This window comes from Pelodiscus sinensis, chromosome 1 (genome assembly GCF_052426305.1).
Source record: "Pelodiscus sinensis isolate ZL-2025 chromosome 1, ASM5242630v1, whole genome shotgun sequence".
NCBI classification, from domain to species: Eukaryota; Metazoa; Chordata; order Testudines; family Trionychidae; genus Pelodiscus; species Pelodiscus sinensis.
In genome coordinates, this window is record NC_143052.1 from 28,129,244 (window position 1) to 28,244,991 (window position 115,748).

A 115,748-nucleotide genomic window follows, 5' to 3' on the forward strand; every position below is an offset into this window, starting at 1 on the left:
GGATTTAAAAATGGCGCCCGCCTGGGAACATGCAAATGAAGCCCAGGATATTTAAATCCCAGGCTTCATTTGCAAGTCCAAATGCCTACATTAGCCATCCTAGTTCAAACGAGGGGGCTAGTGTAGACATACCCTGATTGTCTCTAAATCAAAGACCCCATTGAAGACAGACATTTACATCTTCAAAATAAGTTCAGCATAGTTTCTTGCACCATTTCCAACAACTTCTGCTCTTTAGAAATGGTAGTTCTCACAGAAAATGAGATACATGAAGAATTTTGACTAAATCTGCTGGGATTTCCTTCCTAAATCTTCAGCTTTTTTCTGTGTATAGAGTTCAGGGTCATAATTAATAGTCCATCTGGCCCTATTCTTATATTTTAGTAAATTTATTATAGTTACTATTGTATCACAACCTAATTTGGGAGAAGGGCTTCAGGGCAGTGGGTTGGGGTGTGTATCAGTATGGGGAAAACTTAGGGCAGAGGATTGGAGGGTATGCTGGGAGTGCGCTAGTCAGGACAGGGAGCTGAGGTGTGGGGGGCTCAGAGCAGGCACTTGGAATGTGGGAGGTTGCAAGGAGTCTGTTCAGAAACTTTGTTTTGCCTAGCACTAACTCTTGGCAGTCTAGGTAAATTGTGTGTACGTGTTTGGAAAGGAACTTGTGTTCCTTGCTTTACTGTCATGTGATTCCCAAAAAGTACAACTGAAATCTAGTGAGCCAGCTGGGATAGACTGTGAGAGAGTGCATGAGCTACTAAGTTTGCTTGGGAGGTTCAGAATGGGTCTCAGGGTTGAGGAAAGTTGGGATTTTACAGACTTCATGTCAAAGATGTGTATGTGATAGGTTTAATCACAGAGATTCCCTTGTGACTGTCATTTGAGCTGAGATACCACTTAGCCAATCTTCCTGCCATCGTAGGCACCCTGCCTGCTGAATCAGGCCCTCCAGCCCCCTCACGCATTTGCACAGAGATGGGGTCACAGCCCTCTGCAGTATAATACAGATGCTAAGATCAGCTCAGTTCTGGGAAGGCTTAGTTAAAGGGACTTGCATCAGCACCCAGGTGCACTTCCCCAATGGGACCTGAACTCCAAATCTATATAATGCTGTATAAAATTTTATACAGGGTAAGCTCATGTTGTTCACCCCCTTTCATAAGTGAAGAGAGAGATGCACAACTGTTTCCTCCCTCCACGGGTACACTGGGCTTATTAATAAACAACAGTGATTGTATTAAGTACAAAAAAGTAGAATTTAAGTAGCTATAATAGCACACAAAACAAAGTAAGTTATTAAGCAAAATAAACAAAATACACTCGCTAAGCCTAATACATAAAAAATTTATTACATGGAATATCCCACCCTCAGTTATTCTGATAAGCTTCTGTCACAAACTGGACAGCCTCCCAGCCTAGGTTTGATCCTTCCCCCTATTTAGTCTCAGATGTTTCAAGCAGTCATCTTGGGTGACAAGCAGGAGTGTCCCAAAGTCTGGCAGTGACCCCCCTTTTTTTGGTGGAGACTTCTCACTTTTTTTTTTTATAGATTTTACCAAAGGTGGGAATCTTTTATGTTCAGTTTAAACCTTTTCTTACTTTCAGTGGAAAAGCACAGCATCCAAGATGGCTCCCAGCATCGGCTGACATGACTATATGGTTGGTCCTATCACAACATAGCTTCTTTCTTCTAGGCTCACAGGAAAAATAAGTTAATTTACAGATCATTGTCCATATCAATAAGCCATCAAGCTTCTGAAATAGCTTTAATGGCCCTCACTTAGCATATCTACATCAGTAACACAGGTTAATACTTCATCTTTCTAACTTCAAAATATAGGAATGATACATGCACACAAATAGAATATACACATTCAGCAGATTATAACCACATATTATACTCTATTTTGCATAACATATATTCCAGTTATATATATTCATAAGAATATGTTCTCAAAGAATATGAAATGCACTGTCACAGGGTGCCAGACACTGACTCTGCTTAGCTGTCCACCCAGCTACCTCCCAGCCCTAGACACCTGCAAACAGCCAAGAATCTGGCTGTGTCCCTACTAGTACCAGCCTGTTCCCTGTGCCCTGGAAAAAGGTTCACCTGCCTGCAGTCACAGCCAGGCTGGGAACTGCTGCTATCACATGCTAAAAACAGCTGAAATAGCTTCCAGCCAAACTGATGATACAGGACTTCATACCAAAGAGCTGATTAATTAGATGAGGAAAGCTGATTGGCTTCAGGCCCTGGAAACAACCGATGAGGCTGTCCATGAAGAACCTGATTGGCTGCCACCAGCTGGGTTAGCCAAAAAGAGAGAGTTGATTGGCTGCAGCACTTGGAAACAGCTGATGAGGCTGCCCATGCAGTAGCTTTCTGAGTTTAGTCTCATTTGCCATTGTAGACTATTGCCATTCAAATGAGAGCACAGAAAACCCATAAAAGCTGCACCACATGAACCCAATCCTTTTTAATTTAGCAAGGCTTTTAACCCCAATTATCTGAATAACTGAAGGAATAACTTGTAGCTGCGTTCTTACAGAATGTACTGTCAAGTTGTGTATTCTGCAGCAATGGAGATCAAGAACAATAATATAATTGACCAAGATGATAGTGAGTGAGAGTTGGGTTCTGAAAGTAAAACAAAAAGCAAATAGTTCATCTAATGCTATAATTAGATTTACATTTTGCATAATCTACACTAGGTAATGCATTCTTATCTTAAGTCACAGAAAGGAGAGAAAGAGTTTACATGTCCCAAAATACAAAACTTGGTTCTGACCCTTTTGTCAGACTTCCAGCATATATTCTATTATAAAAAGCAAGGGCTCTCAACATTTGTTATAGGTCCCTCTTTGGAAAATATTTCAGGCTGTCACACACACAGCCCCTTCTCTTGCTACCAAACAGCTGTCATGGCATCCGTACAGAGCTCTCCAGAACTAAGTAACCATCCCATGCCACCCTAACTTCTGGGCTGCTGGTGATAAAGGTGCTGTCCTCAGAGCTGGGTGCCAAGCTAGCAGCTGCTGCTCTCCAGTCACCCAGCTCTGAAGGCAAGGAAAAAAGGATGAGTGGGGGGAAGTGGAAATCACATTTGTTTGTATTTCAAAAATTTTCCCAGAGATTGGAAGACCAAGAAAAGAGGACAGATCCAGGAAACCTATTTTTTATCTTGTGAGCCCCCTAGAATATTCTTACAGCCCCCTTTTAGGCAGTACCCCCAGTTTGAGAAACCCTGCTAGATTGGTTCATATACCGTGCTCATCACTAGTGGTGCTGGAACAATTTTTATAGTGTTTTTCTGCTGAAGGCAGAAACCATGTATTTGGGTTGCTATTACTACTTCAAGCAACAAGCTATGGCAGCAGCCCCAGCACCTCTAACTGCAGCACCTATGCTCATAACTGTAGCATTTGAGTGCCTCCCAGCAGTGCATGAAGCAACTAAACTACACATCCCTCCCTGTCCTCAGAGGGAGAAGGGTTAATGGTGGAGTGTTTTGTTTTGGAATTTACTTTATAATATACAAACACGTGGTGTTTTATGCTTATGATAGAGAAGGTTAGGTCAAAGAAATGCACCTTGACCTGGGACCAGATGGTGGAGAGGGCTGTGATAGTCCTTAGTTCCTGGAGGAGTTCACTGAGCCATTCCCTGACAAAGCTCTGTCTCCTGCACAGAAAACCTGTGTCCTTATTGTAGATAGCTCTTTTGTGCTAGAAGTGCAAAGTGTTTCACCACAATCTTCAGTGGGTGGTTTAGGGGAGACTTTTTTGGGAGGAGGTTGTGATGGTTTTTTACATATCCTATGTGACAGATTCAGGCCCCTATGAAAGAATTTCCGGGGGGATGCGGGTGCTTTTTTGTAAATGTGGACCGCAAGGATATGAATGCACTGCCATGGTCCCCCAAGTAAGTGGGGAAATCATGTCCCAGCCTTCCCCAACTGGCCAGAGAATGGAGGAGGGAGGCTTGGGCAGCGCGCCACTCCTGCCTTCCCCTGGTCGGCCAGAGTATACTTACTTGGGGGACCATAGGCGGGTGCTTTCACATGCTCTGCACCCCCCTGCATACAGGCCTGAGATTAGTACAGACAGACATCTGTATATGTCTGAATCAAATTGCGAAAAGCATTAAATGAAACTGTAACCTTTTTGAAGAACTTGACCTATATGTTGTGCATGTAGCAGTAACATCTTAAGACATGTCAAGGACAGATAAAGAGCAGCAAGCCTGATTGTAATGCCTGAAACTCCCTGAGGGACTAATATAAGTTATCAAATTCAACTGTGATTTTTTTCTAGTCACAAGGGGGTCCACCTCCAGTATAATGATTTTCCTCTAGGGAGAAGCCCAGCTGGCTTTCCCAGTGGTGGGACTCCACCTCATCATCCAGCAAAATGACACCAGTTCTAAATTGCAATTCCTGATGGCACACTAATAAAGCAGAAACAAGAGATTCTGATACATCTTTGCTTGAGTATATCCCCAGAGGAACACATGAGAACGGGATAACTGGTCCCAGGGGATTCTATCACCAGGTTCACATACCTCTAGGTAAATACCCCTAAGTATTTTATTGAGTGCTCATTTAAATCCAAGATTTAAAATCAGATCTTATACATTTGTTTTAGAGAAATACTTACTCCTAACATTTCTGATTTACGGTAATTCACTTTAAAGCTAGAGACTCTCAGCCCTGGTCTACACTAGGGAGTTATTTGGAAATAATTCCCTTTGACAGGGTGTACCAGCCTCGCACTGGGTAAGCAAGGCCTAACCAGGCCCACCTGGTTGAGGAAGTCTCACCCCCACAGATCTGCTGGGCAGCCTCAGACTGCAGCTCAGGTATAAAGACCTGGAGAAAGGCTCAGTTGGTGTTGGCTGTTGAGGAGGAAGGAGGCACTGCCAGAGCTCCTGGAGGTGAACTGCAAGAGGGACCCCCCAGAGCTACTTCAGAGGATCTGGAGAAAGGAGATACTGACACAGCTTCTGCAGGAGAACTGTCAGAGGGGCTGGACCTGGTGACCAGCCAGCAAGACACTGGTGCCACTGTAGAAGAGCTGGAGGAAGGACCCTGGAAGGAGTCCAGTGGGGACTGAAAGGAAGTAGCCAAGAGCAGGATATTGTATCCTGAGGAGCTCAGTGTGTTGCAGTAGGAGTCACTGCTAAGCTAGCAGTGGACCACACCACTGCTAACAGGACCCTGGGCTGGGACCCAGTGGAGTAGGAAGGGCCCAGTTCTCCCTTTCTATCCCCAACCCATGGGGATGGCACCTGCTGCTATTGACTCCAACTATTAGGCAAAACTGCCCCAATATAGATCCTGTAGGTGTTTGTCTCTATCTGTGGGATTGGATCTTAGTTGTATCTTAGGGCTTGGCTGTAAACAATAGATTGAGAAATGTGTCTTGGGTAGAAGCTAGAGGTAAGTGTAGCAGTCGGTAGGTTTCTGGTATAAGGTGGTGGAAATGTGTCCATCATGTAATTGTACTGTAGTGTCAAGGAAGTGGCTCTCTCGTGTGGACTGATCCAGGCTGAGGTTGATGGTGGAGTGAATGTTGTTGAAATCCCTGTAAAATTCTTCAAGAGTCTCTTTCCTGTGCATCCATATGATGATGTCACCAATGTAGTGTAAGCAGAGTAAAGGTGCTAGAGGGTGAGAGCTGAGAAATGTTGTTCAAGGTCAGCCATAAAGACCTTGGTATATAAACGTTCAGTTGCATTCACTTTTTTGTATGCTCCCTCAGTACAAAAATGCACAGGTAGCTAGCATAATAGACTTCACAAGAGCCCCCACAGACTCAGAAGATACAATGGCACCCGAGTCAGATTTATTGTCGAATGAAGTACATTAATAACTGTCGGTAGCCAGATGGCCTCCAAGTCCCTACATCAGGGATGGCCAACCTGTGGCTCCAGAGCCATATGCGGCTCTTCAGAAGTTGATATGTGTCTCCTTACATAGGTACCAAATCCAGGGCTGGAGCTACAGGTGCCAACTTTCCACTGGGCCAGAGGGTGCTCACTGTTCAGCCCGCAGCTCTAGTCTAGGCACTGTCCCCTCCATCCTTTCCCCCTAGGATCCTGCCACTTCCTACCCCCTCCATTGAGCCTGTCACACCCATGCTTCCCCCCTCCAGTGTCTCCCACAGAGAGCTGATCCCAGTGGGCAGGAGAAGGAGGCACTGACCGGTAGGGCTGCCAGTGGGTGGGATGTGCTGAAAGTGGTGGTGGGGAGATAAGGGCTGGTGACATTTATCTGTTGCTCTTTGGCAATGTACATTGGTAAACTCTGGCTCCTTCTCAGGTTTAAGTTGGCCACCCCTGCTCTACATATTTGTACCGAGGACAATGACTCAGTTGATAGTATGGATTTTACTGTTGCCCCTAGGCCAGCCAAAGAAGTAAGTCAAGGTACCCCAATATTTATAGACAGAAATGAACAATCTGATACACACTGTACATATCATTTTACACATTAATGACACACTTGGTACCTCCCCTGGTACTTTCTTCCAAAGCTTTCACTACCCATTGTTCTGCTTACACTTTTGTTGTTTCATACTATTTTATCTTGTACTTAACTGAGTGTCCCTGTACTGTGCTGATAGAATGTATTTACATACTTCATGTGCTTTTATCAGTGCTAGCAGTTCTAGTGCCAAGACATTGACTTGTAGGCAAACATTTGCTTTTGACACAGCCTGTCTATTAATCATAACTCTGCTTAAATCAAAGTAAGCAACTAGACCCATGCTTCAGGCTCTTTCTTTCTCCTACACCATTATTCGACCAACCATAAAATGTTTCATAATATTCTACTGGCAATAAAATATGGGTCTAGAACTCTTCTATTTTGCATATCACATATTGCTATTAAGACTTCCTCCTGTGTGGAAAATGTTCATACCTGTCTAACATTAAAGCCTGGGTTGGTTATTTTATTTATATGGGCCAGAGTCTTTCAAAAGCTTGTGCAAAAAAAGTTGGCAATATGGAGAGTGGTTAAAAGAGGAGTTTTAGCTCGTCTGGCTACTCCTAGCATTTTCAAAAGGGGTACATGTATGCAGCACAGTTACTTTGGAATAATGTTCATTATTCTGAAATAACACCATGCAATGTCTACACAAGAAGTCCATTATTTCAAACTAAATTTGAAATAACAGGCTTCTTACACTCACTTCCTGAAAACCTCATTGTACAAAGATTAAGGAAATCAGCGGAATAGCAATGTATTTCAAAATAAGTGCTGTGTAGACAGTATCACGTTTCTAAATAGTCTATTTTGAAATAAACTACATAATTTGTGTATCTCAAATTGCATAGCTTATTTTAAGGTACATGCTACTGTGTAGATGTACCCAAGGGTCTTTTAGTAAGAAACATAGAAAGGCGGGGATATCCTTAGGAGTTATGGGGCTCTAAGCAGTACCATTAATCTGGGCCCTTACGCACAATAGCAGCCCAGGGCGAGGGGATGATGACTTTTTTTAGAGATGTGATTTTATAATCTTCAGCAACAGACTAATGACATATTGTAAAGCAAATTTTAACTAAGGTTCTTGTTAGAGAAAAGAAACTGCTCCCCCAGTAAAAAAGTTTGGCCAGGCCGCTCTTGCTATAGTGGGCTTGAAAGAAAGTACTCCTTGAAAGAAACTGGCCGCACCCTTCCTGCATACCATTGCTTTTAGAAAAAGGGAAGGTGTGAAAAGGGGCAAATAGCCTCAGACTCTCCCACCCATCACCTTGGCGTGAGAACTGCAGGGCTTACCTGGTCGCATGAAACCTGCACAGTTTCAGCCCTACCCCTGGGACACAGACCCCCCCCACTTGGTGACCATTGGGCCATATATGGTAATATGCAAGCACAGGAAAGCGATGTGCAGATTTGGGGATAAATACCCATCGCACAGTTCGCTCTAGGAGGTCTTCAACACATTTACCATCGTGCGTGTGCCTTCTCGTATACTTCAAAGTGCTGCCAGCCTGATCAACCCACCTCCCCCAACTCTCGGGTGTAACCAAGGCCTTCGCAACCAAACCGATATCTGTGAAATGTTCCGTGTGCTGTGTAAGTTGGTATGTATGATTTGATTTTTTTTTTTCTTGTTGTATAAGCTTAGTGTTGTAGTTGTTTTGGGTAGTACATAGAGTTTGTAGTTATCACTGTTATTTAATTAGGGTAGCTGGATATTTTAAGATTAGAGACTATTCCCCTTGCCGTTCCCATCCTTATATCTCTGACACATTTAACTAGAAATCATAGAATAAATATAATAAATACTGTAAATTCATTATTAACACGGTCTATTAAAAATCTTAGAATAAATACTATAAATTCACCATCGTCATAAATAAATATTTTTTATTTGATAAAACTGTCCACCTGGTTCTGTCCTTCCCTCTTGCGTATTTATCATTGGACCTGTGATTCTCGCAACAGTTCTGTAGACTAACACACTAAATTCAAAACAATGAGCAGCCCCGTGGCACCTTGGACACTAGCAAATATATTATATCCATGAGCTTTTGTGGGTAAAACCCACTTTATCTGTCTTTACCCACAAAAGCTCGTGGATATAATATATTCACAATGATATATTTGTTAGTCTCTCAGCCCTGGTCTACACTAAGGCGTTATTTTGAAATGACTCCCTTATTTTGAAATAATAAGTGGACCGTCCACACTACCAAGCCCATCATTTCAAAATAATGGGCTGGTTATTTCAAAATCTGTACTGCTTTCCTTGGGAAATAACTTCCAACATAACTATTTAGAAATAAGCTTATTTCAAATTTAGTTATTTCAAAATAATTTCCTAGTGTAGACACGCCCAAAGGTGCCTTTGGATTACTCATTGTTTTGTTTTTTTAAAAAAACCAAAGAGTCTATTAGCACCTTAAAGACTAACAACACATAGATGGTATCATGAGCTTTTATGGGCATAACCCACTTCGGTATTATGATATGGAGAATGGAAAGCAACAGGAAGTGCAAGATAATTAACTTCAAGGAGTATAGTGTTCTGGAATTACAGGACACCGGAGCTCGAGCAAATTCAGCATTAGGCATGATCTTTAGTACTAACATGCTCTTCCAGGTTGTCCTTAGACCTGCCTAACAGGAAGCCTATTGATCTTCATGCTATCAGATCCCCCTACACTATTGGCCTCGTTAAGGATGTGTCAGCAAGTTAGTCATTGACTGATCCAACAAACATTCTGAGTATATTAGTATCACACTCAGTATGGTTGCCCTTTACTTCTGCCCTTCCCTTCATTTTCAGTGCATGTTCTAAACCGCCCTCACTTCTTATGTATCAAGAACAAAATATGCAATGGTTTGATGTGATAGTAGAGCTCCTGTTTGGGATGACAAAGAGGAGTGACTATCCTAAATTCCTGGTGATAAAGCCTTTTGCTACATCACACTGTACTTTCTTTGTCATTCATCTGTTACACATATGTTGTATTTTTAGATCATCTTCCATCTATAAATCAATGTTTATTACAAGTATTGATGAAACAAACTTGACCCCACTCGCCTGAGGTGATTTCCCCCCCCCCCCTCCCCCCCCCCCCCCCCCCCCCCGAATGGCCCAGGAGCCAACAGCTGCCCCCATTACCAGCGGCTCCACACCATCCTCGGAGAGGCAGCACCCCAGGGACCATTGGTGCCAGTCGACACCAGCAGGCTCCCCCAGTCACCAGGCCCAGGGAGGTGGGGGACGACGCAGAGCTTCCCAGTGAGTCGGAGGACGAGGGGAGCAGTGTCACCCTCCAGCTCGAGGTCCTGTCAGGCAGCCTGGATGTCTCCCGTGCATCATCGGAGGCCGGGGAAGGATCCACTGGTGAATGTTGCACTTTGCACTCACAAGGGCGGGGGGTAGCCAGGCACCTGGGGGGGAAACGGAGGGAGCGTCACTCAGGCAGCGTGAGCTGCACGCTGTGTAGCATTACCAGTATGCACCATGTGCAGCCTGGTGACCAAGTGGCATGTGGCTGTGGCAGACAGCTCCAGGGCACGCCTGGGACCGTGCTGCTCACACACATCTGGACCAGCAGGGAAGGATGGATGCCGGCTATAACCAGCCAGGGCCCCAGGGGCTCAGGCCAGAACCCACACCTCCTGAAGGGTGCAGCACACAGAACGGCACACTGTTCCATGCCTGGCTGTGAGGCACAGCCAGCTGCTCCTGGGAAAACCGCAGCGACACAGCCCTGCTCCCGGTGCCTTGGCTGGCCCCCCGAGGGAAGTCCCCACTGCGGCCACACATGTTCCTGGGCTATGTATGTGAGGGCTAGAGGAGATGGAGGGGGGAAGCACTCGGGCCAGCTCTTGGGCCACCTGAGTTTTGCTGCAAAGATGGTACACTCCCCAGTCACCCCTGGTTCCATCCAGGAGACATCCACGTGATGGGGATCTGAGAGCCCAGACCACGTCTGCCATATGTGCTCCCAGACACTATGTGGGGATTCATCTTGCTCCCTGTCAAACACTATTGATTAGCCCAAAGCCTTACAGCCTCCCCTGGCAGGGAGTTCCACAGGTTAACACAACACACATGCCTCTTCCCCCCCCCCCCCCAGGGGCCAGGACACAGACCGGTGGTTACAATACATGAAGGAGAACCCTACTCCGGGGGTGGTCCTGTATGCAAACATACAACACGGGGGGGGGGGGGAATGAGTGGGCCAAAGCCACACTACTGTGGTGTCACCTGGGCTCAGGGGCGGAGGGCATGGGGTGTGGGGATGGTGGCCAGGCTGCCAGACTGACCCATCCTTTCTTCTGTTCCCTGCAGTGGGACCAAGCAGGAGCGGGGGACCCTCCAGCCCTGCGGCAGTGGCAGCACCCCCAATCGCCCAGGCACCAAGCTGGTGTGTCCGGCAGAGGGACCAACTCCTCCGGCGGCATGTCTGGGCCATCAAAAGGATTGAGGTAGCCATCACACACTGGGTGGATGCAGCCCTTAGAGAGGAGTCAGCAGGCCTGGAGCCACTTCCAGGCTCAGTGCAAGAGGATCGTCGATGCCATCACCGCCCTCACTGCACACATTGGGCACACTGTGCATTATGGCATGGCATTGCCCATGCACCCGCCATCACTCCCATGCCAATGCCCGTGCCCCCTCCTCCTGCTGCCCCTCCTGCTCCCGTGATACCCCCTCCTGATACACTCCATCCTGCCCACCTCTCCATGCTGCCTGCCCCGATGTGGCCTAAACCGCATGTAGTGGTCTGCCCCCGCAGAGGCGCTCACAGGGGCCACCCCTCCTAGCAGTAGCTCCCTCCTCCCACTCCCAGTTCAGAGCCTCCTTCCTCCTCCCACCCTATGTCCCCATTGTAAATAAAAAGTTAAAGACGTTGTTTTAAAAAAAAACCTGTGTGGTTTATTGGGAGGTAAGGGGACGGGAGGAGGGGAGGGGATGGGAGGGAGATGTCAAGGGAGACCGAGGCGACCCTACTGTGGGGCCTGGGAGAACATCTCCGTCAGGGCCTCCCAGATGCACACCCCATCATGGCAGCTGTGTGGGGCTGTTCGAAGGCCTGGCCATTGCCTGCCATCCATGCCGGGAGGAAGGCCTCCCCCTTTTGCTCCACGATGTTGTGGAGCACACAGCATGCAGCCACTACCTCGGGGACATTCCACTCACCCATCTCCAGACGGGTGAGCAAACAATGGAACCGGGCTTTCAGATGGCCGAAGGCACACTCCACCTGCCCAGTTGAACCATGCCCAGTTGTGGTCTGTCTGCCCCGTGTAGGGCTGCATTAACCAGGGCAGCAGGGGGTAGGCTGCGCCCCCCCACAATACATGTGGGCATGGGCACGTCCCCAACAGTAAATTCCTGCTGGGGGAAGAAAGTGCTTGCCTCCGGCCTGCCAAACAGGCTGGAGTTTCGGAGAATGTGGGAGTCGTGTGCCCTGCCAGACCAGACCACATAAATGTCCATGAAGCATCCACGGTGGTCCATGAGGGCCTGAAGTATGATGGAGAAGTACCCCTTGTGGGTTATGAAATGGGCTGCTCGATGCTCCAGGGTACAGACTGGGATGTGGGTTGCATCCAGGGCTCCCCTGCAGTTGGGGAACCCCAGGGCAGCGAAGCCAGCCACCATAGCCTCTACGTCCCGTAGGCGGATGACTCGCTGGAGCAGGACGTCCTTGATGGCATGGACGACCTGCAGAAGGGTGCAGAGAAACACAGGGGAACGCATCACATAAGGCAGGGTGAGTATGTGCTCCCTTGGGGGGTTCCCATCCCCCCCCCCCCGTGATGCCCTCTGTCCTGACACACAGCAGGCCCATCCTCTCCCCCACCAGCAGGCCTGTGCAAGGGAGGGATGGCCCAAACCCCTGGATGATGGAGAATTCCTCATCGCCCCAGCCTGGAGTCTTGCCTGCCCCTGGGCATGGAGTGCAGCACCCTTCCCCCCCATTACTTACCTGCATGACAACGGCACCGACAGTGGACCTGGCCACCCCGAACTGGTGTGCCACCGATGTGCTTAAACTGTGCTTAAACTGCAGCAAGGGAGGTTTAGGTTGGACATTAGGAAAAAGCTCCTAACTGTCAGGGTAGTCAAACACTGGAATAAATTGCCCAGGGAGGTTGTGGAATCTCCATCTCTGGAGATATTTAAGAGTAGGTTAGAGAAATGTCTAACAGGGATGGTCTAGACAGTATTTGGTTCTGCCATGGGGGCAGGGGACTGGACTCGATGACCACTCGAGGTCCCTTCCAGTCCTAATATTCTATGATTCTATGATTAACCCTTATTTATCACACTACACTACTGCTAAAGCCAACTGTGACAGGGCGCCTGCCCTGCACTGGCCCTTTAAGACCAGGACTCAGGCCCTGAGCCAGGGCGTGAATAGAGGGACCAGCTGAAGCTGTTGGGCTAATGAGAGCCCAGCCGCCAGCTACACAGAAAAGCCCGGTTGGCGTGGAAAAGCCCAGCTGAAGCCATTAGGGTGAGTGAGAGCCCAGCTGCCAGCTATAAATAGGGAAGCACAGTTTGCTTAGGGGGATGAGTGGAGAGCTGACTCCAGAGGAAGCAGGAGCTCCTTGGAGGGGGACAAGCTGGGGATAGTCAGCCAAGACTCCTGGTTGGGGCTGGAGACAAAGCCCTGGTTTGTGGGTGGCTCATGAGGCTGAGTAAGTAAGCAGAGCAGTTGAGACAAGATGCAGATGATGAGCAACCCATACAGACTGTAACTTGCCCTGAGAGGGGCTAGATGAGGATAGTCAGGGGGCACTGAGGCATGGTAGGGGGCTTGCACCCTGACACCAACTCATACAGGATAAGTCCTGTAGGCCTTGCATTACTGGCATTATTAAAATATAGTAAGAGGGATAAGACAGGAAAGTATATAGATTTGCAGGCTACACATTGCAAAGATGACTGGCTACAAGTTAGGATGCCAATATAAAGCAACAGTAGATGAACTGAAGAAATAAATGCTTTAGCTTTCCATCATTGACAATTTATTTTGAAACAGCTGTATAAAGGCAATTTCAATGCAACTGAGCCTTGTCCTTGTATTAATATTATTCTAGTTGAAATTATACTTAAGTGGAAAGAGTAAAGTGAAGCAGTGACACCAATCTAAGGGTATGTCTACACTACCCCGCTAGTTCGAACTAGGAGGGTAATGTATGCATACCGCACTTGCTAATGAAGCCCGGGATTTGAATTTCCCAGGCTTCATTAGCATAAGCGGGGAGCCGCCATTTTTAAATCCCCGCTGCTTCGAACCCCGTGCAGCGCGGCTACACGGGGCTCGAACTAGGTAGTTCGGACTAGGGTGCCTATTCCGAACTACCGGTACACCTCGTTTCATGAGGAGTAACGGTAGTTCGGAGTAGGAACCTAGTCCGAACTACCTAGTTCGAGCCCCGTGTAGCCGCGCTGCACGGGGTTCGAAGCAGCGGGGATTTAAAAATGGCGGCTCCCCGCTTATGCTAATGAAGCCCGGGAAATTCAAATCCCGGGCTTCATTAGCAAGTGCAGTATGCATACATTACCCCGCTAGTTCGAACTAGCGGGGTAGTGTAGACATACCCTAAGGTACTTATATGGATCCCCCCAGTGTTTGAGTACTTCAGTCTTTAAAAGCATTTATCCTCATGACACTTCTATGAAGTAGGAAAGAGAAAGGTAGTTTATTTCCCCTTACATTGAAAAATGCTACTACTGGAAGAAGCAGCCATTATTATTTTTCTACCATACCAGCAGGTGTCACTATAAGACAATGGTCTCAGATACATATTAAACATAATACAGGACTATGTAGCACTTTAAAGACTAACAAGATGGTTTATTAGATGATGAGCTTTCGTGGGCCAGACCCACTTCCTGGCCCACGAAAGCTCATCATCTAATAAACCATCTTGTTAGTCTTTAAAGTGCTACATAGTCCTGTATTTTGTTTCAGCTACACCAGACTAACACGGCTACATTTCTATCACTATATTAAACATTGGGGCTACGTCTACACTGGCCCCTTTTCCGGAAGGGGCATGTAAATTTCACTAGTCGTCGTAGGGAAATCCGCGGGGGATTTAAATATCCCCCGCGGCATTTAAATAAAAATGTCCGCCGCTTTTTTCCAGCTTTTAAAAAAGCCGGAAAAGAGCGTCTAGATTGGCCCCGATCCTCCGGAAAAAGTGCCCTTTTCCGGAGGCTCTTATTTGAAGTAGGAATAAGAGCCTCCGGAAAAGGGCACTTTTTCCGGAGGATCGGGGCCAGTCTAGACGCTCTTTTCCGGCTTTTTTAAAAGCCGGAAAAAAGCGGCGGACATTTTTATTTAAATGCCGCGGGGGATATTTAAATCCCCCGCGGATTTCCCTACGACGACTAGTGAAATTTACATGCCCCTTCCGGAAAAGGGGCCAGTGTAGACGTAGCCAGTGAGTGATGTATCATTATAGAGTAACATAAATGTACATGCGACGAGGAGTCCTGTGGCACCTTATAGACTAACTGAAGTGTAGGAGCATAAGCTTTCGTGGGCAAAGACCCACTTCGTCAGATGCATGTAGTGGAAATTTCCAGAGGCAGGAATAAATATGCAGGCCAGGATCAGGCTGGAGATGACCAGGTGGATCCAATCAAGGAGGATGAGGCCCACTTCTAGCAGCTGATCTGGAGGTGTGAATTCCAAGGGAACAGAAGCTGCTTTTGTAGTTAGCAAGCCATTCACAGTCTTTGTTTAATCCAGAGTTGATTGTGTCAAACTTAAAGATGAACTGTAGCTCAGCAGTTTCTCTTTGAAGTCTGGTCCTGAAGTTTTTTTGCTGCAGGATGGCTACTTTTAGATCTGCAATTGTGTGTCCAGGAAGATTGAAGTGTTCCCCTACAGGTTTTTGTATGTTGCCATTCCTAATATCAGATTTGTGTCCATTGATTCTTTTACGTAGGGACTGTCCTGTTTGGCCGATGTATATAGCAGTGGGGCATTGTTGGCACATGATGGCATATATTACGTTGGTGGATGTGCAGGAGAATGTACCAGTGACAGTATGGCTGATCTGGTTAGGTCCTGTGATGGTGTTGCTGGTGTAAATATGTGGGCAGAGTTGGCACCGAGGTTTGTTGCAAGGATTGGTTCCTGAGTTCGAGTTATTATGGTGCGGTGTGTAGTTGCTGGTGAGAATATGCTTTAGGTTGGCGGGTTGTCTGTGGGCAAGGACCGGCCTACCTCCCAAGGCCTGTGAAAGCGAGGGATCATTGTCCAGGATGGGTTGAAGATCACTAATGATGCGTTGGAGAGGTTTTAGCTGGGGACTTCAGTTAGTCTATAAGGTGCCACAGGACTCCTCGTCGCTTTTGCAGATTCAGACTAACACGGCTACCCCTCTGATAAATGTACATGCTTCCTGGCAGTAGGTAAAATGTATTAACAACAAACAAATCATTACATTCCTATTCCACAGACTTTACACAGAGTAAAGTCCTATAAAAGCAAAGTGAATAATAAAAGGGTGTTCACAGAATACAAAATGATACACCATCCACTCACATTATGAATTGAGCCATTGTCATTTATTATGTACATTACAGTAATGCTTGGAAACCCCCACTGAGATCAAGGGCCCATTGTGCTGAGCAAATACTAAAGAACGTAGAGCTTATATTACCAAGAGAGACAAAGGGTGGGAGAAATGTACAAGGTAACACTCCCTTTTATGAAACTGTAGCACAGAGAGACTAAGAACACAACCCCAAAGCTCAATGAAGTCAATGTGAGCCCCATCACCTCATTGCCTCAGTGAACATTGGGGATAGGCTCTAAGCATCCTAAGGTCACCAAGGAAGGATATTTGCTGCAGAGCCAAAAATCATCCCTCTCTCTCTCAAGTCCCATTCAAGCACTTTAACCAGGGACAACACGTGGGGCACATGCCCCAAACACCATGGGTGGGAGGGGCAATGGGCCAGCCGGCAAGGTCCGAGTCTCTGGGCATCCAAGAGTACTAGCATGGGGACCTAGTGTCTACAGCAGGGTTCTGGCCTCCTACATTCAGCAGCAGCAGCAGGGAAAGCAGAGCCAAGCAGCCCCAGCTCACTCTGCTCTCCCCTCTGCATTGCTTAGGGGAGGTGGGACCACCCCCACACTCACCGGTGGGAAGCGGAGTGATGTGGCTGAGGAGCAGAGCCAGCTGGGGCCGCGTTACTCTGCTTCCTCCCTGCTGCTAGTGAGTGCGGGTGTTGGATCCCTGGTACTGGTGAATGTTGGGGGCTGAATCCCTGGTCCTGCTAGTCCCCTGGTCCCATCGTTCAGAAGAGGTAGGGGGGACAGTGGCTGTTGTTTCTGCCTGAGACCTCTCTGGGCCCTGACCAGGCGTGTCCAGGTCAAACTTCAGTAAGAGGTGCCATGGCCTGGTGCCATTGCAGCACCTCTCAGGTCTGGAGCCCAAGGGACAAGCACAGGCAGGTTAGGTTCCCAAGGCAGCTGGGCCTCTTCTTGGCACTCTGCCAGGTGGCCATGCTGATTGGAGCCACATAAGAGGAGGGGATTAACTGGGAGGAAACTGGTGTTCTGGGACCCTTTTCAGGATTCAGCTCAAGTTTGACTCATGCTGCCTCCTGCTCGTGGGGCTTAGGCTAAGGGCTGTTTGTGTTGTTGTTTGGGCTCAAGCTGCGGGCAGCCTGGGCTTTAGGACGCTGCAAGGTGGGAGGGCTCCAAAGGTTTGGCTGCAGCCTGAGCTGGAGCAACACTGCATTTAAACAGCTGATTAGCCCAAATGCTGTGAATCAAATCAGTTGCCAAGGGCCAGTTGTGGGTGTCTAGCATGGTGTCAGGAACCATGGTATTGTCTTCAGGGACCTGGTAGCTGGCTACCATGAGTTCACCCTTCTTCCTAGGGAAACAGCCGAGATTTTCTACTCACTCAGCTGCTGAAGTCTTATCCCACAATGAGTGTCTTTGTACTGACAGGACCTTCTCTGTATTGACTCAGCTCCAATGAATGTTCAGAGCTAGCTGAGACTCAGGGCATGTCTACACTGGGAAATTATTTCTAAATAACTTATTTTGAAATAATAACTCCCAAAATAACTATTTCAAAATAGCATGTCTGCACTACAGGGAAGCCTCGAAATTAGTCCGAGGCAGGTTCCCTTAATGTGGACATGCTACCTCAACTTAGAGCCCTAAGGAACACAGGGGAGTAATTACTTTGAATGACTCTGGGGAGTCATTATTTCGAAATAGCTGCAGTAGAGCATCCATATTACTGCTATTTCAAAATAACTATTTAGAAATAAGCATTATTCCTTGTGAAAAGCAGGAGTTACTATTTCAAAATAACCAGCCCATTATTTCAAAATAACTTTCTGCTGTCGACCAGGATTTACCCTTTCCTGTAGGAGCTGATAAAGTTCCTCTTAGCCCTGCCTGCTTTTCCAAAGGTAGTAAAGCGTCTCTGTCTCGGGAGGCTTAGAGATCCATTATGTGAATGTACTTGCTCTCTTCTTGTCTCCATCAAGCTATGCTTTAATCCATAGGATCCTTTCCCCTCAGCAAGTTCCTTTATAAGTTGCATTTAAGAAATATGCCCAAGTGACTAATCTCATTAGAAAACATTTCTCAGAGCAAAATGAAAGAGGGTACTAGATTTAAAAAAATTAAATTAAATTGCCATGTATATCTAAATTTAACCAACTATGTATTTTAGAGAGTTTGTGCATCTGTGTGCCTGCCCATTTGTGAGTCCATTTGTTCAAGAACTGCTCCTGAACAATAAGAGTGAGGAGCACCAAATTCGGTATGCAGCTTCCTTTTATCATAACTTAAAGCAAGGTCAGTGTTTAGTTGTGCCAGGACAATGGGATGTGCATGGAATGTGATTGTTTCACATCAAACAGAAAGGAAGGGGTGTGAAAGCAGGGGCAGTTATACTGCAGAATGACCACAGAGGGGCAGTCACTGGCTGGTAGCATGGCCTTGCTACTCTGGGATGCCCCCAGGCCATCACGGCATATGGTCCTCCCCACCACCACCTTGAGTCTGCTCCAGGGAAAAGCCAGCAGGCAGCCTGCATGGTGCCCCCTACCTCAGGCTGGCCCTAGACCTGGGCAATGCTGAGTAAGTCTTCTAGTATATTTCATATTTTAAAAATCTTCTCTGATTTAATATGAAGGTATTGTCATTTTTAGACTGTGTCACTAACTGTGCCAAGTTTGAGGAAGGTTGGAAAGGAGCCCCAAAATTCTTTAATCTGGCTCTGTCCATATGAATTCCACACTTGATTCACACATATCCCATGTGTGCAAGATTGTATCCTTCTGGAAAGCAATGTCTACTAGGATTGCACCTATGCTCTACATGTCCTTTTTGTAGTTCTGTACCCATTTCTTTTCATCCCACACTTGCACGACAATATGTTTCCACCAATCAGTGCTGGTTTCCCTAGTCCAAAAGCAGCACTCTATCCTGTACAGGTACTCTGTGACTGCCAAATACAATGTCAGGTTGCCACTGTCCATATCATGCACAGTGTCAGGCTCCTGAGTCTTCTTCCTCTGTCAGTAACTTCAAAATTATCTCCATTGCCATGCATGAGGTCCTCACAACAGTTAACAGAGCATGAGAGAGAAGTGCTGGATCCATTCTTTCTCACTGCAGATGCCAGAGTACACAGCAGAGAATGGCTGCCAGAAAAAAGGCCTGAAATAAAGCCCCTGAATAAAACAGTGCCTGACGGGGCATTTTGCATGGTCCCAAGATGCCTTGCGCTACATTCTGCAGTCCCACAACATCTAGCAACAGATGGTGTCGCCAGGCACCATGAGATACATACCCACAGGAGCAGTCCTCCTACTGTTGATGGGGGAGCTCCCGTTGTGAAGATGAGTTGTCAACAGAAATGGCAAATTTGAACACACATTGGCAACTTTGCTGTTGTCAGTTTCTACATGTCGACATTAGTTTCCTTGACAAAAGTTGATAGTGTAGACATGCCCTGAACCTTACACCTGAGTGTTTCTGTTATCTATCTTGTAGGTATCTGCATTAAAGAAAAACGTTTCATTTCTATTAAAAGAACATGGGCGGCAGCAAGCAGAGTCCTGTTAGTGGAAGCCAGCCCCTGGTTCTGCCCCTACTGCGCACACTTCCCCCACCCGAGCCCCAATTCCCCCCACCCCACAAGCCTCAAGAACCTCCCCACTATCCCAGAAGAGACCGAGGCCAGCTGCAGCCATAGCTCCTCCTCACTGCCCAGACCCCAAGCCACCACAGCATGACAGAATTGCTTTCTGCAGACCCTAAGCTTTAGCCATGCAAGTTCCGGGTGGCTGAGGAGGTGGTATCTGCTGCTGAGCTTCCTGGGTTTATCAGTAATCTCCCTGGAGTCCAGGAAGATGACCGAGTATAGCACACACTGCCTCCTTGGCCACCAAGGATCCTGCATGGGGCATAATAAAGCAAAAACTTCCCCTGCCAAACCCAGTCAGCTGCCTGGCAGCAGTGATAGAGCCTCCCCTAGCCTATTATACCTGCTGCCCATGAAGAAGGAGCATTTGCCAGCAGGGTGAATTCTGATCTGTACTATGTGCTTCCAGTGGAAGTGCTGGCTGTGGGGAGAATTGGTCCAGAAAAGAGAGAAGCCCTATTTCTTTTAGTGTAAATATAGGCATTTCTCTGCCAAAGCTATTTGTGTCCATGAAGCTCTGACTCTATCCCTGCCACACACTGCCACAGTTGCAGTCAGAGGCCCTTAAGCTGGATCCCCTTCATTATGAAAGAATGCTCTGCTGGCAGCTCCCAGCAGCCTCGGAACTCTGGAACTTGCTCCTGCTCTCAGTTCAGAATAGCCCAAGTTGATTAGGTTTCGCCTGGGTGTTTGAAGAAGATTGAAGCCATGTTTCCAGAGATGCTGGGAGGTGGGAAAGAGGTTTGTCTGGATGTTCTTGCAGTCTGAATTGAGTTGTGATGATTTGTTCCTTTTTTACTAGCATTAATAAGCAACCAAGCAATATGTTGCAAGATTAGTTAGCTATGAGGATGCCTAGAACTCTTGTATAAGATTTGTTTTAGAGGGCTGATTTATACTACCTAACGCTAAAGAAATAAACACTGGTTTAAAATAGCAGCATTTAACATTACCAGCATAAAAATGCCTCACAAATCTCTTAGTAAAATTCTTACTCAAGGTCAGCCATGTCTTCCACATTATACACATGTATTCATACAGATACAGATACATACCAACATCCCACAAACTTCCACACACAGAACAGTTCCGTTTACAAGGTCTAAGAAGAAGAAAAAATCTAAGTAGTGGTCTAAAAGCAAGGGGCTTGAGTCTTCACTGAATAAGGAGTCTTCACTGTGTTCTGCATGTAATTAGTTTAGACTTAGATTCATTTTTGGTGAGAACATTTCAGAGGCTAGTGAGACTTCTAACTTAGATTAAAAATGTTATTAAATGCTTTTTATGTGACTGAAGATCTGCTTGGGAATATGAACACATTCTATGTATTTCTCATTTTTGTCCCCATTCATTTCCTCTTTCAGGGTCCCAGCACCACAAGATGATGCAATATTGCATCACTACATAATGGTAAGACCTTTCGTGATAACCACAAAAACTAGTAAGTTCCTCTCTTCATTTACTGCCTAAAAGACCTATTTACTATACTGGGCAAAAACACCTCTGTGCTTTTCTTAATGCAATACAATTAATTCAGTTTCACACAAGTTTGCCCACTGATTATATTTCAATTGTGCATGTAAAATGCAGAGCTGAGTAGGGGTATGTCGCTTGTACTCCCCACCTCTTTATTTGTAAATGTCATCTTTTAGATTCCAATATGGGGTTTCGGTTTAAAGCCATTTTAAATCAACTGAAAACAGGAGAGATGGCTGCACAAATGTCATCAGCAGAACTTTCAGAACTTCCTCGGGTAGCTTCCCATCATGTATATAGTAGCCCAGTCTGAGAGTCTGTAACGCCGAAATACTGGCTGTTCCCTCTGGGCGGCGCTGTTGCTGAAATGCTGGCTGTTCCCTCTGGGTGGCCCATGCTGCATGGGGAGTGCGGGGCCCAAACGGCCTTTTCCGCCACTTGCTCCCCCGCGGCGGCCCGGCTGAGCGGCACAGAAGTCAGCCGAGTGCCACGGTGGGAGGTGAAGAGGGCGGGGCAGTGATGTGCGGCGTGACAGCGGCTTCAGGCCCTGCCCCCTAGCCATGAATGTCACCGCCCCGCCCCCCTTCGCCTCCCACTGTGGAGCTCAGCTGACTTCTGCGCCACTCAGCCAGGCCGCCGCGGGGAAGCAAGCGGTGCAAGGGACTGTTTGGGCTCCATGCTCCTCATGCAGCACGGGCTGTTTGGGCTCCACGGTCCCCCGAGTGAGAGGCAGGAGGGGGAAGAGGGAAGGCAGGGATGGCAATGTGGAAAAGGGAGAAACACATCTTCCTTTGAAGACAAAGAAGTGGACATGGGTAACACCACTTCTGAATCCATCAGGAGTTCCTGCCTCAGATTGCTATCTTATTTCAACAGCTTTGAATCAGGGTCCTCACAAGCATAGGCAACTCTTGGAGAGAGGCTGTTCTCAGTAGTGACAGATGGCAGAACAAGAAGCAATGGCCTCAAGTTACAGTGGGGAAGGTCTAGGTTGGACATTAGGAAAAACTATTTCACTAGGAGGGCGGTGAAGCACTGGAATGGGTTACCTAGGGAGGTGGTGGAATCTCCATCCCTAGAGCTGTTTAAGTCTCAGCTTGACAAAGCCCTGGCTGGGATGATTTAGTTGGGGTTGGCCCTGCTTTGGGCAGGGGGCTGGACTTGATAACCTCCTGAGGTCTCTTCTAGTCCTAGGATTCTAACACTTGGGAGATGCACCACCCTCCTGTGCCCCCATCAAAATCTTAATTGCTAAATAGGGTGCTTTCTCTTCCCAGTTCCTCGAGGTGGCCCTCCCTGCACTCTTCTCCCACAGACACCAATTGCCTATGCCAACAACCTAAGAGGAGACCAAGGTCTCTTCACCCCCAAAGACTAAGCGATCCAATCAACTGTTTGTATGCAGTGGCAATTATGGCATTGTGTATAAAATATGTTGGGTGAGATCTTTTAGGAAAGCTTCTGAACTTGATGGTCCTTAGGAGATGTACACAGACTGTGCCTATGCTCATGCTTTGTGCTGCAACTCTCACAGTAGGGCACGTAGGGTAGTGAAGCAGCCAGGCAGAGAGGAGTTGCCTTCCCAACTAGATAAGGTTAGCACCAGGCATTCAGTGTTGCACAACCCGGGAAAAGACAAAAGATGGATCTTTACAGTTAATGGGGAAATGTTAAGACAACTTGGCTAGAATTTGTCCCTCCTCAATGACCATGAGTCACCATGCCAGGAAAAAGAGAGAAAAGGGGGGTGGGGGAAAGCCTTTTTAAAGAGAAGAATTGAAACCAGGGTGGCAGGTGAAGCTCCCTCTTGGAGAGGTTAGACCCTGTCCACATTGCAGTCTCAGTCCACTCTATGGCCCGGTGCATCACCCAAGCCCTGCCTTCTCTGCACTCCACCCCCTACCACTGCTTGCTGTGTCCTTCCTCCTCCTCACCTGCCCACCTTCACACACCCCATCCTGCCACTTACCTCCTTACCCCCTGCATGCCTCATCACTCCCCCCACTCACCTACCTCCTCACACACTACATCCCTGCTCTCCTTCCTCCTCCCATGGAAGGGAGAGTGAGGAGTGACACAGAGAGGCAGGGACCTCTGGGGTAGAGTGAATGAGAGGAAAGACTCAGCAGGCACTACTCAGCAGGTGGTGGGCAGTGTTCCCTGTAAGCGGTACACTTGGGCAGCCATCCAGGAGAGATTTAAAAGCCACCCAGCTGATCAGCAGAGCACTTATAGCCACCCCAGGCTGACAGCATGTGTTTCTACTGATCTGCACATGCCTCGGTGCACATAACAAAATTTATTCTGCACACGGATGGAAAAAATTGAGTGAACATTGGTGATGGGGTTCTCAGGAAAGGGTGGAGCAGGAAGAGGAAGTAGCAGGGCCACAATGCCCCAGGTGTTTGATGGTGGGTCCACAGTGGCTGTGCCAGAGGAGACTCATGAAAGGATCTCTGCAGGATCCTGGAGGGGATGTGCTGTGATGGCTGCCAAGCCATTCTGTAACACTGGAAAACCAGGTGCCTGCTCAAGTCAGAACTCCATGTCAATTCATTTGTGTGTTAGTATATAGATCGCGGCTATTCAACACATGGCTCGCGGGCTGCCTGCAGCCCGTGGCCCATTTGTTTGCAGCTTGTGGTGCTGTTTAGGTTTAGGTGGGGCTCAGTATGTGGCCCACGGGTAGGATCCTTTGAACATGGCCTCCATTGGGAACACGCTCCACTATGGCGAGTCAATATAATGGTCTTCTGTTATGTGTTTTAGTAGTTAAATTCCTGGACTGTCATTGCTCATTAAAAGTGCTCTCATATGGGTGGAAATCGAGTAAATATTGCATTTTGTTAATATCAGCAGAAGTGACTTAAATGGGGCCTGCCTGTTGTGCAGTCTTGCCTTAATCTTTGAATTTCTGCCCGTCAGTGTGAAAGAAGCTATTTGAATATATATTTGCATGTATATGCAACCACACTTAAGTTGCGGCCCTCAGCATGCGCCATGAGTATTATCGTGGCCCCCCGGGCTTCCAAAGTTGAGTAGCACTGATATAGATGAAAGTGTTAAATGTATATGTGTTTAGTCAGATGTTTAAACTTTATGAAAAATTGTGGAATATTACTGGTGTTGTTTTCACTTATCTGTTCCTGTTCTAACATAATGCAAACATTTATGTGGTGTATACTCTGTGACTAAATAATCCATCAAAGAACTCTTGTACTGCTAATAAAGTACTTAAAGACTTTAAAAGAAAAGACTAATTCCAAAAGAAATGGCCATTGTGGTGATGAACTGAGGTCAGAAGCTCAAAGTGGATTCCTCACTCACCATCAAAGGAGAAGCCCACGTGGGTAGAGACACCGTCAGCTTGCTTTCTGTGTGAAGATACTATAAATCTGGATTCAAAGAAAGAGCCTTCATCTCTGAACTATCTGGATTGTAACAGAGCAAAATAACTGAATGAGGAAACAGAGATCCTCAGATTTTTTCTGGGTAGCACTGAGAGACTTTTGGAAAACTGGCTGATTACACCATCTCTGCAACCATTCAGAATTATAGACTGTGACTCACCTGTACATATACTTTACCTGCTTTAACTAGGGTTGCCAGGTGTCTGGTTTTTGACCGGAATGCCTGGTCCAAAAGGAACTCTAGTGGCTTCAGGTAGTGGCCACAAAAAGTCCAGACAGCAGCACAGTAGGGATAAGTCAGGCTCCCTGAACTGTGGCTAATGGGAGTTATGGGGATGGTACCTGCAGCATGTAGAGCCCACTGGCCCCTCCACCCATGAGCAGGACATGCCGGCCACTTCTGGAAACTGCCTAAGTTAAGCGCTGCCTGGATCATGCACACCCCAACTCCCTCCCACATCCCAACCCCCTACCCAATGAAAGAGAGAGGGTGAAGGACAGCAAGCGATGGGGACAATGCAGTGAGCAGGTGGCGGTGCTCCAGAGAAGGGGATGGGCTTTGGGAAAGGATGCAGCAGGGGTGTTGCCCAGATGCTGGATTCCCAGGGCTGGCAGCAGGGACAGGAACCTGAGTTCCTAAGGCAGGGGTGGAGAACCTAAGGCCCTGGGGCTGGATGCAGCCCCCTGGCTTGCCTAGATCCAGCTCCTGAGGCTTGGGTTCCCCCCAGCATTGAGGAGCCTGTGCTGGCACTCCAGTCCCCCCTACCATCTTTCCACGGGGCTGGAGCACACAAAATGTACTTCCTGGGCTCCCCTAGGCTCTGTTGTGTGAGAGGAATGTGGAAATATGGGGAGCTGCTTTCTCATTCGGGGGCCACATCAGTGAGGGGTTTGCTGTTTTCTCATTTTTGTGTGGCTCCCAACTGATTTTTCTGCCCAAAGTGATTAGAATCTAATTGGGAAGTACTGTCTTCTAAATCATTTTTTTCTCTATCTCCCATTCCATAAAGAAACTAGAATCTGTTCCCTACTGGCTCTTATTTTCTTTACTCAGATTAGTAGACCTATTGCTAACCAGGATTACCTCAAAGCAAATCTTTGATTCTATTTTTGAAGGGACCATAAATCTGCATATTTTTTTTTCCTCTACTGTAGAAAGTTAATAAAAACAAAAAAAACCCAAAGACACTAGATACTGTTCCTGAGCTGTAATGAAACCAGTCAGTCAATAATGCTACAAAATACACACGATGATCTGAAATATGCTGATATATAAAGTTAGGTTATTGAATGTTTAATATGGCGGTTAGCTCATTTTCTTTCAAAAGAACAAAACATTGGAGTTGCAAGGATGAGATTTTTAATCAGTGAATACTGATTTTACTGTTCACACAAACCAACAAAAATATTTCCATCAATAATTAAAATTTACAGACAGGCAAAAAAAGAAAAATGCTGCTTTGAGACTCAGGGTTTTTAGTTTGTTTATTTTGACATGTGATATTGACAGTGTGTCTAATAGTTATAAAGCTTTAACTTTTTTGAATTTCAACATCCCATCATTAAATAACTATTGTCTGAGCTGTTACTATAACTTCCCACATCAGTAAAACATTAAATCCATAAAAAGGGAAAAATGCATATACATCTATATTATCCATGAAATTTATAAAAAAAAATAAAATTGAAGTCTGCCAAATTTGCCCAACTATTTTTTTCCTAATGCATAAGGAAGAAAAGATGCAGTATTTTCACAGCTGAAATGTAAAACAAGTAAATGTATTTTGTCTGCATTCCAGATTACATTAGCAAAATGAAGGCTTCTTTGCATAAGAATTTTGATTGAGCTAGCTTCATTTAAATACCAAATTGGGTTCTTCATCTTCCTGCAGTAAGCTATGCTATGGTTGCTTAGGCAGAACTCCTGTGATGAAATGTGGATTTCATTTTAATGTTCAATCCTGACTGCCAAAAGGAATATAGACAGAGAAATTATAAGAAAGAGTTTAAGTAATGTTTTGGAAATCAACTATTACAGTGCTAATTTAAAAATACTTTCCGGAGAGCCCATGAAACCTATAGACAGAGGGATCAACTTACAATAATCTCTTTACAACTACATCTTTCACATGAAGTAGTAAAGAAAGGTATGTTTTATGTGTAGAAGCTGTATAAGGTGAATATTTTTTGTATATTTTTCTTAGACCTATATGTACCCTAAAGCTGCTTCAATTATGGCTTTCAGTGATGCCTTAGGAAAATTATTTTCTCTGCCTTTTCAGCAATTATAATACTTTTTTCGGTGCATTTCACTGCAAATCACATTATGCTGATAGTTACCTATTTTTAAAAGTCTATTCATATGTAATTCTGGCTCAAGTCAGCAAGAAATGTGTGCAATTCATACTGCAAATTATTCCTACTGCCTTTATTGTATTATTTTTGACACATGAAAGTCTTTTAAATCATTATGGGCTAGAAAGATCTTGCATATAGATCTGCCTGCATGTATCCTGCCCCCACATAAAAGTTCTACTGCCTCCATCTGACTCCCTGTGGATGCAGTGATGCTCCTGGAAGGATGCATTTGCACGATCTAACCCTTAAAATATTAAGAACAAAGGTGGTTTAACAGCTATTTTAGCTATTCTTAAATTATTTCATCATGCATGTGTTATGCAAGGTTAGGCTTGTCAGAGCTATTACTAGTGACATCCTTGCAAATTAACTCACATGACAGTTAGCACAAGCTGCGGGTTTTTCACTGTGTTTTCATTTTTTCCACAGAAAAGTCCTTGCTCTACTCCCATTTTTGAAAGAAAGGGAACTTGCTTCTGGGTAGAGTTATGCTTTCACTTGGCTCCTGTGCAGTAAGGGTTTCAGAATTATGATACTTGTTCACCCAGTTTTATAGGTCCTCAGTTACTTTCATGATCTGACCAACATTGCTTCAGACTCATTAAAAATGAATATTTAATGACTTGTAAGATTGTCAGATTTTTTTTAAAAGGTCACATGACTAATTTTACAATTTTATTATAAGCAAAAATAAAATGCTCAATAACAACTGGAATTTTAAAGGAAGACGGATAGCACCTATCACGTGGGTGACAGTTAGTGTAGCTAGCACATATTTTAGTATATATAAAAACAATGAATGAATTATGCCTGTTATTTTGTCCCTAAATGTAAATAAAAATGCATATCTAGAAAGGTCATGATCACTTTGATGTACATTAAGCCCTGGATCCTGAATGCTTTTCCCTACAGATAGACTCTTTCAACCACATACAATTTAACGCAAGATACTGCACTCCAGGGAAGTGGACAGGAACGCTGGGCCCCTGGGCCAGAAGGGACAGGACAGGACAGGGCAGCCAGCCCCCACCACCACCTAGACAGTACCTGGTTGGTGCATTACAAAGCCAATTTCCCCTTCCTATAAATGGAACACATCAAGCCAACTTAATTAGCTTCATTAACACAGGTCCTACAATTGACAGGCACTTGCTTTCATTATATATATATATATATATCTATCTATATATATATATATATATATATAATTCTAATATTTCATTAGATGGAGAAGGCTCTGAGTTACTACAGATAATTCTTTCCCAGGTGTCTTTCCCATATGTCCAGGATCTGATGGCTAGATCTGTGGTTGGGAAGGAATTTTCCCCTAGGCCAGACTGGCAGAGACCCTGAGTGGGACATACGTCCTTGTGACAGGGCGCACGCCCTGCACTGGCCCTTTAAGGGCAAAACCCAGGCCCAGAGCAGGGGGCTGAAAGAAAAGACCCAGCTGAGGCCATTAGGGCTAATGAGGGCCCAGCTGGGGGCTATATAAAGAAGAACAGTGTCCTTTGCTACTGAGGATAGAGAGAGCAGTAGGGAGTTGGTAGCTGAGGAAGTAGGAGGCTCCCAGGAATGAAAACAGGACTGGGGGCAGCAAGGCCCGGGTCTTGGAGGGTGGCAGTGAGGCAGCCCTGGTAAGCGGGGCAGCAAATCTACACCCCGTGCCGGTGATGAGCGGTCCGTACAGACTGCAGCTTGCCCGGAGATGGGCTAGATGAAGACTGGCAGTGGGTCCCTGAGGCATGGTGGGGAGTATGCACCCCTAGAGATGGTGGAGAATGCGGGTACTATAGTTCCCTCCTTCCCCCTCCCCCTGGGAAAAGGGGGCTATTTTGGGTGAATTTTGGCTATTGGGCCACTTAAGGAGAGCTGTGGAACTGGAAAAAAAAATGAATAGGTATTGGAGGGCCCGGGTGGCCCAGTGGGTGGAGCAGCGGAAAGGACTGAGCTTGCCACTACAAGGGTGGGCACCTGGACTCCCTAGTAAACCAGGCACCAAGAGCTGGGAGCTAGGGCCGAGACTTAGAACTTGTTTTGCCTGAGGGCACAGGAGCCACCTGAGAAGGGAGTGCTCCTACTGGGTGGAAGTAGGGAGGCCCTACCCAGCTAAGAGGGACAATGGGAGAGCCTCCCCTGTGAAGGCAACAAGGGAATCCCGAACATGTTGGGCCTGTGCGGAGCCTGGACACCTAAAGAAGGGGTGTGCTAGGAGGACCTGCAGGGCCCCGGCTAGCCCGAAGGGAAGGGCTAAGCTACAAATGGCCTGGAAGAGGGCGCGGAGCCACCGGCCTTCGATGGTAGGGGAAGCCGGAGGGCGAATGGAAGGTGGTTTGGCCGTTGGCGAGATCGATAAGCGAGGGAGCTCGGACTGGAGTCGCTCCAAAGGGTCTTATGAGCAGGGACAAGCAGGACACCGGCAACCAGGGAACCCCAGCATGGACTGTGGATACAGCCAAGTGATGGCTGCTAATATCCGTGCGAGACCCCAGGATCGGACAAAGATTACCCTACAGGTAAGGGTAGAGGGAAAGCCAGTGACTGCCCTGGTGGATTCCGGGTGCAGCCAGACAATGGTCTGAACGCAGCTGGTCCCAGAGTGGGAGGCGGCAGGTGGTACCGTCTCGATGCAATGCATACACGGAGATGTCCAGGCCTATCCCACAGGGTGGGTCCATCTGTCAGATGGGGTAGAGGAGGTGATCTGCAGGGTAGCATTAGCCCCAAAACTTGTATACCCGGTACTCCTAGGGCGGGACTAGCTGGGATTCGGACGCATCCTGCATAACTGGGACGGGCAGGGGCACCCGCCACCAGCAAGGATTCAGGACTCGAGAAGGGGAACATCCCGAGACCAAGGGAAGAATTACGACCCCAAGAAAACCCTCGCTCCGGAGGAAGTACGAGTGGGTGAGGACTTCCAACAAGAACAACGGGAAGATCCTTCCTTGACACATGCCTGGGAGCAAGCCGCAGAAGGGGAGGGGGACCACAACTTGGGAACAGCAACCAGCCTGACCCAGCAATTCGAGGTAAGAGCGGACCGACTTTATCCAATGCGGATGGCCAACGGGCAGACTGAAGTTAGTCAGTTGTTGGTCCCCGAAGGATACCAGAGACAAGTATTAGACCTTGCACATGCTAATCCCTGGGCAGGACATTTGGGTGGGAAAAAACTCTCCAGTGCATATCTCAAAGATTCTTCTGGCCGGGGATTTATAAGGAAGTCAGACTCTTGTGAGTCCTGCCCTGAATGCCAAAGGACAGGTCAGGGGGTGGTGCCAAAAGCCCCCTTAGTTCCTCATCCTGCAGTGGACGTTCCGTTCGACCAGGTGGCTCTAGACTTAGTGGGACCCCTGGAGAGGTCCCGGCGAGGACACCGGTATATTTTGGTTATAATTGACTATGCCACCTGCTATCCCGAAGCTGTCCCCCTGAAAAACACGACGGCACCAACACTGGCAAGCGAGCTAGTGCAAGTATTTTCACTGGTGGGAATCCCAAAGGAGATATTAACCGACCAAAGGACCAACGTGACTTCTAAATTGATGGCAGAACTGTGTCGCTTCTTAAACATTAAGTCTTTGCGTACCTCAGTTTACCATCCGCAAACAGATGGACTTGTTGAACATTTGAATAGGACCTTAAAAGGGATGTTGTGGCCGTTTGTTGAGCTTGATCCTAAGGACTGGAACCTGTTACTACCAGCACTGTTATTCTCAGTGCGAGAGGTACCCCAGGCCTCAACGGGATTTTCCCCGTTTGAGTTACTTTATGGCAGACAACCCCGGGGAATACTGGACTTATTGCGAGAGACATGGGAGGAGCATGATTCGAGAGTGAAGGGTACAGTACCTTATATTTTAGACTTACAACAGACACTACATATAGTAGGGGAGTTGGCTAAGGAGAACCTCCTCCAGGCCCAAAATAAGCAGGCCCAATATTATAATCGAGGGGCCAAACCCAGAACGTTCCAACCAGGTGACAGGGTACTCCTGCTTTTACCAGCACCGGACTTGAAATTATTGGCCAAATAGCAAGGACCCTTCGAGGTCATATGACAGGTAGGACCAGTTGACTATGAAATCAAGTTATCGGGAAAGCGGAAGGACAAGCAGATTTACCATGTCAACTTCCTAAAGAGGTGGAGGGCATGAGAAGGTATGCTTATCACCTTACAGCCACCAGAACTGGAGCTGGGACACTAGGGAGGCAATTTGATGGAAGGAGGAGCAACACGTATCGGGGCAGAGTTGACGGAGGTACAGCAAAGAGAGATGAGCTCCCTCCTACGAGAATTCAAACATGTCCTCACTACACAACTGGGTAAGACCCCTATGATAAGTCACCATATCGCGACGACCCCAGGTAAAAAAGTCCAGGTTCATATACGACCACTCCTGCGCAAAATGTGGGAGCCAGTACGGGAAGAGCTACAACATATGTTGCAAATGGGGGTGATCAGGGAGTCAAGGAGCGAGTGGCGCAGTCCCATTGTTCTGGTGCCTAAACCCGACGGCTCAATACGGTTTTGCATAGACTTCCAGAAAGTAAATGCAATTTCGCGCTTTGACGCGTATCCTATGCGCAGGGTAAATGAACTGCTGGAACAGTTGGGTAAGGCTAACTACATCTACGCTCGACCTCACTAAAGGATACTGGCAGATCCCTCTGACACCAGCCTCCGAGGACAAGACCGCATTCGCCATGTCATTTAACCTGTTCCAGTTCATCACAATGCCTTTTGGATTGAATGAAGCAGCAGCAACATTCCAGAGGCTGATGGACAAGGTATTATATGAACATCGTGCATACGCTGCTGGGTATATCGATGACATTGTCATTTACAGTGAATCATGGCCAGCACACCTGCAGCATCTGAAGGCTGTCCTGGGACCCCTGGCCGACACCAAGCTCACTGCTAACCCAAGTGCCACTTTGGACAGAGGGAAGTGTCCTATTTGGGCTATGTGGTGGGACAGGGAAAGATAAATCCCCAGGTGGACAAGGTAGAGGCCCTGAGAAGTTACCAAGCTCCCACCACAAAAAGGCAAGTCCACCAATTCCTGGGGCTAGCCAGTTACTATCGGTGATTCATACCTGATTTCGCCACTGTTGCTGCACCCTTAACAGACTTAACCCAAAACACATGACCCCAAAGGGTCCAATGCACCGAGGAGTGTGAGAAAGCGTTCCAAGCATTAAAGCAACGATTGAAGCAAGCACCAGTTCTTTACCAGCCAGACTTTACGAAATCATTTATAGTACAGACGGATGCGTCGGACAGAGGGCTAGGAGCCGTGCTCTCGCAGGAGCAGGAAGGGGAGGAACACCCCTGTCTCCAGCAAAGCAGCCCTGGTAAGCGGGGTAGCAAATCTACACACCATGCCGGTGATGAGTGGCCCATACAGACTGCAGCTTGCCCAGAGATGGGCTAGATGAAGACTGGCAGTGGGTCGCTGAGGCATGATGGGGAGTACACACCCCTACAGTACTTCTGTTTTGAACAAAAGTAGAGGTTCTCAAACTGGGTCACAACTCCAAAGCTGGTCATGGCCCCATTTTAATGGGGTTGCCAAGACTGGCATTAGATTCACTGTGGCCTGAGGTTGAAGCTAATGCCGGAGGGCTTCAGTCCAGGACAGAGGAGCTTGTGCTTCAGCTTTCACACACACAGATGCACACATGGTCCAGGGACATGTACTAATTTTTGTTGTCAGAAGGGAGTTGCAGTGCAATGAAGTTTGAGAGTTGCTGCACTAGGGTAAGTGGTAGGTTCTCTGTAATTTGAAGCCTTTACATTAGGGTGGGGAACCTCTTTTGTGTCGTGGCTCACTGATCCTGGCCCCTGACTGAAAAGAAGAAAGACACTCTCCACATTCCTTTTGCGCACTAGAACCGGGGAACCTGAGCTAGTGGATTTTGGAACCCATCAGGCTCTGGAATGGGGCCAACATGAAGGGTTCAGTGTAGGGGAGGGGGCTGCCAGGAAGCAGGCTTGGGGTGTGGGGTCTGGGAGGGAGGATACAGGTATGGTTGGGGAGTCTGGGAGGGTTGTAGGGTGTAGGAGCAGGCTGGATTTGGGAGGGGTAGGCAGGAGGTAGGGAGCAGGAGAGGGGTGGAAGTGAGGGATCTGGGTTGGAAGAATTGCAGGAGTTGGGGTGGGGATGCGGGGTCTGGGCAATGGGGAGAGCGCATATAATTCTGTATCTCCCACTACTCACAGGCACTACCCCCTGCTGCTCCTATTGGCTGCAATTATGGCCAATCAGAGCAGCGGGGGAAAAGTCTCCAGAGTAGACAGTGCTTTGCTGTGCTGCTGTTTCCTCAGCAGGGGGGAGGGGAAGCATGTAGAGCCAGTTCCTCCCCCCACCAGGCTGAGCTGTTGGATCCAGCCCCAGCTTGCCTGACTTCAGCCCATGAGGCTTGTGCCTCTCCCCAATACCCCACAGCGGGGAGCTGGCACTGGCACTCTAGCCCTGCAGGCGAGGGGGGCACAGGACTAGAGTGCCAGCACAGGCCCCCCCAATTCTGGGGGCCCCCCAAGCCTTGGAAGTCAGATCCAGGCAAGGCGGGTCATAGGTTCCCCAACCCTGCTTTACATCAAGCTTAGGACTTCATCAGGTCAGCCGAAGGTTACTGGATTATTACAAGATTAGGTGAGTGAGGGTCAGTGGTCTGCAATATGCAAAGGGTCAGACTAGATGATCATGATGATCCCTTCTGGCCTTCAAGTCGAGGAGTTTTATTAAGAGTGGGAGTTACTCAGTTTACTAGAGAGCATAATGTACAACTCTTTGCGTTGTGTATTTGCACCAAAATGTGCACCTGGGGTGAAATTTATCCCTCTGTGGAAGGCCAGCACTCATGTTCAACATAAGCCCCACTTGGAAGGTAAAGTGGTGTACAGCGCTCATGCTGAAGTCAAGCGAATTTCATAACCAGTTTGTGATTTACACGACCATACAGCCACAACCATACAGCTGATAAACATTAGGAGCAGAGGGAAGTTAAATTTTATACAGACAATACTGTAGAATAGGGATGTTAAATTTAATCAACTAGTCAATGGATTTTTCCATGGACTAGTCGAATAGTGGGGAGCAGCAGCGGGGTTAGCTCCCGGCTCTGTCTTTTAAATGTACTAAGAGCCTGTCAGCTCTGACAGAGGCAGCAAGGGAGAGGGGAGGGACTAGTCGACTGTCCAATAAGCTTTTGTTTACTAGATAGTTGATTAGTCACTTACATTCATACTGTAGAGTGGGTCTGCCTTTCCAAATGGCTGTTCATTCTTCCTGTTGAAGAAACCAGACTCGTGACGGGAGGGAACCAAGCTGGAATGGAATCACAAACTCCCTTATGCAGACTTGCTTTCCAATGCAAAGTATAATTTCTCATGCAGTGAAGGTGTCACTCACCTGGAATGGTGCTGTGGGAAGATGCAGACTGGCAGTGGTGATATTGGATTTGATCATTAAAATATCAAAAACCTGAATATGACTCAGAAAATCTATTCTGTGACCTAGCTGCAAAAGTAGTAGATTTCAGAAAATATCTAGAAAAACTTCTGATGACTGGAGGACTCAGGCCCCGTCTGCCCAAAGTTAATATTAATACACAAACATTTCAATTAGGGCTATGAGATTTATGTAATAATTAGGCCAGTATAAATCTCAAAATAGATTGTTACACTGGTTCAAAGGTGCATTATATCTGGATAACCTATTCCCACAAGGGAAGGAGAATGAGTTCTACTGGCACGTGTGTATACATATAGTGTACAGCTGCACCTGCACAAGGAAGGTTGTATTGCTTTAACTATAGTGGTACAGTTAAAGTTCTACTTTTGTATACAGAAAAGACTAGAAAAGTGTTTCTACTATGTACTGATACCGATGACGTACAGAGGTGCAGGAGTGAGGACCTGGGAGCTAAGTTTAGGTTACTGTGAAAAAGTCTAAAGTCACACGAGCCAAAAACCAGACTTTGCTGGGCTACAAAACAAAAATATCTGTATCCATTAAAGAACATCCAAGAAGGCTAATGGCATATTAGGGTGCATTAGGAGGAGCATTGCCAACAGATTTAGAGAAGTGATTATTTCCCTTTATTTGGCACTGGTGAGGCCACATCTGGAGTATTGCATCCAGTTCTGGGCCCCCAACTACAGAAAGAATGTGGATGTATTAAAGAAGGTCCAACGGAGGGCAATGAAAATTATTAGGGGGCTGGAACACATGACTTATGAAGAAAGGCTGAGGGATTTGGGCTTATTTAGAAGAGGGGAGCGAGGGATTTGAAGAGAAAGGGGGGGGGGATTTGATAGCAGCCTTTAACTACCTGAACGGGGTTCCAAAAAGGATGAACAGAGGCTGTTCTCAGTAGTGACAGAATGAAGAGCAATGATCTCAAATTGCAGTGGAGAGGTCTAGATTGGATATTAGGAAAAACTATTAGGAGGGTGGTGAATTGCTGGAATGGGTTACCCAGGGAGGTGGTGGAATCTCCATCCCTAGAGATTTTTAAGTCCTGGCTTAACAAAGCCCTGGCTGGGATGATTTGGTTGAGGTAGGTCCTACTTTGGATAGGAGGCTAGACTTGACCTCCTAGGGTCTCTTCCAACCCTATGATTCTAACAGGACAGACATTACAGCTGTCCTGGAGGAGGGACAGGTTCAGGCCACAATGATACATTTTAATAAACTATTAAGGTATCAGACAAACTAGAAATAAAAGTGGGCACATGGTCAAAAATAATCACTACACGTGTCTGTATACCAATCATAATACAGCTATATCAATAGTACTATTATATTGGCAGATCAGAAAAAGGCTATTGAATGAATAATGCTGAGAGAGATCAACGAGGCATTGAAGTCTAATAAAATAATTACCCATGTATACTGTAATCTGGTCAAATGTCACAATGAGTGTGGGGAAACAATTTCTCAAAACCTCCATTACACTTTGCAACAGTTAGTTCTAGAAAGGAGTAATTATTTCTCCACTGAGGTCCTGCTTACATAGTCTAGGGAAATTTGCACCCATACTACTATTTCCAACAGTCAATGCACACACAATACCAGACAATCAACAAACCAACCAACCATAGCATGACTAGCGTGACATACCTCAGCAGTCTCAGAGAAGTAGCCATGTTAGTCTGTAACTTTAAAAACAAGTAGTCCTGTGGCACCTAAAAACCTAACAAATATATATAGAATCATGAGCTAATCATGTGGTCTACCCATGAAAACTTATGATTTTATATATTTTTGTTAGCCTCTAAGGCAGTGGTCTCCAACCTTTTTACTCCCAAGATCACTTTTTAATGATAGAACAATCCAAGATCTACCACCCCGCCCCATCTTGAAGCCCCGCCCTCTCTGTTCACATCCTCTCCATCACTTGCTGTCCTCAGCCTTTGCTGCTTCCCCCCCCCCCCCCTCCAATTCTTCTGTAGGAAGAAGTTTTTCCAACATTTGGCCTGTCTAGACTTGACCAAATGTCAGAAAAAACCCTTATTTTGGAAGCCCCCCTATTCCTCGTGGAAAGAGGAATATAGGGGTGACCGAAAGATCAAGTTTGCTCTTCCACTAGAAAGTGGAAGAACAAACCCATCCCTGGATGCAGAAGAGTTTTTCTGGGGTATCTCCGGAATCCTGAAAAACTCTGCAGTCTAGCCATACCCTCGCTGGGTTGAGACAGGTTGTGTAGGCTCCGGGGTGGGAATGAGGGATTTGGGTGCAGGAAGGGGTGAGAGGTGCAAGCTCTGGGAGGAAATCTGGATGCAGGAGGAAGTGGATAAGGGAACGCTGGCTTGGGGAGGGAGTTCCAGGCCAGGCAGTGTTGGGGTCAGATGTAGGGTTAGGGTACCAAGTAAGTCACAGACTTCTGGATATGAGGGTTCAGGAATTTGGGTTGGGGTATGTGAGGGGCTCAGGGAAGGGGGTTCCAGTGTATGATAGGCTGAGCTGTAGGGTCTGGGGGAGAACAGGTTCTCTACCCCTGTTCTAAGGTGCCACAGGACTACTGGTTTTTACCTCAGCAGGTGAACTGGCCCTGGTGCAGGCACCGCCCCCATCTTCCACGGGGGAATTGCACTGGGGTCGGGCACCCTGTGGTGATGAGCCTCACCCCCAAGCCACCCAGAGGATGGCTTTCAGCACGCGAGACCTAGCAGAGCCGCTGCCTTGAGCCCTGCCAGCATACGTGAGAGAGGGGGGATTTACAACGCCCTGGCGCCCCTCTCTCCGTGCGCTGCAGTCCCAGCGGCGCTGCGCCCTTACAGAGAAGCCCAGTGCCCCCCTTCCCCCGCCCAGGCTGCCCGCCCCAGAGCGGGTCACAGGGGGTGCCCGGGGCTTTCCCTGCGCTCTCCTTCCGCCGGGCGTTGCCGCTGCCCCGCAGAGCTGTTCCGCGCCCTGCCCGGCTCCAGGCCCCTGCCAGCGCGGCTCGGGAGCCGGACTTGCAGTAGCCACGCAGCAGCCTAAGCAGGTGCCGAGCCGGGCAGCCCGAGGGCCGCGCCCGCCGCGGCTCTCGGGAGAGATTGTGCAGCCGGGAGCGGGACAAGCGGCGGCCGGAGCTCCAGAGCCAGGCTCGCCTCCGCCCGCGGGTCCTGCCCGCCTCCCTGCTGGGGAGACACCTGCAGGAGCCGCTGCAAGCCGGTGAGTAGCTAGAAGTGGGGTTCGCCCCTGGCTCCAGCGGAACAGGCGAGTTTGCTTCCTCCTCGCCTCTCTGTGCTGCGTGGGGTGCGCAGGGCCCCCTGCGGCCCGGGGCGCTGGGTGTCCAGGCGCGCCGGCTGGCGGTGGGTTGTTCTAAGCTCAGGACCCGGGGTGCAGTAGCGCGTGGAGTGGGGCTGGGGCTGCCGCGCTAGAGCAAGGGGCGACCTTGGTGCGAGTGACACCCCGCGGGCAGGTGTGGGCCTTAGGAAACATGGGTCTTGCAGCTGTGGTGTGGCTGATTCACGCCTCCGGCACAACTTGGCTTAAGAGCTAAGGGCTTGTTTGAGTCTCTTTTGCTTGGATGAAAGCTTTTGCATAGGCCTGATTTTACCTTCTGGGAGTCCCCAGTTCTCAGGCCCCGATTTTGCAATTTGCTCTGTGCAGATAGACCAGTGTTTATCAACCTTTTTTTTTTCATAAAGTATTTTTCATTAAAAATTATAAGTACCCCTTTAAAAAAAAATAAAATTAAGTACTTAAGTTTTCAGACACACAATTTTTTTCTACCATTGCAACACATTTGTTTAAACAACTTAATCATAGCTGGGCAGGCAATTAAATTTTTGGGCATAAAAAGTACAAAAATAATAAAGCACTGTAAAACTTACAACAGAAATTTTTTTTCTCCATATTTCTGTTGTGTTCCTTTCCTTCCCCCCCCCCTCCTCCCCCGACTTCTCTGGAGTACCCCGAAGTGTACTGGTACCACTGGTTGAGAAACACTGAGATAGACTACCTGTCACTGCAGAGCCCCACTGAAAATTAAAGGACAGAGATCAGATCATGTTGAGAAAGTATTTCCTCCTGTCAGAATCAACGGTGAAAAAAAAATCTTAATGTAAACAAAGGCATACAGAAATATAATAATCAGTGGGTACAGCTCCAACAATTGCAACACCAGTGGAAGATGCACATTGGGTGGGGCTGGAGTTTTTTGGCTCTTAATTTTCTAATCCTTGTATAGCTTAAATTTATGATCTTGGTTTATTGTTAATTCACAAGACCTGGAAGCATATCCTGCACACAGGTTGGCCAATCTTACAGTGGGTAGGTACATATACTTTTAAATGCCTTAGTGATTGTTGTAGATTTTAGAATCAAAAGGATTTCTGAGAAATCTGCATATTGGCCATTGTAGAAGTTATGAGTTGTGTTTTGATCACAGTGGAGTTTCTAAATTCTGTCACAATAAATACAGATCTCCTAAGCTTTGGAAGAATTAATATGGGAGCATATGTAAGTGTCTTACTATAATGATAAAATAGGTTAGACTGTTTGAAACCTAAGAAAATTCATAGACTAATATGGTAATTACAATACAGTTAAGGTTAACCATTAATTTAATGTGTCATTATCAGAATCCTAAGTTTAAATTTATTTTAAATTTTCTTGCAGTTATGGATCCTGTAGTAATTTAAATTGTCTCATTACTCTACATTTATTTAAGCTCTGATCCTGGAAATACTTACACATGCCTGTAACTTTATGCAAAGGAACTACTCACATAACTAAGAATTTGCATAGATGGTAGTGTAGATTAAGGAAGTCAGGCTAGCTGATCATACACGTCCCTTCTGGCCTTAAAAATGTATTAGTCTGATCTACTGCAGTATAAATATTAAACTCTAATAAATGAATTTTCTAAACTTACAAATAATGTCCGGTGTGTCCATCTTATACATACAGGCCATAAAATCGTCCAACTATTGTAAACACCCTTGAGATATCCCTCTACCTGGCATAAAAGGAGAGTGTTGGTGCTGACTAAATAACTATGCAACTAAAAACCAGTGTTGTAAATAAAATACACAGTCAGAAGAGGGAAGCAGCAAGCGGAATACTGCAGGGACCTTTGTTGTGAATTTCCTTACTTTAAAACTTTTGTTTGATTTTGTTTAACATGTAATATTATTCTACTGTTGTGAAAAATTTATGTACAATTATTTATAACCTTACTATACTCAAGATCCCTGTTTGAATTTATGGAGGTAACTAAAAATTTTAGATCTCTTCAAAATCTACTACTAAACCTCCCCTTTGACGAGAGACCTAAACAGCTTTACATCTCCAGTGATCACTAATGTGCAGAGGACCTGTGGCAGCTGCTATTAGCATTTCAGTGAATGAGAGTACTCTTAATAGGAAGCATGAATGTATGCATGGCAGTTATCTAGCATACTTTCAGCTGAACCAGGTGAATGCTGGTACCCTAGTCAATAACTAATTTTCTAATGGGTTTGACATAAAGGGTTTGAGTGCATACAGTTGGGTGTTTTATAACATCTTGTTTGCATAGTTCAGCATTAGATCATAACAGATATGAAAAAGTCAATACCCCAAGGGAAGAATTCAGTCCCTTGATACAGGAGGTATTGGATATTACATTTCTGTGTCTACCTGGGAAAGGTTATACTGAAAACAATCTAAGTTGTATATTTAAATCAATGTAGTTGTACCAAAATAACTCTCTGTGTAGACACCTAAGTTCCCCCTAGGATGCCACAGCCATGCAGCTTCCTGTTATGCTCTGCGCCAGGGGCTCAGACTGTAGCAGGAGGAAATTTCTCTTTACAAGCCCTGAAACTGCCAGAGCCAGCAGTGGAGGATGCCCTTCCCTGCCTGCACTAGCACAGAGCTGCCATGGCCAGCAGAGGGGAGCCCCCTTGCCATCCCCAGCAGGGAGCTGCCCAGGTAAGTCTGAGCCCCAATCCCCTGCACACCCTGAGCCCCTCTCCAGTCCTGAGTCCCCTCCTTCACCCCATAGCCTACACTCCCAGCCCAGAGCCCTTCCCAAGCCAGGAGCACCCCTCCCAAATCTGGAGACCCTCTCTGTCCCTCTCCCAACATTTCCACTGCTCCCTCAGCCAGAGTCCTTGCACCCTAACCCTTTGTCCCAGTACTGAGCCCCTCAACACCAGTTACACCCTACAGCCTGCACTCCCAGCTGGAGCTCTTACACTCCTGCACCCCAACCCTATGCCTGATCCCCCTCCCACACTGAGAACTCCTTGGCCTCATTCCCGCTACATGAATTTTGTTATGTGCACCAATATGAAGGTTACGTGTCGCACAGCACCTATGCATTGATACGCATAAGAAAATTCATTCTGCTCAGGGGTGGAAAAAGTTAGAGGGAACACTGGTAGACACTAAGCATGTGAATGGTTAACTGGTGGGGAGCTGCTCCACCTCTGTGGAGGGGCACTCCAGTCAGCCAGGGCAGACCCTGTCTGCAATGAGGGGAGGGGGGCACTCCAGCCCCTGGCTTCCCGCTTTAATCAATTAACCAGTTAAACATCAATTAACCAGTTAACCAATTAAACAGGATTTTATAACCTTAGTAGACACCCATATTCTGCTATAGGTTGCCTTTTTTACAAAAAAAAAAACTAGTTTGTTTGGAAAAATAAACTGGAAAAAGCCATTCTTGTACCAGAATAATAAATTTTCATGCGTTGTATTATACCAGTAAAACTGGTAAAACATTCCCACTTGGACAAGCTTTAGTAGTGCACTTGATCTTATTAAAAACAGCTAAGTTCAATGGATATTATAGTACAAAATTGAAGCCATAATACTACATTGCCCTGAATAAGGATTATATAGAACTTCTCAAAATGCTTTGCAGAGGCTAATTATGAGTTAAACCTCAGAACACCATTAATAACTAGATTAGTAATGTGCCTATATTGGGTAAACTTGGGATCCGGGTTACCTAGTTAAGCATACCATTTAAGCCAGTGGGTCCCAGCTTTTTTTTATACCAGGGACCAGCAAACCCATTCAAAAACTTTTGACGGACCAGTAACATTTTATTTGCATATTTATTATGCAAATAATGGATATGCAAATAAAATGTTACCAGTCTGCCAAAAGCCCCAGCCCCCAGCCCTAGCCCCTAGAGCCTCCTCCACCTCTCCAATACCACCCCCCAGCACTAGCCACTGACCCCAGAGTCCCCTGCATCCTTCCCTCCCCAGTGCCAGCCTCCTGCCTTCAGAACACCTCAGTGCCAGCCCCCCGCCCCTTAAAGCCCATCACCACCACGCTAGCCCCCAGTTCCTAATATTAGCCCCATCCCCAGAGCCAGCCCTGCCCCCAGAGTCCCCCCACTTCTAGCCCTGCCGTCAGAGCTCCCCAGTGTCAGCTTCCCATGCCAGACACCACAGTATCCCCCAATGTCAATCCCTTGCTTTTTAGAGCCTCGCACCACCAGAGTCCCCCAGCACTAGCCCCGCCTTGCACTGCCTCTCAGCCACCAGCTGAGCACTGCTGCCTGGGTTGCAGCTGCTCTCGGGCTGCCATGCTGGGCTCTGTGCGACTTTCCCACCATGCAGTGATGTGCTCTTCCACGTCCGAGAAGAGATCTCACCCCTTCCCGGAAGTGGTTGGCTGAGAGTTGGGGCAGCACACGCCTCTCCCAACAGCCGCGGGAGAGGTATCTCCTACCTCCCCTCCCCCCCCAGAGCCACTGCAGGCTGGCAGCCAGAGGTCCTCAGCCCAGCAGCAGGCTGTGGCCTGGTGGTTGGGAACAGTTGGTTTCTTTTTAAATGGGATAGTACATTCCTACACAGGGGTTGGCTCACTTGGGCTACGTCTACACTGGCCCCTTTTCCGGAAGGGGCATGTTAATTTCACCTATCGTAGTAGGGAAATCTGCGGGGGATTTAAATATCCCCCGCGGCATTTAAATAAAAATGTCCGCCGCTTTTTTCCGGCTTTTAAAAAAGCCGGAAAAGAGCGTCTACACTGGCCCTGATCCTCCGGAAAAAGCGCCCTTTTCCGGAGGCTCTTATTCCTACTTTTTTAAAAGCCGGAAAAAAGCGGCGGACATTTTTATTTAAATGCCGCGGGAGATATTTAAATCCCCCGCAGATTTCCCTACTACGATAGGTGAAATTAACATGCCCCTTCCGGAAAAGGGGCCAGTGTAGACGAGCCCTTGATGTTTACCTGTTCTCTTCACACCCTCCAAAGCACCGGGCATTGACCATTGTCAGAAGACAGGATACTTAGCTAGATGGACCTTTGGTTTGACTCAGTATGGCCATTCTTATATATATATGCCCCCACAACTAAACCAAATTACTATTAAATATTATACTATGGTATCACTGTAAGGTCCCAGTTATGACTGTAACTGGAACTCCATTCAGCTCTTTCCTGTACATAGAAAAGAGATAATCCCCACCCAAATGACCTGAAGATGGGGGTCAGGGCCCAAATGAGACAGGGAAAGAGGTACTGTAAGCTCAGGCAATTAGTACCGATGTCATAATACCATGCTCTATATCTGAATTATTATTGATGGCAGGACCATTTGATTATCACACAGTATCGCCTCTGCTGTCCTTTGCAAATGGATGAGTCCAAACAATATTTTAAATGGCTGGACAGTGCATAGACTTAATAAATATTATGTGAAACAACAACCAGTCTGATCAGCTGGTTGATGTTTATGGGAAGTTGACCTGCAAATGGTGTTTGTTTTGGAGGAATTATTCTTTAAGCAAACATCAACTGTGACAATGTTAGGACCGGTTCTTGCTGGCTTTTGCCAGATCTAAGGAGTTACAAGTTATATTTAATAAGGTCATGGCAATGGGATTTGGTTAGATCCAACAATATTCAGGAAATTATAGGTTTTCAAATGATCCCTCACAGGTCATGATTTGTCCAACATTGATCATAGTCTTATAAAAAGGATGAACATAAAGGTACAAACTTTCACAGTTTCCCCCTCACCCTGTCTATTTCTGTCCCTGTCACTGCCTGCTCATCTTTTCCTTGCATGAGAGTCATTGTGCTTCCCTGCTTTCAGTGCTGGTGCCCAGCACTATCATGGCCCTGCTATCTAGAAGAGCCAATTGTAGGGAAAGTCTTGCTCTTCCCTGGCACAATCTTCAGAGAATGTAACTACCAAACATCAGCAAATTTCATGTACAAATGGCAGTTTTTCAGATTTTTATTATTTGGTTAATTTGAGTGAATTTTAATGGGATTAGAAAAAAAAATACTTCCATCACCCTAGGATTGTTTCTCCCCTCACTTGCCAAATTTCAAACCTTGTTCCAAAGATCTGAGGTGCTGGAGTTTCTCATCCAAAAGGATTATTTATTTTTTTAATATTAGTGTAGGGATCCTTCCAAGACATTTTCTACTGAACGCATTGTCCATTTCTGGGAGAACATCTAGTTCTCAGGGATTCAAAACACTCATTTTGACTCTGGATTTCAACATTCCAGTTCCTTTATATTGAGGATAAAGCAAAGCTTTGCTGAGTTGATCAAACTTATGCGTAGGTGGGAGGTATAGGGCATACCCCACATCCAAAGTTACACAGACAACCTCTTCCTTTTATACGGTACACATTTATACATTGAATTGCATTTGTTACATATTAAATTATAAATTGGCTTTGTTATTTTGCAGGAACCAGTCCTTGTACAACATGTTCTGTCTGTGTGCCCTTCATGTTTTATTAGTCTTTAAGGTGCTGCTAGACTATTCATTGTTTTTTAAGTTTTTTCCGTTACAGACTAACTTGGCTACTGAAGCTTATGTTCCAAGATTATCTTGTCAATAGTCCCTATCATCAAGGTGTTTCTGCTTATTTTAGCTATCACAGACATACTGACTCCAGCATATTGTTTGTCAAGCCCCTGTTAGCAATTTTGCCTACAATTAGCAAAACTGCATAGTTCCCCCAAACTCATTCTCTGAAACAGCTGAACTTAAAAAAAATCAGTCTGAGTTTGACACTCGGCGTGGAAAATTTCAGCCCTAACTTTTAAAGTTTGGCAAAGTTAAATGCAACTGAGAACAGCATCTTATAAAAGAAAGTGTTAGGCCACCTTAACCATTTGCATCCTTGTCTGCTCTGCCTACAAGAGATAAAACAATACAATAGATAAAAATGACTGAAAGCGGTAACTAGCAGGTGATATCTTTTATTCTGATGGTGAAAGAGATAAGCTTTCTTCAGGTCTGGGAATCTTTCTCAAAGTGTCCCCAACTAAATTCAAGATGGACTAGATTGTTTAGCATAAGCAGTTAACATATATGTCAAGGGACCACTCATGATGAACTGGCCTGTTGTATAAAGCTGTGCCATTGTAAGTCTGTGTCTACACTGGAGAGCTTTTCCAGGAAAGCGGATGCATTCTTTTGGCATCCCTGTATTCCTCCTTGTATGAGGAATAAGGGATGTTTTGAAAGAGGAGATTTTTCCGATATTTGGCCCCATGTAGAGGGGCCAAATTTCAGAAAAGCCTCTTCCAAAAAAAAAAAAAAGTAGAAAAAGATACGTAAATTGTGGTTCACAATTATATAACTCCAATATAACTCTGCAGTCTAGACATAGCCTAAGAGTGCTAATGTAGCTGTGTTATACTGACAGGAGAGAGTTGTCCCATCAATATAATAAAATCAGCTCAAAGAAAGGCAGCAACTGTGCTGGCGAGAGTCTCCTGCCAACATAGTGCTGTGCACTTGAGCGCTTATTCTGGGAAAACTTATGTTGCTCAGGGAAAAGGGTGGTGGTGATTTTTTTCACTCCGTCAGGCAACAAAAGTTTCACCAACATAAAGGCAAGTGTAGACGTGGCCTAAGTTTCCCAGGCATAAAAGAAAGAGATCTGTGTAATTTGAAAGCTTGTCTCTCTCACCAACAGAAATTGGTTCAGTAAAAGACATTATCTCACCCACCTTTTCTCTCTAATATCCTGGAACAAACACTGCGGCTGTGTCTACATTGTCAAGATTTTGCGCAAAAGCAAGTGCTTTTGTGCAAAATCTTGCCGCCTGTCTACATTGGCCGCGAGTATTTGCGCAAGAAAACTGACTTTGTAATGTACAACATCAGTGGTTCTTGCGCAAATACTCTGACGCTCTCGCTCAGGGATAAGCCCTCTTGCGCAAGTATTCTTGCGCAAGAGGGCCAGTGTAGACAGCAATGTTAATTTCTTGCGCAAGAAAGCCCGATGGCTGAAGTGGCCATCGGAGCTTTCTTGCACAAGAGAGCGTCTACACTGGCACGGATGCTTTTGCGCAAAAGCAAATCTTTTGTGCAAAGGCACATACCAGTATAGACGCTCTCTTGAGCAAATAATTTTAACGGAAAAACTTTTCCGTTAAAAGTATTTGCGCAAAATCATGCCAGTGTAGACGCAGCCTGCTACAACAACATTGCATGTTACTAGCTGAAAGTTTTTCAGTGGCCTGTTGCAAATGAGTTGACAGCTAAGTTGTGTGTTCCTTACCGGAGTTACTATTTTGGGTCTTAAATCATGATGATAATTCTATGAATAAGGTGAGTAGTTACTGTGAAGATTTTTTTCACTTCCGTGAAGTGTTAATTTCAGATCCTAAGGGTATGTCTGTACTTAAACTGCTACAGCATCACAGCTACAACAATGCAGCTGCATCATTGTAATTCTTCAGCGTAGACTAGGGATGTTAAAATGCATTTAAGTAACTGTGTAACTGCTGAAATAATATATAGAGGCAGCAGCGCAGGGGGGAGGACAGTTGGTTCCCTGTGCCTACCCCACCATGTAAACTTGTAATTGCTGAAAATTTCAGCAGTTACATGTTTATTTTAAAAAACGCATTTTATCATCCCTATACAATTCATTTATATATTAACAATTTATACATATCATATACAATTAAAAGTGTATCTAAGGTTAGGTAGCAAATGGTAAATACATTATGAATTCATGTATTATGAGAAGATTATGTATATTTCCTCTATATTTTAAAATAAAATATATATAATCAATTTATTCCACAAGATCAACTGAACTATGTTTTCAAAGAACAAAACCAACTTATTGAGGACACATCCTGTTTTTTGTTGTTGTTGGTTTTGGTTTTTTTTTTACTGCCATTGCCCATAGAGTGGATGTTCTCAGGGATGTATACATGACTCCATGATCTTTTTCTTGAGAGGTAACAGTTAATTTAGACCCCATCATTTTATATGTATAGTTGGGATTATGTTTTCCAATGTGCCTTACTTTGCATTTTCCAGTATTGAATTTCATCTGCCATTTTGTTGCCTGGATACCAAGTTTTGTGAGATTCTTTTGTAGCTCTTCACAGTCTGCTTGGGACTTAATTATCTTAAGTAGATTTGAATCATCTGCAAATGTTACCACCTCAGTATTTACCCTCTTTTTCAGATCATTATGAAAGAAGTCCCCAATTTACAAACAGATTGTGTTCTGAAAATTTGTAAGTCTGCTGTTTGGACATGAAATGTATTTTCCCACAGAAACAATGGGGAAAATGTAATAATTGCTGGTTAGGTTCCTAGACTAGCCCACAAAAGTCAATTTAATGGATAATGTAGCTGAAATACTGTATATTTGCAATGAAAAATATAAAATACTAGTCATTAAATAAAACAGAAAAACAATAAACTTGACTAAGAAATAGGTGTTTTTATTTATCATTTAATGCTGATGCTTGAAGAAAAACAGGTTTAATTAGAGGAAGATGAGGAGGTAGATTGAGGTTTTGAAGGGGACTTTCAGGCATCCCCGACTGCAGGCCTAAATTAACCTTTTGGGGGCCCTGTAGGCTCTGGGATGAGTTGTGAATGTGTGAGGGATCAGCATGCATGAGAGGTGTGTGGGTTGATGCAGGAGGGCTCTGGGGATAAGTCATTCGGAGTAGAGGAGGGAACTCCAGGCAGGGGCCCAGGGATTTGGAGTGTGGGAGGGGGCTCAGGGAAGGAGGTGGGGATGTCTGGTCAAGGCAGGAATCAGGGTGCGGGATGGGGCTTGGCAGGAAGCTGAGGTGGGGTTGTGGGGTCTTGGTGGGAATTAAAATGTGGAAGGAGATTCAGGGCTGGGCAAAGGTTACGGAGGTGAGACGCTTACCTGGGGCAGCTCCCCTTTGGTGACACAGGCCTGGATGGGAGAGGGTAGGTGGCTCTGTCTGCCAGGGCTGGTCCTAACCAATTGGCGGCCCCAGGCAACCGCCAAGTAAAAGTTGTCAAGCAAAAAGGGCCGAAATGTGGTCGCAGCCCCTTTAATTGCCGCATGTCACGAGCAGGCTTTTGTCGACCTCTGTCGGCAGCCCCTTGAAAATGGTGGCCCCAGTGGTCCACCTGGCTCACCGGCCCCTAAGACCGGCTCTGCTGCCTGCTGCCCTGCTCTCGCCTGCAAGCACCATCCCTACAGCTCCCAATGTTGCTGATTCAGTGAGTGGGAGCTGCAGGGGCTGAGTCTGAAGGTGAGGGAAGCGAGGGAGCTTCCCAGCACTTGCAGATCCAGCCCTGGGGGGAGGGAGACTGGCCTAACATGGAGCCATGTCCCCTCCCCACCAAGTAGGGCCAGAACACAGGGGCATTATTGGCTTTAGCCCAAGTCCTTGAGCTAAGGGGGGACCCCCCCCCAAATCTGCACTTTTGGGGGACCAGTGATCTTTTTGTGGGAGCCTTCCTTAGCCCAGGGTACTGGACTGCTGCCTCCATTTATTCCTACCCTTTGTTTCCAATCTTTTAACAAATTATCAATTCATGAGAGAATTTTCCCTTTAGCTCATGGCAGCTTACTTTGCTTAAGAGCCTTAGGTGACCTTGTCAAAAGCTTTCTGAAAATCTAAGTACACTGTCCACAAGATCCCCCTTGTCCATATGCTTGTTGGGTCCCTCAAACAATTCTAGTAGATTGTAAAGGGAATTCATACCTCACCAAAGACCATGTTGATTCTTCCCCAACAAATTATGTTAATCTATGTGCCTGACAACTTTATTCTTTCATGTAGTTTCAACCAGATGCCTAGTACTGAAGTCAGGTTTACTATCCTGTAATTACTGGGATAACCCCAGAACCCTTTTTTAAAAACTGGCATCACATCCGCTATCCTCCAGTGATCTGGTACAGGAGCTGATTGAAAGGATAGGTTACAAACCACAGTTAGTAGTTCTGCAGTTTCCATTTAAGTTCTTTCAGAACTCTTGGGTGAATACCATCTGGTCCTGGTTACTTATTACTGTTTAGTCTATCATTTTGTTTGAAAATCTTGTCTAATGACACCTCAATCTGGGATAGGTGTCACCTAAAAAAAAATACCTCAGGTTTAGGAATCTCCCTCACGTTCTCAGCTATGAAGACTCATGCAAAAAATTCAGTAAGTTTTTCGGTGAGGGCCTTATCATCTTTTAATGCTCCTGTACCATCTTGATTGGCCAGTTGACTAACTGGTTTTTTATCAATCTTCCTTCTTCTGATGTTTGTATGTATTTATTTATTTTGCTATTACTTTTAAAGTCTTTGACTAGCTGATCTTCAAATTCTTTTTTGGCTTTCCTAATTATGTTTTTACAGTTTATTTGCCAGAGTTTATGTTCCTTTTTGTTTTCCTTACTAGGATTTAACTGTTTGCCTTTTTGCTTTTCTCTGCTTCTTTTACTTTATTGTTTAGCCATGGTGGTACTTTTATTGATTCTCTTGCTGTGTTTTTAAATTTGGGGGTATACATTAAAGCTGAGCCTGTATTATGATGTCTTTAAACATTTTCCAATGCAATTTGCAGGTGTTTCACTTTTGGCAGTATCTCTTTTAATTTCTGTTTAACTAACTTCCTCATTTTTGTGTAATCCCCCTTCTGAAAATTAATACTACAGCTTTGGGTCGCTGTGGTGTTTTTACACCACATGGATGTTAAATGCAATTATATCGTGGTCACTATTATCAAGCAGTCCAGCTATATTCACCTTTTGGTCCAGATTCTGTGCTCCACTAAGAACTAAATCAGAACCTCCTCTTCTCTTGTGGATTCCAGGATTAGCTGCCTAAGAAGCAGTCATTTAAAGTGTCTAGAAACTTTATCTTTGCATCCCATCCTGACATGCAACCAGTCAATGTAGGGATAGTTGAAATCCCCAATTATTGTTGTTGTTTAATTTTTATAGCCTTTCTAATCTCCCTGGGCATTTCACAGTCACGATCACCATTCTGATTGGATGGTGGGTAACATATTCTTATTATTGAAGCATAGAATTACTATCCATAGAGATTCTATGATACAGTTTGGCTCATTTAGGATTTTTCCTCATTTGAATCTATGCTTTTTTTCACAAATAGTCTCACTCCCTTCCAACAGGACCTACTCTGTCCTTCAGATATGTTTTGTACCCTTGTATTATTGTGTCCCGTTGATTATTTTCACTCTACCAAGTTTCTGTGATGCTTATTACATCAACATCCTCATTTAATATGAGGCACACTAATTCATCAGTCTTATTATTTAGACGTCTAGCATTTTTATATAAGCCCTTTAAAAACTTGTCCCTTTTTGCTGTCTGCCATTACCTTATATAATTGAATAAGATTCTCAAATTTCATTTAGCTGTTTTTCATCAGACTCTACCTGTATTTTATCATCTTCCATGCTCTCCTCCTTAATATATAGAATCTCTCTTAACAGATCCTCCCCTAAGGATGATTATTTAATTTGTTCTTTTTTTCTAACTCAACCTCTATAATTTGCCTCTTTTAAATGTAGTTCATCTTTATACAGAGCATTTCTTCTGATCAACTAGCTTTATGCATATGTCATTGTTTTAACTGTTTTATTTATATTTATTTTATTATATTTTTGTCTAACTAGGTAATTCTTAGTACGTCCCTTCCACCTATGAGTTTCAAAATTAAGTTCAAGTTTTTGTGGTCGCCAGTACTGTAAATATATTTGTTCTGCTCAAACAGGAAAAGCATTCTGACTTTTTAAAAATGAGCAATCATATGTATAATCAACTTGGTTAAAACTTCCTTCCTGGTAAGTGCAGCACTTCCTTTGCATCTGGATATGAAGGCGAACACAAAAAGCAGAACAGCGTATTAAACAGCTTTCTTGTGAATGATCCTCATTTTTAAAAAATACTTTAAAATTAAACAAATGAGTCTTATTCAGCGACTCATCCTGGGCTTTGTAATCAGGTAATGTTTCATTTTGTTTCAGTAATTATAAACATAATGCCCATAGTTACTTGCTTTCCAAAATGTTAAAAACAACTTAGAGTCACCTTGTGTTCTGTTGTTTCAGTTTAGTTTTGTATTTGCTTACCTTTTTTCTAATATTTTCAAGGTAACCATCAAGTTACAGGGATTTTGGGTAAGCAAACAGAGGGAGGCTTTATGTGTATTAGATTATTTTTCTGAAAAAAAAAGTTAAAATTAAGCAATTTAACAATTTATGAAAGAGAGATTGAAGGGAAACAAATTTAAGTACATCCAGTCAACTTTGCTTTTCTCAGCTGAATACTTTGTAAATAAGTTCCATTTTGATATGGTAGAACAAAGACTAATTGAGAGCAATAATCTTTTTGCTTTCTTAAAATCAGTAAGATTGGCTTAAAATTTCTTCCAAATTTCATATCAGTTTTGATTGGTTTAGATATTTTCACCTGCTATACAGTATACTATAGCGTCAATGGCTTGTGAGCATTTTATTTTGTAACCAACTGTAAGATATTGATATAGATATAGACATGCTCATTTTAAAATCAGTGATGTTACCAGTTTTGCGATGCTTGGGATTAAAGGAACATTTTCAAAGTTATTGGGCTAAAATTTCTATGTACTTTATATATGGGATTTTTAAAATAAAAATATACTAATACTTCATCTCACGGGGGGGGGAATAATAAACAGTTTCACTTTCTGTGTGGTTCACAGAGAAACAATATGTGTTTTCTCTGCTAAAATTAACATTTTTTCTCTGGATCTTATTGTGACATCATTCTATGATACTGGCTCATCAACAGCAAATGTCTTTTAAATGTTAAAATCCATTTGAGTTAACTACAGTATCATCCAAAATACAGGAGGGGGAAAAGTTCAATGTTTGCCAAATTCAAAAGAGAAAATCAGTTTCAGCAAAAAACGTGACACTTCTAGCATTCAGTTTCTACTAAAATCTGGGAGTTTAGGCCCCTAAGGCCCTTGCAAGATCAGGTTCATAATTCATAAAGTGTGTTTGGGTGGATAGTATTCAATAAATGCATAATTTGAATTAGTTATTGCTGTACCTAGAGTTTGGTTTAAAAACGAATACATTGATTCAAATAAGATAATTTTATAACTTTATATTTAGAAACTTTGGGAATATCTATAGAATGTTTGAGAGTCTGTCTGTCTGTTCAACCCTCTCCCCCCACCACCACCACCAAATTCAGTATACAGCTTCCTTTTATCATAACTTAAAGCAAACTAAGGGTTCGGTTGTGCCAGGAAAATGGGATATGCCTGGAATGTCCTTGCTTCTTCAGGAAACCACAAAGAAAAGAGACAGACTCACCAGGCAGATGAAAGGGGCTGGCTGGGGTCGGACCCCTCCCCATCCGGGACTTCCCAGCCCTGAGCCTCCCACCCCTAGGTGCCCTTACATCCTCTTGTCTCCCCTATCCTGATTTATATGGGAGCATTGCTGGCTATTCCCTTTCATCAAGGATTGAGGGGAAAGTGCACCGTTTGCTACATTATTCATTCTGGCTGGGTAGCACAGGGGGCAGAAAAACCTGGATGTGCCCCAGCCTGGGGACATGCACCCCTCCTTCAACTGGGTCCGTTGGAGCTGTGGTGGCCATGAAGAGGCTCTTCTCATTTAGCTCCATGCTGCTGTGGTGAGACAGGTCTGAGGTAGTCCTCCCTCCCTGGGGCAGACTGCATACTGAACCCCACATCACCAACCCCACCACAGAGCAATGATTTAAATGGAGCATGTACATTTTCATTTTATTTTCCAAAAAACAAAAATTAATTGTGTTAAGGCCCATCTATACAGCAGGTTTAAAGCCAAAATAAGCTACGCAACTTGAGCTCTGACAATTGCATAACTTAAGTCGAAATAGCTTAATTTGGCTTTTGGTGCTGAGTACACAACAGGAAGTCCAGGAAAGCGCACTCTTCCTCTGACTTCCCTTACTCCTTGTAAAATGAGAGTTACAGGAGACAGAGTAAGAAGGCCTCCAGCTCAACATTATTTCAACATTATGTTGAAATAACTGCTTGCAGTGTAGACGCGGACTATGTTGTTTTGGAGTAACAGCAGTGATTCTGAAATAACGCTGCTGTGTAGACATAACCTTAAGGACTAGAGCAATGCTGGGTCGAATTCAAGTATATTATATATGTAAGTTTTATTATTAAAACCTGTCATTAAACTTGGCAAAAGAGCTAATGAATCTTTAGAAGTACACTCACAAAAATTAAATGAGAAAGTGATCAAACATTTGTATGTTTTACTAGATCTCTTCTGGTATGGAGTTGGGGAATTATGAACAGCGGGTTGTAATGAGAGAGGAAAACAAACGAAGGAGAAGAAGAATGAAGCCTTTCAGTGCAGCAAGTAATTTGTCTTCAATGGAGCTGATAGCCATTGAATTCATTCTGCCTACAAGCAATAAACATACTAAAGTGCCGGAAACAATGATACTCGAAATAGCTGGCAACTGTACTGTTGAGCAAATGAAAGCACAGATTTGGATGCGTGCAATAGAGACAAGCCAAACCACAGATTTTTACCATAAATTCACTCCAGATCAATGTATTCTTCAATATCAAAAGAAAGGACAGTGGTATGAAATTTATGACAAACATCAGGTAATACAGACTTTGGACTGCATACTGTACTGGAAAGTGTTACAGAAAAAAGTAGGCAAAATCTATGTTATCCAGAAGCAAAACCCAACAGAGGTAGTTCAGGAATTTCAGTCACAGCTTAATGATTTAATTGGCTATGATGTCACTGATGTTAGTAATGTGCATGATGATGAGCTAGAATTTACTCGTCGCAGATTAGTCACACCACGAATGATTGAAGTAGCCTGCAGAGATCCAAAATTGTATTCAATGCATCCATGGATTACGTCCAAACCACTCCCAGAATATGTATTTAAAAAGATTACTAATAACAATATTTTTATAATCATACATAGAGGAACAACTAGCCAGAAAATTAAAGTATCAATTGATGACACTCCAGATATGATCCTTCAGAGCTTTTTCACCAAAATGGCAAAGAAGAAATCTTTGATGGATATTCCTGAGGATCACAGTGAACTGGATTTTGTTCTCCGGGTTTGTGGCAGAGATGAGTATATCACAGGAGAGACGCCAGTCAAAGATTTTCACTGGATAAGGCAGTGCCTGAAGAATGGGGAAGAGATCCACCTAGTATTAGATGATCCTCCTGACCCAAAAGAGGATGAGGTTCAGAAAGAAGAATGGCCTTTGGTGGATGACTGCACAGGTGTCACAGGATATCATGAACAGCTGACAATAGATGGAAAAGATCACGAGAGGGTGTTCACTATCTCTTTGTGGGACTGTAACAGAAAATTCAGGGTCAAGATAGTTGGCATTGATATCCCGGTACTACCAAGAAATACTGAACTTACTGTGTTTGTTGAGGCTAATATTCAACATGGCCAACAGCTTCTTTCACAGAGAAGAACCACATCTAAGCCTTTTACTGAGGAGGTTCTATGGAATACTTGGGTTGAATTTGATATTAAAATTAAAGATTTGCCTAAAGGAGCACTACTCAATCTACAGATATATTGTGGCAAAGCACAGGCATTATCTACAAAGGCTACCATCCAGTCGCATGATTCCCCCAACTCTGAATCTAAATGCAAAACCCAGCTACTCTATTATGTAAATATTTTGTTGATTGATCATCGTTCTTTGCTACGGAGTGGGGAGTATGTGCTTCATATGTGGAAGATTTCAGGGAAGGGGGAAGAGCAGGGAAGCATCAATGCTGACAAACTTACATCAGCAACCAATCCTGATAAAGAAAACTCAATGGCTATCTCCATTGTTCTGGATAAATATTGCCACCCAATAGCTTTGCCCAAACATAGAATAACATCTGACCCCCAAGGGGATAGGACAAGAGCTGAAATGCCCAATCAGCTTCGCAAACAGCTTGAGGCAATCATAGACACTGACCCACTTAATCCACTTACACCTGAGGATAAAGAATTACTGTGGCATTTTAGATATGAAAGCATAAAGCACCCCAAGGCATATCCTAAGCTGCTTAGCTCAGTGAAGTGGGGACAGCAAGAAATAGTGGCCAAAACATACCAGTTGTTAGCTAAAAGAGAAGCTTGGGATCATAGCACTTTGGATGTTGGACTAACAATGCAACTTTTGGACTGTAACTTTTCGGATGAAAATGTAAGAGCAATGGCAGTTCAAAAGTTGGAGAGCTTAGAAGATGATGATGTTCTGCATTACCTTTTGCAACTAGTGCAGGTAAGATAAATTTGCATTCATGAACATTCATTTCCTTGAATATTTGCATGATCATAGTAGGGATGTAAGTGACTAGTCGACTACCGGATAAACAAATGCTTATCAGGTAGTTGAGTAGTGACTCGACTAGTCACTCCCCTTTCCCTTCACTTCCTTCCCCCCCCCCCCCCCAGCTGCCTCTATCAGAGAGAGGCAGCAAGGGGTTGGAGCAGGAGCTAGTGCTGGGGGGAAGCTGGCTTAAAAGCCAGTTCCTCCCAGGACCATCTTCACAGAGGAGGCAGAGGCGTAGCCGGGGACCAGTTGTGAGCCAGGAATCAGCTGATTCCCACCTTGCCCAGACACTGTGCCTCTGCTTTTTAAATGTATTAAGAGCCACCAGACTCTTAATACATTTAAAAAGCAGAGGCGGCGAGGGGAGGAAGAGGGACCGAACTTGAGCCGGGAATCAGCTGTCCTGGCTCATGCCCAGTTCTAGATGCTACCCCCTTTCCTTTTTAAATGTAGTAAGAGCTGCCATTTAAAAAGGAGAGGCGCAGCGTCTGGGACCAGGTGTGAGCCAAGATAGTTGATTTCCAGCTCACAGTTGGTCCCCCCGCTACATCTCTGCCTTTTAAACTATTAAGAGCCTAGCAGCTCTTAACACATTTAAAAGGCAGAGTCACCGTGAGGTTAGCGTCAGGGGCCAGGAGCTAACCCCGCTGTGGCTTTGCAGTTTCCCCCCTTATCAACTAATCAAGAAGTCGATGGAAATTCTGATTAAATGCAATTTAACAACCCTAGATCATAGAAATGTTCCAAAGTTATGAATAACCTACTGTTTGAAGTCTTCATTATGAATCAAACCAGTGCTAGTAAAAAGAATTAAATAACATTCTTAATACATATACCTTTGTTACCATTCATGCCTTTACTAACAGTCTTCTTCAGATTTCCCACAGTCACCTTACCACTAGGTGAGTTCTAATGATGAAAGCCAGTGTTCCCTCTAAGATTTCCATCCATGAACGGAGTGAGTTTTGTCTTGTACACCAATATTGATGTCATGTGTACTACTGTGGCTGAACGGAGTGAGTTTTGTCTTGTACACCAATATTGATGTCATGTGTGCTACTGTGGCACCCACCAGTTACTAACATATATATATATATATAATAGCTATGGAAGAAAGCCCCACTTACTCTGCAGATTAGCTCCTGCCTCATTTTCTGCCCTGTTACACAGCTAGGCCCCCCCATCTCCTCTCCCAACCCCCACTGCTCCTTCCTTCCTTCAGCTGCCTCAACCCCCTCCCTCCCCCCCCCGTGAACACTGAGCAGTCCCCACCAGGCTCTCATGCGAGTAGCAAGAGGAGAACAGCAGCAGCTCTGGCTCCCTTTGATTCCATTACAGCCACTTTCCGCCTGCAACCAGGTCCCAGGGAGCTAGGTCAGACTTTGGGCTGGACCCTAGGAACAAGCATCTCAGCAGCACTGGGCCCCTTGTCTCTTCTCAGGTGGTGGGTGCTAGAGCCCAGGGAGAATCCCTGCCCAGTCTAATGCAATGGGCTGTGGGAAAGCTGCCTCTCAGCCCCTCCTGGTGACTCTCACTCCAGCCTGAGTGGCTGCCTGGAGCCAAAGGGCCTGGGGATTTGGGGAAGGAAGGTTGTACTACACCATTGGCTGCAGCATGGGACAGCTCTTTGGTTTTCCACATGGTGGGGGAAGTGACAGCCAATAGTGGGGGTGCCTCCCGGGGAAGATGTGCGAGACCATGGGCCCTACGCTGGAATATTGACCCCACTGATATGGACAAGTGGGTTTGAACATCCTGCCTCACCCACAGCCTCCTCCAGACAGTGCAGAATGGCTGCATTCCCCCCAACCGTCTGCTGTTGGGTCTTTCTGGCCAGAGGCCAGGCCAATAAACCACCCTGAGCCAGGCAAAAACAACCAAACATCCCAGTGGCAGCAGCTGCTCGACAGCCCCAATCCCCAGCAGCCACCCACTAGCCCCATGGCCCCAATCTCTGGCGGCAGCAGCTGTTCACCAGCCCCATGGCCCCAATCCCCAGTAGCTGCAGCTGCTCTCCAGGCCCAAGGCCCTAATCTCGGGTGGCAGCAGCCTCCTCCCAGCCCAAGGCCCCAGTCCCTAGCACATGGCCTCAGCCCTGGTGGCAGCCGCCTCCCAACATGGCTTCAGCCCCAGCAGCAGCCAGAGCAGCTGCCTCACAACACGGCCCTAGCCACCGTGCACCCCCAGCAATGGGAGCAACCACGCCACTCACCTTCCATGTCCAGCAGGAAGATGAGTGCTGCTGCGCTGCGCTGCAAAGGCGGTGAGTGGCCTCAGAATTTTTTGTGCGCAGGCGCACACCTCAGAGGGAGCACCGATGAAAGCACCTCTTAGCCACTGGGTTTTGTATTGCTGCTCAAAGCAGGTCTAGATCAGTGTTTCTCAACCAGTGATACAAGTACCCTTAGGGGTACTTGAGAGAAGTCTGGGGGATATGTCAACTCAACTGAAACTAAGAGAAAACTGAATTTTTGTTTTAAGTGTTATAGCGTTTTATTATTTGTGTACTTTTTGCACCCAAAAATGTCATTGTCCGCCTGGCTACAATTAAGTTGTTTAAACAAATTCTTGCAATAGTAGAAAAAATGTTTGTGTCTGAAAACTGTAGGTAGTGGAGGTACTTAAATTTTTTTTTTTTTTTTTTTTTTTTTGAGACAGGGGTACTTTATATAAAAAAGGTTGAGAAACACTGGTGTAGATCACAGATAGTTAAAGCACAAGTGTAATTGCATCAGAGTCTGTTCCCTAAAGGGGCTTTTATTAACAGGAAGAATGCAGAGAGTTTGGGTGGAAGCAAGACAGCTATCTGGTCAGAGCAATTCTCAGGATTTAATGAAGATACATGTCTTCAACTTTAACCTGCATTCAGCTTCACACTTTGTGACTGAAACACCAGTACAAGTGCCCTTGCTATGGTTTCCAGTGTTGGAACAATTCAATTTTTAAAGAAAAATGCTAGTTTAGATAAGGTCTGACTCAAAAGTTTTGAGTTGTGTTTAGAGTCTGCTTGCAGAGTTGTGTGAAGAATCTTTCATACTTCTTTGCATTCATTTTATCTGTCAATACTATCAGTCATTTACTGTCACAAATACTAAATTTCTCCCTAAAATGTAAAAGAGTATAAAACAGTAAAATAAAAATACATAAATAAAAGACATGACAAGGAACCATGGTACTGACTTCATAGGTAGGATTTCTTCATTCATAGAAGAGTCAAAATCAAGGTTTTAATGGAATGTGAATTATAATCCAGTTTGCTTGAAATATCTCACATGTGGTCTGCTGGTAGCCGGCACTTTGGTTGTTGCTGAAAGCTTGAGCTCATTTATATGACACAGCATTTTAGAGGATCGGAATTTGAAAAGGGAGGTTTCGCAATAGTTTGTTTTGGGGTGGGAACACTGTATCATCACTTCCAGACTGGAGGGCAGATTTTAGGAAGGAATAAACAACTGAGGCATTTTTAGTTTCTTTTCAAAACAAAAGTAAAAATGCTAGGATGAAACTTTATATAGTGTAAATGTATATCCAGCAATTCTGGTCCTAGTCTATTCTGTACCTTTCCATACCAGGTAGCTCTCTCTCTTTCTTTCTTTGTAAAGGTTATACATTCCACAGCAGCAGAGACAACTAGACACCAAGGAATCTTTGAACAAGTTCTTCAGTAACAAGGGGTCAGTGGGCCTTGTAAGATGCACAGGTTCAGACTGGTAGTTGCTGATGCCTAAGACAGTGAAGTTGGAGCTTTCAAATTTGCAGGAGTGGTGCTTCTGACAAAGCCTGTGTGTACTTGCCAGCATCATCTTTACTTGTCTGGAGGTTGGGCTCCCCAGACTGGATGTATGTAATTCAAGATTTGAAAATGTTAAGGCCAAAAGTTAACACTCTGTGCAGTCTGACCTCCAATGTAACTGCTACTTTGTCTACTCTCCCTTAAGATAGTTGATCTTAGAGACAAATCAATTATTTGTTTATTTTAACATGTTTTTGCACCCAAGTTAGGGGCTCAGTTAATATGCAGGCTGGAAGACACACAAGTGCGTGCAATACAAATGCTATGATTTTTTGTCTTTGTTTTTCTAAAAGAATTTTAGGAAGAAATAAACAACTGTAGCATTTTTAGTTCCTTTTCAAAACAAAATAAAAAAGCTGGTATAAAACTTTTAATAAATTATAGAATACACAATAGTTTAATGTAAAACAATATTAGAAAGATGGGCGCTTTTTTTAAGAACGATGACGGTTTGAGAATGAAGAAATCAGGATATTGTAGTTCAAAAAACCTCAAATTTTAAAGTCTATGGAAATACTTGATTCCAACCTTAACTCTGTTCCTGTTCCCCTGACAAACTTCTCTCATCTAACTTTTCAAGTACAGTCCCTCATTATAGTAGAGCAAAGTTTATATGCTAGCTTAGGACCTGGAAGGTTTTGCTGGAAAGTGAAGACTGGAGCTTCTTCTAGTTCACATGTGGGCAGTAAGCCGGACATGGTTCCCTGGGGTTAACCCTTGGCAGGCTGCTGGCACTGTATTTACCCGCACCTCTAAAGATACAGCCCCTCAAAGCTCCCATTCACCATGGATCACCATTCCTGGCTACTGGGAGTTTCAGGAAGTGGGGTGGACTGGGAACAGCAATTTGCAGTGAATGGGAACTTCAAGTGGCCGTACCTGTGGAGATGCAGGTAAATAACGCACTGGCAGCTTGCCAGAGACTATAACCATGGTGAACCGCATCCAGCCTGTGGATACCCTGACAGAACAGTTAAGAGGCCACCTCATCTTATATACAGTGTTACCTTTCGCATATGATTCATAAAAGCCTTTTGAACTGCTCCCCACCATGATCAAGAAATTCCAATTCTACCTTATTCACACTCACTTTAGCAGTCAGAAACCAAATTATGTTTTTTTCAAATTCACCTGAACAAAAGTTCCATGCTCTAAAGTCTATACAGCCTTGTAAGAAAGGTCTCAAATTCTCCTTGCGCTTGATATAAAATGACAGGAGGGGTGAAGATTATATTATTACACAACAAAATGCTATCCTTTTGTACATCAAATACCAGTGAGGAAGACTGATTTTCTTTTATATGGAAATTAGTGGGGTTCTTCCACCAGTAACAGGATCAATGGGGAAAAGGTATGTGTTGGAACTTAAATGTTTCCAGACTTTCTGAGATTTAGGTTCTTTGAATTACCAAATTCTAGTTTCTTGGCATGCAAACATTTTCTTTTAGACACAACAGAAAACATTTTATCTGAAGGATTTTGTCTAACATTGTAACTTAATTTAAAGTATGGTTGCATGTTAAGTTCTGTTCATTTTTTTTTGTTTAATATTGTAGCAATATGTAATTATTCAGCTATGGTTTACTGTCAACAATGCTATTTTAAATGCTATTCAGAGATACCTTGCAACCAAAATGAACCCTTTCCTTTTCAAATAAAAAAAATCAGTTTGGCTGGTGTTTGGTACAGATCACATAGTTTAATAATTTGTCTTGATAGTTTACAATATTTTGAAAAAAGAAAATTATCCGTATATTTGAGAAATAGTTTTTGCCTGTGGTTAGTAACTTTTTCATTGAATATGGTGCTCTCAAACTTTAAAAATATAATAATCACACAATTCTGTGGAATCCTGCCATTTTAATCAGCTGTCGGAAAAAGTGAGTCTCTGGGTCTGTTTTTCAAATCTCTAGAAGCTTCACTTATCACTGGAACAAGACTAGGTGAGCTAACAAAAATGATTTTAAATTTCGAAGTGGGAGCATGCCAGGTATTATCCAGCATAGCAGCTGCATGTCTGCTGCTCCCGTGCAACCTTGTGATTAGACCCATTATCTTGGCAAACTTTCCTGATGATGGTGCTGTGCAACTTCTAATCAGAGAGCAGACTGCTATAGTCTTGAGCTGTTATAGTCGAACTCTGAGCTACTCAACTTTGGAAGCCCCAGGGGCCACAATGATACTCACAGTACATGCCAAGGGTCACAACCTAAGTGTGGTTGCATATACATGCAAATATATATGCAAATAGCTTATTTCACACTGACAGGCAGGAATACAAAACACTTCCCACAATGCCCCGGCGCTCCTGGCACCTCCTCCGTAGGGGCCAGAAATGCCAACACCCTGTAGCCATCTGTTTCAGCCAGCCTGTCTGCTTGCATCATTCAGTGCTCACCCCCTGCCCTCCCCTTCCGGGGAGGCGCCTCACTGTTGTGGAGCATGTTCCCAGTGGAGATCATGTTCAAAGGATCTCACCTACAGGTCATGTGTTGAGCCCCGCGTAAACCCAAACTGCACCACAGACTACAAACATACAGGCCAACAGGACTCATGTTGAGTAGCCCTGGTCTAAATATTGAGACAGACATGCTTTATTGCTTCTGTAGATCAAGTAAATCCCTCTGTTCTCCCCACATGCTCCCTGCGTGTCACTTTCCCATACCCCTCTATTTCACTTTCCCATATCCCTGCAGTCCCCATCCTACCTCACTCATTCCCCCATATCAGGTTCCTCCATTCTTTTCCATTCAAGGTCTTTGTATGTCCTCCCTTTAATCTCCATATCAGGATCTCTGTGTGCTCGCTGGTTCTCCCCACAGGGGCTTTTTGTGCCATCCCCATCACCAGTAGTTTTACTTTCCTTTCTGTCTAGGAGATGGGTCATTATAAAGACTATAAAGTTAAGTGCAAGACTTTTCTTTGCATTGCTCAAAGGTGTGCTAGCCACTTTACAGGCAATAACTCAGTGACCCCTTTCAACTCAGCCTTCAGGGGAATAATTAAATTCAAGACCCAGTTCTCTTTTTGTCAGTAGAAACTGAAAGTTGGCATCACTATTCCCTCTAATCTGTTCCATCCATGTGCTGAATAATTGTTTTATGTGCACCGAGGCATATGCGAATATGCACCATCCATAGAAATAAAAAGTCTGCCTAGGGTGGGTACTAGGCTCATCAGGAGGCCAGCATTTGACTCTCTCTTGAGTGAGCACACAACTTACAGGGAACACTGCATAGTTTCTGGCTCACCAACTGCTGTTGAAATACACTCAGGTTCTGGGGGAAGGGAAAAGGGATGCCCATGTTCAGAAATGCTTTAAAAACTTGATTTGAGAAAAATTTAGTTAATAAATATGTATTAAAAATAGTTCAAAATAGATGTACAGAGTCTTTCCTTACAGTTTTTCATATCTTTCTATTAGGAACTGCTTTTCCCAGTGAAAAGGATATATTGCATAACTCCACCTTCTTCCCGAGTGAAATGTAGCGCCGGTTGAACCTCTCTCATCTGGGACTCTGTGGTCTGGCAATATCCATGATCCGGCAGGACTACAGATGTTGCTAGACCAGAGAGCTCTGTTCACAGAGGTTGAGAGCAGCAAGGAGCAGAGCTAGTATGGTCAGTGGCAGCCCACAGGATCAATGACCTGGGGGTAGAGAGCTCTGGGAGACACTTCCATCCTGTGGGGCTCCAGGGGCAGGGAGCCCCAAGAGTGGCTGCTGCCTTGTGCGGGGCCAAGAGGCGGGGGGCAGGGATCCCTGGGAGCAGCTGCCATCCCACGCGGGGCTGAGGAACCCTTGGAGCAGCTGCTGCCTTGCGCAGGGCTGCGGAACCCTGGGAGCAGCTGCCGCCCCATGCGGGGTCGGGAAACCCCCGCAGCAGAGCCCCATGAGAGGGCTAGGGGCAGCAAAACCAGGCAAGTGGGCTGCAGGAGGTCAGGCCTCCGGGTTCTCCTGGGGTAGCAGCCAGGAGGGGAGCCCCAGGAGAGCACAGTTGCCTGACTTCCCCTGGTCTGGCAAATTCCGTTGTTCGGGACCACTCAGATCTCGAGGGTGCCAGACCAGGGAGGTTCAACCTGTATTAATGAGTCTCACACTCTTAAAGGCAATAAGCCATTACTGGGCGTGTTAGAGGAGATTATTGCATATTGGTGTATTGTCTGGGTTGTAGAAAGCATGAGGTATATATTTGAGGCATATACTAGTAACCTATTATTGCTCATCTTGTTGTGGTTATTGCTGTTGGTATCAGTGAATCAGATTGCTTATTGCCTGAACCTTAGATATTAATGATTAGTTTGTTTGAAATTTGAGTTTTGGCAATTAGTAATTAGTTTTTTTAAAATACATTAAAATACAGTATGATGATGAATAAACTGCTCTATGATTGGCTGAAACAGATTGCTCCATTGTCTGAGCGAATCAAAACACAGCATTTGGGGGTCTACACAGCTATTGGGAGGTGTGATTACAGCACATGTGGGCATAGCTGAGCTAACTTTGATCTAGCTAGCTTGCTTGCTAAAAAGAACAGTAAAGCCACAGCAGTATGAGCGGTGACTCGGGCTACTCACAAGAATACAAGCCCACCCAGAACTCTGGGTATGCACTCAAGCAGTTGGTCCATGTTGCTGCAAGTTTGCTATTTTTAGTGAGCAATCTAGAACAGCTAGTTCAAGTATGCCCCATATGCTGCAATCACATCTCCTGATTGCAACAAAGGGATGTTTTGTGTTATCTGTTTTGGGGACTCCTCATCTTAATGTCTTAGTGCTGTCACTGTACTTCTCCACTAGTCATGAGTGTTAACTTAGCCTGGATGTCTACTTCTCCAGGTGTGTCATGTGGTTCGATTTATTTTAGATCCAAGGGAAACCAGGACACTCCAGGGAAATTTAACCACTTTCTTATTTATTGCAAGCTTTAAGCAGTTAGTACAGTTGTTTACGTTTTACAAGCCTTAAAAACAACTACTATACAATTAAACCTTAAATATTATAAATTCTGAAGCAATAAATACAGCGCAAAGCAATGCAAAAGCAATTAATAGAAGAGCTAGTATAATACAATAATAAAGCCTTGTTCACTTACACTTCACGCATATGCTACCTATAGTACCAAGCAAAAGGTCATGGTTCCTTTGATTCCCATGCGTCGGAACGCCATGCACTGGGTCGCAGGTGTGAAGAGCCTATTTACTTCTACATCGAGCAGGACCTGTGGGTCAGTCGTACCCATTCCCTCTCATTGATTGTTTTTATTAAGCCCATTTTATAGTAAAGCGAGACTTGGTTGTTCTAATAAGATTTACCAATTGATTACTTACTGTATAAGATGCCCAATGCCCCTATTTGGGGTATATCCTTCTACCTAGGATGTTTCCTAAAACGATATGCATAGTTGATAGTTGTATGACTGCATCTGCCATTTTTGCTTGTCAGAAACAGAAGTACCAGTACAAGGTTGCTTGTCATGTGTTCTTGAGGTGGTCTATCTGTACCATGCTTAATCTGCATTGTTATGCAAAACATTCCTGCCTCTCAAACCGTGCCTGCGTGCGTATGTGCACCAGTCTTGAGACAGGCCTGGGTTTTGATTTTTAGAGATCTACACTGTGATCAAGGAAGACATTACCATTTATTGTCAAGGCAGGGCTGTCCAGGCTCCCCCACAAGGTGTCTTTTGTTTGTTAATCATCTGTCACAATAATAATGTCTCTAAAAAGTAGCGAGCACAGCATCCTAGAATGCAGGGATCACAGCACTTTTTACGTTGAAGACCTGTTCTTTGCCATATCATTTTTCCTCTGCCAGAGCTCTATTCTGTTGATGTCATCTGTAAATTGTACTTATAAGAAGGTGAAACAAGGATTATAAATATTGAAAATAAAATGTATATATTTTTTGTTTTTATATGCATTTTTAGGCTGTGAAGTTTGAACCCTATCATGACAGCGCACTGGCCAGATTTCTACTAAAACGTGGTTTGAGAGTAAGTACTTCAGCATTAAAGTAACATTGAAGTTACAGGCATTGTTAGAATGCACTGTTTCTCAAGAGAATGGCATGTATATTAATTCTAGCCTTTTCTCTGCCTTTAGAACAAAAGAATCGGTCACTTTTTATTTTGGTTTTTAAGAAGTGAGATTGCTCAGTCCATGCACTACCAGCAGCGGTTTGCTGTGATCCTAGAAGCCTATCTTAGGGGCTGTGGAAAAGCCATGCTACATGATTTCATGAAACAGGTTCAGATAATTAAGTTGCTGCATAAAGTCACAATGGATATAAAATCAGTTTCTGCTGAAAAGTACGATGTCACCGCTCAAGGTATTTATTCATAGGTATTGCTTCCTTTGTTATGTAATGTATGTGTCTTTTTGCTCCGTGTGTAGTAAAACTAAAGCTGCAAACAGTACTGTTTTTCTGTAATATCCATGAGAGTAAATTACTTTGCTACTGAGCATCACAATTAATTGTTCTAAATAGCTACATAAGTTGTGGATGTCAATAAGCAAATAAAATATTCAGCTTGCAGCAGCATTTCAAAGGATCAGCGCCGTGCGGAGCCCGGGATTAGCGGTGCAGCACCATCGCTGCGTTTCAAAGGGGCAGCGCAGCACAGAGCCCAGGATCAGCTGTGTGGGCTGCTCCTTTGAAACACTGCCACAGCGTTTCAAAGGGGCAGTGCTGCCTAATTGACTACCATATCAAAAATGCATCAATTACCCGACACTTAACGATAGAAATGTAGCCGTGTTAGTCTGGGGTAGTTGAAGCAAAATGCAGGACAATGTAGCACTTTAAAGACTAACAAGATGGTTTATTAGATGATGAGCTTTCGTGGGCCAGACCCACTTCCTCAGATCAAATAGTGGAAGAAAGTAGTCACAACCATATATACCAAAGGATACAATTAATTTAAAGTGCTACATTGTCCTGCATTTTGCTCCGACACTTAACATCCTTAAATAGGACCTGAAAAGAGTACATGGGTGATTGAGTGTGACCGCTCTGCATCTTTCAGATGTACTCACATGACTGACTGTTCCACTAATGATTTATCTAACTTGTTTTTGAAAATGTGATATGTTGCTGTAACCACTACATTTGAAAGCATGTCAGTGCCTAGTTGTGCTTTTTTGTTTAAGAAATATTTCCTGTTACTCACAATTTTTTCTTCCTTTAACTTCAGCCTGTTGCTCCTTTTCCCCACCATCTTCATTGACCTCCTTTATTTATGTTGTCAGTTTGATTGTGTTGGATCATGTCTTCTCTTTTTCTGGTCTTATCAGTCTTTTAATCATATCCCATAATTTTTGTATCTCTTCTCCCTCCCCCCTTTTCTCAGTACTTTTGTTTAGTCTTTTTTATTTTCCCTCATTTAGGTTCATAGTATTCCAGGTGCAATATCATCATGGTTACATATGCAAATATTTCCCTCTTTTTTTAATGTCAGAACCCTATTATTTACATCCACATTTTTTTCCTACAAGGGAAACGTACTTGAATCTTATACTTGCTTTGCTATATGCTAAGGCTATGTCTAGACTGCTGCTTTTTTCAGCAAAAGGTACGCGAGTTGCTTTCCGCAATTTACATGCCTTTTTCCGATAGTTTTGTCAGAAGATGCTTTTCTGAATTTGGCCCTTCCACACTGCGCCAAATTTTGGAAAAACCTCCTCTTTCAGAAGAGCCCTTCATTCTTGTGGGAGAAGGAAGACAGGGCTTCCGAAAGAGTGCGTTTGCCCTTCGCAAAAAATGTCAGAAGAGCAGACACTGGACACGGTGAAGTTTTTCGGGGATATCCCAGAAAAACTCCATAGTCTAGACATAGCCTAACTCTTCAAAATAAATATCTATGTAATTGTTTCCTCTCTTTGGCTATTTCTACATTATTTCAAAATAACTAGCTTTATTTTGAAATAACTTAGTCCGCGTCTACACAGCTGTCAGTTATTTAGACATAATGTCAAAATACTGTCAAGCTGGAGGACTTCTTACTCCATCCTGTAACCCTCATTTTATGAGGAGTAAGGGAATTTGGAGGAAGTGTGCTCTATTTCGAAATAAGTGCTGTGTAGACAGCACCAAAACTCAAAATAAGTTATCTCGAAATAAGCTATGCAATTGATATAGTTCAATTTGTGTAACTTATTTTGAGTTAAATGCTGCTATGTAGACACAACCTTTAAGTTCCAGTTCTGAGTTCTTGAACTAGATCCGCCAGGAAGTCCTATTATTTATAAATACTTCTGTTCCTTTTTAAAAAAAATCAACTAGCTCAAAATCTCTATTTTGATCACTATAAATAGTTGGTATTCAGTTTCTTAATATGTGATTTTATATCCGGTACCTTATGGAAATTCAGCGTATGTCTACACGACAGCGTTATTTCAAAATAGCTTATTTCGAAATAATGCGTCTACACACAAAATGTGTTTTGAAATATCTTTTTGCTGTTTCGAAATAGCGTGTCCACACTGAGTGGACGCTGAATCGTATTTAAGGTCAGCCGGAACTAGGTCTGGCAGGGCACCGGGTCAGGACTTACTGTGTGGGGCTGCTGCCTGAGGGTATCGGAGGCCTGTGCTTAAAGGAACCCCCCCAGACAGCCAGTTCTCAGGTTTCCCTGCTTGCTTGTCTACCTCGATGAGGGACAGCAAAGCATTTTGTCTCTGTGTGCTTTGGATGCCCTCACTCAGGACACCACAGCACTCTGTAACATGGAGCCAGAGCTGCCCATGGGCACACTGGTGCTTCTCTTGGACACATTGCTGTGAGCCTGGCTGCACTTTCTGCAGGCTGCCATCCGGGAGGTCCATCAGGGGGCTGTCATTATCCAGGAGGCCCTGTGAGAGAGCTTCCACCCTGAGGAGCACTAAGAGCCTCCCTGGTCTGCCCCACTGGGGGCTTGTGCCTCATTCCTCCCTCACCCCCCTTCCTGATGTCAAATAAAATACACGTATTTTCATGAACACAAGCTCTCTTTATTTAACAAAACTGGGGAGGGGAACTGAAACTCTGTTGAGACTGGGGAAAGAAGGCGGGAGAGGAGAGAGGATAGGGTGAGAGAGGGGAGGGGGAAACCTGGGAGGCGGGAGCTGGAAGGGGGAGGCAAGGGGAAGAAGGGGGAGGGGAAGCTCAGGGCTCAAGATTGGGGGTCTCGCCGAACCAACTTGATTTTCGTGCAAACCTGCTCCTGGGTTCGCATGTGGCCTTTGGTGGCCAGGCTGGCAGCTATTCTGCCATAGATGGCCATATTCCTCCATCTAGTGCGGAGATCATGAACGTTGGGGCCATCCCCCCCCAAACCTGAATAAGGTCCATGATCTCCACGCTGGACCAGGAAGGGGCCCGCCTTCTCCGGCCTCTGGCTGGCTCCTGGAGCTGGCAGACTGCTCCTGGGGAGCAGTGGAGGGCTGGCTGCCAGTGGCTTGCTGGATCATGTTTTGGGGCTACTGGGTCAGGCGCAGTGACTGCTGGCAGGCTTGGAGCTGGCACAAACACACTGGCCAGAGTCTACCCCTTTAAGGGCTCCGGGAAGTGGGGGAGAGAGTGGAGTGTTTTTGGTTGAGGCTGGAGTGGCCACCAGGGCACCCTGGGAAGGCTGGAGGTCCCCTATTTCAAAATAGCTATTTCGAATTTGGCGTTCTTCCTGGTAAGATTAGGTTTATCAAATTTGAAATAAGTCCTCCACTATTTTGATTTAATTTTGAAATAACGGAATGGCTGTGTAGACGCTAGGATAGTTATTTCGAAATAACAGCTGTTATCTTCCTGCTCAGATGCTCAAATTAGGTAGTAAATCAGTAATGACATTTTCAAAAGCTATTACATTTATTTGAGAAGGCCTATTTTAATAAATCCTAGTTTTCCCTGAAGGAAAGATGTCTAATTATAATGTTCACATATTGACTCTTTTATCTTGCACTCAGATATTTTTCCCAGAATAGGTATCACATTAGTCATCTGGTATTTTCTAGGCTCTTCTTTCCTAAAAGTATCAAAGATAGGTGTCATTAGCTTTATTCAAATCTTGGGTAGCTCTTAATTCACTGAACATTATAGCAAAGATTTTGAGACTTATTTTCTGTACTAGTATTTCTAAAATTCTGTGTAGATAAATGCTATGTCTAGCTGCTTCATTTTGCAGTGCTCCTTTGTCTCCATTGTAATTTTCTTCTTTTGTAGTATAATTATTTAAATAGTTCCATTAATATGAGAGGGGGGGCACTTGAATAGCTAGAACTTGTGCATATAGAAATCCCTGTCTTATTTTCTTTTTCTTTTAAATCGGTGTCCTGTTTGTTTAATATGTAAGACGAGTAATTTCCAGCATAGTGCAGAGAGGGCTCATGACGGGCTAGCTAAAATGGAACAATGTGTATTGCATACAGTATTACCTATTCTGGTTTAAACTGAAGGAGCAGAAATCTGGAGAAACTAAGAATGAATCTGATGATTTGCATATATGCATATTCATTGCATTATTTACAGAATCTGCTGATGTTCTGTTTGCTAGAATTTAAAACTGACAAAGATGGAATATGGAACATTCTTTAAGAATACAGTAATTGCTTTGCCCCTGGCTGACTCCAGGTAACTAGGGGCTCCTTAAGGCTGTGGCCCTGGTTGCTTCTTGCCTTGGAGTGAATGGAGGGTTGTGGTTGGTTGCTCACTCCTGGACTGGCTGAGGGATCTTCCTGCCATCAATTTGGGGCAATGGTGGGCAACCTGCGGGCTGCATGCTACCCACTTCGGCGCCACCTGTGGCCCTTGGAGTCCCTGGCTGCCCTCCTCTCCCATGCCTATTGGGGCGTCAGAGGCCCACACATCCTGCTTCTTGCCCCTCACCTGATTCACGTCTCCTCCAAAAGTGCTGGGAGAGAGGAGAAGGGTGTCTCGGGTTCCAGTGCCCCAGTGGATGAGAGGCGTGTAGGGGAGAGGGCAGCCAGGGGGTCAGCAGGCCACAGGTGGAGCCCCAGTGAGCCACAGACTGCTGCCTATTACCGAGGAGATGAAGGGCCACTCATGCAGCCTAGCTACCATTCCTGGTTGCCCTGGTTTGGGGGATACTGTAACTGAGCTCTTAGCTTTGACTATTCCTTGCACCCTCTCTTGTGAACATGGGAGCTCTAGCTGCACCTGCCTTGCTGCTGATGGAAAGCCCTTGAGGTCACAGAGAGGGAGCTAGAGCAGTGCCCAATGTTACTATATCTGTAGCTCCCAGTTTATGGCCAGGTGCAGATTGGAGGGACTGTGCTCTAGGCTACATCTCTGGTTAATCTTCAAGGTTGCAGTGTTAGTTGCATTGTGTCCAAAAATAATGAGACTGGCTTAAAAATCATGAGATGTGTTTTAAAATGTCTTCTAGTTTTGCGCCACGGGTCATGTTTTCAGGCTTTTTTGATGAGTGATAAAAAGTTTTTAAAAAATGAAAGATGAAATTCTCCTATAATCACCTGAGTTCAGGAGTTGGAACTGTAAGTAAACCACCAAATTCCACAAGATTTACAGTAACATAATAAGAGCTGGTATCACTGTGACAGGCTCTCCATGGTTAGACACCTGAGAACACTTATAGTTAGGGATGCTCTGTCTGGTTAGACCAGGGGTAGTGTGCAATAATTTTGATAGGGGGGCACTCCAAGATTTTGGTAAGTGTTTAAGTGGGGAGCAGAAGGAGGTGGGGTTCCAGAGGAAGGCTCTGGCTAGGAGGATCTTACCTTAGGCAGCTCCCTGGCCAACAGACCAATGGGGACCCTGAGGCAGGCTCACTGCCGGTTGCAGCCCCATGCTGCTCAAAATGGCTGGAGGCTCCCACCATGTACCGCTCTATGCTGCAAGCTCCTGGCAAGGAGGGACTTTGTGCGCTGTCCCCACTGCCTTCCCAGTCATCGCAGCTCCCATTGGTCAGAAACCAGTCAGTGGGAGTTGTGATGATTGGCTTGGGAGTGGGGGCAGTGTCTGAAGTCTCCCCCTTGCACCAGTAGAGTGCAGTGGCTAGGGGGAGCAGCTAGCCATTTTGAGCGGTCTCAGGCTGCAGCAGACAGAAAGCTCACTTTGGTGTCTTGGCATGGCGAGCCACAGACCAGATCAAAAGGCTTGACAAGCTGGATCTTACTTGCCCCTGGATTAGGGTCTCCTTGGATCTGCAAACCAGGAGAACCTGCTAGAAGGTCCTAGGCATAGGCAAATTCAAAAAGGTAGCTAAAAATAGGAAACTTGCTTCCAAATCCTGAGACTTAAATCATCTGATGAACTGTAACTTTCTGCTTCTAACTTTTGTGTCCAGTAGTGGTGACTTTCTTTTTTGCAATTACAGTTATCACCCAGCTGAAACAAAAACTTGAAAAACTGCAGAACAGCAAACTTCCAGAAAGCTTTAGAGTTCCATATGACCCGGGGCTGAGAGCAGGAACACTTGTGGTAAATATATTTGATCATTTGCAAATACGTGTGATTCACAAATCTGCCTTTTCAAATTATGTACCCAAAAGTCTTGATTCACTTCTGCCACAGATATCCTCATCTCATCTGTGGATTTATCTCAGTTCACTTTGACAGCCCTATCTTTTGTGTGGGCTTTGATTCATAGCTCTCATCTCAAGGAAGTATAAGCAAAAGGCTGCTGCTTATTTCATGTTCAAGGAAGAAACATGGTGACAAAACACTAATCCTCAAATAGCAGATCTGGCTTCCCATTAATGTCAAGATCTAGTTAGAAACTGGCTTTCTTGTATCTAAAAACTTCTATCTATAGACTTGCTCCAGTCTACTTTACTTGCTTTGTATCTGTCAAGTCCTCCAGTTACTCCCCTGACCTGTGATGGATCACAGGCCTCGCACATGGGTCCACAGGTCCTCAGGCAGCACTCAGACCATGACTGCCAGCAAATCACTTAATAGCTAGGGAAAGGTCCAGAGAAGGTCTAGCTTGCACAGGACCCTGCCCCAAAACACTGGGGAAACATCCAGACCCCCAGCTGTCTAATGAGAACAACATAAACCAGGAAGTAAAACAGGAAGTTGTTTGAGCAAGTAGAAGCTTACCTGATGCCTTAGCCCAGCATTCCTGCCTGTTCCTGGTTCCTGCTTCTCTGATTGCTCCTGGTTCCTATCCTCTCATCCCAGACTCTGTCTACTACCAGTTCCTGCTGTCCTGCACTATTTTGGCCCCACTGATCTGCCTTACCTCTGACTCTGGCTCTGACTCTAATCCCTGGCCTAGCACCTGACTTTGTCTCCAGCTTTGAACATTAGGCTTGACTCTGGTTCTGACCACTAGGTCTGACCACTCATGCCCTGGTCATCGCACTACCCATCTAATACTGATCTCTCCTCTACATCTCAAATTATTTGATTGCCTTTTCTTCGCTCTCTGTCTTGAGTTATTACCTTATTTTTAAAAACAACAAATAGTCTGGTAGCACTTTAAAGACTAACAAAACATGATACCATCTATGTGTTTTGTTAGTCTGTACAGGATAAACTTAAAAACCAACAAATAGTCTGGTAGCACTTTAAAGACTAACTCGGCTACCCCCTGAAGTTTTTTACCTTATTTTTGTAACTATTATTTAATTCTGCAAAGGGTTAGAGTTTAAGTGGTGGTGATAAAGAAAATATTCTGTTGTACAGTTCAGGAAGAGAGGCACAGATGGCTTTGTATTTGCAGAAGTGGTACATTTATCCAAATGCAATAAAAGCCATCACAGTGTGGACCTGTCTTTTAACATAACTAATGTAGTATCATTTTGTGTAAAATGACCAGAGGTGTAAAAGTCTCTTCATTCATAAGTCTCAGAGAGGTAGCTTTGTTAGTAAGGTTGTGTCTAGACTACATCCCTCTTTCGGGAGAGGGATGTAAATTAGACACTTGGAAATTGCAAATTAAGCTGGAATTTGAATTTCCCGTGCTTCATTTGCATATCCATGTCATGGTGCTTTCGAAAAAGTGCTATTTCGAAAGTGAAACCTCAAGTCTAGACACAGCTCTTTCGAAAGAGCGCCATGATGCGAATATGCAAATGAGGCATGGGAAATTCAAATACTGGCTTCATTTGCAATTTTGAAGTGTTTAATTTACATCCCTCTGTCGAAAGAGGGATGTAGTCTAGACACAACCTAAGTGAAAAACTTAAAATAGTTCTGCAGCATGGTAGAGACTGTTGTGTCCTGTGAGTACTTAGGCACCATGATCACAGATATTTATCTGTAGAGGTAGGTTGCTGTGGTGTGACTATAAGTCAATTAAGCAGTTGATGGGCTATTTACATGCTGTAGATAGAAGTCAGAATTATCTGGATGGAATTTTCTTTAGACACTTTGCTGTCACATCTGTATTTGATGCTTTCCCTAGAGCATGGGTTCCCAAACTGGGGGGTGTGAAGAAATTCCAGGGGGGGGCGCGAGGCGACCCAGACTCCCTCCTCCCACCCCCATCAAGTTTGCTGCCCTGTTCAGTTCCTGTTCAGTTCCTTTTTTTTTTTTTTCTCAATAAGTTTTGCTGCTACTGGGGAGGCGGGGGCATGAGGGTTTTTCAAAAATCCAAAAGGGGAGTGGGATGACAAAAAGTTTGGGAACCACTGTCCTAGAGATTCTGAAGCTCACAATTCTAGCAACACTTCTCTAGACAAGGGAAATAATTGAATTATAGGTGCAAATGGTGCAACATCAGATGGCAGACAGTTACTCACAAGTTGTCTTTTTCTTTCATTCCTTGGATACTAAGCTCAAAATAATCTGTGATCAAAGAAATGTTTATTGTAGAGGTCACTTTAGTTCAGTGTGAGTTCCACCTTCCCTTCAGACTTTTTATATTTGTTCATAAACTTTTTTGGGCTAAAATTTTCAATATGTAGTTTCTCAGCCCCAAATGTTTGAGGCCAATCAATTCAGTATTTTTAAAGTAATTAAGATTAAAGGTTGGGAGTTTGACAGGTAGCTATAAAGCCAAACTAATTAAAATGCTCTGAATCAAAATAGCCCAGCCTTGCATAAGCAAGAAAAGGGTATTTCAAAGCAAAATTCCTTTCAGAACCCCCACTTCCATCTGTTCTTAAAGCAAAGGCTATCTCTAAACTGCCCTAAATTCTTGAACTACTGTCTTGACTGAATTAAGGATCCTTAAGTGATTAAAGAGGGTTAATTTACTTAATATTTTTAAGAATAGTGAATTAAGGAAACCTCTGTTAGCTCCAAAAGCGAAATACAATCTGGCTGTGCAGGAGTATTAGACAGGAGCCTTTGGGAGCTCTAGCTCATTTTCAGGTTCAAAGCACTTACAATGATTTTTAAACTCCTCAAACTAAATATAATTACAGCTAAGATTATGTTACAGAGGTTGCAGAAGTCACTGAATCTGCAGCAGTGGAGGACCCTGCAGTAGCCAAGCCTCAACGGGCAACAAAAAGGACCTTCTTGCAGTTGCCCACCAGCTGCAGATGGCAGGATGCCCTGCAACTGACCAGCCATTGTTGCCTTCTCAGTTGTCCAGTGCCAGGAATCTGTAACCAGTGCGCACCTCTTCCTCGCAGCCCTCAGGTGGCAGTGACAGCAGAGGGGCTCAGCAGCTCTAAGCACACAGGAACCCCTCCCAGCCACTGGGCCTTGGGACAGAGCATGGGTGAGGTCATGCCCTGGCCTGCAATACCTGTCACCCCTGATGTCAGCTTTGTTTCAAAGTGACCTATCAGTCTCAGAAAGCTCAGCTCTAGTCAGGCTCCTCCAGGCTTTGTGGCTGCCTGACTTTGACAGGCTTCTGCATTTTAAAAGTTTCCTTTTTCCTTTTTTTTTTCCAAAAAATCCTTTCAATATTTTTAAATAACTTTTCACCAAATGCCAGTGATTGAAGATTCAATAACAGTTGGCACATTAATAAACTAAAAATCATTATGCAATATTTCCTTGTTTTATCCCTAAGCCGTTAGTTGGATTTGTTTCAAGTCTAGGTTATTTTAATCTTTTATAGATTTTACTTAGTTTTAATACAGTTATTCTTTTTCCATTTACAGAACACTTCCATATAGGTTTTTACTTCCTAATGAAATTTATCTTACACTACAGTTAAGCAGAGCTTTTAGATAAATGTGTTAATGGTTAAGATTCATTTCTTTTATTCACTGATCTTTCTTGGTGCTCACCTATTTCTGCTTCCAAAGTGCACAGCCATCTGAAAAAGAAAGCACAACCTATTGTGGCTTCTTTTTGGAGTCTCTACACGGTTTTAATTGAATAGCATGTCTTTACATTTGTTTTATCCCTTGAGATATGCTGCATACTTCATGGGAATACACCTTCCTTCTGTAGTGCATTTCTTACCCTTTATTTGCCATGAAATCTTGATAGCCATATTAATTTTCACATCAAATGTAGCTATTTGTTTCGTGAATAAAAAGTTTCCATGTACATACCCCATGAAAGTGATTGTCTGATCACTCAAAGCCATCTTAAGACTCAGTATTCAAAACATTTCTGCTCCTCTAACAGTGGCCTCCCCATTCACAAACAGTACTTTGCTGTTACTTCAGAGGTATAATGTTTAATTTTCCATTCACATGCTGCAGCTCTTTTAGTTGCTGATTCATGACTACAAAAAGATCAATAGTCACTCCCTACTTTCCTGATTCCAGCCATCCATGCTATAGCCACAACTATGTCCTTGAGACCTTATTTAAAAAGATGTTGCATTTTATAAAAGTATTGAGGTAACTAACCCAGATGACATGAGCTACTTATGTTTGGGGTGAGGAGGAAAAACAACAACAACAACAACAACAAAAAGAATTTAGTAAAGATAACAGCAAACCTTGGCAGCTGCTCAAAAAGTTCCTGTCAGATTTTGTAACTTTAAATGGAAGATTGAAATGGATTTTTAGTGGAATCTTTTAAAAGACAATTAATTTTAGACACATAAAATAGGGTTCTACAAGCCAAGAGTGTGTTTTTGGATCCTTAAAACCTGACTTCTTAATTACACAAATATATTTAATTTTTTTTTCTTTTAAGTATTTTGATCAATGCCACTTGTTTTGTTTTTAATTGTATTTTATATAACTATACCCTGACTACTTTCTTTACTAGTACATTTGGAGGCAGTCAAGTTCAAATGGAAATCTTTTTTTTTTCTTTTTCTTTTTTGTGTGTGTGAGATTTTGATTAAATTATCCATAGTCCAGTGATTTAAATCAGAGTATCTTTCTGCCTACTGCAGTCATTTACAGTTGATTTTTACAGACTATTCAATGCCTATTCTCCTTTTGAAGATTCCTGGGACAAAAGCACACCTTTTCTCTTTCCTCCCTGGGAAAACTGGATTGAGTTATACTGCCACAACCAGGTTTTATCAAACCAAGCACACTCTTTTCCTCTCTTATTGATTATTATGCCCAATATCAGCTTGTGTAAGCCTTTCATCAATCTATAAAGTTTTTACTAATTGCATAAATATTCCCTTCAACTCCTCACTCTTTCCCTAAATCACTTACTTGTTTCCCAAAGTGACACATTTCTCAGCCAGTTTCTTTGAATCTGAACTTACTTTTATGCTTAAAAGGTCTCAGAGAGGTAGCCGTGTTAGTCTGTAGATTAAAAAAAAAAAAAGTAGTACTGTGGCAATTTATTGACTAACAGATATCTAGTATCGTGCTTTTGTGGGTAAGACCCACTTTTCTGCTCCAACTCATCTGATGAAATGAGTCTTACCCATGAAAGATCATGATACTATATATTTTGTTAGCCTCTAAGGCAGGGCTACTCAACACACAGCCCACAGGCTGCAGCCTATTTGTTTGCGGTGTGTTTGGGGCTCAACACAATGCCTGTGGGTGGGATCCTTTGAACATGGCCTGTACTGGGAACACGCTCCAGGCAGGGTGAGCATTAAAAGACGCAAGCAGATGGGCTAGCTGGAATAGATGGATACAGGGTATCAGCGTTTCTAGCCCCCAGGGAGGAGATGCCAGGAGCGCTCGGACATTGTGTAAAATAAGTTATTTGCATATATATTTGCTTGTATATGCAACTACACTTAAGTTGCGGCCCTCGCCATGTTCTAGAAGTATCATTGTGGCCTCTGCGGCTTCCAAGTTGAGTAGCCCTGCTCCAAGGTACCACATGACTACTCGTTTTTATTTTTGTGCTTGTTTTGCATTCATTCTTTAGTTACAATTACTGTTTTCTTCATGGGCTCCCATGGGTCTTATTCTGTAATGTTTCCAACATGCCTTTGTTGTGCTCTGCCAGGCATCCTATTATATAGGGATTCAAAGTGGCCCCCTGTATTGCCTGTATGTTATTTAATTTCCTATTATTTCTTTGGGGAATCCATAGGGACCTCCTTTAGATCTAAATCACTTTTCCAGTGCCCTGGAAAACTGAAATTTAAACCCTTTCAATGTCACTGCTAAACTTGGGTTGTGATCCTTGCAAGTAAAGCTGCATATATAGTAAACTAGACATTGCCTGCTCCAGATAAACAGAATCCAAATGTACTGCTATATTCGGGTTCTCCTTGGATCAGTGATGATTGCTGGGAGGGACACAAGGGAGGCACCAGCCATGTGACCACCCGCCCACGACTCCTCCTGCGCCACCCCTAGCCCAGAGGAGGGCTGCCCTTCGGAGGGTGCAGGGGCGAGACAGCTCCACAGGCCCTGCCTCTTCCCACTCCACCTCCATTCCACCTCTTCCCCCCCCCAATTCCCACCTCTGCTCTGCGCCACCCTTCCTCTTCCCATCCCTGCTCTGCCTTCATCCTATCGCCACCCCTATTCCACCCTTTCCTCCAAGCCCCCTCTTGTGAGCGATGTGGCCAGGGGACTACCAGGCACAGGCATCATCATCAACAGTTGCTCCCACCTCCTGCACTTACAGGCAGTGGTGGGAAGCTGAGCAACCCATCCCCATCCCGCTCCACTGCCCTGTCTCCTAACCACATTGCTCTGGAGAAGCGCAGCTGGGAGCCAGGAGATCAGAGCAGGCTGATGTTGGATTGCTCCACTTCCTGCTGCCATTGGGTATGTCTACACTACCCCGCTAGTTCGAACTAGCGGGGTAGTGTAGACATACCCATTGATTGTGAGGGTGGGCCCGATTCCTACTGCCAGCACCAGGCTCCCTGGGAGTCCCCTAGGCCTTCCTGGCCCCACACAGCCCCCCCAAAACATGGGATCTTCCTTTGTCTTGCCTTGTCCTAATGGATGGGACAGCACCATTGCTGGCTCCTTGCCCCTTCTTCCTGGCACATGGGTGGGCACATGACCCTTCATTCCTGCCTCTTCCCCTATTTATCTTGTCTCTTATTGCTAGCCTCAGTGTATTCCTGCTTATCTTAACTAGCACAGACATCCTGACTCTAACATACTGCTTGGTAAACTCCTATTTACCATAATCCTCCATTCATCTTCTCAATCATGCCCACTAGGAAATGGGGCAAATTACTTAGGTCACACCAGGACTACAGAGAAAACTGGAAGATGAGTAGGGTTACCATATTTGAACTTTCAAACAAGAGGACACTCCTGAGAGGAAGTGTATCAGTATCTACCAACTCACGTTGTATTAATGTATTATATTAATATAACATGAGTTGGTAGATACTGATGCAGATACACTTCCTCTCAGGAGTATCCCCTTGTTTGAAAGTTCAAATATGGTAACCCTAAGGATGACTTGCCGAAAGTCTGTTGTAAAACTAGGAACAAACCACCAACTCCCAGTCCTATGTCTTAACCAATTTTAAAAAAAACTAACTGGATTTTTAATTTTTTTTTCTACAAAAGAAAATTACTGAGCTGGCAGGAAAGTGTTATGACAGTGTTAAGTATGGGAATTTATAAACTTAAAAATCAGAATAATCCAATAATTAAGTCTTCTCTTGAAACATTAACTCATCCATATGTTATATGTGTGCAGTAATTACTGATTTCTTTGTGCAGTGTAAACAAATTAATATTAACATATGCACATAAGTTTACATGGAACAAGGCAATCAGGAATAATATAGCATATATGCCACATGTGTAATCTGCCTGAATTAACTTTACTGGAAAAATTGCAGATACATTTATTGAGTTTCAGTGATGGATTTCCCAAGCTTGAATTTTTGTATTTTATACATAATTACATTAAATTACTTACTGCTGTCATACTGTAAGAATGTAGACAACACATGCTTTGAAGGGTGGGTTTTGGAGATAGGAGCTGAGACCTGTTTGTGGTTGTTTTTGTTATATACAGTAAATACAATGGTCCAGATAAGCAATTGAAATCAATGTAGCTCCATTGAAGTCAATGACTTCTAAACTTGTTTATCCTACATGAAGGTCTGCCCAATATATGTTTCTGTGATGTCTACCATAAATTGGAAATAAAATAAAATGCAGTACAAAGTAAGAAACAACTAATAATTCTTAGTATTCCAGAGACTTAGTGATACAGATGTGTATGTACAACTGATCTAGCTTCAGATGCCCTCAAAGATGTAATTTTCTTGCTCAAGGTCTCTTCATGCTTTTTAAAATACCATGTATCATTGATGTTTAAAGTAGACCCAATTCATTCACAAAGAAGTCATTAGGAGCAATTTTCAGGGGAGAAGCAGAGAGGGAAGGAGTACAGGTAATATGTGTTTCTACTGTGCAAAGTAAGAATAAAACTACTGTGTGGGTTTCCATGCTTATTGTCTCCCTATGATTTCAGGATCTCCTATTCTTGATTCACAGTTTAGAAGCTGGTGCGGTTTGTTTTTTAATGGCCAATTCTATAAATTTAGCCTGTGGTCTGAGAGTGAAACTAGTTGTTTCCCGCTCATGCATCATCAGCAGTATTGAAAGTTCTGCATGCTAAATTAGGCCTTTGGCAACTAGATAACACCTTCCTCCCCCAACCTTGTAATGTGTCTCCACAGGCACAGTTGATTAGAATTTAGTAAACAGTGTGGTGATAATGCATAAAAAGGAATAGAGTCTGAAGCTAATTCTGCATTAGCTGTGTTGACTCTGCTGTGCCAATGGGAGTAAAAAGCTTAGAAATGAATTCATCTTTTACAGATTGAAAAATGCAAAATAATGGCATCCAAGAAAAAGCCACTTTGGCTTGAATTTAAATGTGCAGACCCCACAGCCTTATCAAATGAAACTATAGGCATTATCTTCAAACATGGAGATGACCTTCGCCAGGATATGCTCATTTTACAGGTACGGTTGCTAAACGGCTATGTAATATGTATAAGAACCATGTGAATAAAGTATTGTTTAAAAAAAACCTTTTCCTGTCATAAATGTATGTAAATTGTATTTATGGTACACTTGGAATGTGAACTTACTATTTATTAAATCATACTATGATACTGCTCAGAAGCCTCAACCAGGACTAGGGCTACTTTTTTATGACCTGTCAGTACTTTATATCACCTTTGCATCTCATGTCTCCTGTATGCATTTGGATAGATGATAAAATTGAGACTCTGGTTTCCTTTCAAACCTTCATTATCCACAATATAAATTCCTCACTTTGGCCCTCGGGATCCATTTCCCACTAAAGGAAAAACGTATTTTTTGTAAACTTCCAAAGATGAAAGAGGGACACATTGCATTTCTCCTGTGTGACCTTGGTGGTTGGTCTGGTGATGCTATTCTAATAGCCCAGTTTACCAATATTCGAATTTTGGGGGATTTACATGAAAGTTGGTGTTTAATAATGTGGTCAGTTCTTGTCTGTTGAAATATGGCATAAAATAAATATGTATGTTTTATCTGAGAGAGAGGCATGATGTGAGGACAGGACTGAGAGCCAAGAAGTATAACGTTCTAATTCCAGTCCTGTCACTGGCTCTCTGGTTTCAAATGGATCATGTATTCATTCTGTCTCCATCTGTAAAAAGGGATAATACTACTGACCTGTCTCACATGGTTATGGACAGAGTTTATTAATTGTTTTCTAAAGTGCTCTTAAAGATGGATTTTTGTAAAAATGTATATTGTTTTTATGACTAGATTCTTCGAATTATGGAATCTATTTGGGAAGCAGAATCTCTGGACCTGTGTTTGTTGCCATATGGTTGCATTTCTACAGGAAATAAAATAGGTACAGTCTACTTTTTGAGATCAGTCTACTGCAGAATGTCCTGGTGGTAACAAATGACAAAAATGGTACATACATTTTATATCGTATGTCTCTATGTAAGTCATGGCTCTAGGGTGAGTCTTACCTTTGACCCTGTCTTAGTCCCGTCCATGAACACCACTTTCAACTGATATGCCCAACGTCTGCACTTCCCTAAGTAGAATCATCACCTCTGTTTGCCCAATGAGTTTGGCTGCTGTTATATGTTTCCCCTTGGGAACTGTGAATAGTGTGAAAATGCAATGATACAAAACAGCTTCTTTAAGAAAAGCTTCAGAGGGGTAACCGAGTTAATTTGTAACAGAAAAAAATTAAAAAACAACAGACTAGTAGCACCTTAAAGACTAACAAAACACGTAGATGGAATTATGAGCTTTTGTGGGCACAGTCCACTTCTTCAGATGACAGGAGTGTTAGAAGTCCAGATCCAAGAATAATAAAGGAAGGAGGAAGGGGGAGAGAAGGAAAAAAAGAGAAAGAAAAGGAGAAAAACAAGGAGGGGAGGAAGAAAAAAGAGAAACAGTGAGTAGATAAGCTTCAGAGGAGTAGCCGAGTTAGTCTGTAACAGGAAAACCTTAATAACAAATAGTCTAGTAGCACCTTAAAGACTAAATAGTTACAAGATGCTGATAAGAACCATTAGCACCTTCTTTGTTGGGTTGGTGGACTAATACATAGGATGTGGAAGGTAATGTGCAAGCCAGACAATGTCTTTATTCATACCATTTGCATAAGCAGGGCTCGACAAATAATGCAATCTACTCGCTTGTGGCAAGTAGATTGCAACCTGGAAGAGCCCGGTTCAGGCGATCTGCGCATGCGCAGATTGCCGGGCAGCACAGCTGGCAAGTGGGGCTCGCCGCAGTTCGGCGAGCCCTGTGCATAAGAATTAAACTTGTAAATGAAGTTAAGTTCCAATCCTTCTCTGTGTATTTGGCTTGTGGAATTTGCCTGAAACAAATTGGTAACTTGGAGATCAATTAATGAGTGTCCAGGTAGATTAAAGTGTTCTCCAGCAGGTTTTTGTGTATTGCCTTGTCGGGATATCTAATTTGTGTCCATTAATTCTTTCCTGTAGAGACTGTCCAGTTTGGCCAATATACGTGGTAGTGGGGCATTGTTGGCATTTGATGACATAGATCACTTTAGTGGGTGTGCAGTTAAATGAGCCTCTGATTTGGTGGCTGATGTGGTTGGGCCCAGTGATGAAATCGCTGATGTAGATCTGTGGGCAGAGTTGGCACCAGGGCTGATTGCAGGGGTGGGTTCCTGGATGATTATGATGGAGGTGTGTTGCATGGTTACTGGAAAGAATTTGTTTGAGGTAGGGGGTTGTCTGTAAGCGACGACTAGCCTTTCCCCCAAGGCCTCTGAGAGTGAGAGATCATTTTCCAGGATAGGGTACAGATTGTTGATAATGCGTTGGAGGGTGTGACAGACCGGGCTGTGTCTGGGCACAACTGAGGGCGTCCACTCAGGGCGAATTGCTCAACTTCGGGGCTCCTTACAGCCCTCAGACTGGTGACCTCTCCAAACAGGCCACAAACCAGTCCCACAGAGCACGTCAGCCGCCTGCCTGAAGCCTCACAAGCAAAACCCCTCTGACACCCCAGCAATATCCATGCCCCAGATGGCCCCGGGCCTCACACACAGGTGGGGGGTCCTAGCACCCAATCCCACCTACCCCGAACAAGTTCTGTCCGGTTCCAAGAAACCAGCCACAGATCCCTGGTCAATTTACCCTTTGGACCTTACCCACAAATCACGCTGGGCCAGTCCTTTAGCATCTAACATCTAAAGGTTTATTATTACAATAAAGAAAAGCATGAGAGTAAGGTTGTTAAAGAATAGTACCTTACATGCATCGAATCTCCCAGTTCTCGATGCAGGCTCTAGCAGAGATGTTACAGCTGCTGGTTTAAAAGTTCTTGTTGCACATCCTAGGATCAGGATGGATCCACAGGTCTTTTGGGCTCTTCATCCCAGAGGCAGCATTGCAGGGATTGAAGTGCTGAGCTGAGAACAAAAATGGAGACCACCACATGGCCTATTTATACATCCTTCCTGGTCTCTTCTTGTGGCAGGTCACCTGGCAGGTCACCTGGTCCACCTTATTCCTGTGTTGCCTGCTGGTAGCCCTTAGGTATGAGTCACCACTCATTCTTTAGGTGTGTCCTTAGCCCATTGAGTGCCATTGTCCCACAGGGCCTCGCTGATTAGCATGTCCATAGGCCGGGCCCTGCCCAAAGCTCAACCACATGCAGGGAAATATTCAGTATCCATACAAGTACATGCTTATAATTGCACACCCAGACATTATACAAACACATGAACAGCGTACATAGGATTAGCAGACAGTGAGCTTCTATTCAACACCCCGCATGGCCCCCCTTTTATACCATTTTCTGGGGCCAACACCCCAACCTATGGGTGCAGCAGCGACCTGGCTGCTCCCCTCAAAATCCAGTAACATGACACCCCCAACACAAAATTGATGCAGGAAGTGATGCCAGTAACATCACTGAGGGCATCATAGGCCTCCCCATGCTTTGGCTCTGTGTCATCACATGTTCTAACCCAATGGCAGAAACAACAGTACAGAGCTGAATGAGAATATGAGAACCCAGTGTGCCTAAAACAGGTTTCATTATTGCAAGGTCTGCCCTATTGACAACCATGTCCTTGCACTGCCTCACCAACCCAAGGTAGAACTTGGTAAAAACCACAGCTACTTGGATCTGCTTCTGCAGCATGATCCATAAGTGTGTTAGGTGATTTTGCCCCGAGCTGAAGAAAATAGTGAATTTATCCAGGCCAGCTCTGGCAACTCTCTGAACAACAATTAACACTGTGTGAATGCAGGTATTCTCACCCCAAATCATGTAGGCATTTTTGCATTTAGCCACGAAAACAAAATGGTGGCGTGCCTCAGTTTCCCGTCTCACACAGGACCTTCTGGCTGGAACCCTTTTTGTCCTGTAAGAAGTTCCAAGACCAGTTACAAGTGTTAACCATGAAATAGCAAGATTACAATGTCCCTTTACATATCGTCTGTCGTTTGGTACATCTCCAGACAGATTACATGGTATTTCCATAAGATCATGCACATTGTATACCTTTACATTTCTCTGCAATAATAATAATACAAGAATTAACATCAGTAACAAGAACAATCCTCTATCAGGTATATATTGACATTCTCCATCATGCCCCTTCTCTGGCCCCATACCATTGCAGTTTTGGCCCTTCAGGCTCAAACTGCAAATCTTCTTTGCCAAATCAAGTCCTGACCCTCTCCCTTGTCCTCTGGGCTCCAGGCCTGAAACCTCTGGCCTGACCAAGACAAAGGGCTGGCTGGGCGTGACTCCCTGGCTCACAATGGCCCTGGAATTCTCCCCCTTCCTCCCAAGGCAGTGTTGTGTCCAACTTTGACATGGAGAAAATTTCAAAGGCCTCAACATCAGTATTGTTTGTTAAGCAACAGTGAGTGAGGCTTTCTAACGCTTAGTCTACTCTGGTGACTTTTGTGGGCACAGCTGTGTTACACAGGATGTGAAGAGGTGTGATCCCTTACTGACATAGCTGTGTCAGAAAAACTGCTTTTAATTACATCACTTGTTTCACTTGTGTGGATGGTTTCTTACTACTGCACTATAAAATGCAGCTTCACTGGTATAGCTACAGCCAGATGAACAGTGCTTTGCCACTACAGTTGTAACCAGTATAGCAATACTGGTAAAGAGATCCAAGTGCATGCAGACGTGGTCTAAAGCTTGATCTGCACATAAATTTTACCAACATAGCTGTGTTATTTAGGAGTGTGGTTGAAAAAACCCCATATCTTTTACTGACGCAACTATGCCAGCAAAAACATCAGTGTAGATCATCATACTGGCATAAAGTTCTATATTTTGCAGTGATGTAGGTTATTCCATTTGAGGAATAGATTTAAGCTATGTTGGTTAAAAAAAAAAAGATTTTGATGATATAAGATGAATCTCTAATATAGGGAATGCCAGTATAGCTACCCTGACAAACCCTTTTAAGTACAGACAAGGACTAAAGCAATTAACTTTGGTTTTCTGGAGACATGCAGAACTTCCCAGGACTAAGTTAACTTTTTACACCCACACAGTAGACAGTGCGGTAGTTAGCAAATAGATGTCCACATAATATTTACAGAAATAATACAGATATTTCCCACTTCTCACAATACGCTTTTTTCACCTTTCTCTTCCCCCTGCAACAGAAACTGCTCTATAGGAAAAGTGATATGAAAATAGTACTGCTAAAATTTAGAATTATCTAAAATATCTATGAAGTACTTTTTTTAAAAGCTAAAAGGCTACATCTACACTGCAGGCTTTTTGTGCAAGAACTATTTTGCACAAAAGGTCTTGAGCAAGAGCATGTCCACACTGCCATGTGCTTTTGCACAAGAGATGTGCTTTTGTTCAAGAGCATCCATGGCAGTGTAGACGCTCGCTTGTACAATAAAGCTCTGATGGCTATTTTAGCTATAGGATTTCTTGTGCAAGAAACCCCTGTTGTCCGTCCACACTGCCTTCTTGCGCAAGAGCTCTTATTCTTCGTGGGGAGAGGAATAACTCTTGCTCAAGAAGCCCTCTGTTTCAACAACGCCTTACTGTAAATTTACTTGTGCAAGAATGCGCGTGCAGTATAGACACTCTTCAAGTTTTTGCACAAGAACGGCTGTTCTGGCACAAGAAGCCTGCAGTGTAGACATAGCCAAAATGTGTGGAGGTAGAGAATATGTGATATTGCTGTATAAAGATTTCATCAGCATTCCTTTGTGATCACCTGCATTACTCAATCAAGACTTCATGATTTCTGAGCAAATGTTCCAAACTCCTGCTTATTAAAATGCAGTATAGTGTGGTCTAAAGGGTTTTTCTCTTTCTTGATACATACATATTTTTAAAATCAGGAAATTATTATTCAAATTATATAAAATGAAAACAAATGAAATTAAACATGAATGATATGTGAAAATATTACTTGAAACATGTATTTTATCATTAACTATTAATATTAACATGTTTTCAAAATGTGCAACCTCTCCATTAGAACTTTTTTTAAAACGTATTTTCCAGAAAGTGTAAGACTGAATTCTAGCTTATAAATTTATACTAAAACTATCCAATAACATTAAAAAAGATTGTATGGGGAGGAAATCTGTCAGTTATTACAAGGTCCTTGAGCTCAGTTCATAACTTGCATTGCTCTTTATCCTTTATGGGTTCTTAGTAGGCTCACAATTTTTTTATTTCAAGAAAACATATTCTTTGGTACTTCCTAGATTCCCATTTCCTCTTTGTCCGTGTGATAGATCTAGAAATTGTATACTCTTCAATACTACAAAAAACGTCATTACCCTTCAGTCTGCTCATTGCCGTATGTTATCTTGAGTTAAACTAGTGTTCTTCAGTATGTGACTCTTTGGTGTTCCACTTTGAGGTCTCTTAGTGTGACTACAAGCCTCTTTCGAAAGAGGTTTTTTCGAAAGAATCTTTGAAAAAGTCGCTTTCGAAAGAGAGCGTCTAGACTGCAACTACTTTTTCAAAAAAGCGAACTGTTTTTTCGAAAGAGAGCACCCACACAGTCTGGATGCTCTCTTTCAAAAAAGCCCTGTTTGCATTCAAGAATGCCTTTTTTCGAAAGAAAGCATCCACTTTCGAAAGAAGGCGTTCTTCCTCGTAAAATGAGGTTTACTGCGGTCGAAAAAACCACCGCATTCTTTCAATTTAATTTCAAAAGAACAAGGTGGCAGTCTAGACACAGGAGAAGTTTTTTCGAAAAAAGGCCACTTTAAAAAAAAAAAAAAACCCTGTATTCTAGACACACCCTTAGAGTGTATATTCTCTTGGACCAATATCCAGACAGTAATGGTTCAAATGTATATATTTTATTAAAGTGTTTAGAAAATAAAATTATTATTTCCTCGTCCTTTATAGGAATGATTGAAATTGTGAAAGATGCTACAACAATTGCCAAAATTCAGCAAAGCACAGTTGGCAATACAGGTGCATTTAAAGATGAAATACTAAATCAGTGGCTGAAAGAAAGATGTGTGATTGAAGAAAAGGTGAGTTCTTAGACATTTTGTATTGGATTATTAAAAGCATCTAAGTGGACTAAGAGCCCAAGTCTCATTAAAAGTCCCCAAAGTGTTCTATAATACCCACACTGTATTTTTGTTTGTTTGTTTGTTTGTAAATTGTTTTAAACTGGTTCACAGGTTTCATTAACATAGTTTGTCATTCATTTAAAAATAAATGTTATTGTGCATTGTAGCATAACAAGTACTATGATGTGTGTGGTAGTCATGTAAAAAAGGCAAAAGGAAATCAAACAGTCATAATCCAGAGTAACAATATGCTTTTTAAAATTTCTTTTGTTGATGGTGTTTGGAAGTGATGCATGTCAAACTAATTAAGGCAAGCACTATTAGGAAGACTGTAAAAGGCAGCCTAGTTTAGTGGCTAAGCATAAGAGTAGGAGCTAACTGGCTTTCATATGCATTTCTTGTGGTTTCGTGCAAACCATTAACCTTGTTGCCCATTTTTTTATTTTTTATTTTTGCTGCTGTAAAATTGGGATAACAATCTAAACATAGCTCACAGATCTATTGTGGTACTTAATAAAGGTCTAATTTTACAAGCTGCTGAGTACAGTGTATAATCCCACTTATAATGCTTATATAGAGCTTTGAAAGTGAAGTGTTCTTATAAGCAATAGAATGTTCTTACTATTTGCTTGCTATTAATTAGTTTCAGAAAGCAGTGGAAAGATTTGTTTATTCTTGTGCTGGTTACTGTGTGGCAACGTTTGTACTTGGAATAGGAGACAGACACAATGACAACATTATGATTACAGAAACAGGTGAGTTTTTTTAATGTCTGACACTTAAAATAGGGACTTGGTACGTTTTATTAAATGTGTGCTTTAACAGATACTTAATTGATATTTATATCTTACTCGTTATTTATTTATTTATTTATGTATTTATTATATCCTGGTACCTTTTATTTATTAACATTAGTGATTAAACTGCTTCACAGATATGTTAGACTGTACCGATTAGAAGTTAGGGTGGAAAAGTTTAATCATGCAACATCAATAAAAATGTTACCAAACCTATTTCACTGTATGGATTCTGACCTTTATTTCAGATGTTTTTCCAGTGTATTTTTTTAAATGGATGTAAAATCTGAAGACCAAAAAAATAAAACAGAATCACTAACTTTAGCACCCAAATTCTACCGTTAGTTACATGGATGAAATTATGGTTGGCCTTGGTGGGAATTGAATCTGTGTATCTGAGGGCAGAAATGGGCTGTTAATGAAATAGCTTGGTTTCCAATGAACAAAAGCTTTATATACTTATTAAAAAGATCCTTAGAATTAATAAATACAGAATATAGTGCATCTTTGTTGTAAATTTCTATATGATGGTTAAAAAAAGAACTACCTAAGGCATTGCATTATGAATTAAACTTTAAAGGAGTAATTTTTGTGCAACCATACTGGTTTTATCTCTTTTGTATTCTGGAGGGGAGGCACGTTTCCATAAGAATATGTAGTGATATGGATTTAAAGCACAAGTTTTCATGATACAACTTGTTTTTTATCAAATAATTTTTGATGTGTATGTTATAAGATCCTAATGGTAACAATGCAACAAAGAGAAATGGATTTAGATACAGCAAATCCATGCTTATTATGAGATGCAAAAGATAATTTTGAATAGAAAATATTTTGTTGAGAGGAATTATGCTGAATAAAAAGGAGAATAGATAGTCTGTTCTAGTAAACTAGAGTTATACAGTAAACTAATATAAGATAAACCAAAGAAAAAGTTGTTATCTTTAGTATTAGAAGTGCCAGTGGAAATATTTCTCTGCTCCTCATTTTTTAGCCTAATCTTGAATTCTCTTCCTTATAAAGGAAATCTTTTTCATATTGACTTTGGCCATATTCTGGGGAATTACAAAAGCTTCCTCGGAATTAATAAGGAAAGAGTCCCTTTTGTGTTAACACCGGATTTTCTTTTTGTCATGGGAACTGCTGGAAAGAAGACAAGTCTGCATTTCCATAAATTTCAGGTAAGAGTCAGTCTTCTGATGTAAATAAGCTAGTGTTTTATCTTTTGAGAGAGGATGTGGACTTTCCCCTGCTGACCTCGGGCTCCATGCGGCGCTGCCACTTTCAAACACCATCTGGAGCCCAGGGTCTGGCCCCAAGCTCCACACGTCATTGCCAATTTAAAGTACTCCCTCCTCTCCCCCATCCCCCGCTGCCTCTTTCTAATAGAGGCAGTAAGGGGGAGGGGGAAAGCGACTAGTCAACTAGCATTTGCTTATCGGATAGTCAACTAGTACTTCACATCCCTAGTTGAGTCTTCTTTTGGCAGGGGGGTTGGATTCAATGACTTCCTAACGAGGTCTCTTCCAGCCCTATGATTCTAAGTGAGAAACAAAAAACCCCCAAAGCAAACACTCACTGAGGTGGCCCCCAAATGAGGAGAAAGACACCCTCTGCATTCTCCTCACACAGCAGAGTCTTGGGGCGCCCAGGCTAGTAGATTTTGTGTGCTCCAGCCCACAATGGGCTGGAGCACCATTGCGGGTTCCCCAATACTGGGGGGAGCTCTGAGTCTTGGGGGCCAGATCTAGGCAAGCCAGGGGCTACATCTGGCCCCCGTGCCTGAGGTTCCACACCCCTGCTCTAAGTCATACGACCATTGTAGTATTTAAGGTGGTCAGTCTAATTTCCACTACTGCTAATAAGCAGATAAAAAGTAATACATCAGTTCATGTTCTCTTGAACTACAATCCTGATAGTATAAATGGGTTAATTATCTTTTCAAAATGTACAAGAGTGGGAGTTTGCAGAGAAAAGTTTCTATAATAACAAAAAAATGTAACTACATATGCATGCAGTTCTGCAGTATCACAGTACTGTCTCTAAATTTCTGTTCTGTCAGTTCTTTTAAATGGCTTTTTGCCTTTTAAAACAATTACAAAGCCAGTTAAAATAAGATGACAATGTCATATAAGATATCTTTCTATACTAAAGGGCTGTGTCTAGACTGCATCTCTTTTCCGTAAAAGGGATGCAAATTAGACATCGAAATTGCAAATGAAGCGGGGATTTAACCCCCCCCCCCCCCCGCTTCATTAGCATACAAATTGCTGCCGCTTTTTTCCGGCTCGGAGCTTTGCCGGAAAAAAGCGCCAGTCTAGACGCGGATCTTTCGGAAAATAAAGCCTTTTCCGAAAGATCCCTTATCCCTCTTAAAATAAGGGATAAGGGATCTTTCGGAAAAGGCTTTATTTTCCGAAAGATCCGCGTCTAGACTGGCGCTTTTTTCCGGCAAAGCTCCGAGACGGAAAAAAGCGGCAGCCATTTTTATGCTAATGAAGCGGGGGGGATTTAAATCCCCGCTTCATTTGCAATTGCGATATATCTAATTTGCATCCCTTTTACGGAAAAGGGATGCAGTCTAGACACAGCCAAGCTGTCTTTTTAGTTATACAGTTCCGTAAAAAACTGTGCAATATCTTTTTAATTTCAATAAGGCTAGTCACCATGGCCTTTTCAAATAGTGTTTCATTTGTTGTGACTGTTGATTTGCTTGCTAAGTATTAATGGGAAAGGTTCATTATTGATCCTTCATTAATTTTTAATATTTAACCTTATATTAATTTGGTATTCATCTGTACCGTGGTTTTATTTTTCAAAGGAATCTTCTGTAATATACTGCTCTGGTGTTTATTCCTCTTTAAAACTTCTGATTTTGTCCATCTGTTAATTGTTGAAGGCCATAGCCACAGATCATTTTGCAGATTTTAAAAAGGCTGTTAGTTAAAAAACAGTAGCAATGATAAAGAGTGATGCAATATAACACACAGCTAGCTATTGCTCTTCCAAATGACATGGCAAACATTGTATAAACTTAGCAACAAATACCCATGGTACAATACTGAATTTTCTTAGTGATTTCTATCAGTCCTTAGCTTAAGCTTTGCATTTTGTATTTTCTGATAGTTATTTAGTGCTGTTACGATGCAAAAGGATATTAATTATTTCTTAAAACTCTATTTTGTCGAGTTCACTATTGACATTTCTCACAGGTCCTTTTTCATATATATGGAGACTCCACTAACATTTAATTTCAGGAGTTGTGAAACTAAAATTCTCTAAGAATCAGAGATTTGATTCCACTTTAATTTGTAGAAATCTTCATTAGCTTATTTCACTCCTAGCATTTTGCTTCACCCTCCAGACTTGATAATTAGATACTTGCAAATCCAGTTATCTGCTTGGTTTTCACGGGTATTCACATCTGCAGATGTGGATATTCGCGGTTCATTTTTATGAACATCAGATGCAGATGTGAATTCAAAGTTCATATCTAGAACCCTGCAAGTTTGCAGATATCTGCTTTATACCTATGAGTATTGACATCCACAGAGGTCAGTGCAGATATCTGCAGAGCATTCTGTGAATACAGATGTAGATACAGATTTTGCATCTGTGCAGGGCTCTATTGATAATATGATGTTATTTTTCTAATTGTTGCCTGAACAACTTCCTCAAGAGCTACCCCATGGCTACCAAATAATAGATGATTTCCAGGAAAATGTGATGGGGAAAAATACAGCTACTCTTCATTTAAGAGTACTGATTTGTAAAAGAAACTATGTGTTGGAAAGAGGGGGCTTGTATAGGTGACTTTGAACAGTGAATATTAGAAAGATGCCAAAACTTCTATAGGACTAATATCTAACATAGCTTTGGGCCCTAAGAACTGTCATTTGTCCCTTTTGTATGTTTGAGGAGATTTTTTTTCTTTCTTCCATTATATGTGTTGTCTTCAGATCATTTAGCTTTATCGTGCCTGAAAGGATACCCTCAGATTCCTCAATGGTCATGTTCCTGAGGCAATCTTCTTCATGTCCTTGATGCATACATATGGCTGTTTTCACCTCTTCTCTGTCCCTCTTGAGAGAACAGATATCTGCATCCTTTGAGAGTGTCAATTCAAAACTCAGTTCAGATTATGTATAGACATAATTTAGTAAGTAGTTGCAGTCTCGGAAATCTTAGTGTCCTTAGACTAAATTTGACACCTGATGAAACAACTGTTTTTTATGACACCATTGTTCCTCTGTCCCTGGCACCAACAATAGTGACATATATTATCCAGGAGAAAATAGTCTCCCTGGATTTCTTTGATCTCAACAACTGATACAATTCTAAAAAGTGCTCACATTTTCTTCAAGAGGAAATAAATACACATTAGTTTTCGTGGCAAAATGTCCTTGTTTGAAATTAATATACAAAAGTGGAATTTTCTTGTTCCTGGTATCACAGTAAGACACTAATCCCCACAGTATTATAGTTAAATAAGTTTTCTATGATATACTCAACTCTGATTAACATAATTCACCCCCAGTTTTGTCAGCACTAAACCAACTAATCTTAGATTTGACTGAAGAATTTATTTGAAAATTTTACGCCAATTGAACAATAGATTTGGGAGAAGGTTTTTAAAAAAATTCTCACTGAAATAAGCTGGAACATCTTCCTTGCTTGTTTGACTGTTTTTATTTATGAAGTTGTGCTGGGATCTCTTCCTCCAACGGATTCAGGGAATGAAGGCAGGATTTTCCCCATTCATGGTCATGGTTTCATAATTAATGTTTATTTCTTAAAATGGTGTATTTCTCTCTCTCTTTCTCTCACTGGGTATGTCTACACTATGGAGAAAATCGATCCTCTGAAGGTATATCATTAGCATTTGATTTAATGGGTCTAATATAGACCCCCGGATTGAACGCCGAGGGAAGCCCCAACTGACATCCTGTACTCCCTTTTTCTGTGAGGAGTAAGGGAAGCTAACGGGAATATGTGCCTCCCACAGTGTAGATGCTGCAGTGGCTCAGCTTAAGGTAAGCTGAATCCAGCTTCGCATTTTGCGTAGCTGGATGACGTACCTTAAGCCGACCTGCCTGGTCTAATGTAGACCAGGCCACAGAGGACTAAAAAAACTAAACCTGATTTAAAATGAACATGCACTCCAATTGGATATTGATGGGATTTTGGAGAAATTTTCACTGAAATACTTTGATTGCTTAAGGATCTTAAAATGACTTAAAAATTTATAGGAAGTCTAATCTTAAAGATAACAAACACTTGGAAGCATAGAAATCACCATAAAATTTAACTTTTTGTTTGTTTGTTTGTTTGTTTGTTTGTTTGTTTTCAATTGCTTGGTTTTGTATTGATTTAATCATTGTTACTTTACAGGATTTTACTTCTAAACCTATTGGAATGTACTCTTTACTTTAACTCTAGCATTACCATGTTTTCTTGAATATGAAGCTTCATTTAATTAACTCGCTCAATTAGTTTTGAGAAACTTTTACTTTTAGAAATAGTTAACACAAAATTAAATAAAAAAAGAAAAATAAATTGTTTTCATTTACTAATTAGTCACTTTCCATTAAATAATCTTTTAATTCATTGTAAATGTACCGATCTATACGAATTATTAGCCTTTCTAAAGGTTTTAAATGATGTACAAACATAAAGCAATAGTGATAGCAGAAAATATATTCTTACTCCAATAAGTTCAATTTGGCAGTAAAATACACACATGTATTTACATACACACAATGTGCTGCAGCAAAAATAGTGCAACTTAAAAATATAGAGCTAGTGAAAATGATAGCTAGCTATCAAGATAAAAATTGACAGTGTCCTCCATTAAACATGTAGTCATCACTGTAAAGCTTATTGATGTTTAAAAATAAATTCCCCCAGAAATTCTGATGAACTTACTACAAGGTGAGTTGGTTTGGGTCCTCCCATGATAAATGGAAATTCTACTGATTTTAGAGAAAGATGGTAAATTAATGAGGTTTCTGTCATTGTTACTGGCAATTATTATATACGAGGGAAATTAAGCTTTTTAGTGAAAAAGAGGATTTAAGTTTGATTAATGTATATAATATTCTTATAAAAATCACTTTAATTTTTGCCACTGACTCATAGTTCAATAGCTACTAATACATTCAGAGCAATGGATGGGGAAGAGCTTAATGGTTCTGGTTAAAATAAATAGTAGTAGGGTGACCACCTGTCCTGTTTTTAATGGGACAGTCCCATATTTAAACCATCTTTCAGCCATCCAGACTTTTTTAAAGAGACACACAAATTGTCCCGTTATTTTCAGCTCTAGCACTCCATCTGCTGATCAGTCGCAACAGCGAAGCCGCAGCAGCTTCCTCTTTGTGGCTAGCAGGTGAATGTGGCAAGTAGTGGTCAGCAGGTGGTGCTGTCAGGGAGAGTTCAGAGGCAGAAAGACATGCAGCCAGTAGGAAGGGAGGAGGGGGCAATAAAATGGCGGCAGTTCACCAGGGTTAACCTCTTGTGGTCCATTTCTGCTTTATTTACCTGTATGTCCGCAGGTACGGGTGATCGCAGCTCCCATTGGCCAGGAACAGTGACCTGTGGCCAATGGGATCTGCGATCACCCGTACCTGCAGAGGCGCAGGTAAGTACAGCAGTGTGGGGGCTCACTAGGGGCTGACCCTGGAGGACTGGATCCAGCCTGCGGGCTGATATTTGCCCACCCCTGCAGTAGGAAGGGAGGCAGCCTATTCAATAGCTATTGAACTATGGGTCAGTGGCAAAAATTAAAGAGATTATTGGAACAATATTATATACATTAATCAAACATAAAATTAAATCCTCTTTTCACTAAAAAGCTTAATTTCCCTAATAAGTAATAATTGCCAGTAACAATGACAGAAACCTCATTAATTTACCATGTGGGAGAGAGTTAAGTGTATGGGGGTGAGTGGGGTGAGTGTCACCTTTCCCCATGTGCACCTTAAAGCAGGGTTCCCCCTGGGAGTGGGGGGACATCTGCCAGCCCTTTCAGGCTGGCAGGTGGTGCTGCTCCAGCTGCGGCTCCTCTGTGAATGTGGTGGGGGGGGGGGGAGGCATGGCTCATCCCAGGGAGCTGGTGCTGCACTTTCCAGCCCCTCCACAGCCAGCAGTTATTGTGGGGGGGGGCGTCCGTCTCCCCAGATGACCAGCAAGCCTGCCCCCCCCAACAGCACCTTGGGGAGCATAGCCCCCTGCTGGCCTTTACTGTCCTTGAGGGATGGGGTTGCATGGTCCAGCCCCAGGGATGATTCCAAGGAGGTCACAGTTGGTGACTGGCAGGACTGGTGGCTGTTACCATTTAGGACAGGGGTGGGAAAATATCGTCCCGTGGGCCAAATCCAGTCTGTCAGAGTTAGCCGCTGGCAGGTTCCCACCATATTTACCTTCACCTGCCCCAGGAGAACCCAGAGGCGTGGCCTCCTCTAGCCCACTTGCCTGGTTCTGCTGCCCCCAGCCTGCTCATGGGGCTCTGCTCCTGGGGTTCCCTGACCATACATGGGGCGGCAGCTATTCCCAGGGTTCCCTGCCTCCAGCCACTTGGCCCTGTACGGGGCAGCAGCTGCTGCTCCCGGGGTTCCCCAGTTGCTGCTGTCCCATAGGGTGGCCGTCTTTCCCTGGGCTCTCTACCCCCAGGTCATTGATCCTGTGGACTGCCACTGACCAGACCAGCTCTGCTCCCTGCCACTCTCAGCCTCTGCGGCCAGGGCTCTCTGGTCTAGCAACATCTGTAGTCCAGCCAGACAATGGATGTTGCTGGACCACAGAGTTCTGGATGAGACCGGTTCAGCCTGTACTCGATTAGTGGGAGAAGAGTGGAGCACTCACTATCCCCGCTGTGCCTCTGCCTTTTAAATGTAGTGAGAGCCGTCCATGGGGCTCATACCACATTTAAAAGGCAGAAGTGCAACAGTCGGGACTTGGTGTGAGCAGGGACTGCTCCAGTCCCCACTTGCGCCATTTCCCACTGTGCCTCTGCCCCCCCCCCCCACACTCCTCCACCGTAGAGACAGTGCTGGGGGAAACAGGCTTTTAAGTTACAGGGGCAGCGGGGGTGGAGGGGAGCAACTAGTGAAGTAGTGACTCAATTACCCAATAAGCCTAGGCTTATCAGGTAGTCGACTAATTGCTTACATCCCTAGTGGAGGGGCAGGTAAATATAGTGGTAGTGGCTCACCAGGGAATAACCTTGGTGAGCCACCACTGTTTTATTGCCCACCCCTGGTTTAGGAGGAGTTTGTGAACAAATGGACTCACAGACAGATGCACAGACAAACAGATGCACATTTCTAAAATAGAGTGACAGATAATAACGCAGTGTGTCCTTTAATGGGGGCTCAGTCAACCTAATGTTATTTTATAAGTTTGTGCTGCATAGCTCTGATTAATTGCTGTTGAACTCACTTAAATCGGAGCAGTTTTACCAGGTGTCTCTTATTTGGCCAAGGGAAATATGGTCACCCTAAATAGTAGTGAAGTTAAGTGCCAACCTAGCTCAGACTTTTATAACCAATTTAACATAGTTGATTAATACTGAGTAATTCAGATTTAAGCAAGTTCCTTAATGAGCTTCCTAAAACTTATTTTGGTCTGAACAGTCAGTTAACAAAGACATTTTCTTTCCTCATGTAGGATATTTGTGTAAAGGCTTATCTAGCTCTTCGACATCACACAAACCTGCTGATCATTCTGTTTTCCATGATGCTAATGACTGGAATGCCCCAGTTAACCAGCAAAGAAGATATTGAATATATCCGGGAAGCCCTGACTGTAGGTAAAAATGAAGAAGATGCTAAAAAGCATTTCCTGGATCAGATTGAAGTTTGCAGAGATAAAGGCTGGACTGTACAGTTTAACTGGTTTCTACACCTTGTGCTTGGAATCAAACAAGGAGTAGAAAAACATTCTGCCTAATGTTGCTGTAAACTATAGCTATAACTATAGATCTAAATAAAAAGTTAACCAGTCTGGTCATAGGATCCGACTTTCCCTGTAGCCGGGGGTGCTCAACCCCACTACTCCCATCCTGACCCCCATTCCATCTCTTTTCCCAAATTCATGCACTGCCTCTTCTCTGCCTTGTCCCCAAGTGCACCATGTCTCTGCTCTATCACTTTCCTTCTGGAGCATCCCACACACCACAAAAGGGAGGCGTGGGTCAGCATAACTGCTGGTGGGTGAAAAGTGTGGGGGTAAAGAGAAGGCAGAGGGAGAGCTTGGCTGCTGGTGGGTCCTGAGCACCTGCTAATTTTCCCCCATCGATGCTTCAGATCTGGAGCACCCATGGAGTCAGCGTCTGTAATCTGGGTGTTTATTTACAGCTTACTAGTAATTGAACTGTCAGAGTTGCCTTTTTCAATTTAACAGTTTAAATGGGACTTCTAAAAATGGAAAACTGCTTTGCCTGGAACTGCAAGAGACTCAATCTGTTTCTTATAGAAACAGTTTTTCTGGAGTTGCTGACATTTGCAAAACACTGTTTTTTATTTGTTAATAGCTTTGCTGACGTGGCCTGCAATTGTCTCATTTGCCTGCATAGTAGACAAAGACAAAACAGGGAGTGGTGTATGATGTTAGCCTGGGAACTGAAATATGGGTGCCCTGTGACTATTTCCTTAATTATTCATTTTTGTCAGGCCCTTCAGGAGTCAAAGGGTGGTTTTTTTTAATTTATTTTAAGTAACATGATTAGAAACGTTCCCGCAGAAAGTATATTACATCAGGAGCTCTTTATTACTAAACATTCTTCACCTTTATTCTTCTCCTTCATCTTTTCCTTACTTCCTTGTTCCTTCTCGACTCTCTTTCAGGCTTGGTCTAAGTTTAAAAATTACATTGACTTAGATCGATTGCTCAGGGCTGTGAACAATTTAATGCTGACCACCAACATAACCACAGTTAGGTCAATGGAAGAATTCTTCCATTGACCTACCTACCTTTTCTGAGAGATGGATTAACTATATTGATGGAGAAAACCCTTCTTTCAATGTAGAAAGCATCTCCACTACAGAGGCACAACCTCAGTAGCTGTATGTAAACATACCCTAAGTCTTTTAGCTCAGGTGACAACTATGGATTCCGCCATCTAGGACAATGTTTCTCAACCTTTTTGGGGTCAGGGCCCGTTTGTAAATGTTTATGGCTTGTTGTGACGCGGTTTTAGTCGGATCCAGCCCCTTGGGGGGTTTGGGTCCTGCCCAGCACTTACCCCACAGAGGTGGCTCCTGCAGCTCTTGTGCTGTGGGCATGGTTGGGTTTGGCTCCGGCTCTGGGTGTTGCAGCACCGCTCAGCTTTGGTCTTGCCTCCCTGACAAGGTCAAAGTTGTGTGAGTGGAGTTGTGACCTGGCTCACTCAAGTTGGCCTACCCAGACTCCCATTCTCATGACTGGGCCAAACCTGAGTGGTGCTGGGACCCAGAAGGTGCAGTTCCTGGAGAAGGAAGGGAAGCGTAGTGGGACCAGAGCCACAGGAGCTGCCACACGACTCTGGAATATTCTGGTGACCCAATTTTGGGTACTGACCCATGGGTTGAGAAACCATGGTCTAGGGAGAACCTTGCATTACCTTTGGTATAGCTTCCTGAACCATGAAACCAAGGGCCTAACTGGCCATTCCACAGTAGTTCCCACACAACATCTCCTTTACCTTAAAGTTCCTGGGTTTGCTCTGATAATTTTCTTTTAAGTGTGAGTGTTTCAATTTGCATTTTTAAATTCTTTTTTAAATTAATATCCAATCTATTATATTGACTCTTGAGGTATATATAGTTTTATTATTAAATGTCTGAAATTCTGCGTGTACATTAAAAGCTTTATAAAAATAATTTTCTTGTTCCTCAAAAGAATCTTCTCTAAGAACAAATGACATTTTACCAAAAGTTTAAGAAGCCCAAAGGTTATTTATTTCTCAGTGACATATTGTCAGGTTATACTAATTAGCAACAAAATATAATTATAAATTATGTATATTTTGCTATTTATAGTGTTTATTTTATTTCTAAAGTTCTTAATTGATTATTGAAAAGCTATTTTTGAAAGGAATTAGATTGTTTATTTTTAATTCCAGTATAAACTAAATCTAATGACAAGGAACTATTTTGGGGGAGGAGGAGCAAATGTTAGATATATTTTTAACTATATCTTTAGTAGCATGTCTGGAAATAATTAATTGATCCTATTTGTATAAGATAAAGCAAAACACAACTTAGACTGGAAACAAAATTAATGATATAAGTTATTAAAATACTCTCCCTGCTGATTAATTGATTTTACCAAAGAGAGAAGACAGCTTAGAGTATGGTTTATTTGCACTTGTGTCTATGTAATTGCTACTTTCATTACATACTGATATGGGATGTACATTAAACTCAGATGATCAACTGGATTTGTTAATTTCAGTTATTGTTTGCATCCATAATTTTGCATTATTGCTCAGATTTTACTGAACTACTGAGTGTGTTCTTCAAGGATTTGTAAAAATGTACTGTAGTTGGTATCTTAATTATGAGATCTGTAGACGATTTTAAAAATGTAAGTGCTTAATTAGTTGCTCTCCACAAAGGTATTTTTGATGTATGAAATAAATTTGATAAGGAAGTAAAAAATGCTTAAATGTTAAGAAATCATTTTATCTTCTATCACATCATGACCCTGTGCATGCTGAGGTATAAAATGTATGAGACATATTGTATCTGTAACCTGATATTCTTAGATTTGTGCTCTATCATCCTGAAATGAATTGGCAGTTGTTTGATGGTAAATCATGCAATAAAAGGATTTTTTTTCAAAAATAGTCTTCTGTTTCTCCGATCATTCAAAAATTATGTATGTAACTTCTTGAAGAAATGCTATTCAAAGTTCAGATTGGAGGAATTTTTTATTCTTCAGTCTAAAACTCCAAAAACAGCCCACACCACTCTCCTCATTCTAGTGACTTTGGAATCTTCTCTTTTGTTTAATATTGACAGTTTCATGATTATCTACCCTGAGGGCAAATTCCCATTTTCTAATGGGATTTTATAAACTTCAATTATGTTCTTTAAAGCTAACTTGATTTAAATGAAGCCCTTTGGCCTGTCTCTAGGGCAGTGCGGGGCCTGGGACCGATGTTCCCTCTAATCTTTTCCATCTGTGGATTTTTTCCATACATGTGCAGAATAATTTTTATGTGCACTGAGGCATATGCAAATGTGCACCACCAATAGAAACAAAAAACCTAGCTGTGGGCATTCTGCTATTAGCTAGGCAGCATTTCAGTTTCGCCTGAGCAACTGTATAATTGTACGATGGTGTATTCATGGGGTCCTGACCCAAAAGAACATGGGGAGGGGTCACTAGCCTGTTAGGGTATGTCTACACTACAAAGTTAATTCGAACTAACGGACGTTAGTTCGAATTAACTTTGATATGCGCTACACTAGCGCTCCACTAGTTCGAACTTAATTCAAACTAGTGGAGTGCTTAGTTCGAACTAGGTAAACCTCATTTTACGAGGACTAAGCCTAGTTCGAACTTACTAGTTCGAATTAAGGGCTGTGTAGCCCCTTAATTCGAACTAGTGGGAGGCTAGCCCTCCCCAGCTTTCCCTGGTGGCCACTCTGGCCAACACCAGGGAAACTCTATTGCCCCCCTCCCGGCCCCGGACCCCTTAAATGGGCACGGGCTGGCTACGGTGCCCGTGCCAGGTGCAAGCCTGCCAGCACCCAGCCAGCAGACCCTGTACCTGGCACAGCTCGAGCCAGCCACCCGATGCCCCCCAGTCCTCCTCCTCTTTCCGGGACCAGGCTGGTGGCTCCCGGGAGCTTCCCAGGACCGCAAGAGACGGGCACCCGCCTGGTCCAGTGCAGACATCGTGGACCTCATCCACAACCTCCGCACTAGGCACAGGAAAGCGGCCATCTAGGGCAGGAAAGCTGCCAGCCTGGCCACCCAGGAGCAGGTTTGCATGAAAATCAAGGTGGTCCACTGAGACCCCCGACCCTGAGCCCTGAGCTTAGAATGGACGTATTGGGTCAGACCAAAGGTCCATCTAGCCCAGTAGCCTGTCTGCCGACAGCGGCCAACCCTAGGGACCCTGGAGGGGTTGGACCGACGACAGTGACCAAGCCATTTGTCTCGTGCCATCCCTCTCCAGCCTTCCACAAACTTCGGGCAGGGACACCACTCCTACCCCCTGGCTAATACCACTCCTTGGACCCACCCTCCATGAATTGATCTCACTTCTCTTTAAACTCTGTTCTAGTTCTAGCCTTCACAGATTCCTGCAGCAAGGAGTTTCACAGGTTGACTATTTGCTTTATGAAGAAGAACTTTCTGTTATTCGTTTGAAGCCTGCTACCCATTCCTTTCCTTTGGTGTCCTTTAGTCCTTCTATTATGGGAACTAACAAAGAACTTTTCTGTATGCACCCTCTCCACCCCACTTGTGCTTTTATAGACCTCTATCATATCCCCCCTCCATCTCCTCTTTTCTAAGCTGAAAAGTCCCAGTCTCTTTAGCCTCTCTTCATATGGGACCTGTTCCAAACCCCTCATCATTGTAGTTGCCCTCCCCTCTCCCACCCTCTCTCTTCCCCTCTCCCACCTCCTTTTCCAGTCTCCCCCAGTTTTGTTCAATAGAGAGATTCTATTTTTGAACACAATTGTCCTTTATTTTGTACATCAGGAAGGGGGGCTAGGGAGGGGTAAGTGGAAGGAGATGAGGGATGAATGGGGTACGAGCCCCCGATGGGGAGGACTGCGCTGGCTCTGCGGGCTTCTGGGGGTGGAACCTCTCCTGCAGCCCCCCAATTGTCCCCTCTCCCCAGATGGCAGCCTGCGGCAAGTGCAGCCGGTCTGATGGCCGAGTACTGTGATGTGCCCAGTGTGGGCACTCAGGGCACTCCAAGCCAGGACTGCTTTGCAAGCGGGGCACCCCTGAGAACTGTCTGTCCGGGGTGGGGGTCGGGTCCCTTTAAGCACAGCCCTCGGCTAGCCTGAGACAGCAGCTCCACGCTCTAAGTCCTCCTCTGATGCCCTGCCGGCACTGCTTCCGGCCATCCTTAACCCTGCTTCAGGGTCCACTCTGTGTGGACATGCTAGTTCAAATTAGCAAAACGCTAATTCGAACTAGTTTTTTAGTCTGAATGCGTTAGTTCAAATTAGCTTAGTTCGAATTAACTAATTCGAATTAGCGCTGTAGTGTAGACATACCCTTATAGAGGAGTTTGCCACCCTCACTTCTGTGTAGACTTCAGTGTGGACTCTGAAGGCAGCAATCACAGAGCTTTCTGTAGCTGCAGGAGGTTCCAGAAGTAGAGGTGGGTTTGGTCTGGTCTCCCCTCCCATCACCAGAGCAGTTTGTAGGGAAGGGATAGGTCCTGACCTTCCCCTGCTCAGAGGTAGGAAGCCCCCTTTGATGGGGAGCTCCTAGGAACAGGAATACATCCGATTTCACATGGAAGGGCTTATTCTTCTTTGAGTGATTGCTCATGTGCATTCCAATTAGGTGTGTACGCTCAGTGTGCACACGTCGTCAGAAGTTTTTCCCTCAGCAGAACCCTTAGGGCCAGCGGGGAGCCCTCTGGAATGGCGCTGGTATATCGGCCCATATATACCCTTGCTGGCCCCCTCATGCACTCAGTTCCTTCTTACAGCCGTGACAGTCGTTGGAACAACCCTCAGCACTTCTACAGATAGTTGTCTTCAGTATTGTTCTCTGTTTCTTCAGTTAACTTAAGTACCTGCAGTTAAGTTAAGACTCTTTTGTTGTTCTTTGTTATTTTCGTTGCTGTTCCCCACCGCTGCACTCTGTGCACCCACGGCAGGGCATGCCTGGCCCGCAAGGCTTTAAGTCCTGCAAAAAGTGCCACAAGCCTATGCCCCGAAGTGACCCTCGTTCCTCGTGTTTAAAGTGCTTGGGAGAGACGCACCTCGCTGAAGCCTGAAAAATCTGCAAGGCGTTCAAGCCGCGAACAAAACACGCAAGAGAGTCACGTCTTAAGATCATCCGTATGGAGGCAGCTCTTCGGCTGGAACCTGCTCCGGAGTCAGCACCGGGTCCTCAAAGCGCATCAGCGTCGGTGCAGGACTTCCCCCTGCACCATGCCTCACTGGCATCCCAGAGACCTTGACACCAGTCTCAGTCTCCGGCACCACAGAAGAGGAGGAGGCCTAACGGGATTGTCCTCTGCTAGGCACGTGCCCTCAGTGCACCTTTCAGTGAGGAATGTGGCGCCGGCAAGTCCAGTGCCCGGACCTTCCAGGTTGGGCGGATCTTCCTCCCAGTGTAGGGAGCCGAGCCTCATGGAGGACTTTCCTGAACCCTCTACACCAGAGGCCTTACAAGCGACAAGGGTGCTCATAGACTCTTCCCCCCTCACCGCCCCCTAATCCAACGCCTTCCAGGCAACACGGGACATCCCAGCACCGGGTATCAAAACAACCCGAGACCACGGCACCGAAGGCCCGGGCCCACCACGCTCCACTGGCACCTCCCACGGCACCAACCAGCAACGCATCCCTACCTGCGGTGCCCCATTAAGACGCAGCACCGGAGGCACCGCGGTACCATACTCTGGCACCGACTCACACTGTTCTGGCACCTACTTCTGCAACGGATGCCCACACCACTATGCCACCACCGCTGCCTCGGCACTAGAATCTATGGCCAGGCATGTAGCTGCTCTGCAGGTGTCTGCGTCTGCTCCTCCTTGGTCCGCCTCGAACTACAGGTCTGACTCCAAGGCGGAATCCACCTGGTCTTCTCAGGGCTTCCGGTCCCAGTTGCGGCACCGCTCCCGGCACCATAGTCCGCTTCGTCCATACCAGCAGCAATGGACACAACCAGTCCCGGTACCAGTGCTTCAGCAATCATGGCCTCCTCAACCTCCAGCCCAGTGGCCATTTTGGACTCCTTGGGCATATCACCAAGCTCAGGGAAACCCCCCTTCCTGGTCGGCTTCAGCTGCATCGGGTCTTCCGGCCTCTTCTTCGGCGACCCCAATGGTCAGATTGCCAACCTCTGGATAGACACTGCCCCCTGGCCAGCAGTCTTCTGATCCTTCGGGGAGTGCGGCTCCGGTGAGCCAACCTCCCCCACCCTTGTCTGCTGGCACGCAGCAGGATCCAGCACTTTTGGGGGTATCTATTGGGGAAGTCCGAAAGGGATCATCCTCCTCCTCCCCTGATGAGGCTCTGGAAGACCCTGGACTATCCATGGCCTCTACGGACACCAGGGCCCACCAGGACCTCCTCTGACATCTGGCCCAAAGTTTGTTAGTCCAGACAGATAGGGTGTCCGATGACTCCAATCCCATGGTGGACATACTTCACGTGGATGCCCCCTCTAGAGTGGTCCTTCCGATTAACAAAATGGTGGCCAAGATCTCCAAAGCCTTGTGGCAGACTCTTGCGTCCATCTTTCCTATGGATAAGCGGGCCAAACGGAGATACTTTGTCCCCCAGGAGGGTAATGAGCATCTTTTTTCCCACCCCCCACCAGGCTCTCTCGTGGAACAAGCCGTGAATCAAAGAGAGAGACAAGGTCAGCCTGCCGTTGTCCCTAAGAACAGGGAGGCTAAGAAAACTGACCTGCTAAGCCCTAAGGTCTACATGTCCGGTGGTATCCAGTACCGCATTGCATAACCTCCTCCTGTCCTGTTATGCGTTTAACACCTGGTCCTCGATGGACAAGTTCACAGACCTACTACCCCAAGAGTCCCACGCAGAATTCAAAGCTCTCCACGAGGAGGAGAGAACGATTTCTAGGGTGGCTCTCCAGGCGGCTCTAGACGTGGCAGACGCTGCTGCCCGAGTAATGACCTTCGGGGTGGTTTTACACCGCAGTTCCTGGCTACAGGGTTCTGGGGTTCTTTGAGAGCTCCAGAACACCATACAAGACCTCTCTTTTGAAGGCTCCTCACTCTTTTCTGAGCAAACTGATTAGAGGCTCCATGGCCTGAAAGACACCCATGTTACCCTAAAATCATTGGGCATACACACCCTCTGTACCCTGAGGCTCCCCTTCCCCATTGGGAATGTTCCTAGAGCACCTCCTCAGGATCCATATACTGACTTCTCCCGCCATAGGAGCAGAAGCGGTAATGGCAGGATAACAGGCATCACCCTCGCCCAACCCCTGATCACAATCAGGGGCCCTCAACAAACCGTCCGGTCTCTGTCAGGGGTTTTGACGGAATCTACGAGGGCAACCTTCCAGTCTCCCCATTTCTCTTCCGGGACTGTTTATCCCACTTTACCCCAGCCCGGCGATTGGTCAATCCAGACCGCTGGATGCTCGAGATAGTGGAAAGCGGTTATGTAATCTCTATCCACTCCCCTCCCCCTTCCCAACTCCCTACCCCGTCCCTTTTCAGGGACCCATCTCACGAGTCTCTGCTTCAAGAGAACGTCCAACATCTCCTTACGATAGGGGCGGTAGAATGCGTTCCCCCTGGAAGGGGTTCTATTCCCGCTACTTTCTGGTCCCGAAAGCCAAAGGGGGGCTACGTCCTATCCTGGACCAAAGAGCCCTCAACTCCTTCAGTGCCAAAGCAAAGTTCAAACTGGTAACACTGGCGTCCATAATTCCCTCACTAGCCCCTGGAGACTGGTACGCTGCCCTCGACTTAAAAGACGCTTGCTTTCACATTTCCATTGCCCCCCCGCCCCCGCCAAATTCCTCAGATTTACTGTGGGCCCAGACCACTACTAATTCATGGCCCTCCCATTTGGTATTTCCACGGCCCCTCAAGTCTTCACCAAGTGTATGGCGGTGGTAGCCGCTGCACTCAGAAAAAGGGGTGTCCAGGTGTTCCCCATTCTAGACGACTGGCTCCTGAGGTGGAGCTCAGAGTCGCAGATGCGAACGCACATCACCGTAGTGTGTGCACTCTTCGACAATCCAGGTCTTTTGTTAAACCTGGCCAAGTTATCCCTAACACCCACTCCGATAATAGAGTTCGTGGGAGCCACCCTGGACTCTATCTCGGCGAGAGCCTCCCTACTCAAGTTCGGGTTTCTTGCAATATAGGCGGTGGTCAGGGAGCTCCAGAGCTTTCCAGTGACCACCGCCTGGACTTACATGTGCCTCCTGGGTCTCATGGTCGCCTGCACTTATGTAGTGCAACACGCCAGGCTGCACATGCGCCCGCTATAGATGTGGCTGTTGCAAGCCCACAACCCATTCATGTCCTTTCATGGGACAGGGTGGTGGTGGTCCCCGCTTCCGTCCTCCTCATGCTGAACTGGTGGACCAACTAGGCAGAGGTCTCTGCAGGGGTACCGTTTTCCAGGCCGGTACCGTCCACCCGACTTGTCACAGACGTGTCAGACACCGGCTGGGGAACCCACCTGGGAGACCTTTACACGCAAGGTATGTGGTCTGCAGACTAGATCTCCCTGCATATCAACATCAGGGAGCTCCAGGCAGTCTGACTGGCTTGTGTGGTTTTCCTTCCCCACCTCAGGGGCAAGTCTGTCCTCATCCTATCGGACAACATGACAGCAGTGGCGTACATAAACAAGCAAGGCAGGGCCCGTTCCCCTCGCCTGTGCTTGGAGGTGATTCACCTGTGGGAACTTTGCATCGGGGCGGATATCCATCCAACAGCCTCGTACCTCCTGTGCTCCCAAAATGTCCTGGCGGACAAACTGAGCAGGTTCTTTGCAGGACACGAATGGTCTCTGATGTGGGATGTGGCCCAATCTATCTTCCATGCATGGGGGTCTCCCTACCTGGACCTCTTTGCCACAGTGCAGAACAGGAAGTGCCACTGATTCTGCTCCCTCATGGGTCAGGGACAGGGCTCACTGGGAGATGCCCTCCTCTCCTGGCCGCAGGGCCTACTATACGCCTTCCCACCATTCCTGCTAATTCACAAGGTCTTACTCAGGGGGCGGGAGTTTAGGGCGTCCCTGATTTTAATCACCCTGGCCTGGCCCAGGCAGCACTGGTTCTCAACCCTCCTCAACCTGTCATGAGAGAGACCCATGACCCTCCCGCTGCTCCCAGACCTGATTACTCAGGACTCGGGCAGGCTCCACCACCCGGACCTGCACTCACTGCATTTGACAGCATGGAAGCTCCGTGGCTAACGGCCAAGGAACTCCAGAGCTCAGAACAGGTCCAGGAAGTCCTACTGGATAACAGGAAGCCCTCCACTAGGACTGCATACCTGGCTAAGTGGAAACAGTTCTGTATCTGGGCTGCCCAGAAGGGGGTACACCCAAGGTGAGCTGTGATCCCCTTGATCCTGAATTACCTGTTAGACCTCAGGCTCCGGGACCTCTCTTCCTCCTTCATCAAGGTTCACTTGGCAGCCGTTTCGGCCTTCCACCTGGGGGAAGGGGGGAAAACTCTGTTTGCTAACCCAATGGTCAGCAGGTTTCTGAAAGGGTTGGATAGGCTGTACCCACATGTCTGCCAGCCCGTCCCCCAGTGGGACCTAAACCTGGTCCTTTCAAAACTTATAGGACCCCCATTTGAACCTTTAGCAACTTGTTCCCTTCTATACCTGTCTTATAAGGTGTCTCTCCTGGTGGCACTCACATCTGCCAGATGGGTATCCAAACTCAGAGCGCTCACCTCGGATCCACCATACATGTTTTTTTTTCAAAGACAAGGTTAGGCTCCATCCCCACCCAGCTTTTCTGCCCAAGGTGGTGTCTTCTTTCCACACCTCCCAGGATATTTTCCTGCTGGTATTTTACCCCAACCCGCACACGTCTGGGAAGGAACAGGCTTTACATACACTAGATGTGCGCAGGGCATTAGCTTTTTACTTAGGACAAAACCATTCAGAAAGTCACCGCAACTCTTTGTGGCCATAGTCGAATGGGCGAGGGGTCAGCCCGTGTCCTCCCAGCAGATCTCCTCCTGGATAACTGTTTGTATCAAGGAGTGCTATGCCCTAGCAGGGGTACCAGCCCCACCGCTAAGAGCGCACTCCACGAGAGCGGTGGTAGCCTCCACCGCTTTCATAGTGCAGGTTCCCATCCTGGACATCTTCAGAGCCATGAGATGGTCCTCTGTCCATACCTTTGCCAATCACTATGCGCTAACACATCAAGCCAAAGAAGACACCGCCCTGGGCAGGGTGGTCCTCCACTCCTCTGTAGCTTCAACATCCAGCCCTCCTCCATAGGTTCTGCTTTGGAGTCACCTAATTGGAATGCACATGAGCAATCACTTGAAGAAGAAAGAATGGTTACTTACCTTGTAACTGTGATTCTTCGAGATGTGTTGCTCATGTCCATTCCAAATCCTCACCCGCTGCCCTCTCTCCGGAGTATTCTGGTAAGAAGGAACTGAGTGGGTGAGGGCCAGTAGGGGGGTATATATGGGCTGATATACCAGCGCCATTCCAGGGGGCTCCCCGCTGGCCCTATGGGTACTGCTGAGGGAAAAGCTTCCGACACTGCATGCACACATCTAATTGGAATGGACATGAGCAACACATCTCGAAGAATCACAGGTACGAGGTAAGTAACCATTCTTTTCATGGTTTGTGATGCATTTTCATAGCCATGAAATTAGTGAAGCTCTACTCATAATTTTTAATATATTTCTTTTCTCAACACCCCTATGAAATAAGGAAGCACTGTGATTCTCGTACATTGCGAGGCCCCAAGAGACTCAGCGGATACATGTAGCCTGTGTCAGAGCAAGAAGTTGAACCCAGATCTCCTCTGTCCTAGGCAAGTGCCCTAAGTATTGGGCCCGCCTTTGTCTGATAAGTGACCATTTCACAGATGGAAAAGGTGATGAGCTGTGAAACACTAGGAATGAATGCCACTTAACTTCTCAGAGCTTCAGTGTTAGAGCTGAAAATGAAACCCAAGTGTTCTGACTCTGGCTGCTGCTGTCCTATGCACTGTACTGCACACATTTAAAGTAGAAAGAACTAAACTGCTATAAGAGAAAAAAAGCCTGCAGAATGTTAGCTGTACATGCGACCTCACCTGTGAGGAAAGAAAAAGGTAAGCATGAAAAAAAAATTCTAATTAATCTATGCTTCAAATGTAGCACAATTCTACTAAGCATCTAAAAATATTATGACTTTCATAAGGGACGATACAAAAGAAAATGTTAATTATTCACTGAATATCACCTCTGCAGGGTCTGAGACAAGTGCTGCATGTCTTGGTAACCTCTTAACATCAGATTTTCTTTTTGTTCCCTCTGAGCTTTTTAAAAGAATGGACTTTAGTGTCAAAGGTCAATTACCTTGTGTACTCTAATGTACATTCAGAATAGAGAAACCAATAAACCTTAAAAGAAAGTAACAGTGGACATGTGGTCCTCTACAGGGCCACATATAAATTCTGCCACTACTTGCCCTACATTTAGGTTTCAGTGGGATTGAACAGAGTATTAGCAGTCATTGTGTTTTCGATAAGGATGGGTGGAAGAGAGAAAGCAGCTATGCCATAAGTATGTTTTATATAGACTCATAATTGAAAATACACTGGGTGCACCTCAAAGGAAAAAAATCAGGCATTTCCCCTGATTCAAAACTATATTTTAACAATTTTATCCACAGTATAAGAAACGGAAGTGGAGGTTGAGGAGTTACGCTAATAAAAATATAAACAGAAATAATGACTGATTTGGGGTATTTTTCATGGTAAAATGTTAAGAGATATGTACAAATTGTATTGGCAAGTAGGCATACCTTGGAAATCCACACATGAACAGTCCCTTTAATTTTAGACTGTGAACTCTTGATAAAATGGTTCCCTTTCTGAGGTTTCTTGGCACTATGACAACATAAATACTAACCAGGGAATTCCCTATACCTCCTAATGGGAGTATAAACTTCCCCAAAAAAATTCTCCCTAACACCCCAGCCCCGAAGGTCAACTTGTTACATGCAGTGTTGCCAATTTAGTCATTGGTTGGAAATTTGAATTGAAGGCACATTTGTTTCAGAAACAAAAAACAGGACTATGTAGCACTTTTAAAGACTAACAAGATGGTTTATTAGGCGATGAGCTTTCCTGGGCCAGACCCATTTCCTTAGATCAGGGATGGAGAAGGAGCAACTCCCTCCCGGATGGTTGGTGAGTTATGGGGAGCGCCCCACCAACCAGACAGCAAATCCATGTCACTGCCTTTAGGGTCCTGGGCTGGGACCCAGAGTGGAGGCAGGCCCGAGTCCCCCTCCTTCTCCGCAGAGCAGTAGGCAGAGAGCCCCGCTGAATGGGGGCTAACCGATAAGTACCATGGGGAAATAGTGAGACAAGGGGAGCGGGAAAAGGGGGAGCACTGGATTTAGGGAAAAAGGTTGAGGGTCATTGGCGGGCCACCTCCGATGATGACAGGGCTGTAAGCCGAGGGTGAGTCCCAGCGTAACAGTGAGCAATGCTTAATTTGTAACAAAAGAAGTGCCAGGGTTCAAGTAAGTTTTTTACTTTCATAACTGATGCAGCAAGCCTGGGGTGCCAGGGCTATGAACTGCCAAGCCTACAGGTGTCGGGGCTCAGCCCTGGTCAAAATTAAGCATTGCAGGTGACCCCTCGATCAGGAAGACTAAACACAGGTCTGCTGACCTTTACTCATACACTAAAGATGATAGTTCACGATCCCGTGCCCACAGCCAGCCCCTGCACCCTAACACTCTCACAGACTCTGCATCTCCATCCCCCAGACCTCTCCCCTGCAGCCTGTTCCCACACACTGAACCCCACATTTTTGCCCCACCCTGGAGCCTAGGGACTCCCTACAAAATCTACTAGCTCTAGGCCAGTGGTCAACAACCAGTAGATTGGGATCTACAGGTAGATCTTGGAGCCTTTAACAGGTGATTCTGACAGGAGGCTGTCAAGTGCCAGAACTTCATCTGCCCTCTCAGCACTGCTATGCTACCCCTGCCCTCTGCCTTGAAGCTGCCCCCCAGATGGGATGTGGATGTCAGGGTGCCCCTCCCTCCGCCCTGTACCCCATCTTCACAGAGCAGAGAGGGGTCAGGGATGGAAAAAGTTTGCTGGCTGCTTTTGGGAGTGGTGCAGGGCCAGAGAAGAGGTGAGCCTTTGTTAGTCCCCTGTGCCACCACCCAACAGCCACCTGTGGTAAACGGTGTCCAGCTGGAGCCAGCACTCCAAACCCCAGCCCCAGTCCTGAACCCTTCTGCAACCCAAACTGCTGCCCTAGCCCTGAGTCCCCCTGCACCCAAACTCCCTCCCAGAGCCTGCACCCCCTCCTGCACCTCAACTCCCTGCCCTAGGCTCAGAACCCCTCCCATACTCCACATCCTTTAGCCCAAGATCAGAGACCACATCGCCCTCCCCTGCACCCCAGCCCTCTGCCCCCAGCCTGATAAAAGTGAGTGAGGCTGGGGGGAGAGAAGGAGGATGGAGTGAGCAGGAGCTGGGCCTGGGAGGAGGAGTGGGAAGGAGGCGGGGCAAGAGTGTTTGGGTGTGAGGTGGCTCCTGGACTGCACTTAAATTAAAAGTGATCTCGTGCTTTAAAATTTTGCAGACCACTGGTCTAGGCCCTCAGAAGAGTTAATCTGGCCCTGGGGGGAAGCTCTAAGCCTTGGCACTTCCCCCCATTGGGCTGAAGGGAACTCTGGCACTTTAAGCTGTGTGATTGAAGTGAGTGTCTGTTTTCTTCTTCTTCCTTCTCAGTTGGAGGCCAGGCCACTGCTTTTATTTTCCCTTCTCATTTGGGAATCAGGTCAATGAGGTTGTTGTTTTTAGCGTCTCACTTTTGTGTAGCCCCCGACTGACTCAAAAGAGGTTCTTTCCTTAAATGAAGAGGACAAAAAGTGTTTGACAAGCCAACTGAAAAAAATAAAGTGCACAGACTTGATTCCTAGTATCCAGAAGTTGGTGTAGATTTGTATCAACCTCTATGTAGCTTTTAGAATCATAGAACCATAGAGCCAGAAGAGACCTCAGGAGGTCATCTAGTCCAGCCCCCTGCCCAAAGCAGGACCAATCCCAACTAGATCAACCCAGCCAGGGCTTTGTCAAGCCGGGACTTAAACACCTCTAGGGATGGAGATTCCACCACCTTCCTAGGTAACCCATTCCAGTGCTTCACCTCCCTCCTACTGAAATCATTTTTCCTAATATCCAACCTAGACCTCCCCCACTGTAACTTGAGACCATTGCTCCTTGTTCTGCCATCCGTCACTACTGTGAACAGCCTTTCTCCATTCTGTTTGGAACCTCCCTTCAGGAAGTTGAAGGCTGCTATCAAATCCCCATTTTACAGATGCCTGTCTTATATGAAACAGTAAAAAGTCTGGTAGCACTTTAAAGACTAACAAAACATGTAGATGGTAGCATGGGCTTTCATGATAGCCCACTTCTTCAGATGACTAGAGTGTTGTATTTCCAGAACCAAAATAAATAGGGGAGAAGGGCAGGGGAGATAAAAGGAGGCAGTGGGTATATAAATATCAAAGGGGAGACTGAGCTGGTATATAACAGGCAAAACTGATAAGTCTACATGCATCTAAAAACTGGATAGTTAAAAGTAGCAGATAAGGATTACTAGGGTACGTCTAGACTACAGGCTTCTGTCGACAGAAGTTTTGTCGACAGATACTGTCGACAAAACTTCTGTCGACAAAGAGCGTCTAGACTACATTGAGTTCTGTCAACAAAGCAAGCTGCTTTGTCGACATGGTAGTGTAGACGCAAAGGACAGTTTACAAGCAATAACACCTTCTGTTGACAGAAACTCTGTCGACAGAAGGCGTTATGCCTCGTAAAATGAGGTTTACCAGCGTCGACAAAACTGCTGAGTTCTGTCGACGTTATGTCGACAGAACTCAGCAGTAGTGTGGACGCGGGTATAGTTTTGTCGACAAAAGTCCACTTTTGTCGACAAAACCCTGTAGTCTAGACACACCCCTAGTTAGCAATTAGAGAGGAAGAGTACTAGCACCAGAATGTACACTGATAAAACACTGATAGTTGAGTTGAGGGAAGTGCTGCCTGCAAGAGGGCTGCCATGTGATGAGGATAGACTAGGCAATTGAATACATAATGAGATATAATATGATCAACAAAAGAAAATTTGTCTTCAACTTCTTCTTTATCATCACTAGTGGTACAACCCAATTTGTGTTCTCTGTTTCCTGGGATAAAAGAAGCAGGGATTCGTGTCTTTCTAGCACCAGTCACAGCACCTACAGACAGTTGAGCATTCTCTTTCCTCATGCAGAAGAATGTTGTGTTCTGAAAGAAGTTGCCTTCTAAGTGATCATGAGTGTGTCATGAAGGACTGGAAGTACCAGACACGTAAGAAGCCACCCAAGATCAATGCCCTGCATTTGAAAAGCTCATGAACAGAGTTGTGCAAAATTACAAGAAACTAAAAAAGTGTAGGTATAGTGCTCCATAGTAGGCTTGTGTAGCCAAGAAAGAGGTGTAGCCTCTTTAGTCTCATTCAGCAAAAGCTAAAAGGAGTCTGACAAAGTGAGTTGCAACTCATGAAAGCTTATGCCATAATACAATTGTTAGCCTCTAAGGTGCCACTGGACTCCTTATAGTTTTTATTTTCTGTGATGATTTAAAAAATGGAGTTAAATCTTACAATATGGTCATGAAACATTTTTCAGTTTTTTCTGTGGTGCACACAGTCCACCTTTGCCCTAACAGTTTCACACCTTGTTGGTCCACATCCTCTCCACTCCACACACACTTTTTTACCTCTCCCCCCATTTCAGTTCCTGGGGAAAACACCAATACTAACTAATAATCAGGAGAGTAAAACTGCTCGTATGCATAGGATGTTTGCATGAAGAGGTTCTTGCTCATCAACAGCTATTGCAGAACTGGAGAAAGAGAGCCAGCTAATATATTCACAACTTTGCTGCAAGCCTGTGGAAACCAGGCTTGTGCTACAGATGATAAGACAGCTTGTCTAGACTGACACGGGCAGCAAGAAGTCCTGTCCAAAGATGAGAACAAACTGAAGATATGAAGGCAGTTGCTATTGGCACTACATGTGCCTGAAGTAGACATGCTGAACTGTTAGAGGAAAGGGGCATTAATAGATACTAAAAATAAATGGAGATAAATACATGCTTTTATGGTTTCATAGCAAGAAATACCTTAAAGCAGCCCCAGGAGCACAAGCAAATCTATTTTACCCAGCTTGGTGCCTTGGAAAGACGATGATGGTGAGAAATTACACACTTGATAGGGAAAACTACTTCTTTGTGTAAAGTCATCTTAACCTCAGGAAGGAGACCTTGTTATTTATAAGAGTGTTACTGAGCAAGTATTTGAAGTGTTGGGTCGGAGCCCTCCACAGAACTGTGAAGGGCAAGCACAAGCCATCTGTTTAATCAATAGAAATGTAGAGAAAGCTGTAGAAGCTCTGGAGTGATCTCCTGGGGATACAAAAGACAAGACTGCCACTTTGGACACAGCATGAGAACAATGCTGGAACCATGTGCCGGACAATGTAAGTAAGAAAACAGATCTGAGTGTAGCACAATGTAAATAAAATTGCACCCCAAACTGCTTTGATTTCAAGTTACAAAAAGGCCACGGATACTTTTTTGGTCTCTATGGTAACATTATAATTTACAAGTGCTGGTAGTGTTCCGAGAGCTGCAGTGTAAACAGTATAGGTCAGGGCTGGTCAAGAGGCTGTCAGATAGCTGGGTCTGGCCTACCTAGCCCTTTCATCTGGCCCACAGCAGCTCCCAGCCCTGTCCCCTAACACGATGTCTGGCAGCTGCTGGGAATGTGCCAGCCCTTTAAATAGCAGGAGTTGAAAGGTCTCACGCCTCCCTGGCAGCTCCCAGGCAATGCATTAGTGGTGGGCTGGGAACCCTTTCAACTGCTTCTATTTAAAGGGCTCGTGATGCCTGCCAGGGAGCAAGCCCTTTCAATAGAAGCAGTTGAAAGGGCTCACAGCTCCCGGCCCCGCCCTTAGCGCATTATCTGGGAGCCACTGGGGAGGTGCAAGCCCTTTCACTTGCTTCTATTTAAAGGGTTTGCACCTGCCAGTAGGCTGCCAGGCAATGCATTAGCACTCCCCCAGCTGGCGCAAGCCCTTTAAATAGAAGCAAGTGAAAGAGCTCGAGCCTCCCCAGCAGCTCCCAGGCAACATGCTAGTGGCAGGGCCGGGAGCTGCAAGCCCTTTCAACTGCTTCTGTTTAAAGGGCTTGCACCTTCCTGGTAGCTGCTAAGGCGAGAGCTCTTTAAATAGGAGGAGTTTCAAGGGCTCGCAGCTCCCAGCCCTGCTGTTAATATGTTGCCTGGGAGCTACAGGGGAGGTGCGAGCCCTTTCAACTCCAGCTATTTAAAGGCTCCGCCCCTCCCACCTGAGGCACCAACCCTTCTACCCAACCCTGTCCTTCTGGGGCAACCCACAACCACTTCGGAAATTTTTGAAGTGCTTTCCCCCTTAGGGTTGCCAGATGGTCTCCCCAAAATTACCAAACACACGGGCTAAAAATTTGTCAAGCAAAAAAAAAAAAACCACCCGCACCGAACACACATCCTGTGTGGCTACTACCAAGAGCCACCAAGCTGCGAACAAAAGGGGAGGCAGCAGAGCCTGCTCTGTAAAGCAGCCACCTGCTACCCAAAGCAGAGAGAGGAAGACCCCAGGGAAACACAATGGCAGGGTGGGGGGCGACCATGGGTAGGAAGGTGATTCCCGCATAGCCAGGTCTTTGGGTGTCCCAATGGGAAGAAGCAGAAATTCCACCCCAGTCAGCTTTGGCTGAGAGCCCATGGAAGGTGCCTAAACGCAACTACCAAGCACCTGTGGGCTTCTCTCCTGCACTACGGCATCACAACGTGCTTGAACAGCACTCAGCAGCAAGGACAGGGCTTCTCCTCCTCCCCAAGGCATCACTCCTCCTCAGACGCAATCAGCTGAGGGCTCCCAGCACTGATTGTGCCCCACCT

The 115,748-nt window shown here is 44.5% G+C and overlaps 1 protein-coding gene across 2 annotated transcripts; it reads left to right on the top strand.

Moving 5' to 3' along the window:
• Nucleotides 1-37,250: 37,250 nt before the first annotated feature.
• PIK3CG (phosphatidylinositol-4,5-bisphosphate 3-kinase catalytic subunit gamma) lies at nucleotides 37,251-99,676 on the top strand. 2 transcript variants are annotated; one of them, XM_075927028.2, is made up of 11 exons: nucleotides 37,251-37,596; nucleotides 52,916-54,931; nucleotides 64,703-64,768; nucleotides 64,878-65,103; nucleotides 71,102-71,205; nucleotides 79,830-79,976; nucleotides 80,775-80,865; nucleotides 86,880-87,010; nucleotides 87,696-87,807; nucleotides 88,873-89,030; nucleotides 96,517-99,676. In XM_075927028.2, exons 2-11 carry the CDS (start codon nucleotides 52,928-52,930, stop codon nucleotides 96,796-96,798), a joined length of 3,321 nt encoding a protein of 1,106 aa, XP_075783143.1. In that variant the 5' UTR covers nucleotides 37,251-37,596; nucleotides 52,916-52,927; the 3' UTR covers nucleotides 96,799-99,676. The 2 variants fall into 2 exon arrangements, with proteins under 2 accessions (XP_075783143.1, XP_075783136.1); XM_075927021.2 differs by lacking the exon at nucleotides 37,251-37,596 and adding an exon at nucleotides 50,351-50,605.
• The last annotated feature ends 16,072 nt before the right edge of the window (nucleotides 99,677-115,748 follow it).

Coding starts and splice junctions, on each gene's coding strand:
- PIK3CG (XM_075927028.2), top strand. CDS start 52,928: ATGGAGTTGGGGAATTATGAACAGCGGGTTGTAATGAGAGAGGAAAAC. Junction 87,808..88,872: donor CATTATGATTACAGAAACAG/GTGAGTTTTTTT, acceptor TTCCTTATAAAG/GAAATCTTTTTCATATTGAC. Junction 89,031..96,516: donor TGCATTTCCATAAATTTCAG/GTAAGAGTCAGT, acceptor TTCCTCATGTAG/GATATTTGTGTAAAGGCTTA.